Source organism: Cydia pomonella, chromosome 24 (genome assembly GCF_033807575.1).
Source record: "Cydia pomonella isolate Wapato2018A chromosome 24, ilCydPomo1, whole genome shotgun sequence".
In the NCBI taxonomy this organism is placed as follows: domain Eukaryota; kingdom Metazoa; phylum Arthropoda; class Insecta; order Lepidoptera; family Tortricidae; genus Cydia; species Cydia pomonella.
In genome coordinates this window covers 5,471,611-5,599,349 of record NC_084726.1, presented here as the reverse complement: position 1 = coordinate 5,599,349, position 127,739 = coordinate 5,471,611, and the positions used below count along the sequence as shown (strand labels likewise).

General features: G+C 35.8%; 5 protein-coding genes and 1 non-coding gene across 11 annotated transcripts in view; 1 reads left to right on the top strand and 5 right to left on the bottom strand.

Annotated features, from left to right (window-relative positions):
- Positions 1-5,550: 5,550 nt before the first annotated feature.
- Positions 5,551-8,187, bottom strand: LOC133531101 (uncharacterized). Its single transcript, XM_061869206.1, has 2 exons — positions 8,121-8,187; positions 5,551-6,575 (listed from the first exon to the last, which is right to left on the bottom strand). Exon 2 carries the CDS (start codon positions 6,565-6,567, stop codon positions 5,596-5,598), a length of 972 nt encoding a protein of 323 aa, XP_061725190.1. The 5' UTR covers positions 6,568-6,575; positions 8,121-8,187; the 3' UTR covers positions 5,551-5,595.
- Positions 8,188-13,046: 4,859 nt separating this feature from the next.
- LOC133531125 (uncharacterized) lies at positions 13,047-15,884 on the bottom strand. The gene is made up of 2 exons (XM_061869244.1): positions 15,789-15,884; positions 13,047-14,069 (listed from the first exon to the last, which is right to left on the bottom strand). The coding sequence occupies exon 2, from the start codon at positions 14,059-14,061 to the stop codon at positions 13,090-13,092; it is 972 nt and encodes a 323-aa protein (XP_061725228.1). The 5' UTR covers positions 14,062-14,069; positions 15,789-15,884; the 3' UTR covers positions 13,047-13,089.
- A 3,259-nt stretch (positions 15,885-19,143) lies between these two features.
- Positions 19,144-19,215, bottom strand: Trnap-agg (transfer RNA proline (anticodon AGG)). Its single transcript has one exon. It is a non-coding gene; the product is annotated as a tRNA-Pro (tRNA).
- Positions 19,216-24,054: 4,839 nt separating this feature from the next.
- On the top strand, positions 24,055-51,108 carry LOC133531174 (uncharacterized). The gene is made up of 3 exons (XM_061869306.1): positions 24,055-24,253; positions 43,816-45,311; positions 48,542-51,108. Exons 1-3 carry the CDS (start codon positions 24,250-24,252, stop codon positions 48,755-48,757), a joined length of 1,716 nt encoding a protein of 571 aa, XP_061725290.1. The 5' UTR covers positions 24,055-24,249; the 3' UTR covers positions 48,758-51,108.
- Positions 51,109-51,250: 142 nt separating this feature from the next.
- On the bottom strand, positions 51,251-79,812 carry LOC133531175 (F-box only protein 28). 4 transcript variants are annotated; one of them, XM_061869309.1, is made up of 11 exons: positions 79,212-79,812; positions 77,964-78,091; positions 70,191-70,311; positions 69,250-69,439; positions 68,087-68,199; positions 65,412-65,502; positions 64,537-64,623; positions 62,599-62,703; positions 61,137-61,255; positions 60,557-60,716; positions 51,251-51,317 (listed from the first exon to the last, which is right to left on the bottom strand). In XM_061869309.1, the coding sequence occupies exons 1-10, from the start codon at positions 79,293-79,295 to the stop codon at positions 60,570-60,572; spliced, it is 1,185 nt and encodes a 394-aa protein (XP_061725293.1). In that variant the 5' UTR covers positions 79,296-79,812; the 3' UTR covers positions 51,251-51,317; positions 60,557-60,569. The 4 variants fall into 4 exon arrangements, with proteins under 4 accessions (XP_061725293.1, XP_061725292.1, XP_061725291.1 ...); XM_061869308.1 differs by lacking the exon at positions 51,251-51,317 and adding an exon at positions 54,731-59,407; XM_061869307.1 differs by lacking the exon at positions 51,251-51,317 and having other exon boundaries at positions 54,731-60,716.
- Positions 79,813-84,023: 4,211 nt separating this feature from the next.
- Positions 84,024-127,739, bottom strand: part of LOC133530999 (heterogeneous nuclear ribonucleoprotein L) — a 695,759-nt gene continuing 652,043 nt past the window's right edge. Inside the window, exons 6-17 of one of the 3 annotated variants that reach the window (XR_009801425.1) lie at positions 119,229-119,312; positions 104,547-104,636; positions 96,967-97,046; positions 96,121-96,216; positions 95,755-95,865; positions 94,903-95,024; positions 92,883-93,033; positions 92,174-92,292; positions 91,720-91,808; positions 90,362-90,503; positions 87,191-87,283; positions 84,024-85,938 (exon numbers count right to left, since the gene is read on the bottom strand). Coding sequence is in view for 1 of the 3 variants with exons in the window: in XM_061869074.1 (XP_061725058.1) it covers positions 85,935-85,938; positions 90,362-90,503; positions 91,720-91,808; positions 92,174-92,292; positions 92,883-93,033; positions 94,903-95,024; positions 95,755-95,865; positions 96,121-96,216; positions 96,967-97,046; positions 104,547-104,636; positions 119,229-119,312 (1,088 nt within the window). In the remaining 2 variants the exon portion in view is untranslated. The remainder of the gene's footprint in view (positions 85,939-87,190; positions 87,284-90,361; positions 90,504-91,719; positions 91,809-92,173; positions 92,293-92,882; positions 93,034-94,902; positions 95,025-95,754; positions 95,866-96,120; positions 96,217-96,966; positions 97,047-104,546; positions 104,637-119,228; positions 119,313-127,739) is intronic. The other 2 variants (XR_009801426.1, XM_061869074.1) reach the window with 2 other exon arrangements.

Below are 127,739 nucleotides of genomic sequence, written 5' to 3'. Positions count from 1 at the left end.
TTACCAGTGTCTGATCCACCAAGTGCTATTGTAATTGATAGTGGGTTCCTTCTACATCGAGTGGTTTGGCAATCCAAAGGAAAAAAATATCTCCTAAGGATCCCAAAATATGACACCTCCTGGGATCGAGCAAACTCGGATTACACGCATTTAGGACCAAATAAATGTATTAAAACAATTTCCAGCTTGCTGGGAATTAATTCCTCAAAACGCTATTTTTTGATCTAATTTGATTGGCCTTAAACGTAAAAATCAGTGTTTTTAAAGGAAAAGTCTAAGGCTAAACGCGCAGAGCGTTCGGTCGGCGCTTACGGATGAGGCCAAAGGTCGAGCTGGAAGAAAGCAAGGCTTGAATTTGAACAATGGCGAGGTATGAATAGCTGGACGTCCGGAGCGTCCGATCGCGGCGCGTTATCATATAATACAACCAATGGCGAGGTGTGAGCAAGGCAGCCCAGCTGAGAGAGAGGACAGCATGGATTTGGTTCCATGGCCAAGCGAAAGTGAGACAGTTTGCATAAAGTAGAAGGCCTGGCGTCGCATAAGACCTAACGCCGAACTGCAAAAGAGTGGCTTGAAATCACGGTCCTCCTACTGCTCGGCTTTGGCCTAACTCGAAAGCGCAACTTGATAATGCTTTTGTTTTTTGGCCTTCGCGGGGCCCTTTATAACACTTTGACAATTAGGTCGCAGGATCGCGGCTCTGCAGCAACTCGGCCTGGCCATCTGACACATCTGGTGTGCAAGAGAGCAAAATACGCTACAAAATCGGTAAACTACGTCGAGAAAATCGGTTGGCCACAAGCCCGACGGTAAGATTTTTTGGCCATGAGCTGTGATGGCCTCCGCGTAAGGTTGGAGATGTGCTTACGTGTTCTCACTCTCTTACGACCCTTCGTTATTATCAGATGGGTACTTGCACACATATCAAAAAGTTTCGTGTACATAAGTATTACACTACGACTGCGATGCTGATGCAGCCTGCGCGTTTTTTTTTTCCTTCGATTTTGGTGCCCCCCCTACACGTGGTGCCCTAAGCAAGTGCTTATTTTGCTTAATGGTTAATCCGGCACTGCGCGTTGTCCCCGCATTTTGCCACGGGTCATGGGAGCCTGGGGTCCGCTTGGCAACTATAACAAATTATTATTTTTTATCTCTGACCCCTAAATATCAACTCGTAAGTGTATGTAATTACAATTACAGAACTTTGTTAACTATTTTGACATGACTATTATCTATTTGAGTTTTTATACAGGATGTAACGAAAAATAGTAGGGATCCGTTAAAGGGTTGAATATTTGCACGCCCGCATGCAGACTGAATGCACGGATTTCTTTTATTTTGTAACACCTTCTCATAACTGTGTTCTATGCAAATAAATCCTTTGAATTCTTTGAAGGGCATGTTCGGTAAGTATCGTGTTTCAATTATGTAGGAAAAAGTGAAATATTTTTTGTTTTGACGAAATATAAAATATTTCTATGGGGTAGGTCGTCCAGTCCAAGTCGACCCTAAATATACAAAGGCCAAAAATTTTGGGGTCGAAAAAAAGTCGAAAAACCTTGATTGTCACGCTTTATACAAACCAAAATTAGCAATACATTGCGTCTTAGCATAAACTTCATTAAAGTGTTCTAAAAATCAAAATAAAAGTTATTTTTAAAGGATATTTTTTTTATAATAGAGGATGCAAACGAGCAGATGGATTACCTGATGGTAAGCGATTACCGCCGCCCATGGACACCTGCACCAGAGGGGTTGTAAGTGCGTTGCCGGCCTTAAGATGGGAGTACGCTCTTTTCTTGAAGGTTTGAAGGTCGTATCGGCCCGGAAATACCGCAGGCGACAGTTCATTCCACAGTTTAGCTGTGCGAGGCAGAAAGTTCCTGGAGAAACGCACAGTTGAGTACTGCCAACCATCCATAGTGAGGATGAAAATGTTGTCGCGTAGGGCGAACAATTGTTAGTCAGTTTGAGGAGTACAGCCTACAGTTTAATTTTTTGCTCCCAGGCCACACCCGGTATATAATCCAACTTACCTTCTCACAAAAATTCACGAGAATCGATTAAAAAATGTTACCTGTAGACGAAAACATATATAAGGACTATTCCGGACATAAGAAATAAGTTTTGTCCAAGCTGAAACAGAGACCTTCACTTTCACTCGGTCATTAATTGTGAGCAAAAAATTATTACCTACCTATATGCTTATACTGTCTTCGTCACCACCGGTGAGGTTTCGGGGCAAATTAAAACAAAAATAGACAGGCATGAGGCAGGCTGAGAGTTTTCGGTATTTTTAGGGTTCCGTACCAAAAAGGTACAAAAGGAACCCTTATGGTGCGACTCTGTCCATCTGTTTGTCTGTCCGTACGTCCATTTGTCACAACACTCACATCGCTAAATATCTCGAGAGCTACTTAAGCTATCGTTTGAAATTTAGAATATTCATGAAAAACGCTAACCCAAACACATCGAAAGTAATATTTCTGTATTATTTGTATTGACTATGGAAAATTACCAATATTAAAAGGGGACAAAATTTCAAAGTTTAGATACTAAATCAAGTGGAGTATTATTTCAAAAATCTCAAACGGAAGATTCCAAAACAATGTTCTTTCAAAATAAAATAAAATAAAGGAAAATGTTAAAAAACCTCCCCCACTCCTATCTCCAACCAACGAATAATTATGAAATTTCTAAATAGCATTAACATTATTATAAATATTACAGGAAAAATATAATCACATCTCTACCTTGATAACCTTATTTAATGATCATAAAATATTTCCAATTTAATTTGCCATTTTATTTATACTTAAGATTTCTATAAGATTACACTATAAACACCTTTTTTCTAATAAAATAAGCATTGTTAAAATCGATTCACACAATAAAGAATTATCGTTGTAATACCAACATACATACAGGTCGCGCAAATTAGTTATGCAATTTTCCGAGAGATGGTGCTGTGCACAATTCTGCTTAGTATACTAGAGGTAATGGAAAGTTTGTACGAAACCCTCGAAGCGCGAGTTAAATGAACTCGCACATGACCGGTTTTTTCTCTGGTTACGATATTTTACACCATAAATGAACATTAACCTATCTCAAAAATGTTAAACGCATTCAAAATAAGTCAATACATGATGATGCGGTTAAAAAGTGAACCGAGACTTATTACGGAATCGTGAAAGTAGGGGAGAATTTACATCACCATTAGCATTTGACTGGAAAGAGGATGCGTTAATTTTTGTGGCCGACTATACAGGGTGTTTATTTAGTCACCTGCAATAATTTACGGGGTGAATATATACGTCATATTGAGCAACTTTATTATGGGACCAACCCCGAAGTCACCAGAAAAAAATGACTGTTTCATACGTTTTGGCTGTCTGACCTTGACATTTGTTATGGAAGGGTACTTTTTTTTTCGCGATTAAAAGTTGCTGAATAAGACCTATATATTCAGCCCGTAAATTATTGCTGGTGACTAAATAAACACCTTGTGTCTTGTAAAAAAAAAATATACTACTTACGTCGGTGGTAAACAAGCATACGCCCCGCCTGGTGGTAAGTTGTATAATTGAATCAATTTCAATTCCATGATTGCTGTGCAAAATTATTACAGGTCTTCCATTTCATGCACTTTGCTCACGAGGGATCCGAATTTTTTGTAATCACGCGTTAATGGGACCAAAAGAGGGAAAATGTAATATGAGATTAGGTCAATTCCGCGTAGTAATATTTAGACTAGCCCCCGTAGTGGCAACATCAAAAAAGCGTTTTGCGCTTAGTAACAGTTTTTAAATTTTTTCAATTATTTATTTGTATTGAATCTAGGAAGATCCATATAGTGTTAGTACAGTACAGAGAATCTTAAAAATTAATTGGGGTTAGTGACATAGATTTTACGAATAACTTAAAACACAACAGACATGGCACATTAAGACAACACAAAAAGTATTATAATAAAATAAATAAAATAAAATAAAATCTAGGCAATCTAGATGCACCATTTCTCAGCATCTGTTGCTGCCACATGCAGACTATTCCAATGCTTGAGTAATGGTGCATCTATCTTACCTGCCAACGTTTTCAGGACACTATTGTTACTGCCACCCAGTCTCCGCATAAGTGACGCCGATCTGCTGCGTATAATCGCAAAAAAGTCGTCCGTGTGCGCCTCCGCGAACATAAACGTATGCACTACAGTGACGTGGTAGTCCCATTAGCATCCTGAAAACGTTGTGGCACTGTATTCGTAGCGCTGAGTATAGCCGGCCCACAGGCTGCAGGTATAAAAAGATTGGCAGAATACCTTAAACAGTGTCTTTTTCACGTCTTTATTACACCTAGCAAACCTGCGTGCCAGCATATTTCCGCGAACGGCCAATACCCTACGCTCCCTCTCTATGTCAAGGTCATCTTTAAGGTATTCGGTGATCCAGTGGCCAAGGTATTTGAACGTTTTTGTGACCTTAAGCAGTTCTCCGCCCAAGGTCACAGGGGGTACTGTTTTATAGGATTTCCTTCCTGCTTTGAAAACAAGTACCTCGCTCTTTTTCCCATTGTACCTTAGCCCATGTTTCACCGAGTACCTTTCACAAATGTCCAGCAACTCTTGAAGTGCACTCATGGATGGGCTCAACAACACCATGTCGTCAGCATAACTGATGTTATATATTGATCTACCATCCACGGAGCATCCGACATAGGCATTGTTGAGCTCAGCCATAAGCTGATTCACATAAAGGTTAAATAACCTAGGGGAGGACAACCCGCCCTGCCGTACTCCACATTCCAGTCTATATTCATCCGAGTGAACGCCCACCTGACCGAGTTAATCTGGTTTCCATACCAAAATTTCAGGATCTCGATCACCTCCTCGTGCACACTGGTCTCGTCTGACAACTTTTGCCAAAGTACATCATACGAGACCGCACAACAGTAAAAAGACTTTTTAAATTGGTATTAACTCCGAAACTAGGCAAATTCCAGAAAAGCTTATAGGACATTTTAGTCTTTAAATAGTTTAAATATGATCAGAAATACCTACATTTAAAATCTTTCGGATTCCTCATGAACACGTTGCATTCCTAGCTAGGGTCATTGACATATATCTAAGGTCGCGCCATTCGACCAATAAGAACGGACCAGTATAGCGGTGTTACGCATACAAATTCGACCCAATCGTACAGTCTAACGCCACAACGCCATTGGTCGCAACTAGTTGCGTTAGACGATTGGCTCGAATTCGTGAGTGATACCACTGAACGAGCACCATTTTTAGTTCCCGTAAGGCCCGAAGATTTATGTCAATAGCTAGGGTTCCTTTGCTCGTAGATATGTACGCCGATAGGCATTTAGTCTTTACTGAGCAAGATTCTGTTTACTGACCTGAGATGTATTTTGTAATAGCTCGTTGAGGACAATGAGCAACATATTTTGGTTGACCTAATTGTTAACTGATTCAACTATCATTAGGTGTATACAATAAGTACGATGTGTGAGTACCCACGGAGTAACAATAATAAAGCAACAAGCATAAATCATAGCAAAACTTTATTCAGTCAGACATTCAGACAAAACAAATTACAAACGGCTTGAAACCTTCGTGTTCTTGTAAGCGTTGATCTGTTCCTTCTTATCTTCAAAGAACTCATTCAGTTCGTCAATGTTCTTATCATCGAACAGAGTAACCAAGTTGTACAAGTACATTCTCTGCTTGTAAGCATAGTATTGGTACAGAATGGCGTCCGGAGCGTACGCGGTGGGTTGCGCCAAGAACTTAATTGGTGCCATCTCGCTGGTACCGTCCACGTTCAACTCATAAAGACGGCCGTCAATAACAGCGAAAGCCTGGTTGATCAAAACTGGAGGCCTGATGAGTGCTACGTTAGTAGGGTTCGCCGGGAGACCCTCGATTTTAAGGACACGCTGGCCGTTGTAAGTGTAGAACTGGTGGTTTCCGTCGTAGAAGAACATGATACCGTCGTAATCAAAGACCATGTCTCTGGCGTTCTTAACTGCTTCAACTTGAGTGGCCACCCTCTCACCTTCATCATATTTGTACATAACGTAGTTTGAAGTTAAGTAATATACGTTAGCATGTTCAGTATCAACAGCCATTCTGATAACGCTCTCAGTAACGGTACCATATCTGGTCGCAGTCTGGTCTTGTTCGTTGTACCTGTAGATGCCGTCGCTAGCGCCGAAGTAGACAATCTTGTTCTTAGCGTAAGTTGTGCACTGTCCGTTCTGGAGCACCTTCTTGGTTACGCCGTTCCTGTAGCTGTACAATCCTTGGTAGGCGTAAGTTCCATCGTCCTTAACATCAGCTTCAACGAAGAAGACAGTAAGCTTGGTTTCGTCAGTGTCTTCATTGCTATCTTCGGAGTAGTTGATCTGGTTGAGGGGTACAACGATGTCGACGATGTCGTGTTGGCCGGTGTAGACGGCGAAGGAGTCGGGGTAGAACTTCTTGGTAATGATGAGCTGCTCGTCGTTGCTGGGGGGCGCAGCGACGGTCAGAGCGACAAGGGCTGCGAGGATTACGAACTTCATTGTGGAGTCTGGAAAAAAAATAAGTAAGGATAGGAGTCATGAGCGGTATTTTATGGGTGAAAATCTCGCAAAAATAATGAAGCGGGTACATTTCAGTTGAGATTTACTATTAAACAGATAGACTCTAAATTATAATGCTTATTGTGAATAAAGTCGAATAGCCCTAGAATGATGATATTACAATTGTACCGATATTTTCTGGAAAAACAGCTAAGCCATTTTATTTAAAGTTGAGCAGTGCACTTATTTCCAATTTGGGAATATTTTTGATGTTATTTCTAATCAGAATCACGAGCTCTTTCGATCTTAATAGAAAAAAACAGTGTCTCATAATTTCCGTACATTTATTATCAGCCCAGCAGAGCTGAGTGGTAAGTTATCTTAATATTAGTCTAAAAAAATTGTTACCATTAAATGTAAATGAAAATTGTGTTCCAATAATAATAATAAAAAAGATCCCTAACCAGTGATCCAATCTAATTCCAATCCACCAATCCAATCCAATCCAATTTGGTGATAAACCTAACGATCAATAAAAATAGTTCGTAAAGTATTTAGTTAAAGTTGAATAAATAATAATTTATTTGTCCAATAATATTAATTTCTGAAATAAATTAGCACAGTTTTTATAAATATTTGATTAAAAGATTACTACAGATTTCCACTTGTTTATGCAAAAAAAAAAATAACAAAAATGGCGCCCTTCATACGTTATGTTAAAATACTAAAGGTATCAAATTACCAGAAGACATTAAACGTAACATTATGCAACGTATATTAGTTTAAGATTTAATTGAGCGCATCGACAACGATTTGCGTCAAGTTTGTTTGGAGAAACTAAACCTATTAAATAAAACTAAAAACGAATACTAAGTAAAATTAAAATACGAGTCCGTCTTAAAAGTTTGGAGCCTTTGGCATGGTGCGTTTTTAAGTTGTGCGAAATTAAGTTAGGTAATTTTATATCATCGACAAAACATTACGGTAGCTAGTCACAAATTTTGAAGTTTATTTATACTGAACAAAAATATGTATGTTGCAGTTATAACGAGGCAATAAAATTGTATTTTACGCTTATCTTAATATTTTTAAAAAATTCAAAAATCGGGCTTAAAATCAAAATGACAATGTAAACTATTAGGAAAAAAATTATTACAAAGTTAGTAAACAATCTAAGAACTGGCTTTTCACCACACTACTTCGTAAAGGCCCCCTTTATTCTTCAATAACTGATGAGAAAGTTGCATTTTATTGTCAAAATTGGCATAATACCTAATTCAATGCAAATTTTGAGTTGTTTCCTAGTGTTGGAGTGGAATAGACTTTTAAGTGATCAATTTTGAATAATAAATATTTCATTTTGATTTATTTTCTAATATTCGCCCCCTTGTAAAACAAATGACAATTTCCTTTCTTCAACTTCAGAAAACAAAGTAGTTTATTTCATTATTTTATATATAGAAAAGTAATTAACATTATATAATTGTGTAATAAATAAATAAAAAAATAAAATTAAGGCGTAAATAAAAGAATATTCAAGTTTTCTTACTTACCAGTACCGTTGAATCTCCGGGACACACTGACTCTAAGTCTCCGCAGATTCGCTTATATCCCCTACGGTGTGACCTAACTTGATAGCCTAACATTTATCTCACATATTTTTCAACAAATTAGGTTACCAGGTACATACATAAGTTAGTTCAGGTGCTTTGATAAAGCGAGGAAAACATTATTGTAACTCAGTCTTATTTAAGGTTGAATATCGCTTGAATGTAAAATGGAAAAGTTTCACTAATAATACCTGTTCATGTTCAAGACCAATCACAGTGCATGCATGCCCTTTAATCCTTTGTAATCTTCTTGAAGTTTCTTGTTATCACCTAGTTAATAAAAAAAAGCTAAACTTACATTGTTACTACGCAAAAAAAAATGTCTTAGTACAATCTTTATAAGCGTACAATGTAGTAAGAATCTTATAACCAACGGGCGTATGATGGCCCCTATGCATAAAAAACCCAGATTTTTGGATTGCACCAGCCAAAAACTAGATAAAAACTGTAAAAAAGAAACTGTTCAAGCATTTCTAATTTCTATTAATAGTTTGATAACTATTTTACAATAAACTAATTTATAAGCTCACAAAATCATTTACAGTACATATGGGGCTACTTTATAGCACTAGTGCGAGAAGTAGCATATTACGTTACTGTGTCGAACATTTAAAGGGCCATATGTACTGTAAAACGTTGTACGATACATGTGCGAATAGGTAATTCGCAACTCGTGTCGATTTAAAACACTCCCTTCGGTCGTGTTTTAATTTATCACCACTCGTTTCGAATTTCCTATTTTTCGCACTTGTATCGTAATGTACTATTCTGCACCCAAAAATCCGAGGTTAATACCTACAATATTCTTGAAAAATCTTGTAATTAATAATTTAAAAAATGTCGAGAGATAAAATTACCCAAAGCGAAAAACATTTAGATAGTTATGATGCAAAAACACATATTTTAGCAAACTGCAGTAATTTTAAAATGATTTGTTCGTTAATATTTTAAAATCAGCGTGATTGCTTCTTTCTTACTTATTTTTTTTTTACTTTTTCGTTCTAAAACTGCCAATATAGGTAGGTAGTTAACGGCATTACTCATACAAACAACATACTTAGCTGTTATTAAAATTTAAATATTAAATATCAATTGAATGAGTAAAATAAGCAATCTAGATCGTATATTTTACTTTATTTCCATGGATAGTGCCAAATCACTTTAAAATCCCATTGAATATCGTAATAACGTTTAAGACGAAAGTGGAAAACCCGTTCGAAACCGTCTTTTCATACAAACGTAGTCCTCATTTTCCTCTCTGGATATTAACATTATTGAAAATATTTTTACACAATTTGTTGTATATCAACCTCACCTGTGCCCGTCGATTTTTTAATTATTATGAGAGTTAGGAGCATTATTATGAGAGTTAGGAACATTTAAAAATTTGTATGAAATCGTTTTTCTCTCCTGTTTTTACAATACCCTCCCCCTCATGATGTGCCCTCTCGCATGAGAGGAGGCCGGTGCCCATTAGTGGGACGTATATAGACTTAATAATAATTATTATTTTATTTTTACAATAATTAAAAAAATTTAAATAACAAACGTAGGGGCATAGCAAATACAAATAAATATATCGAATAGTTATAATTGTATAACCAACCAATACATAATACACATGAACTTGCATAAAATACATAATACTTTCATGAAATAAAACTATAGTATCGTATTAAATCTTGTAAAATGAATTTAAAATTTGTTATTTGAATATTTTTTTGCATTTAGGCCACCTAAATGAAAGTACTTGTAATACTAACACTTTTATGGACTCAGGAGTCTGAAATAAATATATTGAATCGAAATACATTCCGACGTTTCGAAGTCACCCGTTGACGACGAATGGTGAAAAGCAGGGGTTACCAATTAGTTTATTCAGGGGTCCAGTTCTTAAAATAAAATGACCATCGCGGCCCGTTTCTACTAGAGTTATTAAATAAGTAAATATATAATATAGGTCCAGGTCCGGACCGCGGTCCGCCATTTGGTGACCCCTTGGTTTCGAAACGTCGGAGTGTATTTTAAAAATCATATATGCAATTTAATCCGTTTCCCTAGTTTTATTTTATGAGTAACTATCGCGGTAGCTGAAGTCATTATTAATTATACTTGCAATTTGCATACTTTTATTTCAATTTTACACAAAAAGCAGGGCAAGCTAATCTACAATAACGCCATCTATCTGGGAGCACGGGAGTGCCCCCGCCAAGACGAGCAAAAGGAAGCCTACCTACCTACCTACCTTTTCTCGAAGCGCTTCGTCGTTTTTTTGAACCCTCATAAAATGGGTTTGGATATCAAAATCAGATAAACAAATACCGGAATATAATATCAATAGTGGACGTATTACGCGTAAAAAAATTAAAATGCATAGCTCTCATACTTCAGATTTTATGCATATTTAATTAACCCCGATTTCGTCACTGACTCATTCACTCACTGATCATCGTCAAAACCTTTAGGGGACTTCCTGATGTACTAGGATGCGGAAATTTGGTATGTAAGATAGTATTATATTGTTTGTGTACACAAAAAAAATCATAAACTTGAGATTTTTTTACCCCTAAGGGGATGAAAATACCCCTTGGGTGGAAATTTGTATGGGGAATCAATAACCGCAGAACCAATTTATTTGAAATTTGGCATGTAGATAGTTTTTGTTATGGGGAAGGATGAAAAATAGTCTTCAATCCCAAAAGCACCCCGTAAGGGTGAAAAGGGGCTGAAAAAGGGCGTTCGGGGTTTAAACGGGGTTGAATTTTATATGGGGAATATTTCAGGATTTTTAATAGGAAATCACCCCCAACCCTTTCAATTAGAGGATGAAATATTGTCATAAGTGACTTACAAAAAGAAATCCATCAAATTTGTAATCATTTAATAAAATTGTGATTTGAATACAGAGGATACAGAGGATAGAAAAAATAAATGAAATCTCAGCAAAAAAAATTCATGTAAAATGTAGCCAAGACGAGAAATAAGGCTCGCACTGTCAAAAAGTTATCAGATCTCTTGTATACACTCTACACCTTAGTCAGCATGTATGGCCAAGCCATATATGCTGACTAAGGTGTAGAGTGAGTGAAGATAGGGCTTGTAGAGTTAGAAGCTTGGCTCCACAAGAGATCTGATAACTTTTTGACAGTGCGAGCCTTATGGTCTCGTCTTAGCTACATTTTACATGAAAATGTTTTTGGTGGGATATAACATTACAAGAAATATTTGAATGGTTACTTTCGAACTCCGACAGATGTCGCTACTATGCTACGCTTCAACGAGACGGTGCTTATATATTAGATAGCCGCGTATCACGAGTTTATTATAATATTATTTAAATTAATAAGCATAATAAAATTATTAATTAATAAAATAAATAAAACATTTTCCAATTTAATTTGCCATTTTGTTTACACTTAAGATTTCTATGAGATAACACTATAAACACCTTTTTTCTAATAAAATAATAATTGTTATAATCGATTCACACGATAAAGAATTATCCTTGAAAAACCAACATAAATACAGGTCGCGCAAATTAGTTACGCAATTTTCCGAGAGATGGCGCCGTGCACAATTCTGCTTAGTATACTTTTAGTCAAAAGTCTTTTCTGCTTAAAGTTACAAGAGGTAATGGAAAGTTTGTACGAAACCCTCGAAGCGCGAGTTAAATGAACTGGCACTTGACCGGCCTTTCTCTGGTTACGATATTTTACACCATGAATGAACATTAGGTAACCAACTATCTCATAAGTGTCAAATGCATTCAAAGTAAGTTAATACATAATGATGAAGTTAAAAAGTGAACTGAGACTTATTACGGAATCGTGAAGGTAGGGGAGAATTTAAATCACAATTAGCATTTGATCGGAATGATGGAGTGTTTATTTATTTTTTTTTTTTTTTTTTATTACAGATAAATCACAATTACAGAATATTTGATCAAAAAGTATCGTTAAACCACAATGGTTTGTCTCGATACTCCATTCCGCAGTATTTAATAATTAGAAATACAATGCAATACACTTTTGCAGCCGACTATATTATTGCTGTGCAAAAATATTACCTATAGGTCTACTGTTTCATTGACGTTGCTCATGAGGAACACGAAAATATTTAACCACGCGTTAATGGGACAAAAAAAAAGGAAAATATATTATGAGTTTAGGTTAATTCCGCGTAGTAATATTTAGGCTAGCCCCCATAGTGGCAACATCAAAAAGGCGTTTTGCACTTAGTAACAGTAAAAAGGTTTTTTTTAAATTGGTATTAACTACGAAAAACTCTAAACAAGCTTATAGGACAATTTAGTCTTTAAATATGATCAGAAATACCTACATTTAAAATCTTTCGGGTTCCTCATGAACACGTTGCATACTATTATTCCTAGCTAGGGTCATTGACATATATCTAAGGACGGGCCTTTCGGGCAATAAGAATGGGCCAGTACCGCGGTATCACGCACACGAATTCGAGCCAATCGTACAGTCTAACGCAACAACGCCATTGGTTGATGAGTTCGCATCACGCGCGCGATTGGTCACAACAAGTTGCGTTAGACAGCACGATTGGCTCGAATTCGTGGGTGATACCACTGAACGAGCACCATTCTTAGTTTCCGTAAGGCCCTTAGATCTATATGTCAATGACTAGGGTTCCTTTGTAGATATGAACGCCGATAGGCATTTAGTCTTTACTGAACAACATTCTATTACACATTCTACCGAGATGTATGTAATAGCCTCGTTGAGGACTTTTAGCAACATATTTTGGTTGACCTAATTTTTAACTGATTCAACTATTATTAGGTGTATACAATAAGTACGATGTGTGAGTACCTACGGAGTAACAATAATAAAGCAACAAGCATAAATCATAGCACAGCTTTATTCAGACATTCAGACAAAACGATTTACAAACGGCTAGAAACTTTCGTGTTCTTGTAAGCGTTGATCTGTTCCTGCTTATCTTCAAAGAACTCATTCAGTTCGTCAATGTTCTTATCATCGAACAGAGTAACCAGGTTGTACAAGTACATTCTCTGCTTGTAAGCATAGTATTGGTACAGAATGGTGTCCGGGGCGTACGCGGTAGGTTGAGCCTGGAACTTAATTGGTGCCATCTCGCTGGTACCATCCACGTTCAACTCATAAAGACGGCCATCAATAACAGCGAAAGCCTGGTTGATCAAAACTGGAGGCCTGATGAGTGCTACGTTAGTAGGGTTCGCCGGGAGACCCTCGATTTTAAGGACACGCTGGCCGTTGTAAGTGTAAAACTGGTTGTTTCCGTCGTAGAAGAACATGATACCGTCGTAATCAAAGACCATGTCTCTGGCGTTCTTAACTGCTTCAACTGGAGTAGCCACCCTCTCACCTTCATCATATTTGTACATAACGTAGTTTGATGTTAAGTAATATACGTTAGCATGTTCAGTATCAACAGCCATTCTGATGACGCTCTCAGTAACGGTACCATATCTGGTCGCAGTCTGGTCTTGTTCGTTGTACCTGTAGATGCCGTCGCTAGCGCCGAAGTAGACAATCTTGTTCTTAGCGTAAGTTGTGCACTGTCCGTTTGGGAGCACCTTCTTGGTTACGCCGTTCCTGTAGCTGTACAATCCTTGGTAGGCGTAAGTTCCATCGTCTTTAACATCAGCTTCAACGAAGAAGACAGTAAGCGTGGTTGCGTCAGTGTCTTCGTTGCTATCTTCGGAGTAATTGATCTGGTTGAGGGGTACAACGATGTCGACGATGTCGTGTTGGCCGGTGTAGACGGCGAAGGAGTCGGGGTAGAACTTTTTGGTGATGATGAGCTGCTCGTCGTTGCTGGGGGGCGCAGCGACGGCCAGAGCGACAAGGGCTGCGAGGATTGCGAACTTCATTGTGGAGTCTGGGAAAAAAAGTAAGTAAGGAAAGGAGTCATGAGCGGTTTTTTATGGGTGAAAATCTCGCAAAAATAATGAAGCGGGTGCATTTCAGTTAAAATTTACTGTTAAACAAATCAACTCTAAATTATAATACTTATTATTAATAAAGTCGAATAGCCCTTGAGTGATGATATTACAATCGTACCGATATTTCCTGGAACAGCTAATCCATTTTATTTCAAGTTGCGCAGTGCAATTTATCCAATTTGGGAATATGTTTGATGTTATTTCTACTCAGAATCATGAGCTCTTTCGATCTTAATAGAATAAAACAGTGTCTCGTAATTTCCATACATTTATTATCAGCCCAGCAGAACTGAGCGGTAAATTATCTTAATGTTCGTATAAAGAAATTGTTACGATTAAATGTAAATAAAAATTGTGTTCTAATAATAATAAAAAAGAATCCTAAGCAGTGACCCAATCCAATTCCAATCCAATTTGGTGATATACCTAACGATCAATAAAAATCCTATAATTCGTAAAGCATTTAGTTAAAGTTTAATAAATAATAATTTATTGGTCCAATAATATTCATATTATATTACATTAATTGTTTATGCAAAAAACATATAATGAAAGTATAGCCCTTCATACAAGTTATGTTAATATACTAAAAGTATCAAATTACCAGAAGACATTAAACGTATTCTATGTAACGTATATTAATTTATTTATATTAATTTAAGATTTAATTGAGCGCAGCGACAACCAAGTATGTCAAGTTTGTTTGAAGAAACTTTAATTTTAGGTGTTTTTACAACTAATCAAAAATTAAACCATTTAGGTATCGTTATAAAATATTACTAAGATTTACAAATAATAATAAAAATAAACTAAACCTATTAAATAAAACTAAAAACGAATACTAAGTTAAATTAAAATACGAGTCCGTCTTGAAAGTTTGGAGCATTTGGCATGATGCGTTTGGCTTTTCAAAAATTTAATAAGGTAATTTTATATCATCGACAAAACATTACGGTACCTAGTCACAAATTTTGAAGTTTATTTATACTGAACAAAAATATGTATGTTTCAGTTATAACGAGGCCATAAAATTGTATTTTACGCTTCTATTAATATTTAAAAAAAAATAAAAAATCGGACTTAAAATCAAAATGACTAGGGAAAACTATTAGGAAAAATATCATTACATAGTTAGTAAACAATCTAAAAACCGGCTTTTCACCATACTATTTCGTAAAGGCCCCCTTTATTCTTCAATAACTGATGAGAAAGTTGCATTTTATTGTCAAAATTGGCATAATACCTAATTCAATGCAAATTTTGAGTTGTTTCCTCGTGTTGGAGTGGAATAGACTTTTAAATGATCAATTTTGAATAATAAATATTTCATTTTGATTTATTTTCTAATATTCGCCCCCTTGTAAAACAAATGACAATTTCCTTTCTTCAACTTCAGAAAACAAAGTAGTTTATTTCATTATTTTATATATAGAAAAGTAATTAACATTATATAATTGTGTAAAAATATTACAATACAATACAATACAATACAAATATACTTTATTGCACACCTCAATACAGAAACAGTACAAATAATACAACACATAAAGAAGAACACATACTATTAGATTATATAATTATATTATTGTGTAATAAATAAATAAAAAAATAAAATTAAGACGTAAATAAAAGAATATTCAAGTTTTCTTACTTACCAGTACCGTTGAATCTCCGGGACACACTGACTCCAAGTCTCCGCAGATTCGCTTATATCCCCTACAGTGTGACCTAACTTGATAGCCTTACATTTATCTCACATATTTTTCAACAAATTAGGTTACAAGTTACATAAGTTAGTTCAGGTGCTTTGATAAAGCAAGGAAAACATTATTGTAACTAAGTCTTATTGTTATTAAAATAAGGTTGAATATCGCTTGAATGTAAAATGGAAAAGTTTCACTATACCTGTTCAAGCAAGACCAATCATAGTGCATGCATGCCCTTTAATCCTTTGTAATATTCTTGCAGTTTATTATCATCGCCTAGTTACTAGAAAAAGCTAAACTTTTTGTTACTACGCAAAAAATAGTCTTAGTACAATCTTTATAAGCGTACAGTGTAGTTAGAATTTTATAACCAACGCCCTCTCATGTCGAATGATGACGGTCTCTATGCATATCCCGGATTTTTGGGCTACACTAGCCAAAAAACTAAAAAATAAATTGTTTGAACATTTCTAAGCCGTTTGGGTACTACCTATTTTTTATTCATAGTTTGATAACTATTTTATAATAAACATATTTATAAACTCACTAAATCAGTTCCGCACCCAAAAATCCGGGCTACATATGTCCCTATGACAGTATTCTTGAAATATCTTGAAGTTGAGCATTATTTAAAAAATAATTGAAGGAAAATGTTATTACCGTATTTTCATTACTTATATGTTACATTTCTAAATAAATGAATGTACCTACTAAACTTCCAGAAAATTACTACAAACATTTTACGTAATAGCTACTCCATATAAAAACAAGAGCGTGTGGCCCGACATGCTCATGTGTGGTCCGATGTGTGGGAGCTATTATAGTCTGTATCTTTAGGTATTTAAAAAAAGGTAAACAAACAATTAAATTTGTACATTTTCGGGTAGTTTTAATATTTATTGGTTAACCAACCAAATACAAAACCACCTGGATCTGTCACTGAACGACCTGACTTTAAACCTTCATTATTTGATCATGTAATGTTTTCATCTACCCTCAGCTGCCTTAACCATTTGAGGGTAGATTTTGTTTACCTTTTTTTAAATACCTAAAGATACAGGTAACCAAGGGATGAAATCGTGATAGAATGGGTGCTTCACCCGAGTTAAACACCCTACTTTTAATATCGAACGCGGGGAAACCAAATAAGACAAGGCACATTTGCATAATCAGTATCTAATTACTTAATATCATGTATGGACATGATTATTTCATGACTTTATTTCCATGAATAATGCCAAGTAACGTTAAAAACCCATTTGATGTTGTAATAACGTTTGTGTGGCTGTATGTACGTCTTTTTACTATGAAAGGGAGACTTTCTGCGGTAACTCAAAACAGATTAACTTATCATATGCGCTATAGGTAGTTTTCATTTAACGTCTTTCTTTAGCTGTATTTCCACTTTTTTTTGGACCCATAGTTCAAAAGTAAGAGGGGCGGGGGGACACTTTTTTCTTTCGGAGCGATTATTTCCGAAAATATACACTTTATCAAAAAAATATCATCGTTTTGAAAGACCTATCGAGCGATACCCTACACTATAGGGTTCAAGCGAAAATAATGACATCCCCACTTAACATGTTGGGGAGTACCCGCTAAAACAAAGAATTATTTTATTTTACGACTTCATGATTTCATGATTTATATTCATGCCAAATAGCAGCTTTATAGCACTATTAACGACCACGGAGCAAAGCCTCGGACAGACAAACAGAGACGGACATGGCGAAACTATAAGGGTTCCTAGTTGACTACGGAACCTTAATGAACACTAGGGATCATCATTCGACGCGACAGGTATATCGAATCGTTATAATTTTATAACCAACCAACTGAACCAACCAATACATAATACACATGAACTTACATAAAATACATAATACTTGCATGAAATAAAACAATAGAATCGTATTAAATCGTGTAAAATGAAGTTAAAATTTGATTATTAATTTATTACTTGAATATATTTGTAGCATGTAGGCTTCCTAAATTAAAGTACTCGTAATACTCACACTTTTATGGACTCTGGTGTCTGAAATAAATACATTGAATTGAATTGAATTACATCCCGACGTTTCGACGTCACCCGTTGACGACGAATGGTGTAAAGCAGGGGTCACCAATAACTTTCTTCAGAGGTCTGGTTCTTAAAATACAATGACCATCGCGGTCCGTTTCTACTTGAGCTACTTATTAAATAAGTAAAATTATAATATAGGTCCGGATCTGGACCGCGGGCCGCCATTTGGTGAGCGCTGGTGCAAAGGGTTCGAAATGTCGGAATATATTTTAAATTCATTATACGCGATTTAATCAGTTTCCATAGTTTCATGAGTAACTGTCGCGGCAGCCGAAGACATTATTAATTATAATTGCATACTTTTACATCAATTTTACACAAAAAGATGGGCATGCCAATCTACAATAGCGCCATCTATATTTAATGACAAGAAATATTTGAATGGTTACTTTCGAAGTCCGACAGATGTCGCTACTACGCTACGCTTCGACGAGACGGTGCTTGTATATTAGCAAAGATTTATATAATTCGTATATTAGATAGCCGCGTATCACAAGTATTGAATTATTATAATATTATTTAAATTAATGAGCATTATAAAATTATAAAATGTTATTATGCAAATTGAAGGATTACAATTAATTTTTTTTTTGTATAAAAAAGATAAAATTTTGCAAATAATAAGAAACTCATTATTTAAATTTCATTCCAAATACTACCACCAACCAATAAAAGTGGTTCTGTGATCTGTAGACCAAGCAATAAGCTTAAAAAATGTATAATTAAAAAATACTTACTTCGATTAGTGTTATCACTTAGTCACTTGAGTCATTTATTGTTCTGCCGTTGTATTTTTGATCTGCCGTTGGGAAAATTTTCCAAGAAACGTAAAGGCAGATTTTTTTTAAATTATGGAATCTGAAACGTAGACCTTCGCTAACGCACGGTCAATTAAATTTGTAATTTGTAAGTAGTAAAACTTAATTAAAATATACCTACCTAGTTTTTTCCGTTTTTGAAAATGTGGCTTATTAATGACAACATTTTAAATAAAATCCATATTTTACACCTTTTACATCCATATCTTACTATTTTTTTCATACATTTATTTATGTTTGAAAAAGGCATAAGTAATACTTTTATTAAAATCCTAAGTCTAATCTCTTAAGCAAGAATTATTTAAGAAAATGACAATCACATGAGAGAGAGAGAATAACTACTTACCAAATAAAATAAGATAAAATAAAACCTAATTTACAACTAAAAAGCAAAAAGTGAGTTGGGCTCGTCCGGGATTTGAACCCGGGACCTCTCGCACCCTAAGCGAAAATCATACCCCTAGACCAACGAGCCGGGTGATGAAGTGGACGAAATTATCGGTCATGTTATAGGAAATACTATTTGCCGTTTACATCATTATAATGATAACATTCGTCGATACTTGACAGAAAATAGGTAATATCAATAACTGTACATTTTCTCTAAGCTTGGATGACAGTTTGAGAACACAATGCAAGTAACTTTTTCATTTTATATGAAGGTCTAGAGAACGTAGTTTTAATTTTCAATGTATTAGTAAGCGTTTTTTTTTCTTAATATATGTTGCCAGTAAAAAAAGGAAACCTACGTACGTAATATGCTTCAGCACTTTACAACTTTTATGATACTTCTTACTTAATCCAAATTAAAACCCATAAATTCTGTTAATACGACAACAATGTTGATTATGACGTAACTATGTGTATTGTATATCAAGTGAAATTATCCCATGCGTTATTAATAAAACACCATTGTCTAGTATAAGTTGAGCTCCAGGTTTGTAATAACTATTCGTAGTCAGGGATCATTTTATACCAGTTATTATTGGTCGATTGGTCCATTTTTGAAGAATTGTAATGTAAGGTAATGTCATTCCTATCGCGTACAGAGGCAGCATCATCGTTTGACAAGTGTGAAAGTTGGCAAAGTTCCCAGAAATTTCAAAGTAAACAAAGGAAAGAAAATTTTTCGATTCCTATACAAAATATGAGATGTTTCCAAAAAAATGTATTCTAAAAGATAGCTGCGTCCTTATCACTTAAGATAATTTGATTAGGTGCAGTCATTGTTGCTACGTATGTAGGCAATGTAGGCATACCAGTTTACATAAATGTTAGTTGACATTGTGTTCATTCGTATTTGAATTATTCTAATAAGTATAGCTTATTTTTTGGATCGGCAATTTTATATTTAATTAGATAAAAGTAATTTAATCGATAGTTTCTTACTTAGTTCCATAAACGGAACACAGGAGGAATCCATTCAGTGATCAGGAGAGGTACATTAACATATTTTTTTATAAATTGATACCTTTGGACCCGGGTATGTCCTTAAACTACGTCCACAAGAGAGGTATGGGCACTGTGAATGTCATCTCGCTCTGTGTGGTAGGGCACAGCACAGCGGATGTCATTCCAGATCTAGAGCACACCTTACAGAAAATCGCAGCCAAATAACACTAGACCCTACTCATAGTGTTGTGTTCCTGCCGGTGAGTAAGGTTGCCAGAGCTCAACGAGGGTGGGAGGGGGTTAGGGTCGGCAACGCGCATGTAACTCCTCTGGAGTTGCAGGCGTACATAGGCTACGGATACTGCTTACCATCAGGCAGGCCGTATGCTTGTTTGCCACCGACGTAGTATAAAAAAAAACCTACGTGTGTCGAAGTCGAGTCGAGTGTGTATTACTACTAATTCTAAATTTTATTTAATTTTCATAAATCTGATATTAATTTCAATAAAATCTAGTATATGATTATTTTTGTTTGTACTTATTTTATGTGTTTCTTTGTTGTCATTACTAGATAAATACTTACCTATGTTAACGGCACCAATCATGGGACATTTAAGAGAAAATTTGGAGTTTTTTTAATATTTCACCGACATCTGTCAAATTTTTACCGCTTTATGCTTTAAAAGTTGAATGTCCAATTCATCCTTTATGTTTTCTATGTATTTAATGAAAGCTACTGCAATTGGTTGCAATATTATTAACCAATTAAAACTATGGTTTTTTGCTCCAGTCATGGGATGTATGGCGCCATTAATTTTCAAACTATCAAATATCAATGAAAAATTGAACTTAAGCAGCTCTTTGGCTCTTGTTTATGGTAAAATGCTGCCAGTGATTAAAAACTTATGGTAAATACTTGTTTTACAGGATTTGTCCATACCAACCCATTACTGGTGCCTGTTCCATTATAGGGGGGTTCACTATTATATCACTGAATAAATAATAGTATTATCATACCTATATTTATGCAGAAGTTATAACTTTGGGCAACATTTTGTATCTATGGTTCATGTTATCCTGGTTATCTGAGGCAAATGCTCATAATACAATGTAATGAAGACTGAAGATAAAACACGTTACGCCATCTTGCGAATTGTTGGAAGTATTCGATTAAATAATATTTCGTACAATGGCAGATGTTACGCGGTCATCATGATGCTGATTTACTGAAAACGAAACGAAACGCTATAATTTCCATAAGTTATTTACGTTTTTCTTGGCGTTTCGTTTCGTATTCTGCGAACGATTGTAATCTTGGCTAGGCCCTCTGCACGCCTGTGTGTGAGCGAGACAGTGCTATGCGCGTGTATAGAGATGTCCCGCTCGCACACAGGAGTGGCGTGAAAATCCGCATCCAATTTGAAGACTGCCTAGCACGATTAGGCACGATATACATAGCACGATCAAACTTTCAGGCTTTTATATATGTAAAACGCATTTAATAATAAAAATACGTTACGTACGCCATCGAACAGACAATGTTTAAAAAATATATAAGAAAAGGAGTGTTCATTTCTTTCAAAATCCGGCAGACCAGAATGGAGACAAAAGATTAAAGAACCGATAGCCGTTTGTCTTATAGTTCTATCTATACTGCAAATGTAGGAGTAACGACTCAAAACTAGTTAAAAATCGATGTAAACCGCGGGGAGCGCCTTGAATTGCGACCTATAGAGAAGAACTTCCGGACATACGAAGGCATTTTGCCTGAGTTAAAACTAAGACATTCGCTACGCTTCGGTCGATAAGTATGATGCCTAATCATACTAAACAACTTTTATTTACTATGAAACGACACGTGGAATATGAGTTCATGGAACGTAATTTTTATTACCGATTTAGGTTTGGAGTTAAAAGACATAAAAATCAAAATCAATTTTAAATTTGAATTCAGTAATGAATATCTAGAATGTATCTAAATTATATCTTCTCAATAAATTAAAACAAATCATTTGTAGTCCGAATAATATAATATTTTTGTATACGTGTGTGCGTTGCTGAGCGTAAAACACGAACGTCGCACGCTTACGTCGATGTTTCGGTTTCACTTTTGGGCAGATTAGGCGTATGGGGACTTGGGGACTATACGTCTTCGGTGATATTTTCATGTTGTAAAATATAGGTATTACGATCACAGACTTTGATTGTGGATCAATTTAAGGTTAAGCTAATTTAGTTCTAAAAACTAACGGTGTGAAATGTCTAATGTACAGTCAACCCTAAATGGCTTATCAATTAAAGTCCGTGACTGTACTTAGTACCTATTGTTTTGTCACAATTTAATTATCTTAACAACTGTAAGTTTTGCTCGTTCCCAAGATATTGTCAGTCTAATTGCCTACTGTTTTAGCTAAAATAGATCTTTATGTAACTGTGATATAGCGATATATAAAGTTGATTATTCTTAGGGGTACATGTATAGATCGTGTCATTCACGACGACGTGTACTTTTACTCTTATTATCATATTAGTAAAGGTTAGATTTGACAAATCCGCGCGTCTTCGTGGATGACACATATTATAAGCTCCAGACAATTTTTTGACCGATACAAATCTGTCCGCAACTATTAAACTTCGTTGTACAATTTCACCTGTAATGGCTTTTTTATGTTTCAGTTTATGGTGCATGTTAAAACATTCAAGGCTTCAATTGTTAAATCTAATAAACAGAAACTATGTGTACTAGACGCTTGACGTCTTAGTAACCAGAACGGCTAAGGAATGGAATTAACTTCCTGCAAATCTATTCCCAGTCCACTACTACTTGGATCTTTTTAAATCGAGAGTGAATGAGATATCTTTTAGGTAAGCATGTTCCATTCTAGACTGCATCGGCATTTACCATTAGGCGAGATTGTGGTCAAATGCTTACCTTTAAAAAAAAACTCCTAAGACATTTCAAAAACGCAAGAGACACTCAAATCTGTCGGTCAAAATTTCCAGAATCGGATTAAGATCGGCTGGTCTATATTAAGATAAAATCGAGTAGGTACCTACCTAACTTGTTGTCAAACGTTAATTAAAACACAACTCTACCATTTTTAAAATAAATTTACCTAATGACAATTGTAACTATTTGCCACTGAACCTGGTCAGGAATTTCTGCTAGGCGTGCACCATGCACGGTAATAGTTTCATAATATAGGGAGCGAGCATGAACTGTAGGGGGGGCACAGAAACCTCCCACACCATACCTACCATACCATACTCTGGCGTCAATGTCATGTTTTTATTTTTATATTTAAGCCACTAGATGGCAGACGCGCAATAGAGCGTGAGTGAACTATATGCGGCCTATTTACAGACGATAATTGTTAAAGTTTATGATTCAGGTCACGAGGTGGCAGACCCTCCAACACGCACATTATCTGTTTTAAACATCTCAATAATCATTTTAATTATGATAACATTTGATTCAACGACAAAATAGCATCCTAGGTGTTCTAGGTTCTTATTCTTAATGTTAATAATCGTGCATTACGATTATGTATTTCTGGAAAGTATCAACAATAATATTTTTTTTATGTTAACAAGCCCAACACTAATGTCTATAGAGCCAGTTAAACAAAGGTTAACATTATTATGACATAATAAACCGTGCCATTTAAAAAGCAATCATAGGCAAGATATCGTTGGATAAATCACTCGAATTAAAACTTAATGAAAGCTCAGTCTTCCACTATAATCATGATACATCTTCACCACAAAACTACGAAATCAAAATGTTTTGATACCGTTGCTGGTTCTGCTATACACAGCTTTCTACGACCTCATGTGTAAGCAGCAATGTACACGGAGTGATTTGATATTCCCAATGTTTACCACCACGCAATGCCATTTAAAACGAAAAACGTTGCCTTTCAACCTGCCAGTTCTAAGTTTGAACTCAATCGAACGCTACGTTTGTTTTTTATTAATTTTTTATCAATGTGAAACAGCCAGGATTATATGGATAACTTATTTTTTATTAAGTTTAGTGGAAAGTGTGTTTGAAATCCTGGATACCGGGTTAGCTTTTTAGAGGAGTTCGTTTGTTGGAAGCTTAGGATTTGGGAAAATGCGTAAGTGTATATATTTATAATTAATTTTATTTCTATTTTATAAATGAAACACTAGATTTTTTTTACCGCTAAAGTTTTTTTTATAAAAGTTAAGTCGTTATAAAAGTCAATCCTATCAAACAGTGTTGGCCGAACGTTAATTAGAATTGACCATTAACCATTACAAATTGAACCGTAAACCGTAACGGACGGTTCAATTTGTAATGGTTAATGATAAATTCTACTCGTAATTAACGTTCGGCCAACACTGCTACCAAATGTATCAGAAAACTTCGGTTTCGGCAAAAAAACCTTTTTATTTAACCTACATATAATTAGGTTTCTCGTACGTACGTCACGATATAATAAAATAGTAACAATCTGAAAAGAATCAAGTGGAACATATTTTATTATAAAGAACACAATTGTAACGATATTAAGTGAAGAAATCTAAAAAAGTTCTAAACTAACACAGTTTTGAACAAAAGCTTGCAACACTTGTGGTAGATTATTACATAATATTTATTTTTGCAGCTACATTTATAAGAAGAATAAACATGATGTAAATTTAAGGTTAATATGATTTTTATTACTTTAAATTAATGCAATCAGGTTAATGTTAAAACTGCACCTATCTCAAATGCATGGCCGAGATAAAATCTTAATTACAAATTTCGCAACGCAGAGGAAGTTAGAAAGGTCAATCTTGTTAAAGTTTCCATTTATGAGATAACCGGTATAATTTCTTCCGTCTATGAAGAATCTTATCCAGATCGATCTAGCCCCATACTAACCAAAGTTTTTACTATTACTAGGCGACAGTATACATAAATATATAGATAAATACATACTTATATACATAGAAAACATCCATGACTCAGGAACAAATGTCTGTGTTCATCACACAAATAAATGCCCTTACCGGGATCCGAACCCAGGACTATCGGCTTCATAGGCAGGGTCACTGCCCACTAGGCCAGACCGGTCGTCTATGATCCTGTATATAGGGCGTTATATTTTCATACCACAACTGTACTATATGATTCTAATCGATCTGATCGATCAACGGCATCGATTCATGTAGACAAACCTTAACCTTAAAACATCATCATTAAACAGGTGAATGTTTTAACCATTAAGTATTAAGTTGGTGCGTGTGATATCGGTACTTATACACTCGGGTTAAGGACGTCCGCAAACCTGGCCATTTATCGGAGGCTATCGACTTTCCTTAACATTTTACACATCCTTGTGTATTGCACAACTGTGCACACGCCCCTAGGAGGCCTATTTGAACTTATGTAATCTTTTCTTGGTCGTAGAAACCTATTCAAACTTGCATTTTGAGGTCAAAAAGTTGTCATTTTTATCATTCGCCAGTGCGTCTCGCTCGCGTGACATATATGCAAATTACACACGCCATGATGACAAAGTGACATTTGGATATCAAAAATCGAATTGGCCTCATGTTATCGATATTTGTGGATTTCATTCAGAAATTATTTCTGTATAGGTAATTAGGACATAGGGTTTTCCAACTTTGGCAACCTTTTTTCAACGAAATCTAGAGAAGGTATTAATCGTATATCTCAAGACCCATTTTTAATAACATTGCAGTAAAAGTGAAATAAAATAAATATAAATTGTAAATGACATCGGTACAACGTACTAATACTACTAATTGGTTAGTACTAAACTCCATTTAATAGTACAACATCGACTAAAAGCTAATTAAGTAATAGTGCTAAATCGGTTAGAAATCTCTAAGAACATGAATAGAAACTTTATAAGTAAGATGAGTTATATTCGTACGATTGGCTTTAATAGTTTCGTACTCTGCTTGCATGTATTAAATTCGGAACTTACTTATAATATGTAACTATAATCCGTCACCGGTCACGTATCTTCTCATTACCAATTCATTTACTGACCTTATACACAAATTAGGTTCTTATAATAATAAAAAAATATATTTATTCAGGTTTGTTCTTATGCAGATTTTAATATCATTAATAATTTTCTCATTAGTGATATTCAAATATACATAAGAATCAAACAGAAATAGACGACCGGCCTAGTAGTAGTAGTGAAAAGTCACTACCCACTAGGCCAACTAGATCGGTCGTCTATTTCTGTGTTTGTGTACCCGACTAGCAAAAATATGTCATATAAATGTTGTACAAACGTTTTTCATAAAACTTGATGGTATGCAATTTAAGGCATACAAACGTTTAAATGACGCGATTTTGGCGCAGTTTTTATGGCTAAATAGTCGTTGAGTGGTCACTCAATCGTCATAAGCAAGTACATTTAGTCCTACAGCTGTCATAAAAAATAAATTAAACGACTTTTTAGTCGGAAAAGTATCGTAAGTTCTCGATTTGTAAATGCAATTGCTTGTAGAGTGATCATAATGCAGACGTTTCTACGACTAATGAGTCGGTGAAATGCAATAGCGAAGCAGTTTCAATCATAATATAATTACCTGTTTGTGTGTACTGTGCATGGATGATTGCCGGTCAAACAAGTCGTGAAAAATATTATACTTTTTACCATTTTAAGTAGGTACTTAAGTATAACCGACTCGACATCTATTACTGCAACTAAAATGGGTAATGGGTAAATCAGATACGCATGCGAACATAATATTTTCGACGAATTTACTAGGTTTTCTAAGAAAATTTTAATGCCCCCTTTAAATATTGTTTATTTATTATATTTAATTAAATAAATTAATTTAATTTTTATCTATGAGTAGTTATATGACTCATTTATAAATAAAAGCACTAGCTTACGACTTAAAACTCTTAAGCCAACACGATACGGCCGCCATCACCCTAATTCAGGGTTCCCTGGTGAACTTGGTGAACCTAATAGGTGAAACAAACAGTTTTGAAGTTAAGTCTGTGCTAGTAAGTAAAGAAGCACAACTCTGACGAACTTTGCATCTATAAGTACCGCTCCTTTTGAACTGCTTCCACTTTTTCCAATCTAATTTTAACATTTTGTGTATCAACACTGTATTAAGAACTGAAAATTTATGAAACAAATAAGCCGTAATCCCTATCTTTTAGCTATAAGACGGTCGTGTTTATGACTGTTGTATGGCACTTTAGCAATTTAACAGCTGTAAAAAGCTGATGTTATGATTAGTTGTACAGTAATCACTCATAAAGCTTTTCTATGACCAAAGTGCTGTAAGATGTCATATTGAGGTTGTAAAACCGGGAAAAGGTCTTGGTTAAAACTTTTGTACGACAGTGATTAAATTGCTTTATTACTATGTTAAACAAACGTCTGTACAACTGCGATTTAAGAACAATTTGCATTTAAACTAAATTGCGGTATAAATGACATTTATACAACATCACGTTTTAAAACTTGCTTATTTACGACGCACCTACGATGAATTAGTCGTAAAAGGTTCAGATGTTATTACCAATTTGCTAGTTGGGTAGGCAGAGGGCTATGAAGCTGATGGTCTTGGGTTCGTATCCCATGGCAAGATAAGGGCATTTATTTGTGTGATGAGCACAGATATTTATTCCTAAGTCATGGGTGTTTTATATGTATGTATTTAAGTATTTTTATATTATATATATCATTGTCTGAGTTCCCACAACACAAGCCTTCTTGAGCTTACCGTGGAACTTACAATCTTTTCATTTTAATACTAGACTTTTATTTTAATAACTGATTACAAAATTCATTGTTTAATATGATACAGTATTTATGATCATTACTCTATCGGTACTAAACTGTTATTACCACAGATTCATCAAAACCAAATGTTAAAACAGAATTTTTACATTTTATACCTCACACGTAACACGCACAAACTAGACGCATCCTTCTGAATAAAACATGACAAATACTGGCTGAATACATAATCCCTTTGCACGATTTGTAATTTAAAACCAGTGAAACCTATCCTTATTGGTCGGACCGGAAGAAATGGCGCCAAAACACGCGTTCCGTTGCGTCACATTACGTAATGCCGTGTCATCCGCGCTTTTGTGAAACGGAACGTATTCTTCTATTGAATTTATTATGTGAATTAGGAAGTCTACTTTTATGTGGGTTAGTGGTGTTTGAATGGAGAGCGAGTTTTACGTTCCGGTCAAACAAGGTTTTTAATTTGGTATTGAAATAGTAAACTGAGCGTAGTGCTGCAACACATATTACAATTAGTAGTGTAAGGTTCAAAGCGAATTTTGTATAAGAATTTTTAATTATATTCCCATTTTTTTTCATTTATAAAAATAGTTTTTTGATCATTAAAATAGCTTAATAACTTTAATATGGTGCTTATAAGTTGATTACACTGCTGTACTATACAACGACAGATAAATTATAGTAATGTAAGTCCAAACAGGTCCTGATAGTACTTATAAATGCTTAAGTGGTCTAATCTAATCCTAATATGTTCTTTTAGTTGCGTCTAGTCTTATAAATTTAGACAGACACTTTAGACAGATAATAATTATTCACCTTATAAGTTGAATGCCCTCAGAAATGTATTATTAGTGATTATCTTTAGCTTAGCCAATAGGTGATTATCCGATTATCACTTAAGGCGAATGTGGAAGACCCGCGCGAAATTACCTTTTCATACAAACAGTCCACATTTTCCTGGATATTAACATTATTGAAAATATTTTGACACAATTTGTTGTATATCATCCACAGCTTTGATTTCTTTTTTAGAATTTTTAATTATTATAGGCGTTAGATTTTGTATGAAATCTGTTTTTTGCTCCTCATTTTTATAAAAATACAAAAATCGAAAAAAATTCAAACGAAGGCATAGATGGTTAATAAACATCAAATTATGTAAAAATATTTTCCAAAATGTCAATATCCAGAGAGGAAAATGGGGACTACGTTTATATGGAGAATGGGCCGTCCTCCTTCCTCTTAAGGCGGGTGCCCTAGACAAGTTTTTCTTTGTCATAACAATACTGCTTTTTTTTGCCTTGTTTAATAATGTAATGTTTATATTGTCTTGGCCTTAAGCTGATGTCAACAAAGACTAATAAGTATTAATTTCAAATTATAATTGCCTCTGACAATGCCTTGTCATTTCCGTATTGACATTATGTCATTCTATTCGAGGAAATATGATCAGGCCGTGTTCCTATTGGTTGCATGGGCGTAAACGATGATTTCAAGTAATTGTAACCAGTGTAATATGACCTCGAATTCCTGTGACGGATAATCTGAGATCACGTGATACTTTTATAGAAAATTAAATTAAATGAATGAAAATAATTTATATGAAACAACACACAATCTTAAAATTATCATTTGACTTTAGTAATTTGTTGTCCCAAAGAGGAAACCACTCAGCACGTGTCGGAGCACATAGTGCAACGACACTGATTTTCAGTGGACCCTAAACTTAAAACCTAAATCTTAACATATAGACTACCTAGCTTGCATATTATAGGAGCTTCGTCTGCCAACAAACCACTCTGTGGTTTGGCAGAAGTATATTGTAAATATTTATAAGGCATGAAATGTGAATAAACGTTTATTTTTTTATTTTATTTTTTAAATAGGAATAATATACGTTACAACGTAAGAATAGTAAAAACAATGCGGAGCAGGTACATAGTTTTATAAATAATAACCAGCAAGAACAGAATAAGAATTATTCAAAAACAGATAGAATGTGAACAACAGTACCCCCCGTTTGCGTTAAGTGTCATTTTGTATGAGATTTTTGACTTTCCAAAACGTCCCGCTTGGCGCACTGTTCAAAAACCCATACAAAATGAGACTTAACGCAAACGCGTACGTCACGTTTCGCTATCGACTAAATTTACACTAGGGGCACTGATTATAAAAGAAAATGGGGAATTTAAGCCGTAACGTAATAGACACAGGCGACTAGGAGTGAGAAGTTTGATGTGTGAGAAGAGGGTATCTATTGTGTCCCATAAAGTTTTTAAGTCATAATGTATTGTTTGTCCGCATTTTCGTTAGCGATAATTTGGTTTTTCTCAGAAACGCGTAATGTTTCAGGATTGTCATAAAACAAACCTAGCCTAACCTATCTATAGGATAACCCAAGGAAATTCCTGAAAAGTTAACGGTTTCAAAGTTATGACTAATGATAATATGACTATCATTACATTATGACTTACAATAATTATGCGAAACAACGGGATCCGGTGAGAAGATGAAGTTTTAATTTGCTTTTGAATGAAAAAAGTGAAAACTGATGTGTCGGACGTCTGGGCGCGGACCCGGACCGTTTTAGCGTGGGTCATCCTTTATAATAGTAGCCTAGTCGGTTTTTACTAGTGACTGTCCCTACGAAGCAGGAGGTTCCGGGTTTGAACCCTGGTAAGGGCATTTATTTGTGTTTTTTTCACAATTATTTGTTCCTGGGATATGGTTATTTTCTATATATTAAAGAATGTATACCTACCATTATATATTATATACATCGTTGTCTAGTACTCACGACACAAGTTCAGTACACTTGTGGGTACTCAGACAACGATAACTATAATATACAAATACTTAAATATATAGAAAACATCCATGTCTCAGGAACAAATATCTCTGCTCATCACACAAATAAATGCCCTTACCGGGATTCGAACCCAGGACCATTTACTTCATAGGCAGGGTCACTACCCACTAGGCCAGACCGGTCGTCAAAACTGTGGTGTTCTGTACCCCTGGTGTAAATTTATTCGATAGCGAAACGTGACGTACCCAATTGCGTTAAGTCTCATTTTATATGGGATTTAGAAACAGCGCGCCAAGCGGGACGTTTTGGAAACTCAAAATCCCATACAAAATGAGAATAAACGCAAACGCGTTACATCACGGTTCACTATCGAATAATTTTAAACTAGGGGTTCTGTGTAAAATTGTCTTATAATATTGATTTATATTGGTCACTCTTCGTGATTAACTCGCTGGTGCTAAGCGAGCGATTGGATTAAAACGTTGCGCCGAAGTTTAATTATAATAAAAACGATCAATTTACGTTACACTAGTTTTTGTTAGTTATGACTAAGACTTTATGAGACAGTATATAAATTAGTACCTACAGCTGTTGAGCCTTAAAGCCGTCAAGAAAAGGCTTCAAAAAAAATTATTGTCACGGAACGAAACACTGTGACAGAAATAACTGCCTACACATAACACGGAGGCGTATTCTGATTTTGACCTGGGTTTATTATGGATATGATCTGTCAGTGTGAAAAGTGACGTTTCTGCAGTGGCAGCATGGTTCCATTTTTATCGCTTGTCACTATGCCCGTCACATTCGCACTTACGTACTTGTTAGAAAGTGACAGGCATGCTGACAAATGAAAAAGAGCCGACCATCTTAGCCCTACTGGTTAAAGGTATGTCACTTAACACTGGCAGATCATATCCATAATAAATCCACTTGACTCGCTACCGCTTGAGTACATTCATAATATAAAAAAAAAAGTTTTGTGCAAAGGTTTGACTAAAGAGTATGCAGTTCTATATTATGTATAAATTCGTAAATACTTAGTTAAATCCACTTCAAATTCATAACTTATACTATTCGATATCGATTTATTACAACACTTACAAATTACAACATTGATATTTACAAATTTCATTAAAAAATCGACTGTAGTTTAGGAACCTACTAGAGTCAAACCAAGATAAGTTCGCAGCAATTTGGAGAGCGCAGACGGTGCAAGTGTCAAGTAAACGTCATGAATTCATAGAAGTTTGATGTTTAAAATAACCCGTGCACCGTCTGCGCTCTCAAAATCGCTGCGAACTTATCTTGGTCTGGCTCTATTTAACTATCACACTGAAAAAAATATGATCTTAGCGAGCGCAAATTAAAGTGATTTTCATTAAAAATAACTGCTTTATACAATACAACAAATATTTGAAAATCAGTAAAATACAAAACAGTAACTTTAACTGTTTGTACATTTCTAAGTATTGAAAAACGATAAAAATAAACGAACAGAGACTACAATTTAACTACTCAAAACAGTAAAATTTACTATCTTTTCGGAACAGTAAAATTTACTGTTTTGTTCGATAAGCTCATATGGAACTGTTGAAAGCATTAACCGTATGCAACTTCAATTGTTTTAAATTGTTTTTTTTAGGGTTCCGTAGCCAAATGGCAAAAAACGGAACCCTTATAGATTCGTCATGTCCGTCTGTCTGTCCGATTCTGTCACAGCCACTTTTTTCCGAAACTATAAGAGCTGTACTGTTCAAACTTAGTAAGTGGATGTATTTTAGGAACCGCATTAAGATTTTCACACAAAAATAGAAAAAAAACAATAAATTTTGGGGGTTCCCCATACTTAGAACTGAAACTCAAAAAATCTTTTTTCATCAAACCCATACGTGTGGGGTATCTATGGATAGGTCTTCAAAAATGATATTGAGGTTTCTAATATCATTTTTTTCTTAAATGAATAGTTTGCGCGAGAGACACTTCCAAAGTGGTAAAATGTGTGTCCCCCCCCCCCCCCGTAACTTCTAAAATAACAGAATGAAAAATCTAAGAAAAATATATGATATACATTGCCATGTAAACTTCCACCGAAAATTGGTTTGAACGAGATCTAGTAAGAAGTTTTTTTTTTATACGTCATGAAATTAAAAAAAAAAATTTTTTTTCATCATACCCATACGTGTGGGGTATCTATGGATAGGTCTTCAAAAATGATATTAAGGTTTATGATATCATTTTTTTCTAAACTGAATAGTTTGCGCGAGAGAACCTTCCAAAGTGAAAAAAAGTGTGTCCCCCCCCCTGTAACTTCTAAAATAACAGAATGAAAAATCAAAAAAAAATATATGATATACATTATCATGCAAACTTCCACCGAAAATTGGTTTGAACGAGATCTAGTGAGTAGTTTTTTTTTTATACGTCATAAAATTTAAAAAAAAAAATTTTTCATCAAACATATACGTGTGGGGTATCTATGGATAGGTCTTCAAAAATGATATTTAGGTTCCTAATATCATTTTTTTCTAAACTGAATAGTTTGCGCGAGAGACACTTCCAAAGTGATAAAATGTGTGTCCGAAGTGGTAAAATGTTGAACAAGATCTAGTAAGTAGATTTTTTTTAATACGTCTTAAATTGTACGGAACCCTTCATGCGCGAGTCCGACTCGCACTTGGCCGCTTTTTTTAGTGCATATTCGAGAATGCTATTCCGACATTGTCGACGTGACATGTAATTCTGTAAAATCATGTAAAATATACTAAACAGAATAATCCTCTATATTTTATCCCACTTTACAAGCTAATCTTCGATTAACCAACGCCCACTCGGCAAACTTCTAATACTAATTTCTGGTTTCAACACGTTACGTTCACTTCGTTAAGGGCATCTGGTTGTGAGATTCCGAACTTATGACACAATTTGTACTATATTATACCATACTGCAATGAAAACGGGTCAATAAGCACCGTAAATTGTGCCTTTGCTCCTCACTTGGTAATTATGGCCCAAAAAAAAATTTTTTTTCTGTTTTTAACAAGCAGAAATGTCTGCGAACGATGCTATTAAGCTTAGAATAAATTTAAAAGTGGAAAATTTACTGTCTTGGGTGAGACTTGAACTCAGAGGCCGTGAGTTCAAGTCTCACCCAAGACAGTAATATTAACAGTTTTAAATTTATTCTAAGCTTATGCCCCAACAGTTTTTAGGGTTCCGTAGCCAAATGGCAAAAAACGGAACCCTTATAGATTCATCATGTCCGTCTGTCTGTCCGATTATGTCACCGCCACTTTTTATTAAAACTATATCATAACCTCATTTACGTTATTGTATCACACGATAGATAGTAATGATGATGCAGTGCCGGGCAATAATATATCACCGTTATGTTTTTTCGTATGAGCATATATAGAGTAAACAATATAATAACCTTATACTGTTTGTAGATTGCATATTTTACTAGTCATTTTAAACAAATAAATGATGAATACTGTAATGAAATACTGCCAATTACATGAAAACAATTTTACTCATCGCTCGCACAAAGAAGTAGCAAAAAACCAAAGTTTTAATCTGTTAATAATATTGGAACCAATTACAGCGTCTTTCATTAAATAAATAGAAAACATAAAGGACGACTAGAACATACAACTTTTAACGCATGAAGCGGTAGAAATTTTACTGATGTCGGTGAAATATCAAAAATACTCCAAAGTTTCTTTTAAATGTCCCGTGGTTGGTCCCGTTAACATACATAAAAAGTTTTACCGTAAAAACATGGAGGTGATACATATATTATTGGCCGGTACGTAAACTTTAAATTGGCATAGGTAATATACATCAACTTACCACAATATAATAATAATAAAAAAATACCTTAATTTACTATTCTTTTGCAAATTCGAGAGCAAAATGGGCAAATTTTACGGCATGCGAGTTTGCGTCATAATTTTCGTCAGGTATTTTTATTTGTGAATTATTCAGTTGTTCAAATATCCCATTCTGTTACATTTTCAACTTAATGGATTGGGTTTATTTTTTTAATTGCTTTATCAGTATATTGCACCTGGATTTACCTGGGACAAAATTCTTTTCGTTGTCTTGTTTCTAATCACTTTGTCACATCACACATGTATTTCCGTCTTCTATCAAATCAATAAAAAAGTCGCATATCTTTCTAGCTGTACATTACTTGGAGAAAATTAAAAAGCTACACTCCACATTTTTTGGGGGCAAAAAACAGGACAATGAAAATATTTAAAAAAATTAACCTATCCCTACCCTATAACAAAGTGTAATAAAATGTTCCAGTTCGTGACGTTTTAGTTTTAGGCCTGACCTTTTTATTTGTATTTACGTGATGCATTGGAGAAATGTTCATAAAAAATCTGAAACACTGGAATAAACATGCTAAAAAAACAAAGAATAAATAAAGAAAAATAGTACTTATCTAGAGTCGGGCCAATCTAACTCTGCATGAAATGTACAATGACAAATTGTGGTTGTCATCATTAATACCATATTTCTATACAAATATGGCGTTTGACACCACTTCACTGTGTTCTGATCAAGTCTTGCAAAACTCGCTTAGACGGACTCTGTAGGTACATTTGGAGAATTGGATTGGAATTGGAGAAAATTATAAATAAGTAGATACGTGCTCCATATACCAATGCCGATGCAGACAAATAAATGCCAGCTGATAAATAATGTATGTGACTATTTTAAACGTACAAAGCTACCTGCATCTATGTATCTAATTAAACAGTAGACAGTAACCCAGGTAACAGATAAAAGTAAACTGTTTGAACTGAGATAAAATCAACAAAAAGTGAGAGTAACATAACCGGCGGGCGATCACGCAAGAGTTCAATATCACGCGTCAATGGTAAAACTCCCATACACTTACGTGCTAGTACAGTTAGCAGGCAAAGCTGGAGCGCCTGTCATCATCATCATCAATGGTTAAACTCCCATTCACTTACATGCTAGTACAGTTAGCAGGCAAAGCTGGAGCGCTAGTCATCATCATCATGAATGGTAAAACTCGCATACACTTACGTGCTAGTACAGTTAGCAGGCAATGCTGGAGCGCTAGTCATCATCATCATCAATGGTCAAACTCGCATACACTTACGTGCTAGTACAGTTAGCAGGCAAAGCTGGAGCGCTAGTCATCATCATCATCAATGGTCAAACTCCCATTCACTTACGTGCTAGTACAGTTAGCAGGTAAAGCTGGAGCGCTAGTCGTCATCATCATCAATAGTCAAACTCCCATACACTTACGTGCTAGTACAGTTAGCAGGCAAAGCTGGAGCGCTAGTCATCATCATCATCAATGGTCAAACTCCCATACACTTACGTGCTAGTACAGTTAGCAGGCAAAGCTAGAGCGCTAGTCATCATCATCATCATCAATGGTAAGTCTCCTTTGGGTGGGTTTAAGAGGGAAGAATATCTTTGCGCTAGCTAAATAACGGTACTTTTTGTATGAAATTCCATTTCGGGAGAAAACGTTTTCCACTAACTAAATCTTAACAAATCACTTTGATTTTGATGTCGTTCGCTTCAGCATTCTATGATTATAGTTTTCGCTTTAATGATTTTTTTTTTCATTTAAAAATCAATTAAAAAAAAACAAGAAATATGTTCTTACCGTATTTTCATGACTTAAATGTTACATTTCTAAATAAATTAGTGCGTTAACTTTAAAAAATGTCTACAAACAGGATAGAAGCGTTATTCCGACATTTTGCCATGGCTCATGGGTGCCTGGTTGCGCTGCAACGAATCCCAAAAACTGGATCGCTAATAGCGATTAAAAATCCTAGACGTAATTTTAGATGTAAGAGCGGGGCCCACTCAAGGAGAATGTACGCAGGTCATCTTTCATATATAAAAAAATTGCAGCTTTTTAACATATTTTTTTATGTTTTTTTTTTATATTCTATATTGTATAAGCTAAAATTCTAACAAAATGCACATGTTGTACTGTACCCTATCTGTAATTAACGCCATCGTAAATATTATGAAAACATTTCCTAAGCGCTTACTCCGAAAAGTACCTTAATTAGCGTTATAATGATAATAATGATGATGAGGTGAATAGTATTACAACAAAAATAGCAAGCAAGTTTGACGTATTCAGACTGTAGTTGCTAACTGTACACTCACAATAATAAGCTCCCATACATACATTACATAACACAATGATGGTCGCACGACACTTTCGTCGGTTTTGCCGCGCGCTGCGCACACGCCGGTTTTTGCGAACCCACTTAATTGGGACAAGGTTGGAATGAACTTTATGTTCAAATTTAATTAAATATTAAAGCTTTTTGTGCAACAAACGGATGGTCAATAAAGAGAAGGATATATAAAAATCTTAATCGTCGTATCGGACGCTCTCTTATTTTAATGTCTAAATGTTTCCGAACAAAATAAACACAATTAACTTTTAAAATCTTTACCACTGAGTTGGTAAAATAACCCGTAACTTACGGTGTTTTCAAAACTGACATGGTATACATATTAATTACGGGATAAATTGGAATATAGTCTTAGTTTATACTTATTTCACCCTTAATTGCAATATTAACCCTTAATTTTTTTCATATAATACAAAATAAAACCGGCCATGTGCGAATCGGACTCGCGCACTAAGGGTTCCGTACCATTATTCATGAGACAGCCTGGTGACAGACGAACGGACAGCGGAGTCTTAGTAATAAGGTCCCGTTTTACCCTTTGAGTACGAAATTAACAAGACATACATAAAAATATATTTCTTAAATTGTACACATATTTATGCACTTATCATATTTTATATTATTCTATAAGTACCTTCGTTATAAATATGACCTACTTTTATGAGTGATTTTATCAACATAATGTATAAGTAATCATATTTTATATCTTATCATGCTAAATCGCTGTCATAAATTAAATAAAAAACAAACGTACCTTTGTTAATGTCATATCTCTTGTAATCTGTAACAAATTAAAAAATCTTGCAAAATGCGTATCGATGTTAAACAATGTTAAAATGTTATTGTACTTGTATGTTCACAACATGTTCATGAGATAATTATTACACATTTGTTGGATTTTTTGTCATTGACCCTAATAAGTGGTAAAATAATGTTCATGCATATATAATGTAAATATTTATTCTATTATCATTGTTATTATTAATTTGATTATTTTTATTTATTTGGTTATTGTGGAATATTATTATTATTGTTATGTATTATCTATTCTAATTTTTAATTATTAATAATTTCATTGTAATTACTTTTTGTATACGAGTAGGTGCTAACATAATCTAAGGAATTGTAACTAACATTTTTCTTTATGGGCCCCGGCCTGAAATAAACGGATATTTAATTTAATTTAATTTAATTTAATTGTGTAACATTGGTATAAAATACTTAATTATTTAGTCGATTTAAAACTACGCACCATTTAATTCTAAGGGATGGGTATGGAGGTACCCATCGCTCATCCTCAGGTAAAACGAGAAAAAAACAATTGCTTATAACATCTCAAAATAATTATCTTAATGTTTCGGGAGGCCTTGTGGAAGTTGTGGTGGATTCACTCCGCCAATACCAATAGGATCTTTTGCGTAATTGCCCTCTCAAGAGCTACCTTGTGCCTCGATTGCTTGTTCGACCACCTCTATTCTGCTTAGAATAAATTTAAAAGTGGAAAAATTACTGTCTTGGGTACTTACGAGTGTTACTGGCTTGAACTCACGGCCTCTGAATCGATACTGCAGAGCTCTGCCATCTGAGCCACCAAGTGCTCATCCATAGGCAGCAAATTTTCCACCACATATGGCGACCCAAAGACCCATAGGTCTATGGGATCCTAGCGACATCTACCGTAAGAACATTACGATTTCGAATAGCCTGCTTCAAGTCCTTCATTTACTGCCTGGCGAGGACGTGACGGCTTAAAAGTTACATACAATAAATAAAATTATTTTGTATAATTTCAACAAAAAAATACAATGCATCATGATCTCTGATACACAGTTAGAGCGGCCAATTGTCAAGGCGTTAAGAAGCCACCCCGAAACCGCCTCTCCATACAAACGTAGTCCCTATTTTTCTCTCTGGATATGACTATTATTGAAAATATACAAGGACCCCTTACGACCTGGATGTCCGTCATTAACAACGACCTTAAGAAAGCCCAAATAAATGTTTCGACGACCCAGAACAGATACGCCTGGCGAAGAATGACGAAGAGAGCCGACCCCAAATGACATGGGAAAAGGCTAGGCAAAGAAAAAAAGATAGGTACACAATTTGTTATAATTCGATCGATTTTTTCAATATTGTAAGAGTTAGGAGCATTTAAATATTTGCATTAAACCTGTTATTCGCTCCTAATTCTTATAATAATTTAAAAAATGAAAAAAAAAACAAACGGTTGGGTGTAGCTATGACTAAAATACATAAAATTCTGTAAAAATATTTTCCATAATGTCTTTATCCCGGGAGTAAAATGAAGACTACGTTTCTATGGAGAATCGATCGTCCCCTTTCCCCTTAAAGTGCTTTTTCAGATATTTTTGAGCACCTTGACCGCTCCAATATATCTGATGGCGATTGTACAAACACAGCATGAATAAAAACACCTTAATCTGTTTTACCGTTCGTTTTATATACCTATATGTGAGGCTAACATATGCGAAACACGTTCAGCCCAGATAGACTGACGGACGTACAACTGGTTTCCCGCCGGCCGATAGTGAAAGTCTTGGTCAATGCGCTTGTGACGGAAACTGCATATGTTGACATTTATTTGTTTAACTTAGGTACATTTACTTGCACCATCCCACTAACCCGGGGGTTAACCCGTTAAACCCGGACTTACCATGGTTATCAGTACAATTTGACAGTGGGTCAGTGGTTTAACCGGTTAATCCGAGCTAAGTGGGATGGTGCAAATGGCGCTAAGGGCCACTTGCAGCAATCACTGACCCGGAGTTAAGCGGTAAAACCTGGAATTACCATGGTTACCAGTACAATTCACACTGGGTTAACGGTGTAACCGGTTAATTTCGGTTTAGTGTTATTAAGTTTGTTTCTAATGAATTTTAGTTAAATAATCAAAGATTGTTTTATCACGATTAACGATTCCGTCGCTGACTGTACACTTTTTCCTAAAATCTGTAATTTACAATCATTGTTAATTAAAACGTCAGTTTATTGTTAGTTGGCGTTGGCCCATAGATAAATACCATTTTGGCGTAACAACATGCATATCAGCGCCCATTAGAGCAGGGCATTTTTCTCTGTCTAATTACTCTAATTACGGCTTCATTGGAGTAAAAGAGAAAGATCCCCGCGATTTGCGAATTTCGGTTTTCGCGGTATGGCCACAAAAGTTAAATTTTTCGTGACTTTTAGCCAATTAATGAAAACTTTATTTCAAACGAGTGGGCCATTGATACCTTAAAACTAATATATATTATACCTAACAATATAAACTAAATACTACGAATCACACTATGGTTGCGATGTGTTACGCAACTTCAACAACAATGCGCGTGATTTATAATTTAGCCACGCTTGGCCGGCAACAACAGAAATGTGACTTTAGCAATAAAAATGTGACTTTATATTAAACCAAACGAAACTTATGAACCCTTAAACCCAATCAAAGAAGCTACTTGCTAATAGCAGGGTTCATATTGAGACTGTCTAGCTATAATCTATAAATAAACATGAACATAAAATGCAATAAAATACCTATTTGACTCTGGCAATCATGGATACGATAGAAAGCCTGAGACGATTTATAGATAATCCTAAGTATAGGTATTCTTTAGTCAAAATTAATGCCTTAAGACGAAATTGGATGACCCGTGTAAAATCGCCTTTTCATATAAACGTAGACCTCATTTTACTCTCTGGATATTCACATTATTGAAAATATGCGCACAGCTATGTTTTTTTTTCAATTTTTTTCTCATTATAAGAGTTAAGAGTATTAAAAAATTTGTATGAGATCTGTTTTTGCTCCTAATTTTTACAATAATCAAAAAATCAAACGAAGGGACATAGCTATGGTTAATATACATCAAATTATGTAAAATATTTTCCATAATGCCAATATCCATAGAGGAAAATGGGGACTACGTTTGTATGGAGAAGCGGCCCTCCTCTTCCGTCTTAATAAACTTGTAGTGATAATATTTATCTAGACATTATGCGTAAGTAGATAGGTACTTTACATACAAGCAAACTTGCACAACAGTATTCAAATATTTGTTATCTAGTGACAAGCATCATTACATGCACCTTCTTGTCATTACTTGTACAGAAGCACCAAATAAAATATGTACACTGTGTTTCTAAATAACTACCTATATTAAGTGCAAAATTTATAAAATATTTTTTTATTAAATAATATCAGGATTGGCTATTGTATACGGAAAATAATTTCTGCCAAAAGTCTTAGGTTATTACCTATAGCAGCAAGCAATTTATTCTCAAATGTTTGTGTTGTTTAAAACTCGTTACGACAGTGATTGGCACCCAAATTCCCCAATTTTGCAGCTTCTGACTTATTCTATCTATAATTGCGTGTCTATGCTACCAAGGTGATGAAATTAAAACAGTTTAAATTAATTCAATTATTTATTTGTATCGAATCTAGGAAGATCCATATAGTGTTAGTACAGTATGTACAGAGAATCTTAAAAAATAAATTGGTTATAAAAATAAACCGACCATCCGATACAAATTTACTAAAATAAGGGCGAAAATGTTCGAAAATATGCTGAAAATTGTAATGCACATGCTTCCTGGCACAGCGTATCAGCATTGCGATACAATGAGGAAATGCCGCCAGCATCCTTGGTACAATACCTCAAGGGCCCATTTTAGATTTAAACTAGTTTAAAATTTAAACTAATTTAAAATAGCAATACCTCTGTATATATTCTATTATGTTAATAAAACACTGAGTTTCGATTATACCAAAAACTAAACTCAAACAAAAATATGAATATGACTAAACAAAATAGCGTCTTTGGCGTAGCACCGAAGACGCTGGCAGCATTTTCTCGCGGATTGTTAAGCTACTGTTACACATGAGTTCTAGAATAGCATGCTAAAAAGCGTGCAATCAGTATGCTTAATATGTGCAAGCTTATGAACTGACTGGATGTCTTTCGATACCCCCCGTCAGGGGGGTATAAGGGGCCGCTTCCGCCTTCCGGCTGCGGCGGCTGTCGCGGGTCGCTCCCCACCGACCGGTGGGGAGGTCAGTTGGCCGTCTTTTGGGGGACGGTGTGTGTGACTGGTGTAGACCAGCTCTTCGCTACCGATCGTTACCCAACCCCACGACCCCTAGCCTGGTGATACCGTTTGAACGGGGCCAGGTTTCGGGGTCGCGGTGAAGGCGACCGGTAGCTTAGCTGGCGTGTGCGGCGTGCTGGTGAGGCTGTGCTGTTGAACTGTTAACATTTGCTAACAATAAGCATGCTAGTTTTAACATTTTACCACTGTGATCTAGCATGCTCAATAAGCAAACCTATTCACACGCGCTAAAGCACGCCGTCTTCCACAGCAATTGCTCGATAGTGGCATACTTTCGTGCTAATAATCAGCATGTGTAACAGTACCATTAGGCTCATACGTACGAGTAGGTACATAAAAAGGTATTGACATTAGAAAAAAACAGTTATTTGCAATGTAATTTAAGACAAGTATGACAAGCATTAAATACATAATCATGTATGACATACATTTTCCTAAATACAAGGATGAACTTGAGTGATTTACTTTTACATAACCACAAGGCATATTACCTCATTAATCATGTAACACGATCATGTGTTCATTCATAAATATCTACACACCCTTCAACCTTAAGTCGATGGGTTAAGACCCAAATTTGTAGACATTTTTATAAGTGAAATACGGGTCATGTGTGTGAAAGCTCATTTGCTGTATTTATGTATGATGTAATATAATATGATCGGTTTGACCTTCCTTCCGGTTTCTTAGACAAGAAAAGATATGGATGTGTAGCGCATTATGAATAATTTATATAATAATATAATTAATTATGAAGCCGTTAGTTGTCGATTATGTTACGAGGAATGTAATCGTGACATTTGCAAGTAAAAAGCTATTGTAAAGCATTAAATATGAGACAAAGGTCACGCAATTTAGAGACGCAAATGGAACAAATCGGTACTACTTTAAAAAACCTTCTCCTCCTTCCTCCCTCCCTCCTCCCCCTTGGTCCTTCCTCTTGGTCTGTCAATCAAAAGAAAAATGTGTTATCTATGTATGGGGTGCAAACAAAGTTACTGCCTTTCGACTTTGAGTAGCAGTGTGAGATATGAGTAGTGGTATTACACACAAGTAGATAGCCAAAATTCCTACCTAACTTCCCGATTGATACCAACTAAGGTACCTACTTTGATTCTATTTTCGATAAAATGGCATTTCGATGTCAGCCTATTTACTAGTCCACCTGCCCAATACTTAAGTACTAACTAATTTTAGTAAAATAACAGAGAAATTTGCCGATCGAACTGCTTTTTCGTTTCGGGGATATAAAACATGCCTTCGTTAAAAAGCCGCGATGTGAAACCATATATTCTTTTATTTATTGTATTCATACCTTCAAACTATTAAATATTTCGTAATCATAGACCGTTTGATGATATGATTTGCCTGCCTGCAATCCTGGTATTCGTATTATGCATCGATGTTAGGATACCGGATAAACCGATGCTCGAATTTGGCGGTTAAATACTTATCTCTAATGGAATTGCATTGGATATTAACATTTCTCCTAAACATTGTGATCCTGAGACTTAATCAAATCATCATTAAAACAAGAGATACTGGTATGCGGGTATGCATGGTTTCTGTTCAAAAATATTACTTCAAATATGCTTCAAATACAAATATTCACATAGGGACGTGAGCAAATATTTATAATAGACACATTTCCTTTAATCAGGTCTTTGAAATCGACTGTATATTAACTTTAAATTTATCTTTGGGTATCATTGATTTACAAATCGAATGTTTTACTTATTATTTACTTTCTTTTTCAGGTAAAATGCCGCCTTACACAATACTCACGCTACTCCTAATAATACCAGTAACCATATCAAAATCAGTAAAAACAAGTGCGCGCCCGGTTCATGAAATCATTAACGAACAATCCAGAATAGACGAAAAGAAACTCACCACCCAAGGCTTTCTACCTTATGGCAATCCCTTAGCAGGAAATTCCCAACAAAATGCAAGACTACATGCACAGAATCAGCAAGCAATGTTCAATGCAGAAAGAATCAGGCAACACAGAGCTCAAGTTCAAAGATGGACACAAGCCCCGATACTAATGGACAGCTATATGAAAGCTTACCACGAATCACAAGAGAGCCATCAACTTGCTTTAGAACAACAGCAAGCGAAGTTAAGAGACGCTAAAGCAGTAGCTACTACTCCTAAATCTAGGCAGACAGAACAAAAGAGCAGAAGACAGGAGAAAAGAGTAGAACCTAAAAGAGTTGAAAGAATCAGACTGCAAAGTCCAGAGCCTACGAAGATTACTAAAGCTGATGCGATTATAAAAGAGAGGAGCAGAAACCATAGGTCACATGGTTCACTAGATCTCCAATATCATCAATATCTTCAGCCAAAAAGATACCAGACTGTCTATGTTTCACCAGGACCTACTTATGATCAAGGAGTAACTATCAAACCTAATGGCAATGTCGGTCTGAAACACTATCATCAAGCTACACATGAAAGTAAGTTGTATACAGAAGCTATACCAAGCACGGAGAAGCCTATTTATCCCAAGCAATATTATCAAATGCAAGAGTATCAATCTGCTCAAGATATTGATGCATTAAAATCACTACTGAAAACCAGCTCTAAAGATCAACAATTATCTGGACTAAATGCCTTAATTGTATCAGGAAATCAGAATAAAGAAGAAGAAGAAAAGCACAATAATCTAGAGACGCCAATAGATTTATATTTCTATTTAAAAGATGCTCCAAGCCCAAATCTAGCGCAGCAGTATGATCATACAAAATATGCCCAAATACCACACTATGCTAGCGCTTATATGCCTGAACCTATAGTCAAGGATCATACACCTATAACTGAACAAGTAGACGATATTGAAGACCCCAATAAACACAGACCAAACCTTATCAAACCTTACGGAGTACAACCTATTGTAACCCCAGCGCCTGCCACACAAGATACAACCACAACTAAAAACAACAATTATTATAAAGTTGAAGTTGCCAGTCAAACTATTTCCTCAGGACTCAAGTACAGAGAACCTGATTATTATGTAAATGAAGATTCGGCTAAACCAAGTTATCAGGCATTACAATATGCTCAGCCACAATATCCACCGTCGCAATATGGGACCCAGTATGCTGCGACCCAGTATGCTGCAACTCAGGATGGAACACAGTCAGACGAAAACGACCAAAGCGAAAGATATCTTCATCATAATGCGCAACACACAGGAATCCAACATTTGACAGGAGATGGCACAGGAATCTCTGCATACGGCGATGACAGTGTAAGTAATAAACCTTCCAAATCCTTAAAAAGAACAAGCAGATCAACCCTTGAAACTGCTCCCTTTATTGTACCACAAATTACTAATTCTTCCGTTTCTGTAACTAATGATACAGCAGCTCCTAAAGCCGAATCGCTTATCAGACTAAACCCAAGAGGTAGACACCGCTTTAACGACATGTCAACATTCTTAATAACCCCAAAATTCCCTATAGGAGAAGCTACTGATTACACATATAGCGATTATGAGGGTGATATTAGACCACATCGTCCCAATAGACATAATCAAAGAGATTACGATGAAGACTATGAATACGATGGCGATTTTGATTACGATTACGAACATACAAATAAAGATTCTCTATACAGCTTGCCGACGCAAAGTTACGCTACTGTTGGATATAATACGAATCCAAATAAATACAGGAAAAGATTTCCAGAAGTCCAATATGGTGTTCCTGAAACGTCATACGGTACACCTTTAAATTTTGATACTTCTTACGGACCTCCAACTTACGGACCACCAAGTTACAGTCCTAACCCAAGTTATTCTTTTCCCAGTGGACATAAAACGCAACAATCCGAACCCCTTTACGTATTATCTCAATCGCAGCTAAAAAACTTGATAGGACACCACAATTTAAATATTCAACACTTGGATATTTTCCAAACTTCATCGCCTAAAATAAAACGCAAAAGACCGACGGGGCACAGGAAATATAAAAGACGGTATCCAGATAGTCACAGGCAAGCCAAAATAAAGAAAACTTTGCATAAAATACACAAAATTACGGGACACTGACAAGCCCAATTATTCAACTACCTAATTTTGTGATTTATTACATATAAACATGCATATTAGTAAAATACCACAAATGTTAAAAGTTTTAAATTCACCATACGCATTTAAATAGTTCCTACAAACTTTTAGGGAACTGGCTTTCATTGAAATATGTTTAATTTATTTTTTCCGCGCTCTCTGATTATAAACCTATTATTTTATTACTATATACTTACCTATTACTATTATAACCTATTAGTCGTTAATCTAATTATAAATAGGCATTTATAGTCATCAAAGCAAGACCGTGAACTAAACAGAACCAAGGTTTTGATACATTCTCTATTGAACCATAGAACAAATAATAGCTAGGTACTGCCTACACATTATCGCATTTAAACTAGGTAAGATTATTTAAAGGTACGCTAAATTATTTAAACAAGTTTTATATAGTTTCAGGTAAACACAAAATATTTAATTTGAGCTTAAGTTTTCTTGTTACCTACTTTAATATTTTTTGTGATAGTATTTTAATTTCTTGAAACTTAGTTTGTAATAGCTGCAAATTCCATTCAGGTAAGTTAGAAGATTTATTTATTTGGCAAGATACCTAAAGTAATTATGATTGTTGAAGTTCTAGATTGCTTATAATATTTTACTTTCAATATGATCACTTGAAATAAATAGGCATCGTTAAAAAGTTTTACAGTACATATGGTGCTACTTCACTTGCACTACGTGCGATAATTGGCTACGTAACTATTTCAATAATTTAAAGGGCCATATGTACTATAAAACGTTGAACGATACATGTGCGAATAGGTAATTCGCAACGAGTGGCGATAAATAAAAACACGGCCGAAGCGAGTGTTTTAAATCTTCAAGAGTGATTTCCTTTCTTTCGCACTTATATCGTAATGTACTATTATAAAACATATCGTTTATGACTGCATTTAACTCTCTGTAAGTACCTTAGAACTGGATAATAATATAATGATGATGATGAAACATGTAATCGTTATCTAAACATTGTAAATGTTATACTAATTTACATTACTTGAATTAATTTTAATAAGTTATTTGATTAATTATTTAAGCACGTTTATGTTAATTATGTGTAATTAATAAACATAAGATCATTTAGAACAGTCATTTATTTTGTTACCATTCATATTTACATGTTATTCAAACAAAAAGTAGTTGAACTTATCATAAGTGAATACATAAAATAACAAAAACGAAAATCATTTACGAAAGAAAAAGGAAGGGTGATATTTATAACACAAAATAAAAGTTCACAAATACTTCACTTTACATTAGACATTCTTAGCATATAGGTATATGTAAAAATAAATTTACTTCAACCGCAAACTGCTAAAGAATCAATTTTCGCCACTGTAGTACATAATGTCAGCACCTCATATATGATATGTAACGTATACCGGGTGCCCAGTAATTAGTGGATAACCTTCTAATTGCTGCATAGGCTGGTCCAGATAATGCATTTACAGGTCTAGTAAAGGTTTCGTGGTTTGTCGAGATAATCGAACTTTTCTGTCTTTTTTAATAGGTTACCTTACTTAACTTCAATCACCATCTAAGCCATATCTTTATTTGTAAAAGATTATAATGATGTATAATAGTATCTATATATAATGTAGGTGTGGTATAAAAAAGGTAAAAGGTTGTTAAATCAAGCAAAAAATATTGGAAAACGTTCTTTAGCACCACCAATCATAACTTGTTTAATAATATCCTCATTCAAAATACTTACGAGTAAGTAATTAGCTAGCTGTTTACTTAAAAAAAAGTATTATTCTATGAAATCAAAGTAATGTCTAAAAATTGAGTATTCTTAATGGGAGTCTAACAGAAAATACATATAAGGAAGCCTGTTACAGCAAGACTGTTTTATTACGGTGTGCTGGTTCAGTACCCTTACCACGACTTTGAAATGCATCTCCCTCGTCTTTGGTGCAAGCCAGATGCAGCCACTGCGTTTGAGTTAAGGCAGTCGTTAGCATAACGCTACTATGGTAAGGGTGCCTACCTATTTATAGTCATGCCCTCATCCTGATGTTTGAGAATCGCGAGATGTCGATATAGGTTATTAACCTTTTCACCGCCACGTCAATAAAGTAATAAATCATCAACGCCACGACAAAAATTGCACATACACAAACCTGACCAAAACCACGACTTGATGTGAAGTCGTGGCGTGTGGGGCACGAAATGTACTGACTTTATATCAAGTCAATGGCGGCGGAAAGGTTAAACAAACGGACTGTAAGAGACTACATATAGCAGTTTTCACACTGCCACTCCAGCAACCCATATTTTTTCCTATGTCGCAATTCCCTTATTCCAAATCTGTCTAAGTATATCTCAAAAACAGTGTTGTTTAGAGTGTTCTCCCGACGCCCTGTGTCTCATATTACCTTTACTTCCAGCTCCACTACGCAGCCAACTACGAGTTCGGCTACCGAGTTCGCGACCACCACAGCGGCAACGATTTTGGACACCAAGAGGCCAAGCATGGCGAGAACACCAACGGAGCTTACCATGTGCTCCTTCCGGACGGACGCATGCAGAAGGTCCGGTACTCCGCTGGTCCGGAGGGCTTCCATGCTGATATCTCGTATGATCATTTGCAGTATAAACATTGAGGAGGTTCATAGTTCATACACAACATTAGATTATGTGGACATACTCAAAGTCAAAGGCTATAATGCCCTTTCTTATCTTATAGAGGAGTATTCCTTTTACCTATGTGAGAAAATCATTACTTGTGAAGTTGTGAACTACACAGGAGTGACAATATTATGTCAATGATCCAATAAGTAATTGTATAATAGGTATTTTACTCGTGGAATTTAAAATGCCCCTATGTAATTTATCAACTTCATCAAAAAATATTTTAATTTCCACGCTTAAAATAAACTTGAATTTTATGCTGGTTTGTCTAGAAAGTTTAGAAATCTGGGAAATAAGTACTATTGCAATTAAGCTACGCCTTCTTTACATTGCAAACGGCTCGGCTGAGTCAGAACATGGATACTCTTAAAGGTACATGAAAAATACTCTGTTTCCCAGAACTAACTTTCTAGAGAAAATCAGCATAATCCTGTAAATAATTTTGTGATACAAAGTTCGTTATTTTAGAAACTAGGAATGTTAGTACAAAATGAAACAAACAAGAGCGATATAATTTATTCACTATACAAGTATATCTTAAACTAACACAATGCTTACAGTAATATACATTAAAATTAGTGATATTAAATTTTGACTGAATGCACTTCAGTCGAAGTCCAGCGCGCGAATGGCGAATCAGAAAATGGCGTCAAAATTTATATACATTTCCCGCCAAACCTTAGAACGGCAAATAATATATGCAAGTTATTTTGTGGAAAGAGAAACCGAGAAAGTAAGTGCGGTATTTATGGTGTACATTACTTGTATGTCGTCGCTTACTGTTCATTACATAACATTTACGTAATTATAATTATTATAGACTTCCGTTTTATATTGAACTTAACAATGGTGTTACATTTGTCTTTTAGGCGTAACTCATTGTACTGCGATCAGTAAATGATTATTAGATAAGTTGCCTATTTGAGAAGGTTAATTTTATCTGTGCAACAATAGAGTTGGACCAAGCTAAAGGCTTCTACAAACGTTGCAACAATGGCATGTGATTGCTGGCTAAGTAAGACCATCGAATTCAACCGATCGACCAAATGCCGCAATGTATTGCAAAATTTGTAAAACATGCGATTATCGATGACGTTTGGAGAGGTTATAACTTTACGCAGATTTTGTAGTGACAGACTGTGGAAATTCTACGATAAAAATCAGATTCCTATGAAATTATGACGAGTGGAACGCTTTGTCACTTAATAGTCGGAACAGAGTTACAACTACGCCTGACTCTACGAATGTTGACAGGATTTGTGGATCCATTTTCTATGACCAACTGTTCAAAACAATTCAAACGCCAAATGTTGTAGATTCCTGCGCTTGATAGTATCGAACATATAATTGATATAATCTTAGACAAAAGATGAATGACCGCAAAAGTGAGTGAAATAACTGGGGAAGAAAATGTACCTACCTTCTTTTAGAAACTTGTCCTAATTTCAAAAATTTCGTTCAACAATTTGCAATTTGCATACTAATCATCAAATGCATAATCAATTCGAAACCTCAAATCCTTGATTTTAAAATTCAAATTAGTTACGCAAAAAATGCGTTTTGAGCTCGATGGCTCATTAAAAATTCATTTAGAAATTTTACGATTTTTGACCACAATTAAAAAATAAGAAGGCGTGTGGTTTAGCCGATGGTCTATTACGTGTTAAAATGGCTAAATATTATCTACCGGAAGCTTAAGTGTTGCTAAACTTTTACTATTTATTAAATGGGCCGCTATAAGCTCCGCTGACCACTATAATGACATAAACCGCGCGTTGTTTTATTCGATAGACGCAGCGTTGAACGAAATGTAGGGAAAAATTACAATGCGCTTAGCACTGCGTTTACAGCGTAAAACTACGAGTATATACGGTCATTAGATTACCTGATTTAAAATGGGTTTGCGGCAAATGCGTTTGATGCTATGTTTATCGCATAAAACAACGCAGTTAAAAGTTATGGGTGACATTATTATAACCTCCTAAGGCCAAGCATACAGAAATATTGCCAGTTGAATTTGAAATTAATATTGTAGGAAACATGGTTGAATTTCTTTTGTTCTGAAACAAGAAAAAACTCTGTTGCAATTGAAAATGGTTTAAATTACACTGAAGTATATTACTACAGGCAGGACCGTGGGCTTTACGACGATAAGGCATAAAGAACTATGTGAGAAGTAGAGGTAGGTAGTGCAACAGATTATGGCCGAATAACAGCTGAAGTAAATAGTGCTGTATGCTTCGTTATCTTATGTGGTTATTAAATAGGTTAACACTTTTAGCATCTGTATCCAGACCAGTCAACTCTAAATATTTATTGTAACGCCTGCAAAAGGGTCTTTAAGACCAAGTTCGACCTGGCCAGCCAGCCCATAACAGGCAAAATCCATAATTTGCTGGGGTCGCCCCCTCATCGAACTCGATTAGGAGGACTATAATTATATATAATAAAATTAACACACATACGTGTTCTTGGCAGTGAATGTGGTGAATTAGCGATGTTGTTGATGTTCAGCTGTCCAAATTATTGCTTCTGTAAAAATGACATCAAACATTACGTATTAAATGTTATCTTGCCAGTAATGTCAATTTTATTTAAGTACTGTGTTATGTATTCAAATGTTTGTAAGAAAAATTAACGAAATTAACCAACATTTATTTAGAAACATGTGCCTTGTGTTTATGAACTAACTTATTATTATTAAATTATATCAATGGCGAGTAATTGCTAGTCGTTTTTTGGAATTTCGATCGATTTTGTAATCAGACACACTAATGTACGAATAATAAAAAATAATATTATTTATATACATTTTCAAAAAAGTGTAACGACTAATAATTTAATCGGGTTAGTGCAATATCATATTTTAAAATCACTATTCATTGTATTATATTTATGTTTATTTAAATATATTTTTGGGTCACGTGCAATAAAAAGTCGTCGATTTTTTTAATACATTTGACGCATCTGGCTACTTAAATGATAAAATACTCGCTTATTACGTGCCTTATTTATACAAATTATAGATAATAAAGTTGTTATTGTTTAATAAAATAGAAATGATAAATGAAAATAATTATGTTTTATTATATATTTTCCCGTAAAACCTCTGTTCATTCGACCAAAGAAAATTTGAAATAAAAAAATAATGAGTGAGTAATAAAAATGTATAATGTACCAATAACACGATTAGATATTAAGTAGGCAGTAAACAATTACGAGGGTAAACGTCCTAGTTATGGAAGGTAGAGGTAAGGAATGAAATCTCCATATACCAAAAAGTTTCCGTCAAATAACCTTAAATTGGCGCTACAATACCTAGAATAATTGAGAAAAAAAAATCATATCATAGACAGCGCACTTCACTATGTCAATAACGCCAAGGTTCTTAGCTACTCTAGCGCTACTCTGGAGAGTTTTGGAAATATTATTTATAGCTGACAGCTGGACACTTTTGCAACAGTTCTGCCTGACTTAAGTTTAATGGTGCCATTTACTGGGATAGTGGTCAGCGCTTGAACGTTTTCCTTCTTTCAATTTCATCTTCTTATAGTTAAGAGCCCATCAACGTGCTCACTAGCGCCACTGCTAAATAATTGTGTTTATTTAAATTTAACAATAGATATTTAAAAAAAGGGGGCCGCTACGTACTGTATTTTGTATTTAAGGCTCAGGTCCATTGCAACAAAATTAATAACTATAATCTATAACGTTTTCGGCACTGTACTGTCTTCTGTAATGACTGTTTGTGCCAAAATAAAGAGAAAAAAAAAGAAATAGAGGTGGATTGTAAAAAGAAATTTTGTAGCCACCCTAAATTTACCGCTATCTTTAGGGGTCATCCATTTTACCCCTCTCACCCTCCTTGTCACATTTGGGCTATTGGCAATTATGGTTGTTGAGTTTATAAGATTTGATGAGGTCGAGCGCTTTGATACGAACCCATGCTGCTCATCACAAAACCAGCCTTTGAGCTGCTGATTTATGTGTGAGTAGAGGATACTTTCGAAAAATTTCCCAAATATAGATAACACCGTGTAGCTATGGGGCTATTAAATAATATGCTGTAGTTTAACATTTATAAAGTTTATTATAGGTTAAACACAGTCCACAGAAGATAGTCAGTACAGTACGGAAGAAAGAAAATAGCACAGAACACCGTAGAAGAAGAAATGCAGAAAAGTTCACATAAAACGTAATTAAAATGCAAGCGAGAGCGATCGGCCTGCGCGCAACCTCCCGGCGTTAAGTATCGGATACGACTGAGTTGGCTAGGAAAACCGAGCGCGCACGAATGTGCCCGAAGATTGGACCGTTACTTTTGAGCACAACGCGCGGCGCGGAAGCGCGGCGCGCAGGCAACTAACATTAACAACAAAAACTATTTAAACATATATGTGTTGCTACATCAGCCCCTTCGGAGACCTTTAGGTCGATTACAAGTAGCTAGGAAAACGTACAACACGTCCTGAGCGAGTTCTGCGTTCAGTCTTTGCTGGTTGTGGCGCTACGAGTTGCTGATCAGAAGCTGGACTAGGATCGGGTTCGCTTAGCTGAGCCGGTCGATGGAGACATTATTTGGCTTACCTTTAATAAGGATCTGGAAAAACTTGTCTCCCCGTTCAACTACCTGATAAGGCCCAGTATACGTAGGTTGCAGGGGCTTTCGCACGGCATCGTTACGTAGAAACACATGTGTGGACGTAGTCAGTTTCATATGAACAAACACTTTACGCGAACCATGGCGAACCACTGGTAAAGGCTGGAATATGCGCATTATAAGCTGCAAGCGAGAGAGGAAGTCTGTGTAGTCAGCTGGCGCATCTTGACCCGAGGATTCAAAGAAATCCCCTGGCAAGCGCAGTTGCTGGCCGTACACATATTCCGCGGTGGAAGCGGCTAAATCGTCCTTCCATGCCGTCCTAATTCCTAAAAGAACCAGAGGCAGGATTTCAACCCAATCCTGGCTCGCATGGCATTTAATGGCAGCCTTCATCTGTCTATGAAATCGCTCCAGCATGCCATTCGCTGCAGGGTGGTAGGCAGTCGTCTGTATGTGCTCAGCTCCGATGGACTTCGCGAAGCGCCGGAAAGTCTCGGAAATAAACTGCCTCCCCCTATCCGTTGTTATACGCTTGGGGCATCCGAATCGCGACACCCACCCGGAGAAAAATGCTTGAGTGACGGTTTCTGCTTTAATGTCAGAAATTGGCATCACCTCAGGCCACCTTGTAAAGCGGTCCAATGCCGTCAGGCAGTACTGGAAACCCTGTGAAAACGGCAACGGACCGACCAGGTCAATGTGCACGTGTGCAAAACGCTCTGTCTCGGTCGCAAACGACATTACAGGCGAGTGCGAGGCCTGTAGTTTTGAATGTCTGTTTTTGAACCTATCTTGTGTATCGGCAGCACTTTTGTTATTTTCCAGGCTGAGGGAAATGTCTTTGAGTCTAGAGCGAGGTTTAGTATTACATGTAAAGGCCAAACAAATACTTCTCGACAGTCCTTTACTATAAACTGAGGTATCCCATCAGGACCTTGAGTTTGCTTAGAGAGCAAGCGTGCTATTGCTTTGCGAACATCATCCTCACTAATGTTATCAATAGTTACATGCCGATGGGTTTCTTGGACACCACGTGCAGTGGCGAACGCTTGTGCGACAGATGCATCTAGGTTTGGAGGGGTTTGTAAATAAATATTTTTGAAAAAGTCGGCAAACGAATCGGCAACTTCTTTTGGGGACAAGTTTGCAAAAGTTGCTGGTTGGTTAGACATCATGAGCTGGTTGGTTGGATGACCCCTTAGACACATGTTAAAAACTTTTAGAACGCCATTTGACATTGATCCTTATTTTTTTTACTGATATGTGTTAAATATTTGCCCGGTAAGTGGTGCCATCTTACCGGGCATAACCCAAAGGTTGTGGCAATCGAAATAAAAGATGATTGTCCAAATAATATATTTATTTCTAATAAAGGAGTATTCACATAATACTTTCATGTATTCCCACACTTGTTAGACACAATCTAAGTTAGTTTGCCTTACTTTGAACACATAAGTACCATACACGACAGTGTACCATACATGACAATAAAAACTCCGTACTTTCTATAAGTAACGCATACTTTATATGCAACATCCCAATACGCATTAGTGTTTTATAAAATATAGTGTTAAAATTACAAGTTTAATGTAACACATTTCCGTCTATTATTGCTTTGAAAACTTTAAAGTATTCAATTATAACAAATGATGAAAGTAAAACAAAGAAATTAGAACTACTCTATCGTTTTCAAAATTGAAAACATCATGTTGGGGTTACCTTCATCAGTTAACCACGTCTGGGAATTATTAAATTATACTAAATTGTTTTCTTCCCACTCAATCAAAGATGGAGTGAGCGAGCGGTCGAGTGGGTCGGGCAGTCGCTAAGGCTAATACAAGCCTTGGTTGCATCTAGCTGCAACGCCACCGTGGGCGTCTGTTGCTGATGGGCTACGAGGGGGGGCAGATGATATGGCCGATGGGCTAGGGGGGGGGAGGGGCAGATATTATGGCCAAGGGCCAAGGAGAGAGCAGGATACATTTAGTTACAAATTTTATTCTCTAGGAGGCAGCTGATTCCCCCTGCCACCCCCTATCGACGTCCGCTAGATATTAGCTTGGCTAATTGTTTAATCATGGTTCATGATGATGAACGGCCGACCCTATATAAAAATTATTGCGTGTTTTTTTTACTCCATTTTTCGTTAACTGGGGGTATGGTAGTGCTGCCGCCAAGACAAGCAAACGGCACTACCTATTTTTATTTACAAAGGGTCGTGTTTGTTTAAAATTGCTATATGTGTAACACATTAGTAATTTTTAACGCTGCTTAATAATATGTGATACAAGTTGAAATTCATTACTGCTATGCGAAATTGTAGATAACATATTAGTCTATATACATAAGTTTCTCACAAAACAACACAAAGGTGAATAATGAAGGATTACATACACAAATCAAGAATACATACATGGCCAAAACTTATAATCGTTATGGGTGCTGAAAACAAAGTGTTCGACAAATAGATCAGTTATAAATTACAGTTATATGTGTATGTGTTGTATATTGGCAAAGTTATATACGCGCTTAATGTTTATAACTTACCTATAAATAAAATGTGTTTTTAAATTAAATGAACAATGTTAAAACGAAGCGCTTATGGAAAATTTCATTTTTTTTTCTGCAAATATGGTGCCATTAGGTTGGATGTTAAAATATAGTTTTTGGGTGAATCAACTTTTTGAATCCAATTCAAAAACTCGAAATTTTGTGTGACGTAACTAATGGATGACACCTTATAACAAAACACTATGATGTCTATTGTCTTTAACTTTATTTTATTACAAAAGTTCAAAGTGAAAACATATACAGAATATATTACTCATTAAAGTAATAAACATATAAATCTGATTTACTATTAATAAATTTTTCAACAATACAACTTATTCCATAGTATTTTAACTAAAACATTCCTTTCTACCTTATTCTCTTAAAACATTTTTTATTGCATTAAATAAGGCTTTTTTTAACAAAATCCTATACATAATACCGCAAAAGCATATCATATTATGTGCCACACGTCCAACGACTTTTGAAAACTTGGCTTAACACTACCGTGCACACGTTATAAATGTATAAATCCGCGAAAACCCTTATATCAGTAATTTAGCACTTATTATTCGAATCAAAAGGTTTCCAATCAATAAATCAACAATCAATAAACCAATGTCAGTTTTTAATACGCGGATCCACGCAGAACGGGCCGCCTCGCGGGGAAATCGCCGCGCGAAGCTGCAAGGTCAGTGGAGTCGCGTCTTGCCCGAGGCAATACGGGCGAGGCATTTCGAGCTGCTTCGCGAGGCAACTTCCCCGCGAGGCGGTTCGGTCTGTATAGAACTGCCTGAATATAATAAAAACTGTCAATATTTATTTATTGCGTAAGACCCTTTTAAAACTAACCAATAATGTCACAACCCCCTTAATTAAGGTATAAAAAAGTGACAGCTATAAGTAGGCGGAATTAAAGAACACCATAACGTTAACGGTGCTTATATAAATCAATATAAATCAAGCAAACACCTTTACCTTTTGTTAGTAAAAACTAAAATATTTACCCCCTTATTCATAACACTTTACAATCCTCAATCAGCTTACGTTTTTCCATTCTTTATTCTTCAAAGCTCCTCAGACGGTTCAAGAACTTGCATGCAATATTCCATGCATTGCTCACTACAGATTACAATAAATTCAGCCGATCCACCAAATTCCATATACCATAGTAAATAATCAAATAATATAACAGACATCCAATGTAAAATCTATGACAAGATAATTGTATATAAAATGACTTGTAAATGTAAATATTTACCAATAAATATCATATCATATCATATCATACACCGCAATGTAACGAAAATCGCATGCAATTTCTTGAATGGTAATTTGTCCAGCCATATCCTTCAATAGAAAAAAGCGCTAAATTTAAAAATGTAGGTGCGAAGGGTTATCATCCCATAGACAGTTTTAATTTCGCGTTTTTTCTACTGACAAAGTTGTTTGACCGGCTATCATAGCTAATTGAAGCTTGTAGTGCGTTTACGAATTGCCGATCAAATAATATTCTTCTATACAGCTTATTCATATCTATCGATATACGGCCACGCAGACACCGACAGACAAAACAAAAAAAAAATGCACGACACGTGTATGTAGATATAAACCGACCTTAACGTCATTAATATTCGTCAAGCTTATCTTTACGGGTAATTCTCAAATTATATGACTGCGTTCAGACTCAACTCTGTCAAACTTTTCCTACATATAGTATGGTTAGACGGAGTTTAGACTTAGGCACAAATCTGGAGAATGACCCATACCTAAAGAAATGTAGGTTTTTATTCACCTATATTTTGTCTGTTTCTTTGGCGGAAGTTAACCAGATATTCCCAGTTAACCCTTTGACTGCCTAAGACGTCCATAGACGTACACGATTACTGTGTGATATTAAGCTGTATATAATAGGCGTGGCGTTCAAAGGGTTAATATACAAAAGAAATAGACAAAGCATACTGTTTCAGTCAAGTCTCGTGAATCTGAATCTAAGCTTTAAGAGTCCCCGGCAAGCTCGGCCGAATTTCACCTTCCCATACAAACGGAGTTTCATTCTCATTTTAAAACTACGTGTTGGATTGTAATGAAACTTTGCACATACAATGACATCAGTTATATCTAATGCTGCAATTAGTTTATATAGCTCAGGTTTATAAAACAAACGAATTAGAGCAAAAACAAGTTTTAATAAAAATAAACTTAAATGCACTGTATTATTTAACGGTATATGAAGCTACATAAACTAATTACAGGACTAGCTATACCTTATCCTATTTAAGTACAAAGTTTCAGAGCAATCTAGCTAGTCGTTTTAAAATGAGAGCGTAACTACGTTTGTATGAAGAACCGAGCTTGCTAGGGACCCTTAAATTCACTCGTATTAAATAACTGGTATACCTACTCATTTCTGTCGATATTTCTATAATATATCATACTCGTATATCTAATCTATCCAAGTATCCATATTCTTAAGTAAGAGATGTACCAAACGCGAATTATTTCCTAACATTCATTCCGCAAATTTGAACTCTATCATAAGGCTTTTAGGTTCACTTATTTCGACATCTGTACATATAAAAGCTAACACACATGGCAGTGCAGTAGATTGGTGTTTATAAAAATTAATTTAGTTTAGGTACATCTCTAACTTGTAACTACCATGCATTAGGCTTCGTTGCCGCCAGATGTGCGAGGATGCGTTGCGAGAGATGTGTTATAGTTTGTTTCTATCATTAGAAAGAAGGTAAGCGATCTTGACGTGTCTTTTTAGTAAAAACAATTTTGAAAACTAAGTCACAGCAAGTATGTAACCTTATATAAATAAATAAATCATATACGATACATTCTTTTGCTTTCATAAGGATTATAAACTAATTTTTAAAAAAGCGTTTTTCAATAGAAAAGACATCAAGAATGTTTACCTTTTTAATACAAAAAAAAAACGAACTATAGCGGAGCCATCATATAGCGACCGGAATACAGCAGTTGAATGACGTCACTAGAACGGTGTCTTCTTCTTCTTCTTCAATCTACCGTTTTCCCGGCCTAGCGCCAGGGTCCGATTTCCTACTTAATCTTCTCCACTTTGCCCACTTTTTCTATGTAAACTAAATGACGCGGTTTCCTAGAAGGCGATGATTGAAGGAACATTCGTTTGTGTCAGTAATATTACTTCCCGCTATCCTAGGAAACCAAAGCTTAACACTTAAATCAGGCGCATGGTATGAATTGTTTATATTGCCGTATATTTTCAGCCAGCCAATATTCTAGCCTAGCTAGTAAAATTAACGATGAGTCTCATACGAATCTTTTTGTAAGTATATAAACCGACTTACAATTCTTGCTAGGTTACTCAAGTCTCATCTTTTTGACCTCTTCCAAGCGGTACAATACGGTATTTTCATCTTGCACCCGATGTTGTGAGATAAGTTGGTGAGATGACGGATTTCGTTATAGTGGGTGTGCCCTGTAACAGGAGCAAAAAATTAAGCTGTAGGCTGTACTCAAACTGACCAACATTTGTTCAACGACTTTTAAAAATAACTTGTATTTGTGATTTTTAACACCCTTTAAAGTTTATTTTTAGACGCAAGGTATGAAAATTATGTTATAGGACTTCATAATTTATCAAAGTTATTTAACTATAGTGTCAGCATTTGAGGAGTATAATATATGTTTAAATTATTTGCTCGTGTTACAGGCCACACCCGGTATATGCTAAACTATTGGCAGCTATTTACATATTTAAGCAGTAAGTGGCGTTCGTAAACCAATATACTACCGTTTTAATATGAGAACATTAGTTTTACACAGTTCAATGATATCATGACATTTAGGATTAAGTTTCCATATTGTACGCCTCTCTGAGGCAGAACATGAAGGCCAATAACATCTCTATAACTCGTGACCAACACATAAATATTTTGATTGATTGATCAGGCACCTGCATTAGCAACTATAGTACATCTTGCTACATGTAAAAAAAATATTTTCTATATTGGGTTAGCTAAAAATGCCGTCATAGTATCGCTTACATTTTGATAACATCTTTCTGGCAGATGAAAAAGCGAATCACTTTGTCACTTAAAAAGCCGCTTAATTTATACCGGGCCTTTTTTTTTGTCACCTGTAATAATTTACGGGGTGAATATATAGGTCATACTGAGCAACTTTTATTATGGTACCACCCCAAAAAGCGCGAAAAAAAAATTGACTCTCTCATACAACATCTCAACATCAGACCAGCTAAAGTTTAGCTAGCTAAAATGTATGAAACAGTCAATTTTCTTTTCGTGATTTCTGGGTTGGCCTAATAATAAAAGTTGCTGCTCATTTTGACCTAAATATTAACGGATTTGAGTAAATGGTTTGAGTTATTAAGCACATTGTATATTCACCCCGTAAGTTATTGCAGGTGACTAAATAAACACCCTGCATAGGATATTAACTTCCCGATAACATTTTCAAAATGTGCCGTTTTTCACTGAAAATCGATAGCCAGACAAATCACAATAGTCGTTTGCCGCGCGAGGAAATTTCTTCGCGAGGCTGCTCGCTCTGTGTGGACCCGCCTAATGACAAATGAAACATTTGAGGGCTATCAAAACTCACTCACAATTATTGGTCGGTTACTCTAATTTCATCTTCTTAACTTCTTCCAAATCCTCAGCGGTGCAATACGGTCTTTTCATCTTGCCCTCGATGTTGCGAGATAAGTTGGTGAGATGACGGATCTCGTTGGTGATGCCGCGGATCTTGGCTAGCGTTGATTGGACCTGAAAATTATACAAATATAAACTATTGACAATATTATCATAATATTCTCAGATTAACTAAACTAGCGGGCATCATATGAAGCCTGTTTTAATAGTATTTTATATAATTGAGAGCTTTTCAGTCAAGTACTGTGTTGTAGCCAAAGTAAGGTACAAGATTGAAAAGCTTGATTATATGACTATTGTATATAATACTTTTTAGAGTCAACACACTGAGTCATAACTCATAATACTTTTTCTATCATAAAACCTTAATAAATTAAACAAAATTAGGTAAGTATCTCAGTAGATAAAAATACAGTTCAAAAGACATCAACGCACTTCTTACTCATAAAATAGTAGCGCGTAGATGTCTTATCCTCTTATAAAAGTTGACGAGTAGAAAAAAAAATGTTGTAATCTGTCAAATATGACTGATACCTTGGTTTTGGGGCTCGGCTTGGGCGAGTCTTGCGACGTGGAGGGCGCGGCCGCGGCGGCGTCCTCCGACAGGCTGGGCATGCGGATCACTGGCTTCCGAGGCCTTATGTTAGGCAGTACTGAAATAGAACACTTGAATTAATGAATGATTTATTGCGTATATGGTAATTCATGTTACAATAGCAGGTACGATTGCATATTACGAAATAGTTCCACTGAGCATTACCTTCGAGATAACGTTGAGATATTAATAATAATAATTCAAATTGATTTAATTTATTAATGGTTTACGATTATTGTTATTATTTGTATGTTAGCCTGTAAGGTCTTGTATGGATCTTAGTTGGCTGAAAATAATTGATATTTGATTTGATTACATTACGCGATACTAGTGCAGAAAATAGGAACTTAACGCAACTCGTGCCGATGGGCAGCACGGAGAGGTCGAGCTTGATCTGGCTGTAGTTAGTACTCACAGTTCCGGCCGCGGCGGCCGGTGCCGATGGGCAGCACGGAGAGGTCGAGCTTGATCTGGCTGTAGTTAGTACTCACAGTTCCGGCCGCGGCGGCCGGTGCCGATGGGCAGCACGGAGAGGTCGAGCTTGATCTGGCTGTAGTTAGTACTCACAGTTCCGGCCGCGGCGGCCGGTGCCGATGGGCAGCACGGAGAGGTCGAGCTTGATCTGGCTGTAGTTAGTACTCACAGTTCCGGCCGCGGCGGCCGGTGCCGATGGGCAGCACGGAGAGGTCGAGCTTGATCTGGCTGTAGTTAGTACTCACATTTCCGGCCGCGGCGGCCGGTGCCGATGGGCAGCACGGAGAGGTCGAGCTTGATCTGGCTGTAGTTAGTACTCACAGTTCCGGCCGCGGCGGCCGGTGCCGATGGGCAGCACGGAGAGGTCGAGCTTGATCTGGCTGTAGTTAGTACTCACAGTTCCGGCCGCGGCGGCCGGTGCCGATGGGCAGCACGGAGAGGTCGAGCTTGATCTGGCTGTAGTTAGTACTCAGTTCCGGCCGCGGCGGCCGGTGCCGATGGGCAGCACGGAGAGGTCGAGCTTGATCTGGCTGTAGTTAGTACTCACAGTTCCGGCCGCGGCGGCCGGTGCCGATGGGCAGCACGGAGAGGTCGAGCTTGATCTGGCTGTAGTTAGTACTCACAGTTCCGGCCGCGGCGGCCGGTGCCGATGGGCAGCACGGAGAGGTCGAGCTTGATCTGGCTGTAGTTAGTACTCACAGTTCCGGCCGCGGCGGCCGGTGCCGATGGGCAGCACGGAGAGGTCGAGCTTGATCTGGCTGTAGTTAGTACTCACAGTTCCGGCCGCGGCGGCCGGTGCCGATGGGCAGCACGGAGAGGTCGAGCTTGATCTGGCTGTAGTTAGTACTCACAGTTCCGGCCGCGGCGGCCGGTGCCGATGGGCAGCACGGAGAGGTCGAGCTTGATCTGGCTGTAGTTAGTACTCACAGTTCCGGCCGCGGCGGCCGGTGCCGATGGGCAGCACGGAGAGGTCGAGCTTGATCTGGCTGCCGAAGTGGCGCAGCGGCGCACTCGGCGGCGGGGACTCCGCTCCTATACATACATTATAAAACAATTGTATTTAAAAGTGCATTAGCTACGTATTTTGATATGTAAATTAAGGAAAATATAGGTCTATTTACTGCTGCTTAATCTACCGATTAATTTTAATGATAATGAATGACTGTTTAATTATCAATAAATAAAAAATAATAAAATATATATGTTCAGTTTTACGAGGCCGTGCCGTTGCAATCGTGGCCCACAAATGGTCTCGCCGGAAGATCAGCGCTGACCTTCAGGTCAGCATTATGCTGTGGCGAGCCCATTTCGTGGTAAACTATTTCAATATGTTTAAATCTTATTTTTTTTGTAATATAGTACAAATATACTTCTGTATGTAAATTAAGTTTTACCACGAAATAAATGATTTATGATTATATGCCCTATCCATATCGACTAAGCCTCACAGTAAGCTCTAAAAACTTGATTCGGGCATATTCATTTCAATTATGTGTTAAAACATTTCACACTATCAACATTAAGCGATTTATTAAGCTGTGTTTTTATTTACTAGATACCAAAAAGACAGCTTTATTAGAAAATTTATTCAAACCAAAGGTTTTGAACCAATTTTTTACTAAATTGTCACGTCAGTTTGAGACCATAGAACTGTCATTAAAATAAGAGTCTATTTAACTATAATACGAGTATTAGACAGCGAGTCATGAACAATTTCCATGACCAATCGCCTACCGGCTGAAAACTCGTGTAGTGGTTAACGGCTAGGTATGATGAACCCTCGTGGACGTCAGCTGCCGCTCCGTTGGGGTTGAGGAACGGCAGCCACGGAAACACGTAAAATAAAATAAAAATGTCATCGCCTCCTGTTTGATAGGTACTTTGTCAAATGATGGTTCAGATGCTGTTGTTAACTAAAAAAATCGTCCGCCGGTTATATCGCGGTGGTAAGAACATCAGCTGGTCGCATGAACATGTAAAAAATAAGCGCTATACCTTTTATGATAGCAATAACAAATCATGAAACTTTGCTTGTAGCATTTCATCAGACGTAAACGCCTGAAAAGCCATCAACGGTTTACGCAATTTACACATTACGCATACTTTGCCGCACATAAAGTGGCAAGGCGCATATTTTTTACATGTTCATTTTACAGCTGACGGTCATTCCACCGTGATAGAACCGGCTGATGGTCTTTTCAGTTTAAAACAGCATCTAAACTATAATCTGACAAAGGATCAGCCGGGAGGCGATGACTGACGAAATATGCTCTGGCCCGCGGTCTATATGTACAATATAAAAACATGGTTTAGGCTTAGGTTACATGCTCACATAGTATATGAGTATCATAATCGTTACTATGAACGCGATTTTTTTTATTGACCTTATTATACAAATTGACTAAGTCCCACAGTAAGCTCATTAAGGTTTATCTTGTGGGTACTTAAACTAAGAAGCAGTATATGTACATTTAAGAATTTTCAGTAGGTTTCACTGGCTCCTACACTAGGCGAAGCCTGTCTCGTAGGTAACTGTTTCAGACATGAATTTATAATGATATGATTTTTTGCGAAAGCCAAGACACGATAAATTTAATGAAAATTACAAATTAGTCAAATGAAATTAACTAATTTGTAATTTTCATTAACTTAGTCAACAATATATATAATATGTAAATATTTATAAGAACTTAAATACATAGAAAACACCCATGACTCAGGAACAAATATCTGCGTTCACCACACGAATAAATGCCCTTACCAGGATTTGAAACCGGACCATTATAGGCAGGGTCACTATACCCACTAGGCCAGACGAGTCCTCAAATTTCTAGTCTTTTTAAAACTTCAAATACGTGAATTTACCTGAAATACTAGGTCCGACCGCCGGCTTCGTGTGCGTGAGTTCGCTGTAGCGTACGTCGCACTCGTCTATGCGACGCTTGAGTTCCGCTGCAAAAAAAAACATATTGTTAAAATCACTGTGAGGTTCTGAAGAAACTTAAATTATTTAAATGGAAAATATGTACGAAATGTTGAACCATTTCGCCCACGTAGTAAATTTATTCTCAAAAAAAAAATTTTATATCAAGGTCATAATCAAGGCTCAGAACCGGTTTTAAAAATAGCGGTAAATACCGGTTTATTTCGGTTTACACGAGAACGTTTTAAGAACTTTATTGTAACCTAAATAAACCGGTTGATTCGACGAGCGACGAGACGGCCGGCGGGCTCAGTGGTGTGCCACGTAAACAAAGACACCCACATAGGAATAAACCGGTTTTTATTGTTCTTAACCGGTTATTCTGACAAGAACTGTGGAAATGTTCTCCTCTTCCTCGCTTTGTCCCGGCATTTTGCAACGGCTCATGGGAGCCTGGGGTTCGCTTGACAACTAATCCCCAGAATTGGCGTAGACACTAGATTTACGAAAGCGACTGCCATCTGACCTTCCAACCCGGAGGGTAAACTAGGCCTTATTGGGATTCGTCCGGTTTCCTCAAGATGTTTTTCTTCACCGAAAAGCGACTGCGACTTCTCATAAAAACCGTTTTAAAAAAAACACGGTGTATACTACAGGGTGTTTATTATGTCACCTGCAATAATTTACGGGATGAATATATAGGTCATTTTTCACGATCTCGGGTTTGATCCCGTAGTAAGTGTTGCTCAGATAGACCTATATATTCACCCCGTGAATTGGTGACTAAATAAACAACATGTTTACAGATGATACTTACCAATGTTAGCCTCCTGCCTTCTCTGGCGTGCCAACATACGCCGTATGACGATCCGCTGCCTCCACGCTATCTTCTGGTACTCCATCATCTGCTGAAAACGGAAACCCATATAATACACTATCACCATAAGGCATTGTTGCGACTGCAACTTAATATTATATAAAAATCAATGCAGTAGCTAAACGCAGCCGTCGGGCTCGGCTAGCATTCGGAGGCTTTTTAAAAGCACCAATAGGAGCGCTCCACATAATCTGTATCGCGGCCAATAGGAAGCTTTTAAATCTAAACCTTTTGTACTGATCAAGTAAAATATTGCAAATCACTCTTTCATCATCCTCCATACTTTCAACACCTACTTTCTACATTGAACCGTTTTGGCAAGAACCCTTGTAAACCAGTACCTTTGGGGTGATTATACTTCACTTCATTATAAATCGAAGTTTTATTTAAGTCGTCGAGGCCCTGACCTGCACGGCGGCTACAGGCATCTATTATTGGACTTCTAAACTATTGCTCATAGAGATAGAGTCGATAATCCGTTGGGCTTTCAAGATGGTTGTAATTATTGTTTCTTACATGGTTCATTATCGTGTTTTGCAGTAAACCTTACTTTGTTTGTGTACACTGTGAAGTCTGCAGCAATCTTGGTTCTCGTCACAAACGTAGATACGCTCTCATTTTTAAAAAGTAGCTAGATTGCTGTGAAACTTTTTACTGTTTCGGACCCGGGTACGTCCTTAAACTACGTCCACAAGAGAGGTATGGGCATTGTGAATGTCATGCACAGCGGATGTCATTCCAGATCTAGAGCAGAGCCCAACTGGGGAAGGACCTCCTTACAGAAAACCGCAGCCAAAATAACACTAGACCCTACTCATAGTGTTGTGTTCCTGCCGGTGAGTAAGGTTGCCAGAGCTCAACGAGGGGGGGAGGGGGTTAGGGTCGGCAACGCGCATGTAACTCCTCTGGAGTTGCAGGCGTACATAGGCTACGGAGACTGCTTACTATCAGGCGGGCCGTATGCTTGTTTGCCACCGACGTAGTATTTAAAAAAACTTACAATAGAATAAGGTATATCAAGGGCTGTAATTAGTTTATGTAGCTTCAGATATCATAGTTAAAAAATACAGCGAATTTAATTTTCCAAACAAAACTTGCTTTTGCTCTATTTCGTTTGTTATGTAACATGAAAATGAAATTCGGCCGAGCTCGCTGCGGACTATTATGTGAATGGGACAAAAACAGAAACGAAAAAATCAGAGAAATGCATGAGAAAAAATATATTTTGACCAAATTTTGAATATTTTGGCCCACCCAGGCTAACACCATGCTGAGTCGGGACCATTTCGTGGCTAATATGTGTCATGTAATGTAATGTTATGTATAAGTTTCTTTTTGTTCCTCTTTCTATCTGTATATTTTTTGCCATGAATAAACTATTTCTATTTCTATTTAAAAACCCAATCCCACGAGGTACCTTACGAGAGACAAGAACTATGTTAACTATAATAATAAAACTGCTAACTCTGTAGGAACTTAGGCCCTTGGACGCTAAGCACAAAGAATTCCGTACATTAACCCGCATGTTGCTAACTCTATCGCACGCGCATAATTATATTGCTCTCCCGCTCGCACAGTGTCATTGACCACCGTCATGGCGGGACAGTAATATACACGCAAGCGATAGAGATATAAACAACGGGTCAATATACGAAAGTCTTTGTGCTTAACGACCTTACTTCTACTTACAACTTGGCGAGCTTTACTGCACGACTTGCACCACTTTCTATCCCCGCACCGCTCGCCGTCGGCAGGGAGTTCACCCTCACACCTTAGAACCTAAATGGTCGCGCACTGTGCGGTTCAAGAGGAATTTCCTCCCGCGGACGCTCCGGCTGTGGACAGAGCTCCCTTCCGAGGTTTTCCCGAGGGTCTACAGTATGGGGTTCTTCAAAAAAGGAGTGTACAGGTTTTTAAAGGGTCGGCAACGCGCATGTAACACCTCTGGAGTTGCAGGCGGCCATAGGCTGCGGTGACTGCTTACCATCAGGCGGGCCGTATGCTTGTTTGCCACCGTCGTGGTATTAAAGAAAAAAAAAAAGACTTGCGGCCTAAAGTTTAAAACAAAACTCGATTACGCAAGTCAAGTTCGAGCCCATGCACGTCAGAATTTACAGAATACCTGATTTGTCCCGGTGTCGCCGTCGACGGATACGTAGAAGTAGATGTTGTCCCATCATCATTTACTTCTACTTAGGGGTCATCCATTAATTACATCACACGAATTTCTAGGTTTTTTGACCTCTCCGCCCCCTCCTTGTCACACTTGGTCAGATTTGGCAAACCCCTCCCACCTGGTATGACGTCACATTTTTAGAATTAGGTATTACTAATATTTTATTGATATGTTTTTGATAAAACAAATATAAGTAATTTTATAAACAAAATCGATTAAGAAAGAAAATTAAACGATTATAAATAATTATCGTTACAAAAACCCGTCATTTAACTTAACGAATAAAAAAAGAAAATCGATTACTGATGATGTTAAAGTGACGTCACGGTTACTAATTTTGTGACTTCCCCTCCCCCTTGTCACTTTCTTGACCCCCTCCCTCCCCCTAAACGTGTGATGTAATTAATGGATGACCCCTTAAGTTAATCGATGAACTCACTTTGTTGTGGTACTTCTTGTACTGTGTTGCGAGATACAGAGACAGCTTGGCGTTCAGTATGGAGCGACGGCGAAGTGACGACACCTCCTGACGAATCGCGAGCGGAGAGAATACTGTGGACGGAGGTAATACTTATAAGGATTTGAGGTAGATTTTGAGTCTGCCTTTGATCACGAACGTAACGTCACGTTCGAAACGTTAGGCCTAATAATAAACGTAAGTGCAAGCTATTAAGTCCCGTTTCAATTTTGAAATTATGAGTGAAAATCGTGTTATTTTAAATCAACCACCAACCGAAAATATACCTTTACACTACATATGGTGCTACTTTCCCGCTCGCGTGCGGGAATGAACACTTTCCGTGCATACGTCGAAACTTTAAAGAGCCATATGTACTGTAAAACGTTGTACGATACACGTGCGAATAGTAATTCGCAACTCGTTTCGACTTAAAACACTCGCTTCTTTAATTTATCCCCACTCATTGTGCGAGTTTCCTATTTTCTGCACTTGTATCGTAAATAACTTAAAAGGAAAAAGAATATTTGGTACAATATTCTATACGATACGTTGTTGACTTTATTTTAACATTTGATGACAAGGATTAATCGCCAGCTACACTTTGCTAAAGACATTCAGACAACCCCCCGTCAAAGCGATTCCAACAAGCAGAGGCGTTTCAAATATCACACATGCATTTACCATTGTAAGAAAAAAATTATCTGTCTCTCTAACTATATCTGCGAAATGGAGAGTGGCCAGTGGAAATAGTGTGAGGAGAGCCTCGTGTTAGCAAACGGCCTAGTTTCACTCGGCCGTTAATCACATACAATCTCCGTAATAACGTCGGCACTATTTCATACGACTTCGGCGGCATGCCTCTGGTAGTCTCAGGGCGTTTGAAGCCACACACTTCTAGATAGTTTCCAAATTTAGCAATATTCGGACTTAGTCGCCGCTAAAATTGCTATATTTAGCAACAAAATTGACTATTTTTCTCTACACCCCCACACATTTTGGCAACTTTTAATTACCATGTGGTCTCGGCGGTATACACATTTGAAGTCATGCGTGGGAAATAAGTAGCTAATTTTGAATAAAGAAGAAAAAATTGCCAATTTTTTGCTAAACTTTACAATCAAAAACTGGCAACTTTTACTTACCATGTGGTCTCGGCGGCATAGGCGCGGCCTGCTGTTGCAACCTCGCCCTTAGAGCTGGCGATATCTTGTCGTCGAAATGTTCTATAGCCATGCTGGAGATGTCCCGTAGTTCCTGTAGAACCTCGTGGGCTCGTGGGGGCGATTTGGAGTTCTCGGCTATGTGTAGGACGCGGCGGATTTCGTCAATCACCTGAAAAACGATATAAGTAATTAGCATACTATAAAATAAACGATTATATGATGGATAGGGGCATGAATAGGATCTTTGGCAATGATAACTTGCTGCTGCAAATTTCATTTTTGGTACAGTCAAGTCTGAAAATATTGATACGAAAAATATGTCAAAAATATGTATACACTACCTTAATATATGGGCAATAAACAAACAAACATTTATTCAGCAAATAGGCCACAGGGGCACTTTCACGTGTTATTTTTTACAATAAATAACAAAATACAATTACAAATATGGAATTAGAGATGTACAGATGATCTAATTGTCGAATTATACAAAAAAAAATATGATAAAATGATAAAGTCGTGTAAACATATTTTTGGCACTTTTTTTCGTTTCGATATTTTCAGACGTGACCGTACAAGCTTTTATCGCTGACTACTTTTCTTTCCACTGCCGACCAATACTCATCAAGATTATTCTAAAAACCCCAAACACAATTAGGCCCAAGGCCACCACCTGTCTCCATCATCAAATCAGCTCGATGGTACCATAACATTGCATTGTCACCCGACTTACACATGTATGGAAAACTTCAGCTCAATCGGAAACTGGGAAAATGGGCCAACTTTAGTTTTCAAGATTTGATCCACACAAACATACATACCAACAGGGCAAGTTAAATAAAAGCTTGTAAAATCGGAGCTTTTCCAAAAAAGTAAACAAAGTAAAGTAAGTAAAGTAAGTAAGTAAGTAAGTGTATTACCTTTCCCGGTATAAAACAGCAAACGCCACTGTCGATAAATTTGGAGTATGTCATGTTGAGCATCGATATACGCGTCTCAATAGACGTAAGGATGTCACAGTGGCGGGCCAAGGGGTGGTATCTGAAATTTTAGGAAATTTATTAGATTAGACAGTTTTTGACTTTAATAAGAGACTAAAGTTAGACTAATATTAATAAGACTAAATGCAGCATAGTATTTATAAAATTGGCTTTGCTGTAATGCTCCTAGATATTCATGATATAATTTAATAATAAAAAAAAAAACAATATACTTTTAAGAAGAAAAAAACATTCACAGTTTCGTTTTTTTTTTTTCTAAAGCGTTACTTGTACTTTTAACTGGATTAGAATTAGACACAATTTTGATATGTCATGGGAATATAATCGATTGGCATCAACTAGCAAAAAAATTTGTTAAACTGACAATGTCTGTACATCTGTCAGGTTCTGTTGGTTGCATTTGGTAAATTTGGCAGTACATTTGGCCATTACATTTTTTTTATACTACGTCGGTGGCAAACAAGCATACGGCCCGCCTGATGGTAAGCAGTAGCCTATGTACGCCTGCAACTCCAGAGGAGTTACATGCGCGTTGCCGACCCTAATAACATTAGTACTTATAAGACATAACAATACTATATTACATACCAAGGGCAGTAAAGTATGAAATGTGTTAGATCACATGTAATTTTCGGCCAAGGCGAAGACGAGGTCGAAAAACATGAGATCGGAGGCTTTCTTATTTATCTCTGTCCGACGGAGCCGGAAAGCGAAAACTTCGTCTGGCGCAGCGGGCCGAAAGTTGACGCTTTCCGGCCGGAAGACAGAGAAAGTATAATCAAAAAGAATTGATTGCAATAGAGAGGTAGTCTAAGAAAAAAACGTGCTGCTTAGTTTCACATCCAAAACAGATGGCGCTGTACTGTCACTCAATTGTCAAACGTTAACTTTTGACAATCAAGAGTTACCGCAAAATGTATGAAGTACAGCGCCATCTTGTTTATGTTTACCTGTCAAATTCGAAGCACAAAATTGTGTTAGATTTTATGCATCTTACTCAATCATTGGTATAATGCAGGAATAGTTGCCAGAGTAACACACGATATGACCTAATCACTTAAATATCCTATAAGGTAGAAGTACTAGTGCTCGACGCTGCACTAGTCACCGATATGGGCACTTTATTTCATGGAAATACAGGTTAAATTTGAACAACGAAGATTTTTCTGTATTCGAACTTAATCCTTGTCACTTTGACATAAAGTGCCCATGTCGAGTACTAGTGCAGCGTCGAGCATTAGTACTTCTACCTTAATACGTGTGAGTCATTGGCCATTGCTGATAATGACGTCAAGTTACAATTCAATTCAGCAAAGTTATAATATCAACTTTAGCAATTTTATAAAATGGCTGAATTTAATATAAACTAATTCATAAGAACTGCTATATTCACACCACTGATTTCCTTTAACTTTGGTACTTACACCAAAGAGAATTTGAAATAGAGGTGGGTTGTCAAAAAAAACTTTGTAGCCACAGTAAATATACTGCCATATTTCGACGCATGATTAAAACTTTTAGGACGCCATTTGACTTTGATCCTTATTCTTTCACTGATATGTGTTAAATATCTAAAAGTGGCGCCATCTAATAGATCATAGGCCAAAGGTATGGGGACATTGTATCGAGCGACTCAAAATCTCATTGCTTATACTCAAGCAAGAGCAGCATCGCTAATTTTTAATGGATATTCATATTTATATACAATGTGAGCCTTTGTCATTTCTCTCAAGTGGATTCTACATTTAGCTTTCAGTGGCGGAATACTTCGTTATTTTGTGTGTTTTTTATCTTCACTTAATGTTGTATAACTTTAAATTATTACTATAATAAGTTCTTTATTTACCTAGTTCAAGTAATATGCCTGATTTAAATAGTACATTACGAATTTGATACATTAAATATATTGTGTGGTACATACAAAATAGTACATTATGAACGTTGTTCGGCCGTGTTTTAATTCATCAGTTTCATCACCATTCGTTGCGAATTTCCTATTATCTGCACTTGTATTTATTTATTTAAACTTTATTCCACACATAAAGAAAAATATACAAATGGCGAACTTAATGCCAAAAGGCATTCTCTACCAGTCAACCATTGGGTCAAACAGAGACATTTGTGTATGTTGGTGCAGGAAAAAATAATAACAAATAATAAGGAGAAAATTAAACGTGAAGTCCAATAATATTAAAAATATATGAATAGTTCAATACTACTACTTATGATGTATAAAAGATAGACTAATACATATAATTATGTACATATACATGATGGTGAACCTTATTTAAGTTCTTCTGACAGAAGATGCCTCATGGCATTAAGTTCGCCTTTTGTACATTAAGTTTTTCTTTTGTGCAATAAAGTTTTAAATAAATAAATAAGATGCTTGCGAAGTAGCCGATTGAAAACGGGTTTGCTTGGGGCTTGTCGAATAAAAAGAGGGAGGGAATTCCAGAGACGGATTGCCTCAACGGCGAAAGAGTTAGACATAAAACCAGTACGGTACGCTGAGAAGGAATCGAGAGTTTGTATCGTAAATAACTATTTCTTTACAATCCTAAAAAACATACTACTCATTAGCAATGTTTCTAGAAGATAAAGTTAACGACTTAAAGTATTAATAAATAAAATGTCACACGTGACTTTAATACCTACATAACTAATGACCTCAGAAACGTGAGGTTGATATCATTGTTTGTACAAGCTCATGCATATGTAGGTATAATATATATATGCAAAGCATTATACATATATGATCACTGTTTATTTGTTAATGTTATATATCTACCGTCGCCGTCGACGGATGCGTCTAGGAGGACATCATCATCATCATTATCATCATATCTACCTACTTTTTTAAGATTAGAAAAATCTTGTTTCCTGTGAAAAAAAGTGTTATATATTTTTTATTATGACAAAGCTAATTGGCTATAATTTCTTAGAGTACATATAGTGCTACATTACCGCACTAGTGCGATAATTAGCACATTACGTAACTATGTCAAAAATTTAAAGGGCCATATACCTACTGTCAAACGTACGATGGGTGGATTTCATCAAAAAAAATTTCACCATACAAAAAATTATTTAATTTTTTTTATTCAATAAATGCGAGAATATCTACTCTAATTTGTTATGTGATATTTACTGAGTAATTATGTTAGATTTGTATGCGAAATGATGGCATATTTTCGAAATTATGACCTTTGAAAAATAATAACACGAGATGGTGATGACCACGGTGGTATGGTAATGATTTTATTAAATACGGGGATGACATCATGTGTATGGTAATGATGTTTTATTAAAAAAAGGTGTAAATAAAACAACTTTTTTAAGCATATCAACAAACATGGGTATTTATTTGAATTGTCAAATAATAAATTTACCATTTTCATTGTTCTATATTACCTTTATAGGCACTTAAGAACAACAACATCAGCAACATGATTAAATAATCAACTATATGGTTTTAACCAATCTTCTATTCTTAACATTGTAGTTTTTAGTGCCGATTATTATAATTTCGGTTTCGTAAACTTTTCTCATCCTTAATCACTTCCTTTTTCCGTTTAATAATTCGAATTGTAATGCCTAAGGCATCCATAATATGATAAAATAATCATCTACTTAGTTATAATCAGTCTTCAATTCTTAAACATAGTATTTTTTCGTAACGATTATTATAATTTCTGTTTCGATAACTTTTCTCACCTTTAATCTCTGCCTTTTTCCGTTTAATGATTAGTATTGTGATTCTTTAGGCACCCATAATACGAAATAATAATTATCTACTTAGTTATAATCAAAGTATACTTTTTTCGTACTGATTAGTATATAATATCTGTTTTGAAAACTTTTCACACTTTTAAAATCTTTTTTTTTCTATTAATGATTACTCTTGTGATGCCTTAGACACCCTTGTCATGATAAAGTAATCTTCTAAGTACTTAGTTCTAGTTTTTTATTTATTTTTAGCATTGTTCTCTTTATCACTTATTTATCCTGTTATCTGTCAAACTTAAACTAATATTACTGTTATATAGATATCTTTTATATATTTGTTTTTTTATTCTTTGTCTATAGCTTGATTTTGTAGCTTTCCATTTTTACTTATCAGTATCAGTCAAGTTTTACATTTTAAATAGTGTATTTAATCATCATAGAATACTACTTGATTAAATGTTTTTTTTTTTACTTTATATTATCTATTTCGTATCATTGATTCACAGAATAATATTCTCTCCGTATTTAATAGAACTACTTATTTATGGATTTCGTATAGAGAGTGACTAACTTGTTTGACAATATTTTTATATTTGATGGTTTAGCTACAATTTTGTTCCGAACATCTGAAGTAAGATGGTAAATTCGTGACATCCGAAAGAGTTAATTGCTTGGTCATTTTTTAGCGTTGTGACCTGACTTTTATTTTTAGCTTAACTCTTGGGTTTTCCACAGGAACTTGTAATTGCTATAAAGCGTAAATGTTTTCCATTACTGCACACCTGTCCATAAGTGCATTTGAAACAACTTGAAGTTCTTAGAGTCAATCTGTTACAGTTGCGCTGCCATAAAACATAATGAACTTTCAGACTGCCATTGAATGTTTGAAGTTTATCAGCAATCATCTTTACTCTGTTCTCTACTTCAGTTTTATCAACAAGAATCATTGTTATATTGGTGCGTGGTTGTACGATAGTTATAATTTTTTCAATAGATGTTATACCTATCCGTGCTATGGTTAACTGCAAAATCAGCCGTTCTTTTACCTATTGAACGATCCCCATCAGCAGTGCCTTTACCGTGCCCAGATTAGGTGTAGTTCCATGTTATTTCGGTAATTTGTGGAAAATCATTGGACCATTATATGAAACATATATTTATTTCGGTATTGAGATATCGGTGAGTCCGACTGAAAATGTAATATGTTTATAAATGGATTATTTTCCATTGCTTTATTGATAAGTGGTATGAGGTGTGCCCATACGGCTGGAGCGTTGGCTTTAAACATTCGCTGACTGTGTAGACTGAAGTTGCTTTTATATCACTTATTTGGAAATCAAATGCATGAATGACAGCAGTGTGAAGACAAAGTTCTTTACGGCTACCAACGAAATGAAGGGATTGAACTTCATTGGAGGCTTTTATTGAACAAATTTAGAAAAAACGTCATCACCGTACATATGGAATCACAACCGTCCATTGCTTGAGAGCCGGTAATGACGGTTATGGTGTTGACGATTTTACGCATTTATTGTAGATTGTTTTTGAACACTAACATTCATAACGACAGGGTCATGACACCAGTATGTTCCCTTAGAGTCACATTATCGTAGGTAATTGATTTTAATATCAGACAAGTACATACTGTAAACTTCTCCTGGATGGTTATGAAGCAACAGCGTGACAAATCCCTTTTTGAGGAACAGATTTCTATATTTTTCTGCTTAGCGCGCGCATAAGGAAACGTGTACTCGCTTTCGTTGCTTAAGCCGAGCTGAGGAAGCGGGCGGCGGTACGCCCCGCTATATTTTGCTGTATAAATACATAACTACCTCGACTTTGACAATACGCTGACGGTGTTGACGAATACTCGTGACAAAACTTTATTAAATTTTTAAAGTACGTACTCGGTGACGGAATAATTTTATATTTTTTTATATGTAAAACAACACCTTCGATGATCTAAAAATGAAAAATAAATCGCAATCGTACGTTAGGTATTCGACAATTTTTACCACAAACAAAGAGGTTCAGATTTTTTTGGTAGACGGTGATGATTTTAGACACATGAATCATTTTATTTAAAAAAAACTGTTCATTTATCGGAGTTTTTAATTGAAGGAACTTTAAGATGACACCACTTAAAAACAAATAAAAAAGTTGCAATACGTAAAACCTACTAGTTTTTTTTATAAACACCGAAACGTAACTTTTCGCCGGAATTTGAAATCCACCCACGATACATGTACGAATAGGTAATTCGTAACTCATATCGATTTAAAACACTTCGGTGCGAATTTCCTGTTTTCGCACTTGTAGCGTATTGTACTATAAAAAATATTAAATATATAAAATAGTTGCGTTACTTATTTACTGACTTACAATACAGAGCCTAAACTCTTGAAGGTAGCATATTTTTCAGGTTTAAAGATTTCAACATGAATGAATCTATGGGTGCAAATAGTAATTAATAATGTTTTTTTTACGTTAGGGAATAGAGACGATATGATGCATGCAGGGTGAGAGGCTTGCTTGTACAGTCGCCATCAGATATATCGGAGCAACCAAGGTGCGCACTAATATCTGAACACGCCTCTATTGCCACGGCGTAAGAGTGCGTGTTCATATATTTTTGAATATAATATATATTTATATTTTTGAATATCTGATGGCGTCTGTACATACAAATACGTTTTCCAATTTTTTACAAAAATAGTTATTTTCTAAGTCTCAAGATGGGAGTGTGGATGGTTAATAACAAATATATATTAAATTTATTTGTTTCAATACAATATGTAGCTAATCTAATGTATGCAACACATTTATTCATACATGGCCACTGAATGTTTATACATTCATAAGAGATCAAATAACATGCATCATAATCTTATAATTACTTAGTCAATCTTATAAACCATATCATTATATATTATAATCTCTTGAGTTCTAGAAGCAATCATAATGTGATTTTTCAATCTGGGACCCTCCATTATTTAATACCCTAACATGTTTTTTTTTTTATAGTACGTCGGTGGCAAACAAGCGTACGGGCCGCCTGATGGTAAGCAGTCTCCGTAGCCTACGGACGCCAGAGACTCCAGAGGTGTTACATGCATGTTACCAAGCCTAACACTCTGCACCCTCTGCTCTATATCTGAAATGGCATCCGCTGTGCCCTACCACACAAAGCGTGATGATATTCACAGTGCCCATACTTTTCTTTTGGCCGTAGTTCAAGGACATACCCAGGTACATATGTTTAACTGAGTAAGTGAGTATATACATACCTATAACATACAAATATATAAAGTGTTAAACAACTTTGTGAGTAGAAAATGGTGCGAAATCCAAATTTTCAATGGGACAATAACCCTTTTTTGCCTAATTTTTTTAAATTTGCCGCTTTTTTCTACTGACGGGAATGGTTTCACTAATTTTACGGGGATGGGCTTGACTTATGTTAAATAATTTTACAGATTTGGAGCATAATTACCCACAGTGGAGTAAAGTAGGGTCATTTTATTGTAATCCAGTTGTGGTTTTTTATTGTAATCCAGTGAGATCTACGTATGCCATACGATAAATAAAAAAAGTTGCTTGCCTTAACAATCTGTCATCCGCTTTCTGCTCTTTTTCAATAATGTTGGCACAATGTCAAATATGTCATGTCCTGTGTTCGTCTGTGTCATTCATAATATTTGTTTGTTTTAGGTTCCCAGCCTATCCATTCACATATGTAAGTCAAAATTTAAACAAACATTCCCTTGTAACAAGTCAACAGTTTACACCTTGACATTGGCAGAATCCACCATGTTAAAATTGGCAAGGAGTAAAAGCCATTTAGGGAAAAAAATAATAAAAAAAAGCACTATGAAATAATAAAAATAAGCATGTTTGGTTAAATTATTTACTTATCTACCCATTGAAATGAAATGTAAAAATGAATGACTCAATAATATTTACCTGCGCTCTGACTCCCTTCTTGGCAGCTGAGCTTTGACAGTCTTGAGTGCGAGGGCATGTCGTCTCTCTATCATTAGGAACCCTCGGTTAAGCATTCGCATTGACAGCTCATTGAACGCCTTACATACCTAGAAACATGCAAAGTGTACAAAACATTTTTGTGACAATTTCTCTTTTTCTTTTCATCCTAGTACCCTCTGTTGGGGTGTAAGGCTTGAATCATCTTTCACCGACTCTGATCCTGGGCAGTTTGGGTAACCTCCTCCCACCCCATTGTCAATACACCCAACTATTGCTCAACGGAATGGTGCCAAGTAAATGTGGAGCGACCATGTGTGTTACAAGTTTAATTAAGGAAATTAAAAAATAAATGTGCAAGTAAACATAAAAAAAATTTATATCACTCCCATATCTGATGCAAATCCAATGGCAACTCATATTGTAGTTATCCATCAAACAGTGTAGTCCTACACATCACACTATAAAGTTAATTGTACATATACTGGAAAATTAACCTACTAATTGTAGTCATGTCACAAAATAAATAATAGTACTACCATACAGTAAAGAAACTTCTTACAAAGCTGAAGTTTGACAGTGACTGAGGGCCATATCATGTTGTCCCTTTCTAATAATTGCTCAGACCAATGCGGAGCCAAACTGAACAGAGATAGCCAAAATGTCCTCCCCCAAGTTATGTAAAAATTAGGTCCCTATGTCCCGAGGCATGTCTACACTGGCCGGTTTGTGCATGAGGCAATTTCCTCGTGCGTATGCTCGCTATGTGTGGACCCGCCTAATAATTCAAATGGATTAATGCATTTTACTTCAAAACTATCTTACCTTACCATAAAGTATTTTATTTAACATTGCTTACAGGAAAGGCACTCTTTAAAAAAAAACAGAATAGAAAAGCTTCTTTTAAAAGTACCTATAATATAATGTAATAAAACTGCTAGTCAACTTTTACTATTTTAATTAAGTTTTTCTGGTAGTTTCCGTTGCGATTTGATAAATCAAGCTTTTATTCCTTTAGTGCCAAACCTCAACAGTTTCTTGTTGAGGAGGTTTAAAAAGTGGTAACCAAAGAAAAACTATTCATGAAACATTAAGAATGCATGCTCCAGAAAAAAATACTTATGTAATGAAAAAAATTGTATATAAAACAATTATAAGAGTCAAAATATACAAGTTATACTCAATAAAGTACTAAACAGCCTATTCTCTAAATAAATACTAGGTACTTACCAATCTATTCTTCGCGATTTCGTCATATGTTAAATATGACAGAATATTCTCAATCATAACAACGGGCAGATCAAGTAAATCCATGTTTGCTCAGTTTGCAACCGACGAACACTAAAAACAACACGCCCGCAACTTAATTTTAGTGCATCAGCGGCAAATACATTGCGAAATTACTAGATGAGGGGAGTTCAAAACTTCTATTCTGGTCTAGAAGATTTGTTTGATAACATTGGCAGTGTCTTGCTGTCTCAGCTATTTATAGCGTTGGGTTGGTGCATCCGTAATAACAAACTCACTACTTTAAGATTTAAAAGAAACTTAGTCGTATTATCACTTTCATTGTTTTCAAAAAATACCCTTTTCTTTTGTTATAAAATTATCACGCGAACGAAGCACTGACAAATTAATTCAGGTACGTTCCGAAATTCGGTGTGGTACTAAACATTTTGATTTGAAGTATTCGAATTGTTGCCATGAATTTGAATTGAATTGAATTATTATGATTTGTAGTAAAGCGTCTAGCACTGCCCTTAGGTGCCATTACATCCACACTTCATCAGGCCTGAAGCGCCAATTATATCCACCCTTCCCGATTTCGGGCCCGAAATCAGTCCCGATTTCGGGCCTGATAAGCGTTTTCGTTTCATGGAATATCAGAATGTAAAAAAAATACCTTTTCTCGAATTGCCAAAAATGTTCAGTGTTTGATATTTTTGCATATGAACCATTTTTTGACATTTCAAATATTGTAAAGGATGTGCTGATATTCCGTGAAACAAAAGAATAATACTACGGTCGTAGTTTTGAGAATACAAAACTAAGATTCCATCATCCACCAACAATTTCCTAGTACTTACGCGCGATACACACGGTGACAGCCCTCATTCAAACTGCCGTGCCGTCAGTCGGATCGAGACGTCATTTGGAGTGAATTGTCAAAATGAGTCACTGTGATTGGCTGTAGCGCTGTCACTTGAAAACACATGACAATCAGGGGCCCTACCGCGAAAACTAAATTTCGCAAATCTTTCTCTTTTACTCTCACTAAGACGTAGTTACAGAGAAAAATGCCCGTAATTGCCGGACTTCGATTTTCGCGGTTATAGCCCAGGGGGCCTACCGCGAAAACCGAAATTCGCAAATTGCGGGGATCTTTCTCTTTTACTCTCACTAAAACGTAATTAGAGTGACAGAGAAAAATGCCCGCAATTGACGAATTTCGATTTTCCCGGTAGCCGCCCAGAACTGCCTCTTAGTAGGTAGACAGTTTAATGTAATATGGAATATCTTATACCTTTAAACGAGCAATTCTTGTATATATATATGTATACCTATATATTTCTGTGATCTCGGAAACGGCTCTAACGATTTCGCTGAATTTTGGTATATGGGGGTTTTTGGGGGTATACAATCTATCTAGATTAGTCTTATGTTTGGGAAAACGCGTGTTTTCGAGTTTTCATGCGTTTTTCTTTTCTACGCAGAATATGGTCGCTAATTTCGTATTACCGGCCACTGTCCGTCTGGTCCAGCGGGTTAAGACGCGGACTGCTAAACGAGTGTTACGGGTTCGAATCTCGCCCGGTGACTAACTTTTGTTTTTTTTTATATGTTCAAGTTTATATATAATTTTTTAATTTTTACTGTTTTAGACAACTTTAATTTAGTAAAAAAATGTATTTAAGATTACCACCTATAGACCACTATATTACAATAAATAGTTAAAACCGAGCAAAGCTCGGTCGCCCAGGTACTGTTTACCTATATGCAATATTTTTGTATGATAATTTATTATTTTATTATAAAGTGTATAATGAGTTAAATACTTTAGTGTTGACAATGTTCATTAGAGCACATGTTTAATAGTACATTACGATACAAGTGCGAAAAATAGGAAATTCGAAACGAGTGGCGATAAATTAAAACACGACCGAAGGGAGTGTTTTAAATCGACACGAGTTGCGAATTACCTATTCGCACATGTATCGTACAACGTTTTACAGTACATATGGCCCTTTAAATGTTCGACACAGTAACGTAATATGCTACTTCTCGCACTAGTGCTATAAAGTAGCCCCATATGTACCTACTGTAAAAACAATTAAGCCTCCGAACTAATTTATATATTGTATCGTTCATCTTATATGTGTCACAGAAAATCGATATCTGAGGCTCCGAGGGCCCTTGATTACGAACTAAGGTCAATATAAAATAAAATAAACGCCCGCCGTCTTAGAGTTCTGCATTTTTGCTGTAATCAAGATGAAAATCGATATCTGAGGATCCGAGCGGCCCTTCATTATGATTGTCAGTCGACGACATTTACCACATCCTTTTGTTTCGCCTGTGAATAAGCTCAGTACCTACGTACCTACTTGCCATTTTTGGACCCGGGTACGTCCTTAAACTACGTCCAAAAGAGAGGTATGGGCATTGTGAATGTCATCTCGCTTTGTGTGGTAGGGCACAGCCAGTGGATGTCATTCCAGATCTAAAGCAGGGCGGCTACCGGGAAAATCGAAATTTGTCAATTGGGGGCATTTTTCTCTGTCACTCTAATTACGTCTTAGTGAGAGTAAAAGAGAAAGATCCCCGCAATTTGCGAATTTCGATTTTCGCGGTAGGCCCCCAGAGCCCAACTGGAGAAGTACCTCCACCTTACAGAAAACAGCAGCCAAATAACACTAGACCCTACTCATAGTGTTGTGTTCCTGCCGGTGAGTAAGGTTGCCAGAGCTCAATGAGGGGGGGCGGGTTTAGGGTCGGCAACGCGCATGTAACTCCTCTGGAGTTGCAGGCGTACATAGGCTACGGAGGCTGCTTACCATCAGGCGGGCCGTATGCTTGTTTGCCACCGACGTAGTATAAAAAATAAAATGCCAAGTGCTCATCCTATGCTTTCTGCCGGATGGGACCATACTATACTTTGAGTTGAGATCTTGAAATACATGTATTTCCCTGCGAAGAACCATTGATTTTTATGCCTTTTTATGCTCACCAGTTGGCACCGCTATAGGTGTAGGTCCAGAAAAACATCTCAAAATTCTGCGATGTTAGGTTTTAAAAATCAATACGTTCACATATACACAAAGTAGGTAATATAGGTAGGTCATTGGCATATACATGATGTATGTAGACAAATGAGGTAGGTAGACAAAGGTATTTTAACGTCTAAATTTGCCATTTTTTCAACGTGTTTCATTTATTATATATTTTAGCTGTCACTTTTTTAAATCACTAACATCTATAGAAATTTATCTAATGTTTACCATGATTAATCAAAGATAGAAAAAGATTTACCACAATTATGAATAAGGAGTGAACATTCGCGGTAAAAAAAAGTGTGCAGCCCCCAAAAATTCTATGCATTTGTTATTTTGAAAGACCTCCTTATATAAGTACTTACTTTTTGCATGTAACAGCGCCTACAATAATTTTTAATCTATTGCGTCAATACTGACAAAATAATAACATGAAACTCAGCAGGAAGTACCTATAACTTACTTTACTTTTGAGTCATATATAAAACAAAACGTCATAAGGCCGGACAAACCTCTCACATAAGGTAATTATAATATTCAAGTATAAAATTAAATGAATGCATTTCAGTCAAAAACATTATTTATTTCTATACAATTTACATATCGCGCCTCAAGTGCAATCCTATGATAATATTATGCACTTAATATTACATTAAAAACAATATAACTAATTGAAAAAACCAAAAACAACTTGTACTTACTATTTACATATCGACATGACCGCATTAATTTTTTATAAATATTTATTTACTTAATTTTCTAATATAATTCGCGTACTTGTGCAAAATATTAAATTATAATTTAAAATATGTTTACATTATCCAACTTATGCGATCTTAGAGTTGGTGTAGTTTTTCGTGTGTAAAGTATGAGAGAATTTCGCTAAATATAAAAAATCGTGTAAGAGTATTTTGAGCAAGTAACTTTTAAATAAGTTGTATATTACATGGCAAGTAATTTGGAAAGATAAAATGGATGGAAAGGGATTAAGTATAGACAAATGTCATTGATAAACTTTTAATTGTGTCATAAATAAGGGCTCAAATATCACAGCAGATTTCTTGATAAAAGCTGAAATAAATGTTCATATTTAATATAATGCAAATATATACTTTTTTAAACAAATATACATATAAAAATTTGAAGCAAGGACAAATTTAACTGATATTTTTTATTCAAATATTACTAAATAAAAAAAACGGAAGTTTTTTGTTTTCTTTGAAATCGCTATAAAATCCAAACTTTCCTTGTATTTAGCAGAACTCAAAATACAATATAGTCATTAAAATTTAAGAAGCATAATAACGTCAAAAACTATGCCGATAAGTTTATGCAAATGCTTAGTTTCTCTGATAATAACAAGTCAATCTCAATATAAACTTCTGAACTATATATCTCCCTACCGCCCGGCGCTCATCATAAATAGAAACTGAGAAAACGTAATCAATCAAAAAGTTTAGCTTACCTGTCTTGAAATATCTATGTATAACAACATAGTCTGTTTTGGAACGAACAAAATAATACAATATTTTAGATGTGTGGAACACTTTGTATGTCCATAAATTTCAAACGAAGCAGATATAATCTTAAAATGCTAATGAAATTTCTATACAATTTACTACCATATTTAACTGATTTTTGATCACACAATTGGGCTTTTTTGAAATTTACGACAAATGTAATCATATTGTTGAATAAATTACTTCAATGTCTGTGTTTTGTAAATAGGATATGAGAATGATTGCAGTGGTTGTGTTGAAATGAAAGAATATTTTGTTGTGTTGACATAATATGTATTTAAAGTTACCATGTAGCTACAAGTACTATCCAATGCCAAGTCTAAAAATATTTGAAAGAAACTAAATTAAAATGTTTACATTTATATACCTTAAAATGTATGCAAGAGTGCTGTTTCTTGTGTTATTTTTGGAGAGTCGATCATTTGGCTTTATGTAATTATGTGGTACATTTAATTTTTTTAGACAATGACATTATCTCGGTGAGTATTAAAAAAAAGTGTCAACAACCAAAATTCGTTTGGACAGATTTTTATTGCATTTTAATTTCTAACATCATTGTCTAAATACTATGTAGGTATATCTGACATTTGTTGTGTATTTAAAATACCGCACAGTACATTATCTGCAAGAACATCAAACCATCGACAACAAACATCGTCTGTACATTAAACACAATAGCTACCACGACATTCAGGGCCTATGCTAGAACATTTAGTTTTTCATTCGAAAATATTTCTAGAGAAAAAGATATGCATCTATTTACCTGATAACACTGATTTTTTAAATGTCATTATATTATTCAGCTATTTAGAGAACTATGGGCGCGGGCGGCAACGTTGTTTTTGGTCACAAGAGGGAAAAATAATGTCTTTTATGTTAGTGACTTTTCAGCGTTGCCGACCGCGTTCTACTAACTCTTAAGTAAGAACACAACAGAACAGCGGGTGTCTCGAACCGAGAACTATTCTACACATTCTTGTGCAGGCTTCCAAACTGTAATCGAATCGACACTATTTTTTATTATTTTCATTATTAAGAAAAATTTATAGAAAATCCGTACTGTCATATTTTTCCACTAATCGAATATAATTGACATTGCAATGACACTTACTACTAGCCTAAAGAGTGCTAAACTATTTCTTACAATTAGATATTTTTTGGTTCTTTAATTTTAGAATAAACGTGTCAACTCAGGTGTTTTTACAAACAAATTTAGTGCCACTCTATTTTGTATGGACATCACGATACTCATGCAAAAATAAATGAAGAAACATGCACAGTTCTACTTCGAATAGAAACTAAATAAAACACAAATTTCTACCTTATAGCATAATTTTTTTTAAATTTCTTGTACATTTTCACAACTGTCATGTTACAAACAACCAAAGTTCTGGGGGAAATAGTCACTATAACATTAATACATGTACTCATGGACTGGAAAAATATTTTTTCTCACAATATCCATCGATTTGTACGCTAAAGGGATACATCTGAGAACAACAAAGGGAAAATAATTATTTTTTCGAATTACCTTAAACAAACTCACAATCTAATATCAATATACTATTCATCACTAAAAAACGGGAAAAACAGTACCATCCTCAAAACTCAAAACAAAACAAAATTATAAGTTAAACAAGTTTTTTTACTTTTAAAGTCATTCACTTGTGACTAAAAAAATGTACACCAACGAGTGTTTGAAAATGGCACCGAAAAGAATATTAAAAAACTAGTTCTAACATTACTCCAATAAAATTGGGAATATTACTTAACCAATACCTAAGAAATCTATACACTAGTGCAAAAATTCAAGCAAATGCACAACGCATTCAACAGGCATCGTCCATATGGAAAAAACAAAACAAAATTTAAAATAAAAAATGGAATTGTAATGTGTTAACATGAAATTGTATGTGTCTAAAATTATATTAATAAACTATCTGTTAATGTCTTTATTGGGAGTGATCTAAATCACATAAAAATTAAAGGAATTATATATATATGTATATTATAATGTTGCCATTGTTTTTGTGGAATCACCCTTTTGGTAACTGGTGTGTGTTGTGGGTGTTTTCATGTGAAACGGCAACTCCGTCCGCTCTCGTGTGGCTGTGTGTGTGTCCGTCTTGATATGTGTTTGTGTGTGTTCGCCGACATCGCCGTTAACTAGAAGCAAAATACGTTGAAAATGTGAATTTACTATCATTACTTATCTACGGTCGAGACCTAAAAGAGTGGGGTGTATATTGAAGTTTTTTTTTATACTTTTGTGTTTGAAAATATTATTAAAAATGTGTAAGTTGCTTAGCTCTTCAAGAAATTCATTACCAGCATGAGCTACGCGATGTGGCTGTAGTAGATACCACGTATTTTCCGCATCGTAGCGAAAAACACCTACAGAGTACCCGCTTAGCGGACCGCTGGTAGTGAATGTATTGAAATGTCCTGTTTTAAGTCAGACCGTATTATGTATGTATGTAAGTATAATATGTTCTAAATTCATATATAAGAGTCGAAAGAAAAAAGGAAACAACTGAAAATATAAAGAAATATGAATGAATTGAGTAGAACACATATTTTACAGGACATATACATTTGTTCACAGTAATAGACATCTAGTGTTTTAATAGTACCTACTAAGAAACATTATTTGTCATTCTGATATGTAGTTTCCAAAGCAAATTCATAAATACAAATATCACGCCATAAAGTCAAACATTGATTCTTTTATTACGCTGGATTGCTAATACAAAAAAAAGCGGTTATAAAAAAATAGTGATAGAAGTACTCAAAGAACTAAATCACAGGTTGCGGATAAAGGTAGCAGATGAATAAATATAGTCTGCCAAACACAACTTGTCCGTCAGTAAGAACCAGGAAAATTATACTCATCCCTTTCTTTTGGGTGCTAGTACAAAGGCAAAGACAAAGGCAGTATGATTCTCTCTATGTTTTAAATGAGACAGTCCTGGGCCAAACTTTTTTGTTATTCAAAGAAAGATATAAAAAAGCAATCGAGTCATGAATAAATAAAACTGAATAAATCGAAGATATTAATAATTATTAGAGTTGACATGTCTCGACGCATTATCCTATTTTAAAACTGATCAATATAGGATTGATATATATTAATCATCGAGTCGTTCGGCAATTTATTAGAGTTTTAAACTGTACAGTACGAATAAAATTGCATTTAAAGCAAGCAAATAAAATTGTAAGATGTAATGTAAAAACCATGAATATAATAACGTACAAACTTTGCTTTTTATATAATTAGGTGGCTGTAGGTATTACCTATTTTTCCGCTTGTGCATGCTTACACCTTTGTTTACTTACATTATTTATTTATTGAATTGCCATTATTTATTCTAGCTATATACACTTCACAACTGTAATTCCAAATAAAATATTGTAATACCTAGTTCAGTTCTAGGGTTCTGTTCTGAAGAATTTTCCTAAGCAGCAACTATTCTATGGATCATAAAGCTCTGACTTAATCTTGGGATAGAAACTGAAAAGAAAACAAAGTTATGGGTGAGGATAATGAAAAAAAAAAGTAAATGCACCAACGGAGATACATTTCACCAAATATTTTTATACATTGTTTTTCTGATATAGTTTAAATATATCTCCGTTTGTACTTTGGTTGGTATAAGTAAGGAGGTACCAAACAAATGAGTATGAATGTGAATGATGAAAATGATTTTCGATGTAACCCATTGTGTTTGTAAACAAAGCTTTTTCGACTATTTGATGATGTATGTAAGATTTATGAACGGCAACAAAAGAAACGTAGAATTTTTCCTACAAACGCTAACAATAATATTTATTTAAAATTATTATTAATTATAAGGATAACACTAAATTCCATAAAACATTAGTTAAAAAGGGATAATATTTGATAATTAATCATTGTATTTTATTTTTTAACATAATTATTCATAATAAAAAAAGTACATCAAGTGATGTCATTTTACTGCGCCTTACACTCACTTAACTTATTGTCAGTACAGCTTTTTCAAAGTCTTATATCTGAGAGACATTGCTTGCAGTTTTTGCGCTCCCATAAATGTATAAGTAAGACCAAGATGCACTGTGAGTGAGTCAAAACCGTATAAAAAAAACCACTAAATTTAATATTATATTAATTAAATACACAGTTCATAAATGATCTATATTCTGTATTGCCCTGATTAGAAACAAAAATAGCTTGAATAAATATACATAAAAGCAATCCAGCATATTACATAAGTACAGTGATTAAAAAAATGTTAAAAATTGACATGTTCACTATAATATGGCTAACAATTTGACAGCAGCCGAGAGCTTACGCGAAATCTACACAATAAGGCATATTTAGATTTAAAAATACGATACTAAAATTCATATTAATACAAGTGCGTCCCAACAGAAATGGGATATACTGATATTAACATTGTGTTGGTATAATATTTAAAAAGTCTAAATACACCGCATTTATTTAATACGTATAATACACTAGCCCAGCGCTTAAGTACAAATCTACACTTACATTTATAAAGCTTCAGAAAGCATAATGCGATGAATTTTCCATCTCACAAAATATATGGCTGGTGTGCACGACTGTACATTAATATATTGTTTTAACATACAATATACACTTATAAAATATCTACAGGCATTCCTATTTTTAAATTGACTGCCGAAACACCGTGAGATGCCTAGTCAAGTAAGATATGTCATTCCATTATTACATTAGAAATTACGACTTTAATACTTCAAATATCTGAGAAATCCCGCCGCCATCTTTAAAATGTTTTTTTTCTTGAACGTGACACTTGAGTACTTGATTGTACTGCAAAGCTATTGCGAAATAATATATTTATAATAATTTTATTAATTATTTACATTCAGTATTTTTTAGTTCTCTATTTATGGTAACATTAGTTTTAATCTAACACTTGTTTTTAATAAACTTTGGCTTATTATTTGGCTTAGAAAAGACAGGATAGGAACCAAAGCGAAATACTTAAGCAATTTAAGAAATGCATGAACTTTTTAAAAAGTTATCGTCAAATGCTCTAGTGTCAAAATCTTTATTTATTTTTTCTAACAAAAATATTAAAACGTAAATATTAAATTTACGAAAATCTGTATATATTATAGAAGAATAGATATATATATTTCGTTAAAATAACGAAGGAGGAATATTGACGAAATTTTGACGTACCCACTTTTTTGCTTGTCTAATTAAATATAATTATGTATTTAAGAAATATAACGTAATTTAACAATTAATTGTGATTTACAATTTTTTTCAACAATGACCAGGTTTTATAAACAATTTTTTTTGTATTCTTATTTGTTATGGAAAATTGAATACATAAATATACATATAAATATGTCTTAAATTTTCCATAAAGTAAAATAATAATAGTTTATTAAATAAGAAAAAGTAGGTATGAGTAATAAAATACAAGCAAGTAGAGGGATAGTCTTATTTCTTTCTATGGTCCCTACTATAAAAAGATTAAAATATGAAATACTCATCAACATTTCATTTAAGTTAAAATTCGTTAAAATCGTCAAGAAGGAGTAAATGTCCGGTCGAAAGTCACTTATAGTATTTTAAAATTAAATTCCATCCGAGAATATTAGTAACGGTTTTAAATTTTAACATAAATAAATATATATAAGGTAATATTTATATTTGCGACTAATTTAGGCCTGTATTTAAAAACAAACAACTATTTATTCACAACAGAGTACATTTCATTAAATTTCTAGAAATAATATAACGCTAATAATTTGTGCTGGTCAAACAAATTCAGCCATTTCATTAACACTATATTAAAATTTACAATTCAACAGAAAATGACGAGACATCTATAAAAAATCTATCAACAATAAAAAAAGAACAAATTGCACGATACAACGTTGAAACGAAACTTTCCGATCGACTTAACTTTGGTCCGACGTCAAAACTTTACATGTCTTTTTTGAAACACTCTTTACACAATTATTTTCTAACAACTTTCATACCGTAAATACCAGAATTTAATACACTTATTAAAAAAAAAAAACATCAAATTACTAAAAGTTACTTTTTCTAACCGTAATACTTTTTGGGAAAATATATATCCCAGTTGTTTCAGAAACTCATTTAGTAATCTTTATTTATCAGTCGTCACTCGTAATAATAAAACTTTCTTCTTTGTCAAAGTAGGTATTTACCATTTTGCAAAATAATTTTAGATCTTTGTCAAAGTATCATACCACTCTGTAAAGAAAACTTTTTTCTTGTCAAAGCATTTATCATTTTGCAAAGTAAACTTTTTTCTTAGTCAAAGTACTAAAGCATTTTGTAAAGAAAAAGTTTTTTTTTATCGTAAAACCATTTAACATTTTTCGAAGAAAACTTTCTTTGTCAAAGAATTATATCACTTTGTAAAGAAAGTTTTATTTTTTGTCAAAGTATTTATCACTTTGAGAAAGAAACTTACTTCTTTGTTAAAGTATTCACCATCTCATTTCCTCAACTATCTTAGCAAACTTACAGTTCTGGTGTTCACGATACAAAAAGTATATTTTTATAATAACAATCTCTTACTAGTAGTCGTGTTCTGGCATGCCGTTGTTCTGCCGCGGGTTCGACTCCTGGCCCTGGCCGTCTTTCTTTTGCTGGCCCTTGCCCTGCCCGATTTGCCGTGACGATGAGAAACACAGTTTCATCACGAACGGGAATTTTGCACCTGAAAATGTTTAGGGATTGAAGTGATTAAAAGGCCAAATGTTGCGAAGTAAGAATAAATAGTGTATTGGATGTCTTATGCAAAAGAAAAAGTGGCCACAAAAAAAACTAATAAAAATATTTAATTCATTCATTCATTACTTTAAAATTATGGCTACAGTCCAGTGGGACTATTTCGCCAGTATCAAGGTATTAGGAGCTTTGAATACGACTAAAATTATACGGTTAGTACAAGACAGTGTATGGTGATTTTATCAGCTCTTGTAAAGCGATAGCTGGATTTACAAGTAGCACGTGGACTACCGGCCGTTGACTCCAAAACGGTGGTTAAACGCGTGACAAGATTAATTCTCCATTCACTACACACTATCACATTAGTTTAGTGTATAATAAGCTATCGATATCACACTTTAAACAATATGAATGAGCAAAACACAAAGGAATTAATCACGAGGCGTGACTATCAAGATGGCGCGGCGCCAAAACAATATTTAATCATATGGTTTTTTTTGTCGATTTAGATTTTGGTATTATAAAAACGGCGGAGCCATGGGGTTTCGCGAGATCTACAGTTAACTGTGCCAGTGTAGTTAGTTAGGATCATACCTGGGTGACTGGGTGATCACTGATCACTATACGATGACCTGCCCGACTATTCGAGTGATCTGATCTCTAATCTAGCATAGGATCGTACGTAAGACCAGCGTCAATGTGTCCAAAAGCTACCTTGACACCAAGCTGAGTGAACCCTTTCAATGATGTCATAAAGTGTTTAAGTCTGTTCGAGTTTATTTCTGAACTTTGATCTAAATTAGTTGATTAGTTCGTCACGATCATACCCTGGATGACAGACGGACTATTCGTCTCACTAAAGACGATGCCATAAACGTGCAATGTGGAGGAGAAAATGTGGAAATGACTATATTTTGTCCGATGCAGGGCGATAAAAATTCTTTATCTGCTTCTTTATCGCACGAATATAATGGGTATGTTCGAAGTTGTTGGCAGGGGAAATACAAGCGACCCCAACGCACGGCGTGGTTACAATATGAACTTTCATGCGACAACATCTTCAATCTTCATAGGTACTATTTGGCAGCTGCAAAACCACACCAGGTGTCGCAACAGTGTGCAACAGTTATGCACGGAGCGAATACAAGAGGGATGAAGAGACAAACGAAATTTTAATTGAGAGAGAGAAAGAAAGACAGAAATACCTGGATGCTGGATGGTCGCGTGGTTGCACGCCATGATAGCCATCACCGACTGTGAGATGTTCTGGAACTCCATCAATCCCGACGATGACCTGGAATCGATGTGGGAGAGGCATAAGGTACATTTTCTATTAGGTCTCAAAAATGGCACAATTTTTCCTACATGAATCAATGGAATGTAATCCTCCTACAGAAAGCTCAATCAGGTTAGCACCTACATAATTTAAGGGTAAATATTGAATAGTAATAAACCATATTGCATCATATTGAAAAAGTAGCACCTTTACTTTGTAAAAAAATACTAGGTTAGTGAAGGGAGCTCTCGTGCTGCTACGCGGAAATTATCATTAAGAAATCATACCTGTATACAATCTCAATGGATGCTGTTTATTTCATAGTACGAGTAACAATCGTAGTCGAAGACAATATTATGACTATAAAGGTTGCAAAACCTTACCTCTCGCTCTTTAGCGGGAACTTTGAAATAGTGTGCGGGGGCATGACCCCGTAGTCCTTGAAGACCTGCAACAGCTGGTCGTCCGACACGTCTGGAGGCGTGTTGAAGAAGTGCAGCACCTGGAAGGAATAAACAGAACAGTGGTCTACTGAGCTACAATTCTGTATTGAGCTGTTAAAAGGATTCTCAAAATGCTCAAACTTCAAGAGGTTAAGAATCATTCAGGGAACTTCGAATCTTAATTGCAAAAATCACCCATAATTCCATTCTACCATATTATCGGAACCTTATCCAGGCCAGAAGTACTGAATTTGGAAATTATGCAAGAAGTAATGCAAGTCGCACCTTTACAACTGACTGACTGGCAAGAGATTTAGAGAATATGTTTTTTAAGGTGATTTGATTCTACTGTACAGTCAGTTACCTTCACTCAAATTACCTGTATAGTATGGACACGGTAAAAGAATTAGCATTTTATACTATCATGACATGATAGAGAGCTTTTCAGTCGACTACCGTGTTTAGGCAACGAAGCTTGCTGAGTTGCCTAAGTAAGGTACGAAATTGAAAAGCTTGATTATATCACTATTGTGTAAACAGTATTGTAACTTTTTCTATGAGTCATCTAAAATAATACTTTTTTATGATAGGTGCGAGAGACATTATATTCATATTCATATTCCTTTATTGATAAAATTACAAATTATACCTTGGAAGGCGGTTGTATCCTGTTCTTATGAATGGAGGCAGGAGTTAGGAAGCGATTGTTCTTATTGCCGACGTAGTCCTTGAACGAGGGCGACTTGTCGGGCAGGGGGTACGGGTTCATTACTTCGGACAGGTATGCTTGTTTGGAGAATCTGGAAATATATAAATAAAATTGAATAAAAAAACATTTTTGATAGGTACAAGCTTTAGCATCAACTGCATTTTCTTTTTAAATAGTTATTTACCTCATAGAGTCAAAATTCATTGAGGTTGCATTATTTTTTCGCAGAGTACCTATGGCCGAAACAAACGAAAAGTAAACGTGTATCGGGAGGACATATGAAAATACTGTCATCTTAAAGATCGGCAACGCACTTCCAACCCCTCTGGTGTTGCGGGTGTCTATGGGCGACGGTAATCGCTTACCATCAGACGATTCGTCTGTTCGTTTGCCTCATATATCATAAAAAAGTACTTAATAGATATCGGCAAATTATAGTCTTCCCAGCACCAGATCCCGTCGAAATTGTTAATTTTAAAATCCGTTCCGCCTCCATTCGTCCCGGCAAACATCAATATCGGGGCGACTTTGAACAAACAAGCCGAGTGCCGGCATCGGGTATCCAATGATTTATACCGGGATTATAGCTGTCTATTTTGAGATATTATCTTGTACAGGTATTTTGTGATGTATTAGCAGTTCGAGGAATTGAGATATTAAATGCCGAAACAAGAGAACTCGCTTAGACATAAATAGACGCCTTAATCATCGTAAACCAATAACAGACCTAAGTAAACAAAAGTTTACGGTATCAGTAAAATATAAAGCAACAGCGAATTTTCTTACAGCCGCCATCAGATATATCAAAGTGCCCGAAAATATCTGATCATACACTTTACTTTAACTTCTTGATAATATAAACTTAAACGCTGTGTGCACGACTATTCGCAGCGATAATTAGCTTCCAAAGCGTTAATATACCTAATGGTTCAATGTTCGATCACGTAATAGTCACGTTGTTCAGATTTTAGTAAAATATCTATATATCTGATGGCGAATATGCCTACATCTTTACCGGGCGTTTAGCATCATTATTCCTTATACAAAAGAAAATTTTAAGGAAAATAGCGCGAGCCGCCCCTGACGCGTCAGCTCGCCAGTTATTTGTGGACCTCCGGATACTAACAGTATATACCTTCTCTGTTGATTTTAGAGGTAGGTAAATTTGTGAGGAAATTCTAGACCAGTTCCCTAAAAAATATTGGACCAGTAAATGCTTTCAGGAGCAGAGGGAGCACGATCTAGAGATGCCTAAACACAGGTTAAAAAAACTGGCCATTGTGTACACGGATTGGGAACGAAAATATACAACAAGATTTCAGCATGTATTAAAAACATCTCAGGTTTGTTTCAAAATTAAAATCTTACTTAATCCAGAAGGCCTATTATTCCGTAACTAAACTCCTGACTGAATAAGCTTTAGAAACAATCCAATGATTTTTTTACATAAATTGATATTTTATTTTATTTCTTATAAAAAATCTGTAGAAACAGATTTTTTATTCTTAATCCTAACCTAATGTGTCGTTTTATGTTTAAACTGTAAATGTTTTCCAAATTTATGCCTACTTTGTATTAACTATTGTATAGCTGTAATATTTTATGTACCATGTATGCTTAATACTAATAAATGAATATATTAGGTACACTCAATGTCATAGACTTATGACTTGAATATCAACGAAGTAAGGTCTTATGGGGGACTCCCTGTGAGAGCTTAATCGGTTAAATAAGGTGAAAAAGTGTATATGTCGTTGCCAGATCTTAGAGTTCCTCATTGTCTGGCCATCTCACGAACTAACCTACTTAACCATATCATCTAATATATCATGAAATGATCGAAATCTAAGATATGGCACGAGATATACATTATCTATTATTAAGGTTGCCTGGAAGAGATCGCTTTTTAGAAATAAAACGGCCTGTTGTTTTGCCCCTTTGATACAACTATGATACTCACGCCAGTGTCAATGTGTAGTCGCCAACTGTGACATTATTGAGATTCTGCACGCATCGCTCAACTGACACGCCGTCGCCCATCTGAACCATGGCCGTGCCTTCTTTTGTCTTCAGGAACTTTATCTGGGGAAAGAAAACAGCATTTAACACCACTATACCAATAGGGAATTTCTATTTTAAGTTGTTTATTCAGTTCAAAACCTGCAACAGAGGTACTGTTGCAGGTTTTGAACTAAAAAAACGCAACAAGCGATCGACAGCCGGCTTGTGTCCGGCCGGGCGTCCCTGCACTACATCTACCGCTGAACCTTGCATTTGAGATTTTGGAATTTTTGCATTTTCACCACTCAGATTCTCGAGCTCTTTCGATCCTAATACGAGAAAAATAGTGTCCTCAAAATTTAATCATTTTTTTTGTCCGTTTTGTTACGGTCATAGATGATGTTATTGAAAACGTAATCAAATTAATAAAAAAATAGCGCTTCACATACGTTACTAAAGCGCTTAAAGATGGAAAGCGCTATATAATATAAAATTTCGCAATACGACAAAAGTTGGTGGTACAACTTGAATACCTATTAGGACTTAGTCAACAAAAACTGTCAACTACTGTCACTATGCTTATGCTACGCTTTCGGATAAGACAATCGTCTGTTTGGTTGGTATGGCGAATGTCATACGCCCATCGAGCTAAAGGAAGGGCCTTTAGCTCGATGGGCGTATGACATTCGGAAGACTGCGGGTCTCTTCTGGATAAGATTAGATAGGGATCGGAAAATGTGGTGTAATCGAAGTGGACGAAAAGGATATAATAAGTTATAATTCAATAAATAGTCATGCTAAAGCAACTTACTCTGACGACGTTCCCGTAGAGGCAGCAGAGATTAAAGAGACGATCCGCGTTGGCAGTCTGAGGGTCCAGGCCATACACCATCATCACAGCTCCCTGCTGTGGGGGTCCGCCCTGTTATAAGAAAAAGTTGTCAATTACACTAAATTCAGACTTACAGCAAATGTTGAACCTCAAATAAAATGTACGGGTTTTGCACACATTCTGTTGCCCTTTTATCGAATAGTTCCTCGCTTCGTAAAACCACAATTGTATTTTAAGACCTCTCATTATGTGCGAGTTGATTAGGTATTGTCTTATTTGTATGTCTGATCTGTTCTTTTAGACACAAGGTTCTCTTGGACATTACTTTCTTATTTCATGACATACCTGGTTTTGTGGCGGCATAGCGGGATGGTGCATGGGCGGCGGCGGCACAAAACCTTCACCACCATATCCCTCAGGACCGTAACCGCGACCATCACGCTGCAACATAGAACAATACTTCAATAGGCCGCTCTACGAAATACAGCTTTGAAGCTAGTCAAAGAAACCAGACTCAGCGATTTTTCCGGTTGCACGTTAAAGGAGCCAGTGGTCCACTTTTGATAACATAACCGCAAGAATCGGAGCAGCCAAACCGATAAAAACCATTTTATAAAATATTCCTTCGTACGAGTTGATCATTTCCACAATAAAGAGTTTTATAAATGTACTGGTGTTTAATTGCTCATTTTCATTGTGAATAAAAGGTTAAATAAAATACTGTGTCCAGTCACAAGGAGGCCAATTCAAACATACATTGTAAGATCAAAATTATATCTTAATATCAGTTGCCCTTGCGTCTGTATCGCGCCTAAACGTACGAGCGAAATGCATGCGCAACTGACATCATTTCGATTCAGCTGGAGTATTCCCGTGCAGCAAATCAAGTCTGGTCGCGGCAGGGTCCTTGAGTTTCCCCGGACTACCTTTACAGCCAGCATCCCTCTAGCGTTTAACCTTTTCGCCGCCATTGACTTGATATAAAGTTACTATATTTCGTGCCCCACACGCCACGACTTCATATCAAATCGTGGTTTTGGTCAGGTTTGTATATGTGCAATTTTTGACGTGGCGTTGATAATACTTTATTATTTTAATGATGTGGCGGCGAAAAAGCATAGGAAGGCAAAGAAAGAAGCATAGAGCAAAAAAAAGATTGTGATTCATTGTAGTCTTTCAAGCTATATTTACCGGATGATGAGGCGGCGGTGGACCATGGCGCTCCATTTTCATTCCAGGGGGTGGAGGACCGCCGCTTCCGAACTCCATATCTGAAATAAACGTTACTTCTTAATAATGTTTTTGAGGAAGGCTGGTGAAAATTTGTAGATGGCACTCTTCTAGATGAGATGGAGAAGATGACCATCCATCTTTATCCATATTTTTGTACAGAAACCATAAACAGAAGGTTTTCCTCAGGCGAAATCTTTGCTATATTTTATTTATAAGTAAACTATCAATTTAGGATTTTTAGGAAAACAGTGGATTCCCATTTCGTATAGCAATTTGGAACGTAACATTGAGTTACTTTTTTGAAAAAAATAATCATAGCTTTTATCTTCATTAAAATTTAGATTTTCTAAGGACATTTACAAATCGAGCCCGGGGCAAGTGCTACATGACTTAGTCTTAAGCTTGCATTAATATATGAACCAGAATACCTATAACATCTCATGGCCACGATGGCCAGCCGAAAAAAAATTCAGGTCAGCCAAAATCTTGTTTGTTAAAAGTCAATTTATTATAGCCTTACTTTTCGTGGCGAAACATGACTCACTAAAATAAAGCAAAACAACTTGTTTACATTTTAAAATCCTTTAACAAACGATGAGAAGGACAAGTTTTATTAGGGTTCCATAGAAAATATTCTATTTTGTATGTCACAGCCATTTTACGTATATGATGAAATTTCTACTGTCTTATTTATAATTTCTATTACTGTATTATCCAAACTAAATTTATCTAGACAATATAATTATAAAAAAAAAACAAAACATTAATATTCCTATAAGACATAAAATACAAATCTTTTGTTTTTTTGCTGAGTTAGGATATGTTAAATTTCTTAAGTTAAAAATATTACGGGCTAACAGAAATCAAACAAAAATACATAGTAACAAAATGCAAAATCGTGCATTTTCATTAAAAAAAAAACTCAAAAAGGTGTAAAATTACATGCAGAAGTGGAAACGTGGGTACAAATGAAAGTCTGTAGTAGGTAGTATAATATAGTTTTTATTGTCAAAAATACTTGTATACAATGTTGTGTGTGTTTAATATATATAATTGTTATAAAAATCGTAGCTTAACGTTTACATTTTATATCTTAAATTGTAGTTAACAGTATGTATAAAAATGGTGAAATATTTATGTGTACAGATTTGTATCACCCAACATGCGTTAGAAGAGTACAGAAACAGTGCTGCATCCTCCAGAAAGGGACAACTAGACAGATTATCATGCTAAGGAGGGTGATCTAAAATTAGTCTATTATCTAAATAAATGTACCTACGCGTAGTTTTATATTAGGTACATACCCTAAGTACTATCAGGGGCCCATTTCTCGATCGGTATTAGTCTAATATTATTAGTGTGTTGGCATGATAACCCATACGACTTGACTGGGGCCCATTTCTCGATCGGTATTAGTCTAATATTATTAGTGTGTTGTCATGGTAACCCATACGACTTGACTGGGGCCCATTTCTCGATCGGTATTAGTCTAATATTATTAGTGTGTTGGCATGGTAACCCATACGACTTGACAGGGGCCCATTTCTCGAACGGTATTGGACTAATATTATTACTCCACAAACTGTCAAATCGTATGGGTTTCCATGACAACACATAATAACATTAGCCTAATATGGTTCCAGAAATGGGCCCCAGTTCGTGGACTAGTAATATTAGTCTGATACCGTTCAAGAAATAGGCCCCTGCTTGGAAAATGACATTGTAACAATAATAAGTATTTATTGCTTGTTTAAGCTCCCTACTAAGAATACTTTTTTTTTTCTTTCTGTACATATAAATTTGTTTGGTTGCCTTGTTTGCAAAAAATGAGAGGAAACTATGTTAATTTTGTAAGAGAACATGAACGCATGTTTTCTTCTTTTTTATTTTATCTGTATTTCATTTACCTACTTGTTCCTTGAACGTTTGCCACAACTAAACGGTTTCTATTGTATTCTATTCTGGTTTTTAGGGTTCCGTAGCCAAATGGCAAAAAACGGAACCCTTATAGATTCGTCATGTCCGTCTGTCTGTCCGATTCTGTCACAGCCACTTTTTTCCGAAACTATAAAAGCTATACTGTTCAAACTTGGTAAGTAGATGTATTCTATGAACCGCATTATGATGTTCACACAAAAATAGAAAAAAAACAATAAATTTTGGGGGTTCCCCATACTTAGAACTGAAACTCAAAAAATCTTTTTTCATCAAACTCATACGTGTGGGGTATCTATGGATAGGTCTTTAAAAATGATATTGAGGTTTCTAATATCATTTTTTTCTAAACTGAAAAGTTTGCGCGAGAGACACTTCCAAAGAGGTAAAAAGTGTGTCCCCCCCCCGTAACTTCTAAAATAACAGAATGAAAAATCTAAAAAAAATATATGATATACATTGCCATGCAAACTTCCACCGAAAATTGGTTCGAACGAGATCTAGTAAGTAGTTTTTTTTTAATACGTCATAAAAATTTAAAAAAAAATTTTTTTTCATCAAACCCATACGTGTGGGGTATCTATGGATAGGTCTTCAAAAATGATATTTAGGTTTCTAATATCATTTTTTTCTAAACTGAATAGTTTGCGCGAGAGACACTTCCAAAGTGAAAAAATGTGTGTCCCCCCCCCTGTAACTTCTAAAATAACAGAATGAAAAATCTAAAAAAAATATATGATATACATTGCCATGCAAACTTCCACCGAAAATTGGTTCGAACGAGATCTAGTAAGTAGTTTTTTTTTAATACGTCATAAAAATTTAAAAAAAAATTTTTTTTCATCAAACCCATACGTGTGGGGTATCTATGGATAGGTCTTCAAAAATGATATTTAGGTTTCTAATATAATTTTTTTCTAAACTGAATAGTTTGCGCGAGAGACACTTCCAAAGTGAAAAAATGTGTGTCCCCCCCCCTGTAACTTCTAAAATAACAGAATGAAAAATCTAAAAAAAATATATGATATACATTATCATGCAAACTTCCACCGAAAATTGGTTTGAACGAAATCTAGTTAATAGTTTTTTTTTAATACGTCAATAAATTAAAAAAAAATTTTTTCATCAAACCCATACGTGTGGGGTATCTATGGATAGGTCTTCAAAAATGATATTTAGGTTCCTAACATCATTTTTTTCTAAACTGAATAGTTTGCGCGAGAGACAGTTCCAAAGTGGTAAAATGTGTGTCCAAAGTGGTAAAATGTTGAACAAGATCTAGCAAGTAGATTTTTTTTAATACGTCTTAAATGGTACGGAACCCTTCATGCGCGAGTCCGACTCGCACTTGGCCGCTTTTATTTTTGCGTTAGCATTCATTTTGTCAACGGCGAGCTTGTTAGTAAGCTAACTAAATAACTATTTTGGCTCAGTGACCCAAAAAGAATCTTGGCCTCCGAAACGAGAGCGTGCCACCTGTCCAGATCCTGCGCAACTACCTGCCAGTTACTGACGCGAAGCTGAAGCAGATCCGCCGCCACGCTGTCTTCCCAGCGATACCTGGGCCGACCCGCCGGACGGCTATCAGTCGAATAATAATAGTCAGTTCGGGTAATAGTCAGTGCGGTCACCTACTCAGAATGGTAGAGAATCGGACTGTGAAGGTGGCGTTCTTGGTACGACCACTAACGCGTAGCAAAATTGTTAGTGTGTACGTTTGTTTTCTAAATTTAAATTCATAATATTTTACTAGAGGTAGGACTCCTTTTGATACTTATAATCACATAGTTCCATTGCCGACACTCAGTATTTCATTTATATCCCGACTCTACAACAATAAACTACAAAAAGGATATCTAAGAACAATGAAGACATCTGTAAATGCGCTATCAACACCCGTTATACAAAGTTCCGACTGCACTTTCGAGATAATATCACTTTTAATTAAAAGAGACATTGAAAAATTTTACGACTGGGTCGTTCTCGACTCACTAAGCGAACATCCTGTGTAAGAGTAAGGGTCATAAGTCCATTAAAAAAAGCCCTAGCGTATATTTTTAAATATAAACTATGTGCGTATAATTATAAGGTCGCTTTTCCCTCTATTCGCTAGATGCACTAAGGTTTTTTTCTTGCTAAAAGATCGATTTAAAGTCCTTTGGAGTTACGCTCTTTTGAAATAGTAATGGAGAAAAGTCCAGTCCGTTTTCAATCTAAGAAGGTTTATTCCTACTCAGTTAAGATGTCGTATTTTTTCTTCCTTTTAGTTCAGATATTTTATCGGTTTTCCAGGGTGCTTTAGTGAAATAAGTAGTTGAGTGGAAATTATTTTGATGGATCTAGTTTTTAGTTTATTTTTTTATCAGCCTTTTTTCTATAATATCTGTACAGTAATAATATAACTTTTAGCACACTATTATATATTATGTGAAGAAAAATATGTTACTCTAGTTCGACATATATGAAGCGAGAAAATTAGTCCGATTGTCATTAGGTAGGTATATGCCTTAACTATCTGACCAAATATTTGACTAAGTATACAAAAACCTCATTCATACAGGATGTAACAAAAATAGTGGGAATCCGTTAAAGGATCAGTGTCATATTCTGATTAGAAAAATATGGCCGAAAAAAAAATGTCGCGAAAAAAATTTTTTTTTTCTATGGGGCAAGTCGTCCAATTCGGCCAACCCTCCATACAAAGTTCAAAAGTTTTCCGCATCAAAAAAACTTTTTTAGAATTAATTAATCTAATTAATCCCCATTATCTTAGTATCCCCACTATTTTTGTTACACCTTGTATAAACCAATGGCACTAAAAAAGCAATAACTTTTAAATTCGGCGTCTTTAAACGTTGAAAGTGGTTGACAAGTTATCAACCGAATCATAGCGAAGTTATCAACGCGCATGTAACTCCTCTGGAGTTGCAGGTGTACCTAGGCTACGGAGACTGCTTACCATCAGGCAGGCCGTATGCTTGTTTGCCACCGACGTAGTATTAAAAAAAAAAATAGCGAAATCATACGAATTTATTTTGAGTAAAAGTTATTAGGTTATTACGTGTTGCTTTCATTATCTTAAGAGGGTAGACGGCTGACCGCTTTTCCATACAAACGTAATCCCCATTTTCCTTCCTGGATATTGATTGTATGGAAACAACTTTGTATATTGACCCTACGTTTAACTGTTATTAAAAGCTAGGAGCGAAAAACAAATTCATTATAAATAATAGGCTCCTAACTCTTAGAATAATTCAAAAACCCGAAAAAAAATTAAGGTGCATAGCTATGGTTAATATACATGAAATCGCCAAAAATATGTTTTATAATGTTAATACCCAGAGATGAAAACAGAGATTACGTCTGTAAGGACTGATAACTAAGTTAGTGCACACGTTATTATGCTAACACTCCGTCCATGCTCTACATATGCATCGTTACGGTGTCAATTAGTTTAATGTATGTCTTACGGGTTTGATGTGCTTACAGATAGTTTAATGTGTAGTGTGGGCATTTTCCTGACAGAAAGGATGGAATAACGTAATACCATCCAACTATGGAAGGTGGAGGTAAGTAATACAATCTCCATAGGCAGAACTGTTGCATAACTGTCCAGCTGTAAGCTATACATTTTTTTTTAAATTATACTAGCCTATTATGGTGTCCCACTGCTGAGCAAAGGCCTCTCTCCTAGTCTTCCACAACCCCCGACTTAGTGCTCGAGGATACATTACTGAGCTTAGGTAAATTAAGCAACTATCTCAAAACCCGGTGTTCTAATTCACTCAAGTTTGGAGATAATCAATGGTTTGTTTTTATCTGATAATCTCCTACATATTTATTATGTTTAGTATGAGTTTATACATTTGCTTCTAAACGCAAGTACTATCTCGGACGATCGATATTCGAAATCTCATTGATAAGTCATAGTTTTTGTGGATTTAAATATAATATCCGTATTGCAGCTGGGAGTTTTCAGAAAATAGTGTACCCATTTAGTGTGAGTTGTTACAAAAAATTAAACACTGTCAATTTTGTAGCGATATTTAAGCTTTAAGCACCAATAAAAAATTGGTTTTGGTGTTCATTCCATAAACTATAAGCGATATTCCAATGTAAAAAAGGCAAAAAGTTGATTCCCATAACGAATTCATGCTTAATTGTCGTTACAAAGTGACAGCGATTAAGTTTCCTTACAGCATTCGCTAATTGGGTACACTATTTTCTGAAAACTCCCAACTACGCTATTTACTTTTTTAGAAAAAAAAAAAAATCTTAAATATTCTTAGCCATACCCCGAAGTTAACGGAGCTTAAAAAAATACCGTGTATACACTGAAAAAAATAGATAGCCGAACTGGTTTTGTAACTTTACTAAATAACTAAACTACGGTTATAAGAAAATAAACTTTGCATAAATTTACAAACTTATTTTGTAGTGTATACCCAGTACCTGAACACTGATAGCCAAACACGGTTTTGTAACATATAACACATAGTTCGCAAGTCCCAATTTTTGTGTAAACAGTAACCAAAATTTTGTTACAGTTATGCAAACATTTCTTTCAGTGTAGGTGGATGGTTTCACGGTAATATAAAGACAGTGATTATTTTATTGTATATTGCATGACATTTATTAAAGATTAAATTATACGATACAAAATATCATCTGGTTAAATACTCAAATATTTCTGAAAAATACATTAATTTAGATAGCTATTGAACGAATATAAAAATATGTATAGGTGAATACGATTAAGAGAACATACATTCGAATGAAATATCTAATAAATGTTATGTCGATGAATTGAGTTTATTTTATTCTGTACACACTAAATTCTGCGAACACATTCTAAAGAAGATTTTAGTCACAAAGTCAGTTAGATAGATTCTAGAGGGTAGTTTTAGCCTTAGAAGTATCTATAGAAACTTCCTGTTTCTCAATACATAAGAAATGATTTCTATCTCTAAAGAAACTTATAAAGCTAAAACCCCATTCATTACATAGAACTTAAAATCTATATTTTAAACTATTTAAGATTCAAAGTTCTATAGAGAAATGGGTACCCCATAACACTAAAATTTTCAAACTCAACAAATTTAGTTCCAAGCAAGTACAAACAAGGGTTGCTAAAACACATTGAAAATTTGTTGTGGTTGGTAGATGTTGGCTTAATTATATTGTTACCTACTACAGCTTATGAGATACAAGGTAAAAAAGTTACTTATTAACGAAATGATACAAGAATTCCTCATCGATGGTACTTTATCATAGTCAACTTTTACTTATCGATCGACACGATTTGGGCGAGGCAAAACTCTATACGAGAGTATATATACGATTATATTCAAAAGTATGCCCTCCAATTTTAGCTCATTCGGATACCAAGACGTGGTCAAAAAATTACAAATTTTGATGACACCGTAAATAAATAGTTACATACGAACATGTTAAATAAAAGTTTGTAATCACTCTCTGAGGTAAAAAAAAGTGGGCCTGCGAGCGCAGGACTTTACCATGAACTACCACAACAAATTTCTCCGTGCGTAGCACCAATCATGGTTAGACTCAACAGTTAGGAACACATTCCGCCATATACCAACCATTTTGTGCATGATCGCAAGAGTTCTGGCTGTGTTGGCTGCACGCGTCCGCGCTCGCCGGTCTGGCGTTCGGCTGGTTCAGCGAAGCATCTGCCGGTCACAGGTCAAGGAGGTCAACTGTCTGGCGTCCAATCCATCAGTTCAGAAAAACTTGTCTCCACAAAAACTTATACGGTGACTATTGTGTCGTAATGAAGGAGGGTAGTTGTGTCCTGATAGTGTTGTATCATTGAGGCTTGATGGAGATGACATGGTGTCGAGTTGAAGGGTAATGGGGCGGCACTCACGTGAGAGACTTGGGCGAGATCAGGTGCTTTGCTTACCCTAGATAACGAACCTTAGCGCCACCTCACACTAGCGTCTCTCGAGGGTCGGCGTCTAGTGAACTCTATGGCTGCTGCTTGACGCAACGTTGACGCAACTGCGCAGAGACGCCTATTTCATAGCGCTGACTAGACGCCGAGACATAAAAGAGACTAACATGGGGTCTCTTTTAGCTAAGACGCTAGTGTGGGATGGCCCGAATACTTGTATGTCTTGTATCTTCTGACTAGATCTCAATAGACACAGTAGTGAAGTGTTAAACACTAATTTTATCGCTATGGTATGCGGGTAGACCACAAAGAAGTGTAGGGTTAGGGCCGGCGTAGCTTTATTTGACGTTTATAAGCGCATTGTAATATGCCTACTTGAAAAATAAACTATGTTTATCTTTAATCAAAACTCGCGTCACGACTCAGTGAAGACGCTTTGTATATGTAATAAAACTCTACATGGTAAATACCCGTTTTTAATTGTAGATATAACAGTACCCGTACCACGAGTTGACACTTGGCGTTTATGCTAACGAAGGCGTAAACTCGATCGCAGTCGATCTCGCTCGCACTGATGTATTGGTGCGATAGAGGGAATGCGATCGAGTTAACGCAGTCGTGGACGCCGGTCTAGTCAATGAAGTTAAAAGTTCATCAGTGTACCTAAAGTCAATGTGGAGAAGACCGGCATTTTTTTTTTTTGGTTGCGAAGATCGTCACAGGGTAAGGACTCTCGTATTTGTATACGGACTTCGCTCAGAAACAGTCAGCAAGGAAGAACTTCGCTCATTCTTCTGTACCGATTTTCTGTAAGTGGAGTAAGTGTAGTAAGTGTGTGGTGCAAGAGTTAGAAGAGATGAAAGAGTATGTCGGTTTTACCCGATGGACAGTCTACACCACATTGATAATTAAATAGTGACAGCCAAAGTGACCAAATGTAATTATTGCAAGCTCTTCTGTTACTTGCGATGTATTGCCATTCCTTGATTCAATAATGGATGTTCATATCATAGGTAGACGGGAAAGCGTAAACTGTGTGTTATTATAGGTACATGTATCAACTTCCTGTACATACTCGTATTAATGGAACCTTTTAAACGAAACAACATCTCTACACAAGTGCACGGAAATTGGATTTTGCACACATGCTATGAATACCAGCGAATTAATTATATATCGAGAGTACACCGCAGCGTTTAGTAGCAAATCCATTAAGCCGTGTTAAGGGCGTGTTACACAACCTGATAAGTTGTCAGGTTGATATTGGATCACAAGTCCTCAATTATTATTACTCCTAATTTACTTTAGGATGGATTTGTGTAGAGAGTAGTTCTAGTTACGGAGCTTAGCAAGACCTAAGGTACTGTCCTATATCTAACCCCGTCATAATACGTAGGTAGGTAGGTCATTACCTATGTCCTTTACAGAGGTTAGATTCTAATAGCGCTTCCCAAAGTTTCTATATTTAATCGAGTAGGTGCCATACCTACTTTAATTAAAATAGTTTCTTCTATATATTTAGCTAAGTGTATAAATTCACAACAAAGATACAATTACAGCAATTTAAAATAAGATTTTCTTATTCACACATTTATAGGTATAAAACTATAAATCATAACGCGTAGAACGACGAAAATGGCGCACTACATCACTATAGAAAGCGTCAGATTGTTGACTTGAAGTGTAAATGTGAAGTTTATGCTTCCATTGTACAAGGCAGAACCTACTATGCACAAGAAAACTTACGAGAACGGTAGATGGCAGCACTTGCTTAGCGTTAAGTGTCAATGTACGTGTTTATGTTTCCGATTTAGGCCACAAGATGGTAGACCCTCCAAAGCGCACTGTTCATGATGGCAGTCCCTATCTATTCCAACTGTCAAAATAGGGGGATACACACATCATACAATGAATAACTTACGAAGCTTATAAATAAATGAAAAGTGGATAATTTCACTGTGTCTCGCGAGACTCGAGCCCGCGGCTCTGGGTGACTAGCCCATCGCCAGCTGAGCTACCAAGACTTCACTCGATGACCGGTTTGGCCTAGTGGGTGGGCCTGCCTATGAAGCCGATAGTCCTGGGTTCGAATCCCGGTAAGGGTATTTATTTGTGTGATGAGAACATATATTTGTTCCTGAGTCATGGGTGTTATCTATATATTTAAGTATTTATATTTTATATTTATCGTTGTCTGAGTACACAAGCCATATTGAGCTTACTGTGGAGCTTAGTCAATTTGTGTAAGAATGTCCAATATTTATTTATTATAGTTTAAGAAGTAGGAATCGTGAAAGTAGGAATGTCACTATGTAAGTACATTATTTAAAAAAATCTTTTGTGTGTCATATGGCTTTATTTCAAGAGTAAAGGGTCTAGCAGGCTAAGCGAACAAGAAGTGCCCCCAACGACGGATTTTGTCGATATTTCTGGTAGTGTACTGTTAGGTCCTAAGGACCCTCCATGCTTAACATCAGACCTCGATTCTCTTTTGTTTGCGAGTTATTCAGGATAACGTAAAATAATTAGGGTATCATTGAAAGTGTCATATTTTATTAACGATTCAAATTACGTGAACCAAACAAAATTATATTTGATAACAATAAAAAAAACTATAAAATGCATATTTTTTACCAGCATCCTGTCCTTAAACTTCATTGCAAAAAACAAAAATATTTTTTTCCTTCCAATTTTTTTTTACTTTTCGTGGAGGTACACCTCAAAAAAAAATATGCATGAGTAGCCACTAATTCCCACTACATACACATATAAAAATATTTGCACAAATGTACGTGCTTCATGTCAAAAAAAAAACGATTCTCCAATAAGTAGTCACTGGCATTATATGTACAGATAGAAGTACATCAACGATGACGTGTCAGCGTTGATAACATCTGACACATAATATTATCTGCATTTGTTTTTTGCATTTTGTAGTGGAAAATGGAAAACATTAAGTGCAAGTCTTGTAAAAAAACATTAAAAAATATCCGTGGGAAACAAAAATGCATAGAAACAGAGCAAGAGGCTGATTTATATAGCAAATGCACTAATATGTTAATTTGCATAAATGATTTATTGTGTGGTAAGTGTCGGCTTTTAGTGTATAAACATAAAGCAGTAGCATCAACTTCTGCGAGTACATGCACAACAATTGGCGATGCTGGCTCTTCGTCTGCAACCTACTGCTTTATGTTTATACACTAAAAGTCGACACTTACCACACAATAAATCATTTATGCAAATTAACATATTACTGCATTTGCTATATAAATCAGCCTCTTGCTCTGTTTCTATGCATTTTTGTTTCCCACGGATATTTTTTAATGTTTTTTTACAAGACTTGCACTTAATGTTTTCCATTTTCCACTACAAAATGCAAAAAACAAATGCAGATAATATTATGTGTCAGATGTTATCAAAGCTGACACGTCATCGTTGATGCACTCCAAATAGGTTTATTAGAAGAGTTTGTATACCTACACACTAATCTTCAAACTGCACTGGTACTTCTATCTGTACATACTTATAATGCCAGTGACTACTTATTGGAGAATCGTTTTTTTTTTGACATGAAGCACGAACATTTGTGCAAATATTTTTATATGTGTATGTAGTGGGAATTAGTGGCTACTCATGCATATTTTTTTTGGAGGTGTACCTCCGCGAAAAGTAAAAAAAAAATTGGAAGGAAAAATTTATTTTTATTTTTTGCAATGAAGTTTAAGGACAGGATGCTAGTAAAAAATATGCATTTTGTAGTTTTTTTTATTGCTATCAAATATAATTTTGTTTGGTTCACGTAACTTGAATCGTTTATAAAATATGACACTTTCAATGATACCCTAATTATTTTACGTTATCCTGAATAACTCGCAAACAAAAGAGAATCGAGGTCTGATGTTAAGCATGGAGGGTCCTTAGGACCTAACAGTACACTACCAGAAATATCGACAAAATCCGTCGTTGGGGGCACTTCTCGCTTAGCCTGCTAGACCCTTTTGTTTCAAGTTTAAGAAGTGTAATGTTTTTACGGTAGATGTCGCTAGGCGCTTCCCTAAGGCATGTGTGAAGTCTTGTTCGCTCAGTTGGCAGAGCAATGGGCTAGTGATCCAACGTCGCGAGTTCAAGTCTAAGTCTAGGTATTTTTCAGCTTTAAGGTATCGTTTGTAGATGTTTCTGCTTAATATACAATTAATTTAATTTGTTACTGTTATCAGCCTACTGACTCTGCAATCGTAGGGAAGTGTGTTGCGCCCTTAATTGTTTAAAAGCATGTCCGCCCTTCATTAATTGGCTAGGAGATTCTATTACGTTATGGCGGCTAAAATTAACGGGGTTACAACGTGAAACAAAATTTGTAACAATTTTTCCCATCACGAAACAATGCTGTTACGGAGCTTTAGAAGGCGTGCGCGGAGACGAAGCCTACACGTAGAGTCCCTTTTGATACTTTAATGAAATGTAAGGGGTACACCGAGCGGATGCCGCCCTTACCTACGGGCGCTCATGAGACTCACGCAGAGGCAGCACCCGCCAGGGTGTAAGGAATATTGAGGGTTGATGGAATCTAAAAAGCCTAAGCGGTGGACTAAATACTGGGCTATGGGATTTAAAATATGGATTGTAACTATTAAAGACACATAGGTAAAAATAAAAGGACAAAAAGTCGGAGGTGTAATTCTGGTAATACTAAATGCTTCAGAATGGATGATTCCGAAAAAGAACCATATACGCAGACGAAATCGCGGGCAGGGGTTAGTATAAAATGTGGTCACCACGACACGTTAAATTTACTAAGGGTCTTGTTTCCATTCGCCTCTTTTGAAATAACATATGCGTGCCGAATAAAGTGCGCTGTTCAGTAAGCGATTGGTTGATGCCGGAAATATTTGTACAGATGTAGTGAATAATTCCTTACCATCGTATTTTGACGGAAACGCACGAACGTGTTATGCTTTGTTACGGCCCGTTTCGAAGAATGAGATACGATAACGATAAGTTCTGGTTTAGATAAGTTCTCATTTAGATATCGTTTGTATGTCGTATAATTGACAGAAGCAGCTCGATTCGGGCAACCAATGTCACTTTGACGTCAGAAATATCGTAGATAGATCTTATTGGGATCACAGCGGAATCGAAATAGACGTCAAGTTTGACATGTCGTTTGTTTACAGAAGTACGAGCGTTTCGGTGTAAGCGCGGAAACAACTGGACTACGCTCTTATACTACTTTAAATTGAAGACCGGTTTGGCCTAGTGGGTAGTGACCCTGCCTACGAAGCTGATGGTCCCGGGTTCAAATCCTGGTAAGGGCATTTATTCGTGTGATGAGCATGGATATTTGTTCCTGAGTGTGTTTTCTATGTATTTAAGTATTTATACATATATATTATATATATCGTTGTCGAAGTACTCTCAATACAAGCCTTATTGAGCTTACTGTGGGACTTAGTCAATTTGTGTAATAATGTCCTATAATATTTATTTATTTTATTTTATTTATATAAATTCGTATTGAAGAGCTAAATGTACTCGTAAATACTATATATGTGGTCATTATACCACGTTTTTAAGCCAAGTTCCCTAAGGGTCATCACTTCCGTTTCCATTCGTCTCATTTGAAATAACATAAGCGTAGGTCCGAAATAAAGCAAAGAAAATAAAGCGGGCTGTTAAATAAGAGAGCAGCAATGAAACCGGACAAAAAGACGCTACGGAACTGGGTCGCTCTTTCAGCACGCGTCAAAGGGGTGAATGCGACCGCGGGGTGACAAGGTGCACGTCATCAGGGTTGCCTGATCATTAATTAAAAGTTTTTGCCAAAATTTCATTTTTGGTACAAGCTTATAAAAGCTTAATCAGTAATAATACTGACTGTACTTTTCTTTCTACAGGCATGTAATACTCATCGAGACAATTCTAACAACCCGTAACCCGTAAACGTTCCCGATGGTTTGTGGTGATCGGTGCTTTTTTCCACTTTTTAGGTAAAGTAAGGAGGAAATTTTCGAGGTAATAAGAGATCTTACGAAGTCTGTCTTCCGTTTTTATATGGGTCGCTGTCATTGTTTCGAATTGCTTGTCACTGATTTTATAATGATTTTCGAAGTACGGTGGTTCGATTGAGCCGTAAGCCCGATAAGAGATCTTAGGGAAGATTTTGTGTTTTTTCTCCAGATTGAATAAAGTATTTCGTTGTACATTTTATATGAAACAATTGACTTAAGTGACAACCCTGGCCAACGGCCGTTAAATAATTCACCGCGCGGGCGCGCGACTCACGGATTTATACCGCCCGCTGTCACTGTTCCGAATTGGTGGTCACTGTTTTTTCACGTTTTCCACATTCGTGACATATCCCTCTACTACTGTCTACCTATATGGTCGCGTATTGTGCGAGAAATTTCTACCCGCGAACGCTCCGGCTGTACGATGAACTGTTCCAAATGTCGCAGTTTTTTCGCTTTTTCACATTAGTGAACGAAAGACGATAATTTTTAAGAGGGTAATTTTTAGAACCGAGATTTAAATCTTGGGAAGTCAACCTTTTACATATGTCAGGTTGAAAATGCCACATTAGGCTGTGGTTTACAAAAAGGACGTCCCGGGTTCGAATCCCGGTAAGGGCATTTATTTGTGTGTTCATCGCAAATACTCGTTGCTTAGTTATGAATGTTATCTATGTAAATATATACGTATTAATGTTAGGTTGTCTCTCTAATTTTATCAAATCTCACTAGACTAGACCGTAAAGTGCAATTTGAATACATGAAGTAATTATATTATTAGTAAAGTTTAACACGGTTTAATGTGGTTGGGTGGCCGTACGTAGATCTTATCTCAACGAGATATATTTAAGATATATATATAATATAGTTTAAGATTATTTTAGAGCGCATCGCCAACAAACTAACTAGTAAAAGCTTTGCTTTGCTAGGGCGATCTGTGTATGATTGTCCCCAAATATTTATTTACTTATTTATTTTTAAATACGGACCAATAACTTTGGGGACACTTTTGTTCCTAGGAAAAATAGAAAAAACTCGTGATTATGAGTAGAAATAATATAAAAATTCCCGATTCTAACAGAAACTTTTTGGTACAACTTTAAAAAGGAATATCCAGTAACAACTAGAAGGAATAAATAACCCAAAATGTAGCACAATTTTGGAACACCGTTCATGTTACTACATTCGGTCGGTTTGACGTTTCTACTATCATTAATTCATGAAATATGTCCGTGACTCAAGAATTTATGGATTTAATATGGCGGAGGATTAGGGAGTATAATTTAACAATCGCTTTAAATGGTAACTGCGATGCTATATCAGTTTTACGAGAACTGAAATGAATTTTTGATTAGGTACATTTTTACTAGCTACAATTCTCTCTCTATTGTCTGGTTTTGCTTGTTTCCTTTGGTCTACCAATTCAGGCGGTAAAGGTAGGTAGATAAAGAAGACGTTGAAAAGGTAGACCTAAACAAGTTCGTATTTATTTTGGAAAAGTCCACGAACTCCTCTACAAAAATACCTACCAATGTAAAAGTTAAAAATAAACCTTTAAAAAGTAGGACAGCTAACTGCATCACAGAGGGAAATGCCAGTAAACATATACGTGTTCCAAATGCTTTAAGGACGTTTTTCGTTCGAACGACATCGTTTCAGTCCATCCCATTTTCCAAGCGAAGCGTTTTTGCAAATAAAAATAATCGAGACACCTACGATAGGACCGTGTCAGGGAGAGCCATTCGAACTTAAATAATCTTTAATAGAAGAAAACTGAGTTCACAAAACAGTTTCTAAAAACGCGGTGCGTGTTGTGACTCGTCCGTACACAAAAAGAGATCGAGGTGTGCATTTGTCTTTAACGTGTATCATTTTCTGCAAGCAGGTCCGAGATCTTCGAGAAACACCGGGAAGTGAGTCGGGATTCCCCCTATTACCCCTCTGCCGAAGCACATGCCCAACTGGGCATAGCGCGGTGCGTGTTGTGCAATATTTGTTTTTGACGTGTGTCATTTTCTATGTAAATGTGTCTTCATTACAGATTGGATTTTGTATTTCGTGAGTGAGAAGAGCGACTTTGTGGACGTTTACCCCCGCAAATAATGGCAGGACGATTTGTACGGTAAGATATCGCTTAGGCTATCCCTCGACATGTCGGAAGTCGGTGTTGCTCGAAGTCCGAGATGGTACTTGCATTTAAAAGCAAATGTATTAACTCGTACTAAACACTAATCAATATGAAAACAGTCCCTAAGGCAGCCCTTATCAGATAAAAATAAATTACTGCTTATTTCCAAAATTGAGTATATTAGATAGTATACCGGTATCTTTGAGAAAGTAACTTCATTTAAGCTCAGGAATGCACCCTTGAAAATAAAACCTAGCGAAATGCACGGACGAGTACCTAAAATGAGATCAATCTGTAAGTTCGAGTCAGCTCCACGGTTCTTGTGAATATAGGAATCGTACGTTAGATTTAGTCGTAGTTATTATAGGTGAACATTGTTTTTTTTTTGGAAAAGATAAGCATTTATTTTTATTCCATTAAGTCCGTTTATCCTCATTTGAAATAGCCAAGTTTTCTTTAAAACATTATTTATCGCTGACTGTACTTTTCTTTTCACAGGCAACTAATGCTCTTCGAGAAAATTCTAACAAACCCAAACACAATTAGTTGCGATTTTTTTATCACAGAGTTCCCATGGCCACCTCCTGTCGTTCCCATGGACACCTCCTGTCTCCATCATTAGATCAGCTCCATGTCATCATAATATTGAATTATGTACTTATGCAAAATTTCAGCTCAATCGGAAAACGGGAAGTGGGTCAAATTTAGCTTCCAAGATTTGACCCACATTAACTCACAGGGCAAGTTAAATAAAAGCTTGTATAAACAGTCTAGTCCAGGTGCCACTGTAGAACATAATGTAGATAATGTAAAAATACCTACAAACCTATTCTTTTTACACTTTACATTTGAAATTGGGTTTTCGCGTGTAACACCAAAATGCAAGGCGAGAATTTATCCATTTCCTATGCAAATTCAAATTTAATGTTATCTAAAGTTTGCACTGAAAAACTGTCCGCCGACATGCTTGCCTTACAAAGTATACAAGGTGACTGTGATTTTGGGGTTTTACATGCAAGAAAATAAATGCAGCTAAACACTGTAGAACGAACTGTCGCCTGCGGTATTTCCAGACCGATACGACCTTCAAGAAAAGAGCGTACTCCCATATTAAACCCGACAACACAACCTCTCTGTTGTTGCAGCTGTCCATGGGCGACGGTAATAGCTTACCATCAGGCAATTCGTCTGCACGTTTGCCTCCTTTATCACAAAATAAGGAATTCAGAATGTACTTGTCCGTTGGTTTGTCCGTTGGTGTTCCATACTGAAGATACCATGGTTCCCAGTACAATTTGACATTCAGTTAACAGTCTAACCGGTTAACCCCGGGTTAGTGGGATGGTGCAAGTGGCGCTAAGAGTCCGCAGAAAGCTCGGCCGAATTTCACCTTCCCATACAAACGTAGTTTCGTTCTCATTTTAAAACTACGCGTTGGATTGTAATGAAACTTTGCACATACAATCAATGGCATGAGGTATATCTATACATTTGTTAGTTTACATAGCTCCAGCTAATAACTATAAACGAAAAACTTAAATTCGATGTATTTTTTTAACTATGATATTTGAAGCTACAGTACCAGCCAATAATAGCGAAACTTTTGGGACAGTTAGAGAGGCTAATTTTCTTAATTATGTATGGTTTCCTATTTGGAGTTTTCACAGGAGGAACTAGAAATATTGGAAAAAATAAAAATGTATTTTTTTCTACTTTTCGATTCGAAATTACAAAATAACCGTAATGCCAAGTACATCATATGTTAGGCCGATTTGTAGAACATTTCAAAGAGTACTGTTATATACTAACCATGTACCCCTCCCCTTGATCGACATCAACCTCTCCACATTCTCCTAATATGCTACTATTAGCTACTATGCTTTTTAGCGATAAGACCGCCTGTTGTTTACCTCTTCTTTATATTTGTACTGTTTCTGTATTGAGGTGTGCAATAAAGAGTATTTGTATTGTATTGTACTATTGGGACAGTTTTGCTCCAAGTGTATCACGTCCATGTTTCTACGGTATATCTTTTTCATGTTTTTGGGTCACTTCCACCTCACTACTCAAAATTACTAGGAAAATATGCAATCTGCAAACTATCACATATTGTTTACTCTATACAAGTTCATGCAAACTTCGCGGCGCATAATTTAACAAGTAAACACCTATGTGTGACTTCGTGCCCGTAAACGCTTCATAATGTCCGTCCTCTGTGGCTTTAATTTATCATCACAATCATATCACGAGGGAGCTATGAAACTCCAACTGCAAATGGCCTGTCTGTTGAAAGTGCAGCCTGCAGGGATTACCCCGAAAACTTGGTAAAGTTGCAGCCAATCGGCCGCGACCGGCAAACGAACTTCGGGTGCCGTGAAATCACCCAACTTTGCCCTGGAGAGTAAGATGTCACCTATCAAATGTCTATTAAGACCAAATGAGACACTTAACTTAATTATTTGAAGAGTCGAGTTCACAATACACTCTTCATTTCGAATGCGAGGAAAGTAAAATACATGTGTTTTATTATAGAATTTTTGAGGGTACTTTCAATTAACCATTTAGGTAAAACTCGTTATGGAACTTAAATAATATAAGAATGGAAATTGTATAACAAATCCATTTAAAACCAAATTTCTATGACTTGTCGAAAAAAAAATTAAAAAAATCGTATTTTGACAGTAAAATGCTCTTATGGAATCTCTTTAACCCAATCGTCTGGGGTATCGTTGGATAGGTCTTTTAAAACCATATATTGATACAGTGATTTTTTTCCGAAACGACCGCTCCGAAAGAAAAAAAATATGTGTGTGTGTGTGTGTGTGTGTCCTTCTAACTTTTGGACCATGGTTCAATAAATATGAAGAAAGTCTTAAAACCAAACCTTAACAAGTACTTTCAATGAAAACTACAGCGAACATGATCGGTCTAGCAGTTTCTGAATTGCAAAAAGTCTTCTCTTCGTAGTAAAAAGACGTACAAAGCGCTGTGAAGGTACTCCCTTATGCTTACAATGTAACATGATACTAATAGCCCCCGCTTAGCTTATTCTGACAGAATGGCAACTATGGAACCCTACACCGAGCATGGCCCGACATGCTGTTGGGCGATTTTTATGCTTCTTAGTGCGACCAATTGTGAAAAGTACAAAAAATAAATTATTTTCAGGGTGCTTAGCCAACATGCCAATCGTTAACGCTCCGTAACGTAGTAATCTCTCTCTATCACTCTTTCATATTAGTGCGACAGAGACATTGGCGTTTCGTTCGCTACGGAGCGTAAACGATTGGCATGTTAGCAACGCACCCTGTTCCGTGCTGCGACTATGCAATGATTCATTTCGTAACAACATTTTCCACGTACCGTATCGATCAGAGTAAGCACCCGCATATCGATATAACTCTTCTAATCTTTGCAAAGACTTATCTTATTCGACTTTGTTGTTACAAATACGTCGTTGCACCACAGTGTTAAGGTTTAAATTAAAATAACAGGTATGAGTGTTTTTAGGCGATTGTAAGTTTAATTTCGAAAGTCGCGTGACAGCGGAGTCTAGTCTGTTTATGTAATTACAAATTAACTGTCTCTGGCGACACGAACTCGCGACTCTGGAGCACTAGCCCATTGCTCTGCCAACTGAACTACCGAGACTTCACTCGATGACAGCAAATATTCCCACCATATCACTCATATGCACCTTTTCTTGCGAGATATTATTTCATAGCTTTGTGGAATCGTTTACAGACGTTTTTGCTATATCCAAATTAATTTACAGTTCATGTCATCCACGATGAAGCGCAGATTTGTCAAATCTAACCTTTAATAACAGTCATGCGAGTCAAGGCACAAGGCACAGGCAGGCAAGGCGTCGTCGTGAATGTCAAGATCTATAATATAAGTGAGGTTAAGTTACCAAGCAAATAAATATAGCGCTTATTTCGTAACATTCACTTTTATAATGAACTTTCAAAACGAGGGGCATTGGCCAAACTGTTCGATTCTGTGAAGGGCTTGAGTCTTCTTCCAGCTATAGACACCTTGGCCAAACATTGATGACTTGAGCCTATGGCTCAACCGAGCAGTCAATCGAACGCCAATATTGCGTTTGCGTTTGTTACAAGCGAAAGGTTCTAACCGACTCAACTGAAAGTTATTTAAAAACTATTAATAAAGTTTATTAATTAAAAAAGGATTTTGAATTTAATTTTGAAGTTTTTTTTTCTTCGTAAACAGTGACTGGAAAGTTTTAACTAGATACAGTAACAACTTCAATATTGTAGACCGGAAAGTTGTTCTCGAACTGACTATGCAATCGGCTTTGTTATTTTTTTCAAACTGATATTTATTTTTACTAAGTAATTCCATTGAGGTATTAATTAAAGTTCCAGAACTTTAAATTACTAAGTTACCTAAGTAGGGTGTTTTTACTGTTTTTAGTTCACAAATAAACAACAAATTGTTATACTTACTACTACTTAACCTCCTAGCCTAGTCGGCAGTTCGTAGGCAGGGTTCACTATGACCCCTGCCTACGAAGCAGTTATATACCGGGTTCAAATCCTGTAGGGCTAAGATGGTCGGTTCTTTATCATTTGTCACCATGTCTGTCACGTTCTAACAAGTAGGTAAGCGCGAAAGAGATGGGCATAGTGACAAGTGATAAAAATGGAACCATGCTGCCACCGCTGGTAAGGGTATTTATTTGTATGTTTATCATTATGACAAATATTTGTACCGTTTTATGTACATAAGTATTTATATATTAATTGATGACGCCTGGTCTGGCCTAGTGGGTAGTGACCCTGCCTATGAAGCCGATGGTCCTGGGTTCAAATCCCGGTAAGTAATATGATTTGTGTGATGAACACAGATATTTGTTCCTGAGTCATGGATGTTTTCTATGTATATAAGTTATTTATCTATATACGTACATATGTATATCGTCGCCTACTACCATAGTACAAGTTTTGCTTATATATTAATTTACCTATATATCGTCGTCTATTGTCCGCAACACATGCCTTATTGGCTGATTATGGGACTAGGTCAGTGTAAATCTTCGCTGGTCTCAGGTGTTGTCGAGGTGATAAATAAGAGTGGACTGTAGTATAAACGCTGGTTTACTTCCAAATAACAAAAATACAAAAAGTGGCAAAGTGAATAGTCGTTGAGGAATAGGATAACAACGGTAAGTTTTTTAAAGCTCTAGGAACAGTCAAAGTTTTGAATATAAAATTGCCATACTTAAATTTGAACATAGAGATTTGAATAATGCTTGAATTTATACATTTCATTGAATATTTTAATTACAAAATATGCAAATTGATTATAATTAATCATGACATAATTTTATTACATTAAATTAAAATTCTATATAAATTATAAGTTGTTATTTTTTAACGAGCATTGATTAATTCCGTTACAATGAATAAGGATCAAAAATGGGTGCATTTTTGAACGTTTTGTAACAGTCAGTTTGTGTAAAATTGACATACAATACTTACTTATTTAAATTTCTTAGGCACTTAAGTAGACCGTTTTTAGTTTACAATGAATTCCTAAACTTGTTTTCCCGAACATTCCACATTCACATCCACGCTCGGAGGAGCGTTCTATACTATAACTAGGCAAAGTTGCGCATCTATTGGACGGCAAAGTTGGGCAATGTCCGAGCGGAATTAGAATATAATTGAGTTTTATACCGATCCTACGGAGGCTGACAGAATTGCCAGCGTTTACAGAAATAGACTATACGAAGGAAAATATTACTGAAAAAAGACGGAAATGATGTATGGAGAAATTCAATAGAACAAAGAAAAAGGTTAATTTGTGTACGATTTTCATAAAAAGCGACCCATCTTCATTGCCTTTGAGCGTATAGTATATGGCACCAATTAATATTACGCGGTTATCACATTGATGCGGTGTGTGAGCGAGACAGAGTTATACATGTCTACGAGTAGTTATAGTAATGTTTTTGCTGCACTCCGGAGCGGCGTGCGATCCGAATGTAATGTGCAGAGAGTCTTAGAATCTCACTTTGTGTTGAAAATGCTAGTGTACAACAGCTAACTCACTGCATGTGTGAAGTAAGCCTTATAGTTCGTGTCATCCACGATGACGCGCAGATTTCTCAAATCTAACCTTTAACAACATGACATTATGAGTCAATGTACGCGTCTTCGTGAATGACACGATGTATAGTAGTGTAATAGAACAGCTAACTCACTGTAAGGCTGTGGTCTTCCGCCGGTGTACTGTGGAGACTGGAGAAGCGGGGCGCTCCGTTGCACTGGCTGGACGTCTTCGGATACTGTGGACAAAGATTTCATCATCAATACACGATGTAAAAATACAAATATACTACGTAGAAATTTGAAAAATGAGGGCGCAATTGATCGATCCTACCCATTTATATTTAAAAAAAAATTCGCGCCTTTTGCTAGTGACAAGGTTTGCTTCCCATATTATGTTGTTTCAGAAAACAGGTCCATATTCTAGTTAATAACTTAAGAACTATGTTAGGCTATGTTAAGACCAGGGATCGGAACCGGTTTTTTGGAAAAACTTTGAAATAAACATATATTTCGGTTTATTTTATACTCTAAATATAGGACTCGGTTGTGTTTTTAGATAACGACTTCGTATTATTAGATTGCCCAATTAGAAAGGGAATAATTAACAAAGAACGAAAAAATATCGTTTTCGTTCCCATACAAAAAATACCGGTTTCCGATCCCTGGTTAAGACGCGTGATTGAAGCTGGGGGAAATATCACACCAAATTTGATATACCTACCTGTAATAAATGGTACATCATCTTAATGTAATTTTGAGTAATATGAGACATATTAACTTAAACTAGAACCAAATGACGGTAGGTAACGGCGGTGTTCATAAAAAAGGCAGAATAGAGTTCTATTACAAAATTAAGCTGTATACCACGTGTACTCACAAGAGTAGGTAGTGAAATCAATAACTGTAAATCTTATTTTTACCTTTAAACAAACAATCTTGTTTAAATATATATTTATACGGGTAATCTCGGAAACAATTTCAATTTAATTTGCTATATGGGGGTTTTCGGGGGCGAAAAATCGATCTAGCTAGGTCTTATCTCCCTTTTTTTGAGTTTTCATGTTTCTTTGTCCGGTCTCCCAAATATTAACTATGAATACGTCACCGTCATACGTCTATATTGAGTATGCCGCAATTGCACGTATTTACTGTACCTATATAATCGATTAGCGGTTACCATTTGCATGTAAATGTATTAACTATAGTCGAGTACACCACAGGGTGTATTGGTCGCTGAATTGCGTTAGTTCAGGCTGATTGCTATAATAAACGTAATGCATTATTGCCAATTATGTTTGAATATCATTATAAATTATAAAAAATATACAAACGCTTACGAAACATGTCGCGCGAGTGACAAAAAGTAGGTACGTGAGGTAGACGGTAAAATTAGTAGTGTGGAGACAATTTTGAATACCTCACCTGTTTAGCTAGTGCCTTTTGCTGAAATTATGTGTAGGCAAGTAAGTTTTACCTGCCTACCATACATTGCACCGTACAACTTTTCCGTAAAACATATCTTAAGATAAATATTTTTCTGTTTGTCCTTTCCAAATTATAACCTAGGGATTAAATAACTATATTAAATTTAAAAAAAAATACGAATATCCAGCGTACTAGTAAAATAACGAAGATCAACAGAATATTAATAACTAATTCACTACTAATATCGATCGAACCCTGTTTGCCACAAATGCAGGACGGAAATTCGACCTAATCCTGAAAACAATTAACACCAATTTTGTATGAATTACTAGTCTCGTTATAATCGTTTTAAAATACTGGCGGCGTGCCGTCGGTCAAATTTGGAACATACGAGTATATTGTTGAATTTTTAAAGACTTTTCAAGTAAGTAGATGTCTCTATACACGGAATAAAAAGTATTACTTTTTAAAATCACGGAATACCCGATACTGAATAAACAATTATTCCGCGCGACCTGCTTGGTACATACATGAGGAATGAAGCGAATGAATTTATCGCCGCTCGTTGCGAGTTTTATACTTTTAGTACTTTTATCGTAATGTAGGTACTATTTTGGACAGTTGACTTGTAAAGATGTTTGTGAACTCGACCGTACCATCGCCCACACTGTTAATTGTCCATCGGTGGACCTTATTACAAAAGGCATAAGGTCCACCGATGGACAGTTAAGTGTTGCTGTTTGTACCTATACGCTGCGAAACGATAGCACTGCTCAGTCGATAGAGCGGCAAACGGTGTAAGGGATTCACGACTCCGAGTCTCGCCCAAGGCAATGAATTTTTCAACTTTTTCCTCTGTTTCAATCATTGTGATTGACATTTAGTGACATTGCGGAGAATATGATGACGCCATTTTTGTACTCACGAGGCTTACAAAATATAACGTTTTTTAACGCTTTATTAAATCATCATCTTCGCTCTATCCTGGCTATCGTTTTCCGGTAACCCAGAGGCGTTTAAATCTTTGGCAAAAACATTGCGCCACCGCAGCCTTGGTTTGCCCCTCATATTTGCAACGTTCAATGCTTTAATAAATATTTTTCCTAATTTATATTCATTATGTCTGTGTCTTACGGAACTTTTTTTTCCTAACTTATTCCCTGTCTTCCAGAAAACATTCGCCTTTAAAAACGTAGCCTCTTTATCGTAATGTCTCACGTAACCAATTTACGTCGTCTACTAAGAGTAACTAAAATTCCTCGCAGTACCCTTATTCAAAAACTTTGGAGGACAATTCAGATCTAACAACTTGTTAAGGTTTAGATCTTATTTAGATTATACCTTGAGAATTGCTCAAGCTTGTTATTGAATGCGAAATGAACTAAAACGACCCGATTCTAACTTTAAGATACGTCAGGCAAATGCTAAAGATACGATATGGATTAGATATATCGCGGTCAAAAGTGACATTTCTTCAAACAAAAACGTCACTTTTGACACTGACATATCCGATCTATATCGTATCTTTAATGTACATATCTTAAATTTCAAATCGGGCCAAATTCGCACGTCAACCAAGCCGACCAACCACTAAGACCAAGACCATGACCAATGTCAAGGTCAAGTTCAAGGTCAAGGTAGTATCAAAACCATAACAAATTGGTAAATAAAAATCGACCTCATAGACGTTGTAGATGCTGAATACCGGCCAGACTTCTCGTTTGTTACTCAAACATTAGGGCGGAATTGTAGAAATTATATTCATCCCGAATAAAGCGAGGGCCACTTAAATTTCAACAAGTTATTGTGGGTCGGCAAACTTCGCCGGATGCCGTGGCTTGCCGAAATTTGGGTCACTTTTGTGCAGTCACAAATGTCACAATGGAGTTTTCTGGAAACAGATTGTAATACGATCAAGTTGGAAAGGTTTGTTGGCATTTTAATTGAATGTTTTGACTTCCTTATTTGTGGTGAAAAGAAAGAAAAAAGAAAAACCAGCGGCGGTATCATGGTCGCATTTTTATCACTTGTCATGTCATGCGTCACTTTCGCACTTACATACTTGAAAGAACGTGACAGGCATGATGACAGATGATATAAAAACCGACCATCAGACCCTACAGGGATTTCCGGTTCGAGCGCCATCTTGATAGTCACGCCTCGTGATTAATTCCTTTGTTTTTTGCTCATTCATATTGTTTAAAGTGTAATATCGACAGCTTATAATATACATAGTAAACTAATGTGGTAGTGTGTAATGAATGGGGAATCTTGAAACGCGTTTAACCACCATTTTGGAGTCAATGGCCGGTAGTCCACGTGCTACTTGTAAAGTCCATCTATCGCTTCAAAATAGATGATTAAACCACCGTACATTGTCTTGTACTAACCGTATAATTTTAGTCGTATTTAAAGCTCCTAATACCTTGATACTGGCGAAATAGTCCCACTGGACTGAAGCCATAATTTTTAGAGAATGAATTAGCCCTACAGAAGAATTAGCATACGTTGGACTGGACCGGAAATCAGAATTAAAATAGTCACCTATTTGTTTTACAGGGGGGGCAAATTCGTTGTTTAACTGCTCGTGCAAATATTTACAGACGAGGGTTAAACAAACGTTGCTATAGTGAAACACAAAAAAAAACACCACATGAACGCGAGGTAACTACTAACTGTGAAACATTACAAATCAAATCCAAATGAGCGCTATCAACTGATCAATTACAAGTCAATTCAACCAGCTAACATCAGGTAACAACTCATGCATCAAATCTCTTTGGCACTCTTGTAGATGAAATGCAATTTTATCATCAGTCTTTAAGAATAAAGAAAGCCTTTAGGTACGAGCCGGTGTAGTGAAAAATATTAAAATATGTTATTGATTGACATGCACGGGGGGACAATAACAAGTTGATAACAAAATGATGTGAATTAGTGAGGTATCTACACAAGTAGAATTTAGTTTGCTATGCTTTATTAAATCTATGAATGCTGTATTAGCGCTATAAATATTAGAACTATGTGTAGCGAAAACATTAAATTCAACTTATTATTATTTATACAGTTATTGCCTCTCTAAATATAAATTCACAAAATCATAACCATAGAAAAATCAAATAAACTTTTCTATTAAATCCCACTTTATTTAGAATATTACCATAATCACTGAATTGATAAATAAATTTAATATATTTCATAGAAGACCCATTCCAACTCTCTTAAATAAAAAATCAAAGTAAAACACGACTTAGTATATTGACAACAAAGTTCAAAATCAAGTGATAAATGTATGACAAGGCGAATTACTATTGGATGAGAAAAATAAATTTACAATTCATCACGGCGCGATTCGAACAATGCTTATAAGATGTCACAGCGATACAGCGATATAAAGTGACATTTCAACCAAAACCGTCACGTTTGTGATAAATACGGGATAGGAGCGAGTAAAACCACAGACGGCCGTTAGCGCACTGGCATATATTTAAACAATTAACAGCGTGTGGACGCAGCCTCACGCACACATATGTAACAGATTGGCACTGAAAGATCAGTATTCAGTATCGCTGTGACATCTTATAAGCATTTTTTCGAATGGGTCCGTCAGTTCTCCCAGATTGGAGTGATCAATTTAAATCCAAGCAGATTACGTTTCTTTTGAATGAGATCTGTGAATATGAAGGGAACACCTTTTTTATCTGATTGAAAAAGGAGGATGTTTTTCGAATGTGCTTATGGTATATTTATTCGGTACGCTATTCAGTCCAAACAGCTTATTATTGCTTAATGTAATTAATCGCTTGCTCTCTTTTTTACTTACTTTATTTATTTTATAAATAATTTACTTGGTGGTGGTTGGTAACAATGGTGTTCTGGATACTTGCGAGGCGTGCGCGAAGCCGAAGCCAACACGTAAAGCCCCTTTTGATACTTTCATGAAATGTAATGTATCATGGGGCGCACGCAAATTCGTATTACTAATAATAGTAATAATATCTGGGAGACCGATCTTCGCTCAGAAAACTAAAAAAGGCGCGTTTTCCCAGAGATAAGACCTAGCTAGGCTAGATCGATTTTTCGCCTCCGAAAACCCCCATATAGCAAAAATTTGCGAAATCGCCGTTTCCAAGAATTGCTCGTTTAAAGGTGTTAATATTGTTTTTTTTTTGTTGAGTTTCGTACGTCACATTATTGTTAAACCCGTCAACTAAAAATATTATATGGACCACACGCGCTCGGTAAACATCTCTTTATTCTTTGAAATCGGTGTGCAAAATCGCATTTTATCCTCTAGTAATTTGATGCAAATTTTGAATTTTTTTTAACCTTGAGCTGCTGCTGTTTTACAGCTAGTACGTTCTCGCGGTGGTGATATGAACAATTTCGTATTTTAAGTACTAGGTAGCAAATTTTGTTCACCTCTTGTGCCTAGGGAATGCTCTCGGTACAGAATTTCTATGGTGAGAACCGGGAATTGCCGGTTCCGGTACTGTATTTGTGTATAGAAACCGAGTACCGGGAGCACTCCATACTCGTGCCTCCTAAAGCTCAAGATTATATTATTTAATGTTAGTTTTGGAATCTTTCGCTTGCTTGCCAACAATATTAGTGCGAGGAGTAAACTACAACTTCGCTCATTCGTTATACAAATGACTTGTACGTTATAGTTATTTGTACAACAAGAGAGCAAAGTTTGATATTTCTGCGAGTGCTTGTTTTGAGTTCCGTGCAAGCGAAAGATTCTATAATAGATGAATCTAAATTAGAATCTTGAGCGTAGTAAGGGACTCAAAAGCGCACGAGATGTAAATAACTTTGATCTCGTGTAGTACACAAAAAATTTCACGTCAGTCAGCCATCAAAAAATACAACCTGAAAAAATGTAATCCGTCTTCATCACTATTTCACTCATGTTTTCTGAAGGTATTCTAACAATTAACTTTAATTACCGAATTAAAACAAAACGAAAGAAATTTCAATAAAATGATACGAAAATAATGAATTAACGAACATCAATTGACAGTTTAAACGTCAACTTTTTTTGTTAAAAAAACTTTGTAAGATACGGTCCGAATTGCGGATACTACTATTTGTCAACTATAGTAGAGATCGTTAAAAGTCGTTAAGTAGAATTATTTATTGCGTAACAATTGCGTAAATTTGTATAAGTATATTGTTTTGATTGTATAATAAAATACGTAATTTATGGTATTTTTATTAAATTATAAACTTTTATTTCATTAATTAATTATAACGAATGAAGACTCGTAGGGTGTTTTGGAACGATGCGGTCTGACTTATTTCGGGGTCTATTATAAACCGTCAATATATTGTTGAATTACGTATGCACTTTTTGTCTCTTTCTTTTTGCTAATGACGTGCAAGGGACAAAGACAATAGAATCCAAATACTTCGAACTTATATTAGGCCCCGCACGTTGAAATGACATTCGAATATGAAGGTCACTTGAATGTTATTTTGTCTCACTTAGTGAGCAAAATGCGATTTTGCTCACTGTTTTAAGCAGCAAATTACCCTTGTTCCAGCTGCTGACGTGAAAAACATATTACTTGCATTAGAGAATATACGTATAGTTTTATTTCGCCTTACATTTCAACTGTGTTTGGCATGGCCATTGCTATTTGGCTGAGCCAGATCATAAAACATTAAGATATGTTAATTTGTAATTAATCGTCTGTGCATAGAAGCTTGAACAGTTACGAATCACGCGGAAGCCAACATTGTTTTTACTTATTGGCTACTAAAAAAAGAAGCGGGTCTCGAATACACTGTGTGATATTTTTTATTTTAATTAAGTACTTACACGCATTATGTATTTATAAGATTTCATAAATAATTATTTGAAAAGTTTTGCAGAGTTAATTCGCTTGTACCTGCATCTCGTTCTTATGTGCATTTGTTATAGTTCTTAATTGTGGAATTAAGATTTTCATATTCATGTTTAAATCCTAAAAATGGTTTTCTCGTTAAGTTCAGATTTAATTTTATGAGATTAAAATTAAATGATGGTATCACGCAAAAACTGAGTAATTCCTCGAATATCTCATGTTTTTTGCTTGGTTGCTCTTCGAGTTAAATCCAAAACCAGTCAATGAGTTTGAAAAAAAAACGGATAAAAAATCATCAGTATCGTTTATCTATTCTACCTGTTTATATTATTACTTACCAAGAATAGCAAACACGAATTCGAACATACACTGATATTAGAATGGTATCTAAGTGATGCCATTCAGTTATCGTGCATTTCGCTCGTACTTGTCCGTACATGTATTGGCGCGGGCGAGACGCATGATAGCTAAATAACATAAATAAAATGTCAGTGTAGGTACATTCGAATTGTGCTGTTATTCGCAAAAAAGTAAAGTTACGTAATTATTTATTCTGTTACCATCCTTTTGGCGATATAATAATCTCACATGACCTTAAAGTCAATGAGATACGCCAATGTTTTTATTTATTTAATGTGCGTTTTTTTTTTTCAATAAAGCCCGTGCTACACGGTGGCCAACCAAGTTTCCGACGGTCCAGGGTCACCCTGACTTTAGTCAGGTCGCAATGTAATAAGGTGCCAAATTGCCGACTACACAGTTGGAATCAAAAGTCTTTGATGGAACAACGTTACGCAGAGTACACGCTCTTGAAACTTTCAAAGTGTTTGATATGGTATTCGACGTTTCTTTGGGAAAAATATACATCAAGTCGGGAAGAAAACTATACAGACTAATGCAAAACGAAGATAGGAGTGAATTGATACGGGTAGGCCAAAATATTTCTCTGGTAGGAGTTGAAATTAGTGGAAATGGCAATGGTGAACTATTCGTATACGACATCGGAAAGAATCTTATATACCTACTCGATCAATCTACAGACCAGCTAAAAAACGTAGGCGCTTACTTAGAACCTATTTATGCGGAACGAGTAATGATAGATATGCATGGCAATGTAATTTTTACAAATAGATATGGAATGACGTACTAAAAAGAAGCTAATGATCATTGTGTTTTTGAAGTTATTGACAGACATGTTAAAATTAATAAGGTCGTCTCAGATAATTGAGAAATGTATCAATGTCTATAATATATCTTTTGCCGAGTGTAATAAAACAAAGTTTTGTGACCAACATTCAGTTGTTTTATTTATTGTGTGATTGATAGAAATGCTTAAATAATAATTAATGCCCAAAAGCTCGTATGAAGTGCCTAAGGTAAAGTATG

Bases quoted from the DNA above. Each gene is read 5' to 3' on its own strand.
- LOC133531101 (XM_061869206.1), bottom strand. From the start codon at position 6,567: ATGAAGTTCGTAATCCTCGCAGCCCTTGTCGCTCTGACCGTCGCTGCG.
- LOC133531125 (XM_061869244.1), bottom strand. From the start codon at position 14,061: ATGAAGTTCGCAATCCTCGCAGCCCTTGTCGCTCTGGCCGTCGCTGCG.
- LOC133531174 (XM_061869306.1), top strand. The intron at 45,312-48,541 runs GTAAGTAATAAA...CTTTACTTCCAG, and splicing joins CTGCATACGGCGATGACAGT to CTCCACTACGCAGCCAACTA.
- LOC133531175 (XM_061869309.1), bottom strand. From the start codon at position 79,295: ATGGATTTACTTGATCTGCCCGTTGTTATGATTGAGAATATTCTGTCA. The intron at 70,312-77,963 runs GTAAATATTATT...CTAAAATTTCAG, and splicing joins AGAAGGGAGTCAGAGCGCAG to ATACCACCCCTTGGCCCGCC. The intron at 68,200-69,249 runs GTAAGTAAAAGT...CTCCGTCCACAG, and splicing joins TATGCCGCCGAGACCACATG to TATTCTCTCCGCTCGCGATT.